This window comes from Microcebus murinus, chromosome 12, assembly GCF_040939455.1.
Source record: "Microcebus murinus isolate Inina chromosome 12, M.murinus_Inina_mat1.0, whole genome shotgun sequence".
NCBI lineage: Eukaryota > Metazoa > Chordata > Mammalia > Primates > Cheirogaleidae > Microcebus > Microcebus murinus.
The window spans coordinates 64,936,172-65,080,350 of NC_134115.1; the positions used below are offsets into that span (position 1 = coordinate 64,936,172).

General features: G+C 36.9%; 1 long non-coding RNA gene across 1 annotated transcript; it reads left to right on the forward strand.

Moving 5' to 3' along the window:
- Positions 1–12,303: 12,303 nt before the first annotated feature.
- LOC105873752 (uncharacterized) lies at positions 12,304–104,065 on the forward strand. The gene is made up of 6 exons (XR_012922192.1): positions 12,304–12,347; positions 85,218–85,248; positions 88,715–88,950; positions 96,893–96,953; positions 103,604–103,713; positions 103,941–104,065. It is a non-coding gene; the product is annotated as an uncharacterized LOC105873752 (long non-coding RNA).
- The last annotated feature ends 40,114 nt before the right edge of the window (positions 104,066–144,179 follow it).

Genomic DNA, 144,179 nt, shown 5'->3' on the forward strand with positions numbered 1-144,179 from the left:
TCCCATGCTGCTTCCTGGTGGAAACTACCCATGTGGTACAACAATCTATCAGGGAATGTTAGTTACAAGATAGCATTGCACCTGGAACCAGGTGGAGTGAACAGTCACAGCCTTGACACCCACAACCACTGCCTAGATAGCCTTTCCCAGCTGCCACTGCCACTGCTGTAGGGAGACTCAGGAAGAACAATCCCCTGCAATGTCAGCCTCCATGGAGAGGGACCCACCCAGTACCTCACTAAATTTCCAAAAGTGGCCTGGGGAACAATGAACCACTCCACATGAGAATCATCTAATCGACTTGGACTGTGATAATTACAGGGGAAAGGGACAACAGAAATAGCTGCATTACAGGATCTCAGTGCATCTACCCCTCTTGAGCCTGGTCAATCATCCAGAGTAGGTCATAAAAATGCAGTATAGGGACCTTTCCATCTTCTCACTAAGAAGGAGAGTTCCCAGCAAACGAGAATAAGTGTGCTACAAACCTATCTGCCCTGAGCTGAGAGAAGAGGTTTAAGATGAGAAGAAATCAGCAAAAGAACTCTGACAATAAAAAAGATAAGCTAATCCAACAGCCTCAAAGGATCAGAACAGAGTTAGAGCAATGGACTCCAACCAAAAGTAAATTGACAAAATTTCAGAAATGGAATTGAGAATATGGATGGAAAATAAAATGAAGGAATTGAAAAGAAAATTGAAAACCAACACAAATAAGCCAAAAATAGATTTCAGGATATCAATGAAACAAACAAACAAAAAGTTGCTAAAGAGCTAGACAACATAAGAAGGGATATATAAGAACTTGAAGATATGAAAGAGTCAGGGAAATTCAAAACAGAGGAGAAAGCTTCAACGACAGGCTATACCAAGAAGAAGAAAGAATCTAATTGCTTGAAGACAAAGATTTCAAACTAACAGTTGTTAAAGATGCAGAAAAAAGAATAAAGTAGAATAACCAATCACTCAGAGAAATGTGAGAAAATATGAAGTGAGCCAATATATGAATTATAGGTATTCATGAGGGAGAAGAATAAAAAGCAAAAAAGCATGGAAAGTCTATTTGAGGGAATTATTTAGGAAAACTTCCCTGGTATCAGCAGAGATTCATATATCCAGATACAAGATCATCATCTGACACTGAGAAATTCATAGCAAATGGGACATCTCCAAAACATATTAGTTATTGAACTGGCAAAACTATAAAAGAGAATGTTCTACAAGTGAGCAGACCTTACTTCTCAATAGAGACGTTAAAAGTCAGAAGGGGTTGGGGATCCATTTTTAGTCTTCTTAAACAGAACATCTGCAAGCCAAGAATTTTGTGTCCTGCAAAAGGTTCATAAATAATGGAGAAATAGACCTGCCTTACAGGAAATGCTCAAAAGTGCATTATACATACAACAGCAAAATAGATACCCACCAGTATTAAAACACCCCAAAGTTAAAGCTCACAGCTCTTATAAAACAATAGCATATGAGAGGAAACAAAATAATAAGGTGTCATCCAATATGATGAGCAGAACAGCATCCCACATATCAATATTAACACTGAATGTGAATGGTCTGAATGCCCCACTTAAAAGACATAGATTGGCTGAATGGATGAAAGAACACAATCCAAGTATCTGCTGTCTCTAGGAAACACATCTAACTCTCAAGAACTTGCAGAGACTCGAAGTAAAGGGATAGAAAAAATTATGCCACACAAATGGAAACCAAAAGCGAGCAGGTATAGCCATTCTCATATCAGATAAAATAGACTTTAAATCAATAATGGTAAACAAAGACAAAGATGATCATTATATAATGGTAAAGGAAGTAATTCTATAAAAAGACATAACAATTCTAAATATATATGCACCTAACACAGGAGCTCCCAGATTCATAAAGCAAATTCTGCAAGATCTAAGCAAAGAAATGAACAGTAGCATCTTAATTTCCAGGGACTTCAACACCCCACTGACAGAACTGGTCAGATCATTGAAGCATAAAATTAATAAAGAAACAGTGGACTTAATTGGGACTCTAGAACAAATGGAACTGACAGACATTTACAGAACATTCTACCCCCAAATTACTGAATATACATTCTACTTAACAGCATATGGGACATTTTCCATAATTGATCATATCATAGGCTACAAAACAAGTCTCAGCATATTCAAAAAATCCAAATCATACTATGTACTTTCTCAGAGCATGGTGGAATAAAACTAATAAAAATCAATTCCAAGAGAAACACTCAAATGTACACAAAATCATGGAAATTAAACAACCTGCTGCTGAATGAATATTGGGTCAATAATGAAATTAAGATGGAAATCAAAAGATTCCTTGCACTGAATGACAACAGGGCCATAAGCTATCAAAATCTATGGGATTCAGCAAAAACAATCTTAAAAGGAAAATTCATAGCCTTAAATGCCTACATCAAAAAGACATAAAAATCACATATTAACAATTTAATGTCACATGTCAAGGAACTAGAAAAAGAAGAGCAAACCAAACCCAAAGCCAGTAGAAGGAAACAAATAATAAAGCTCAGAGGAGAACTAAATGAAATGGAAACCAAAAATAATACAAAGGATTAATGAAACAAAAAATTCATTCTTTGAAAAGATAAACTAAATCAATAAATCACTAGTCAGTTTAATGAGAAATAGAAGAGAAAGGACTCAAGTGAGCTCAATAAGACCTGTGTGGTATATATATCAGCAGCCACTTGGATATAACAGGAGACCATTATCCTAAGTAAAATATCTCAGGGTTGGCAAAACAAGCACCACATGTATGCTCTAATAATTGGGAGCTGAACAATGGGCACACACAGGCACAAAGAGATGTAAAGAACATTGGAAACCAAGAAGGGGGGAGAGTGGGAGGGTATGATGGGCAAAAACTTACCTATCAGTTACAATGAACACTATTCTGGTGATGGGCACACCAAAAACCCCAACTTAAGCATTATACAAGGTATCCATGTGACAAAGCATTGGTACCCTCTTAATATTTTGAAATAAAAAAGACAACTTCATCAACCCCCACCCCAACATTTTTCTTTATATATCTTTTTCTAGGACTTAAATACAAAGTTACATGTAGGAGCAAGGGAGGCTGGAAAATGTAGTCTCTAAGCTGGGACAAGTTTCTAGCCCATAATTAGGTAATAGCTAAAGACTGATGTTGAAGACAACTGTACCTTATTACACCTCTCTTTAATTGATGCCCCTGTTTCTTTAAGAATGAGAGAAAGGCATAAGTAAATAAAAAACTAGATGGAGAGTCTCGGAGAGGGAGGCAAGATGGTGGATGAGAAAAACCACCAGCCAGAGTGTCTCTGCAAAAAGATAGATTTTAGAAGAAACTGAAAAAAAATAAACAGGCAGAATAAACATGGATCGAATGAGAGTCAGAAAGAAGGGTGCCTGAAACTATAGAAGACTCCATGGGAAGAAGTTGTGGAGGAGAACTAGAAGGAGAGACACTGCTAAGAGGCTTGGAGACCAGCAACAAGGGTAGGTGAAGTGGTTAAATTTCCCCTCCCTTGCATCTCAGATTGCTGGTGGGTTTCTGAGTAATTGGAGGGACCTGCCAACACAAGTCCAGAGATGGCTGCTGCCAGTGAGCGGTGAGCCTCTTGCAGACAGGGCACCAGGCTCCCAGCTCCCTCAGGGCACCTCCTGACCAGCTGACCAGAGCAGATCGGCAGGTGCCATATTGCTTCATTCTCCCATCCCCTTCCCTACCCAGAACTGCCAAGAGAGAGACAATTTAACCATCACCCAGAGGCATTTTCAGGGAATGGGACCTTTCCTTTTGGGCCCTACAGAAGACTGAGGGGTACTCACACTGTGAGCTCCCTACTGCCAGCTCTCCCAGGAGTTGCCTGCCTGGTGACTCCAGGAGAGCAGGGCAAATCTAGAGGCAGATAGCCATTGATCCAGCTTGGGGACCCTGTGGGTGACTTGAGACCAGCACTCTTCTCCCTGGTAGGGTCAGAGATTGATCTCTGGGACGGAGGGGACAGGCCTGCAGACCAGATCCTGTACACCCAGGTATCGATCTCATTGCCTGGGGGCACAGAAGAGATATCTGTGAATGAGCCTACTGAAGAGTGTGTGCCTTCAGGGGGAGATCAGTGTGCTTGAGGGGCAACATTCTTCCCATGGGAGGGCCATGTTCGCAGCTCAGCCTGCAATTGATCCTGGGAAGGGAACCTTCTGGACCACATCACAGCCAGGGAAATCCACTGGCTTGAGGTCCTGCTTGCTGGTAGAGGCCTGGGAGAAACTGCGGAATAGGAGAGAATAGAAAGGAGTGAGTTCTGCTGCAGACTGCAGGTCTCAGACAGCCCCACCCATGCATCCACAGGGGGGCAGAAGAGGTCAAACTATCACTCTTTGCTGACAGTATAATCTTATATCTAGAAAACCCCAAAGATTCTGCCATGAGACTACTGGAATTGATAGACAAATTTAGTAAAATCTCAGGTCACAAAATCAACGTACAGAAATCAGTAGCATTCCTATACACCAACAACAGTAAAACTGAGAACCAAATCAAAGACTCAATACCCTCCACAATAGCAACAAAGAAAAGTAAATACCTAGGAATATATTTAACTAAAGAGGTGAAAGACCTCCACAGGGACAACTATGAAACACTGGGGAAGGAAATAGCAGAGGATGTAAACAGGTGAAAAACCATACCATGCTCATGAGTCAGCAGAATCAACTTTGTTAAAATGTCTATACTACCCAAAGTGTTCTACAGATTCAATGCAATCTCTATTAAAATACCAACATCATTTTTCACAGATCTAGAAAAAATAATTCTACTTTTCACATGGAACGAGAGCATACCCCATATAACAAAAGCAATCTTAAGAAAAAAAAAATTGGGAGGCATCAATTTCCTAGACTTCAAGCTATGCTACTATATTGTAGCATACTAACTACTGCTGTGCTATTGTAGTTAAAGCAACATTGTACTGGAACAGGAACAGAGACATAGACCAATGGAACAGAACTGAGAACCCAGATGTAAAACCATCCTCATATAGCCATCTAATCTTTGACAAAGAAGACACTGGGGAAAAGAATCCTTATTCAATAAATGGTGCTGGGAAAACTGGTAGCCACATGCAGAAGACTCAAACAGGACCCACACCTTTCACCACTCACAAAAATAAACTCACAGTGGATAAAAGACTTAAACCTAAGGCATAAAACTATAAGAATTCTAGAAGAAAATGTTGGAAAAAGTCTTATATACATTGGCATAGGCAAAGAATTTATGAAGCAGACCCAGAGGCAATCACAGCAACAACAAAAATAAATAAATGAGACCTGATCAAATTAAAAAGCTTCTGGACAGCCAAGGAAACTATCATGAGAACAAACAGACAACCTACAGAATGGGAGAAAATATTTACATGGTCCACATCTAATAAAGCACTGATAACTAGAATCTCTATAGAACTCAGGAACATCAGCAAGAAAAAATCAAATAACCCTATCAAAAAGTGAGCAAAGGACATGAACAGAAACTTTTCAAAAGAAGATAGTCTAATGGCCAACAAACATGAAAAAGTGCTCAACATCTCTCATCATCAGGGAAATGTAAATCAAAACCACAATGAGATATCACTTATCTCCTGTGAGAATGGCCTTTATCAAAAAGTCCCAAAATAATAAATATTGGCATGGATGCAGAGAGATAAGGGCACTCATACACTGCTAGTGGGACTGCAAACTAGTATAACTTCTGTGTTATATGTAATATGGAGATACCTCAAAGTAATATGGAGATACCTCAAAGAGACACAAGTAGAACTATCATTTGATCCAGCAATCCCATTTCTGGACATCTACCCCAAAAAACAAAAGAGATTCTATAAAAAAGACATCTGCACTAGAATGTTTATAGCAGCACAATTCACAATTGCAAAGATGTAGAAACAACTGAAGTACCCATCAATACGTGAGTGGATTAATAAAATGTAGTATATGGATACCATGGAGTTCTACTCAGCCACACAAAACAATGGTGATCTAACATCTCTTGTATTATCCTGGCTAGAGCTGTAGCCCATTGTAAGTGAAGTATCACAAGAATGGGAAAACATGCACCACATGTACTCACCATCAAATTGGTTTTAACTGATCAACACTTAAGTGCACATATAGTAGTAACATTCATTGGGTGTTGGGCAGAAGAGACGGAGGAGAAGGGGATGGGTATATACACACCTAATGGGTGTGGTGTGCACCATCTGGGGGATGGATATGCTTGAAGCTCTGACTCGGGTGGTACAAAGGCAATATACATAACCTGAACATTTGTACCCCTGTAATATGATGAAATAAAAAAAGAAAATTAAAAAAACTAGATGGAAACTATGGATTGCCCATTCAAGCCATCTTTTGGGGGTATTTTGATTCTGGCTCAAGAATTTTTGAAAATATTTTCCACGGAAATTTTCTTCCATCAGTGTTCTTAAATATCTGCATTCTTCTGTGCTTCTCAATCAGAAAACCTTGATATGGACTTGGATGCTAATTATAATAATGACAATATTTTCAGTGTGTGTGCTTTGAAAACTTTGTGGGAAGGAAATTGAAATATGCAGTTCTGGATACTGCTGAGTATGTTTGGTGGTCTTGAGAAAACTGAAATGAGAGGAGAATTGTGTATGCAGTTTTTGACCCAGGCCCATCACTCTAGCCATATCTAATTGTGAACATTTTATAAGAAGAAACTACGTTCTTCCAAGATCTCTGTTCTGAGGGGGGAAATGATGAGAACAAATTCAAATACATGAGCTTGCCAGACATTTTCAAGAAGTTTCCTTACTGATGTGGTGTTTAATTGCCTGCTATTCACCCAGTTGGGCAGGGTGAGATTGCTACACTAGGGTTATAAGGATGACTGAGTATATGACACCTGACACTAAAAAGATGAAATGAACAGTGGTTTATTAGTCACATATATTCATAGCTTGGAGGGAGGAGGAAACTGTGTGTCATCTAGGATCACAAAGGAGTTGAACTCAGAGTGAACAACCAGGGGCTGCAGGAAGCAAGCTTTGCAGCATTAAGAGGGTGAGATGTCACCTGGTTCCCATGGGAGGATGTGATTGGCTTATTTGAATAATTCTACAGGTTGGCAAAAAATCGAAACCCAATTCTCAGGGATAAGCAGGAACTGTGCATGGGGCCTTTGATAAGGAGAGGTGTTTGTCTAGGAAACCTTATCTGTGGGAACAGGGTTGGGAGGGGACCTTGTGGTTAGCCATTCAAGGCTGTTGATTTTACCAGATGTGGAGGCAGCAAATATAACATTGAGCCTGAAGTTTAGAACACATACTGAAGATTTCACTGGACTGGGGTTTTCCTTCTGTTCCTCATTGGAGATATATTTAAACACAGAAACTTGATTCTTTATTATTTTACCTCTGTTCAAGTAGAGTGATTATTTAGTGCTTGACTGAATTTCCTTTACTTGTAAAGTATGTTAATGTTCATCAGAAATATCCAATTTGTAGTGTTCATGGGATTGATACTGCATTAGATTAAAAGAAAACATCATATGGCTATTTTTTTCCCCTCTAAGGACATGTCAGCAATAGGACAGCCCTTATCATGAAATATGCAGGAACCTTTGTAGCATGTGTCTCTGGCAAAGGAAAGAGATGGAATAGGCTAGGGAAAGTAACATAGCATTAGAACTGACCCCCAATGGGTATAATCAGACAATTCAGCGACAAAAAAGTCATTGAGAGTTTTGGATATTCAAGTTTTTATCAGAAACTATTTTTTCAGATTTTCTTTTATTATATTAGTGATGCACAACATAATTAAACACATTTTCTTCTTTTAGAATTTTACTTTTAAAAAATATCTGTCAATTGCATGAGAAAAATATCCATGCTTATTTGGAGCACAGGAACTATTTGAAAGTGACCTAGGCTAATATGACACATTAATTGATCACCTGCTATATTTTGGACATTGAACTACATGTTAAAAATCCTGTAAAGAAATATACACTACATTTTCCTTTTTCTATGCTCATAAATGACTGAAAACTAAGTAGCTCAGAGGTCCATGAGAATTGCTGTCCAGTGCTTTGGAAGTGAAGGGGCAATATATTATGTTGGTCTGATAAAAGGAAAAAAAAACAGGGAATGAGAGTTAAGGTAAGACTTGAAAGATAGCTAGAACATTTTTTAAAAAGAAAGTTTATTTTTACACCAAACAAATGTGCTCAAAATAAAATATTTCTAAAATATGAAAAGAAAAAAAATCTCACCACTTTTGATTACTACTGATAACATTTTCATGTATTTACTGTTGTCTTATACTTCACATATAATTCTCTAATTTGCTTTTTCTGAAGTTCTTTAACACTTCTAGGGTATATAAATTCCATAAAATGTATACACCATAATTTAAATAATTACCTACTCAATGTGAAAATCATATATAAATTTATGGTTAGACTAATCAAATGGAAGATTACATTTTTAATGTTGTTCATTATGTATTGCCAAAATTATACCTTATAGAACTTTAACTTTTTAAAGCCATTGTTAATGTCATTATTGCTTGGCATTATTATTATAATTTTTAATATTTACTAACTTATAGGCTAAAATAATATATCATTATTTAAATTGAATTTAGTGGATTGAATTTTTATGCATATATATTCCAATTAGTTAATTTTTTAACAGACCTTTTTCAGATTTGCCTAAAGTCATCTATGTGTTTATCATTTGTATTAGTTCTATTTATTAGATATTAACCTTGTAAAAATATTCTTTTGTTTTATTTTTCATAAATAGTTTCTCGATTTTTTTAAGCATTCTGACAATTGAATATTTTAGGTATGTAAATCTGTCAATTTATTTTTTATTAATGTTTAGAAACCCTCTTAGGTGATATAATTTTATTATGCATAGATGTATTGGATATATTACCTTTTAAGAGGAAAGACTGTGAACTGGGCAAAAGCTTAGTGTAGTTAGAATAAAGATCTGTGTAATCAGTGCTGAGGCCTACATTTGGGAAGGAGGTTGGGGATAATGTTAAGAAGTTATGACTTCCAGCTCAGGAAGGAGTAGATTCTTTTATTTGAGAATTGGGGGCCACTGAAGTTTTTAGACAAGAAGTGCTATGATAAAAACAACTTTTTAGGTAGTACTAAGTACTGAATCTATTGGAGGCAGAAACAAATCCGTGGGTGGCCAAAAACAAGGTATGTTAGCTTCCTATTGCTGCTTTAACACATTATCACAAATTTAGCAGCTTAAGACAACACAAATATAATGGTGCAATTCTGAAAGTCAACAGTCTGAAATGGATTTCACTGGACTGAAATTCAGGTACAGACAGGGCTGTGTTTTCCCTGGAGGTTCTGAGAAGAATCTGTTTCCTTCCTTTCCCAGCTTTATTTCTTGGCTAGTGACCCCTTTATCTTCAGAGCTAGCAGCATAACATCCTCAAATCTTCCTATGACCCTGCTTCCATCATCACATCTCCTTCTCTGACTTTGACCCTTTCTATCTCCTTGTAAGGCTTCCTGTGATTACATTGGACCCAGCTGGCTAATCCAGGATAATCTCTGCATGTCAAGAGGCTTAACTTAATTATATCCACAGTCTCCCTTTCTCTTGTAAAGTATCAGATTCTGGATATTAGGATATTGACTTTGGGGGGTGACATTATTCTGCCTACCACACAATGACATGACATAAATTCATATATGAATTAATGAAGAAATTAGCTATGGTGGTAGCTATGCAATTGACATTCATCTGTACTTCCCTGCATAACTAATCAGACATAAATTTCTGCTGTCTCTTCCTATGCATGGTTCCTTGAAGCTATTTATTTCTTCCTTTTAATTCCTGCTAAATCATTCTTGAATTCACCATTTGTGCTTTTGCTAAAACTGTTCACTTGCTTTTGCTAAAACTGTTCACTTGATCTAATAACTATTTTCTATATCTTTTTCCACTATCCAGATTTTGCTTATTCATTATTAATTCCATTTCATCTTGTGGTTAAACTGAGATGAGCGATATGTAGGTGGTTTTCTTCCTTGTTCTATGAGACTTCTGTTGTTGTTTTTATCGTTTTGTCATTTTTCAGAGTATTAGTTTTTCCTGCAAACATGGCAGGTGGTCAGACTGAGTTTATTCATTATAAATCACACAGGAAATCAATCCAAATGGCCAATTTTATCTTTAAAAAAAGTTGAGCAACTAGATATCCAAATTACGCTCTTATGCAGAATCTATGCTCCGAATCATTTTTTCATTGCCCTGTGTCCTTTTCCTCCCCTATAGTCTACAAGTTATTTCCACCAAAGTTGAAACAAAGAATGCTATGGACAGCTAGCTATATTTTCTCATTGTAGAAAGGAAAACCTGAAGATCAGAGATTCCCTGATGAAGTCACTGAATTATTAAATAGTAGTAAAAGAATACTTGAAACCCAGACTCTTGACTCATTTTTGTAACAAGGAGCATGCTGCTTATTACACCACACTACCTGAAGTCTAAATCACTGGAAATTAAACCCTCATATATCTATCAAAGGATTGCTTCCTTTGAAGCCTAACAAAGAGATATGAATTTATGATAATCTCTATTTCTTACTTTTCAATCAGTTGTGCTGGTATTTTGTAAATATAAGACACAGTATATAAAAACGTGGAGAAGAAATATGGTTAAATATTTCACTTATTTTTTAGTGAGATGTGCCCCAGGAAGGGGTTGTTGAAAGCAGTGATTTGACACCATCCCTTTTCCCACTACTGAAATCAAGTGACAAACCCAGTATTTGCCACTAAAATAAAAACATTTAATAGACTTATCAGAGCAGACATTTAGGGTTAGGTTGGACTCCTTGGCTTTCCTTATCTGACCCTGACATTCAGTGATGCCCGGGTCTACGAGTCAGTCTGGTCTGTTCTACAGAGCACAGCTAGAGAAACAATCAGAGGATGAGTCTTTGCTGGTTGGTAGACATGTAGATATTATTCTTCTCACTCATTGAAGAGATTTTACCAGATCCAGTTTCATAGCCCTGCAAATTTGAGAGCTGACTTTTAAAATTGATAGACTGAAGTTGGGATAGGGTCAAACTTTTATTTGTATAAAAATAAAAATCTATAAGAAGAGGATGATAAAGTGAAGCATTGGGGCAAATGAGCATATTGTAAAGTCTAAGGTTGGTTGCATTCTCTTTGAAGTACCAAAAACGGCAACAAATAGCTTAAAGAGATAAACATATTTATGTATGACTCTTTCTTAGAAATTTGAGGTATAGACAAGAATAAGACAGAAACAGTCCCTAATACACAACAATTGACTTAATTTCTTTTTCTTAATGGATAGAGAGCATCCACAATTTCTTTCTTTTTTTTTAAATTCAGGGCATTATAGGGGTACAAATATTTTGGTTACATGAGATGCATTTGCCTCGCTCAAGCCAGGGCCACAAGCGTGTCCTTCCCCCATATAGTGCGTCCTGTCTCTGTTGGCTGTGGGTTTTCCCACCCTACCTGCTCAACCCCCCACTCCCCAGTGACTGGCACACGGTGAGTATTACTACCATGTGACACCTTAGTGTCACAATTAGTACCAGTTTGATGACGAGTACCTGTGGTACATATTTTTCCATCCTTATGATACCTCACTTCGAAGGATGGGCTCAATCTCTATCCAGAATAATAGAAGAGGTACTAGATCACCATTGTTTTTTGTAGTTGAGTAGTATTCCATGGTATACATATACCACATTTTATTAATCCACTCATGTATTGATGGGTATTTGGGTTGTTTCCACATCTTTGCAACTGTAAATTGTGCTGCTATAAACATTAAAGTGCAGGTCTTTATTATAGAATGTCTTTTTTTCCTTTGGATAGATGCCTAGTAGTGGGATTGCTGGATCAGATGGTATTTCTATTTTTAGCTCTTTGACGTATCTCCAAATTACTTTCCACAGGGGTTGTATTAATGTGCAATCCCACCAGCAGTGTAAGAGCGTTCCAATCCCTCCGCATCCTCGCCAGCATTTGTTGTTTTGCGACTTTTTGATAAAGGCCATTCTCATTGGAGTTAGGTGATATCTCATTGTAGTTTTGATTTGCATTTCCTTAATGATTAGAGATGTTGACCACTTTTTTAAAATATGTTTGCTGGCCATTATTCTGTCTCCTTTTGAAAAGTTTTTTCATGTCCTTTGCCCATTTATTGATGGGGTTGTTTGATTTTTTTCTTTTTCAGGACATCTATGTGGTCACTGAAGGACCATCAGCTCACCAACAAGGTACTTAGAAATAAGACTACATCTGACATCTCTCTATCTCATCTATCTTTACCTCTTTTTAACATACTTCCTCATTTTCTCTTAGTCTGGAATAATGGCAGTTTCTGGTGACTGGTTTGCAGGTACAAAGGAAAAAGAGAAAGTACAGAATGTGAGTGCCCTAACAGATATTCAGAGTGGAGTTTGTGTGTGTATCTGTAGGTTAAACCCTGAAGCATGACTCTTGAATTGCAATAGCATAGCATGTTCCACTCTTCATAGAAAAGACATATTTCATAGGGTGTCACTTCCTTTGAATGTAGCAATACTACTGAGTTCAAAAGTACAAATATTACAGCCAGGAACAATGTGTTGCTTGGAATTGTGTTTGAGAAATCTTTTAAGATTGTAGCTGTCTAAAACTCTGGCTGCGAGGAATTTTCACATAGGTTCTGTCATATCCCATCAGAGACCAGTTCATCACAAATGGGGGAATAATTGTTGTGATATAGAATGATTGCATTTCAGTTCTCAGTGTGAGAGGAGTAGTAAACAGGTGAGAAACTAGTAAATCTTGCAGAGGACAGTGCTTTATTGCTCTAAATACATACCCCAGGCTAACTTCATCCTAAATCACTCTAGCAAATGACTAAAGAAAGTCAAAAGGAACAAAAACTTACTGAACATTTCGACACCTATAGCAAACACAATATTTTAACTGACAAGAGGCTTATGTGTGATGAAGTGTAATTATGACAGGTCCAACAACTTTACTATCCACAAATTCTACTCAGGTAAATACATATCAACTATATGAAATAAAAATACATGGCTATTCAACTGTGGCAAATATAGCAAGACAACAATAAAGTGATTAACTATGGTGAGGGATGGGAAACTGAAGGATCCTTGGAAAATCCAACTGGTGCTAAGAAATGATTCTGGGAACTCAAGAAAATCTAGGAAGGAAATAAGAAAAATTACATGGTGATTGCCTAAAGTAATTATCTTTCTGGCTTTACTGGAGTGTGGTTAGTAAGTATGGCCTTTGGGTTGGAGAGGAAGCTGCTCAGGTGTCAGTTCGGTATGACCTGTGCTTCCCAGGATGTGAGCCTGTCACAATCCCTGCATAATTAAGAAGGTGGTTCCAGTGCTTGCAGAAACAGGAATTAAAAATCCATTTGAAATCAAGCTGAGATAAAATTTGTGATCCTTTTTAAGACTCAGTGCCTATGAGTGAGTTCTAAGATATTGCCAGGTTAAACAAGCAAGTAGGTGTAACCAATGCCTCATCTATCCATTAAGAAAAATAAGTTAGGTCAATTCTTGTGTTCTAGGGACTGTTTATGTCCTATTCTTGTCTATAACCCAAGTCTCTAAGAAAGAGTCATACAGAAAACACGTTTTAAATAAACATGGGTAATGGAATTTGGTGTTTGCAAACTAAAATTGATTAGGAATTCTTATTGTTTATGTGTACTATAAATAATATACACTTGAAACTGTATCTAGGCATTGTGTGAAATTCTCTGTTAATAACTAATATAATTGATGTTGTTTGTGTATATATATGTGTTTATGTATACACATATATATGTTTGATATAATTGATAGGAGTTCTGAGTAGGAGGAAATATGCTTATTAAAAAAGCACTATCCGAGGAAAGATAAAAATATACATTTGAGATGAAATTTGGAGAATTTAGTACCATTTTGTCAGTAAAAAAGTATTTTCTTTGAAGATTCCATCAATGAAAAAACTAAGAACTTTTTGTTAACTTTCATAGTATGTTCCTTACAGGAGTTATTCTTGGTCACCTTTTATATTTATATGTATACATATATATATATATATATACATATATATGTATATATTCACACACATGTTCACAATATTTTAAATATGAGCTAAATTGGTACAAATACAAAAATACAAACTGGGTTAAGAAACTGGGCAGATGACTATTTTGCTTACTCCCCATTATATTTGGCATGCATTAGGGCATATTAGATAAAATTAGGCCAAAGACAAAGGAAAACTGTATTCTGCCTCAAATCACTGCATCATTGCCTTTCCTCATACAATTCTAAAAAAAAAAAAAAAAAAGAGAGAGATAAAGGCACAAAGAACTATTACTTTATCATCAACTGGGTTTTTATTTCATTGATGTGGAAAATTGGGCCAGGCCATGGGCCTTTTGGTTTCCCACTAGTGTCAAACCTCCCCAAATCCAAACTGTGGGTCTCATTATCCTCTGGCTAACTCTAGGAAGGGATGGGAGAAAGGAAAAAAATGATAGAGTCTGTTCAGGGATGGCAAACCTAGTGGAAGGAAAGAGGTACTTCACCCCTGTATGAGACCTTTTAATACGCAGCTAGACTTCATCCACAAGCAATGATTGTCTAGTCATTCTGTTTGTATCTGACTGATAAGATTAGTGATAATTCTTTCCAATATATGTGGGCTGGAGCAAGAATGAGAAAGAACATGAGGGAGGAAGAAGTCATGAGTATGTGCCATTCTTACTGGCATACAGTTCTTGATTAAAATAAATGTAACAATAAATTCCAATTAAATGTTGCTATAGTCACAGAAATCACAGAATTAGCAATATTTGGCTAATGATCTACCAGACTCCAGGAGAAATTTCCAGTTACCTTTGCACCAGTATGGATCTAGGGCATAATGTATGTGAGACAGGAAGAGAGAGAGAATAATTTTCATCTCTCTCCATTGAATCCATCCATCACAAAGATATAAAATCTTAGTCAACCAAATGTCAGAGGCAGCTGGAGCCAATTACCCCCACTTTCACACTAATCTTTCCATTTAGTCTCCCTTTTTACATTCATTCAAGGTCTAAAATACATAGTAACTTAATATTGGCTAGAGACAAACTGTAATGTGTATGGTGCTTTCCATCTGGGACCTGAAGATGTTGGTGAGAAAAGGTAGCCATGGGCAGGTTGCTCTTTGTTAGCTCTTTTTGTTTTTTGTGTGTTTTGGTTTGGTTTTCCTTTTCCCACTGATTGTGCGAGCATACGTGTCCATTGGCACATTCAGCCGACCAGGTATGAGGACAGTGGCCCCCTCCTTAATTCAGCAGAAACACTAGATAAGTGATTGCTAAAAACTAGAAAATGGTCAAGATGTACAGATCAAGCAGGGTTTCCAGATTAACATTTGAGATAGAGACTCTAAAAGCACACAGGTAGTTATTAGGAAACTAATGACATGTGCTATCCCTTTCCCCCAATTATGGAGAGATATTATATCTGGATTCAAGGATGAATAGACAGAAAAAGAATGTGTAATAACATGATGTCTATGAATAGATTTTGTGGCTTAAAAGAAGAACATTTAAATTCAAGTTCATACATGGCACTAATGCATTGTAGTATATGGAATTAAATTTTAAAATCTATTGTTTTATAATCTCAATAATTCAAAACATGAACAATACGAAACAAGAGAACAAAGAGGAAATAAGGCAAAAGACCATGATGAAAGAAGAGACAGACAAGGTAAGTAAATATTAGGTTGATGCTAAAAACTGCCAGTTGAGAATTTAAAAATGCATTAGAAATAATAAAGATTAAAGACTGACATCACAGAAAAGGGAAGCAGTGATGCGGGGCACACATTAGAGAAGCTTTTCCAGGATACGAGGCGAAAGGATTAAGATATGGAGATGACAGTGAAGATGAAACATGAAAGATTAAAGAGAATCGGCATAACAGATAAACGAACAGAGATCAGAAAGAGTGGTAAAAAATCAGTAACCGAAGTCATATCTATAGAAAACTTTTCTAAACTGAAGAAAGCGTTGAGTCTGCAAAATGAAGGGTCTCACTGAGAAGCAGGCAGCATTAATGAAACGAAGCCAATATTTAGACACATCACGCTGAGATATCTGAATTTCAAAGGATAAACAAAAAATATCCTACAAACATCCAAGTAAGAAAAATTAGATTATTTGTGTAGGAAAAAAAATTAAATGAGTCTAGGATGTCTTCACTGCTAGATGGCAATGCTAGAAGCAATATTTATAGTGTGAAGGGAGACGATGACAATGTTATGACTAAAGATCCCACATGCAGGCATATTGCCTTTCTTGTGCAGTGGCAACAAAAAGACATTCTGCAATATGCACAGCTCATAAGATGTGCTATACAAGTTTCATCCCTGACGATATTACTCAGAGATATTCTCTGACAAAGAGATGAATCATACTAATAAAAAAAAACCTTTGAGAACAGTAAAGTGTTATTATAGAAGCACTGACAGCGAGTAGTAAAATCAATTAAATGAAAAATACAAGTAATTATAATGATTGCAAAAATAATAAAAATATAAATTTCAAAGAGCAGATTTTAAAGAGCAAATTAATAATGTAAATTATTAAAATGTAATAAGAATCTGGGTATAAAATTTTAGATCAGTCAGTGAGTGGGGGAAGTGGGTAGAAACAGAAGCATAAACACTAGAACGGTACTGATTTTTGTTTGTGTTTCTATAGCCACTTTGATGAATGCCTTAGAAAGGTCACTTGTTTATATTTTTAAGTACACAATCATTTCATCTATAATTGTTCATAATACCGTCTATTCCTTCGCAGTAGTTTTCTCTCTTATTTCTGCTATTTGTTTCTTTATAGTTTTTAGCAGACACAAACATAAAATCCTGCTGCTGCTACTGGAACAGATCAGCAAGCTCTGCTCCAGTTCTCCTGGTTATGAAGATTGGCTCAATCTTTCCTTTGTTGTCAGGCCCAGCCAGTCCCTTAGAATTATCACTGGCGAGGGTGTTTCTGGCCTGAAGGCTCTAGAGTAGATCCCTAATGCCTGATTTTCCAGCATTTCGAAGGTGTTCAGATGCAGGCAGCTTATAGACCGCTCTGTGTGGTGAAAATATTCCCTTTGATTGTTAATTAGTTCTTTGACCTGCATTAACAATGTCAATCTAGCAAGCGTCAATGTCAGGGAACACGTCAATGTCAGAGAACGCAACTATATTCTTTCACATATGTATTTGTTGGTAATTTTAGAAGCATATAATGGTCACTGTTATCCTAGCCTGTGAGTGAAACACTGTCCTAATTAGGAACCAGACTGTGCATTTAAAACAGCAGGAAGAAAACTCAGACTGGTCCCCAAGGCAATTTTGCAGTAGAGGCAAGTTGCCTTCCTTGTTCCAGCCTGTTGTGTCTGATAGGAGGGTCTCACGGCTCCTGCCCCCGTGTGTTTATGCTATGCTGCTTCTCCATCCACACTACTATTATATATTTAGGCCATTGCTGACTCCTCTGAATCCAGACACATAGTCACCAAGCTTTCTCCTTTCACTGATTGTATGATTCCCCATTTTCCTCCACTATTCAGATCCTGATAATTGGAGCAACTTGGCATCCAAATGCAGTGTCAGTCCTGAGCATTATTCCTAGAGCTGACTCTGATTGGAGACAGGAGGCACTGGAACAGTTCTACCTCCCAAATTTTCCCACTTGCTGTTAGTCTGAACTTTACATATGCCCAAGTTCTCTTACCTGGGATCTTGATCTCATAATCGGGATTCTGTGTTTCGATAATTTGTCCTGTTTCTTTATTTCTTTTTTTTTTTGAGACAGTCTCGCTTTGTTGCCCAGGCTAGAGTGAGTGCCGTGGTGTCAGCCTAGCTCACAGTAACCTCAAACTCCTGGGTTCAGGCGATCCTGCTGCCTCAGTCTCCCGAGTAGCTGGGACTACAGGCATGCGCCACCATGCCCGGCTAATTTTATATATATATATATTGGCCAATTAATTTCTTTCTATTTTTTTATAGTAGAGACGGGGTCTCCCTCTTGCTCAGGCTGGTTTTGAACTCCTGATCTTGAGCAAACCGCCTGCCTCGGCCTCCCAGACAGCTACGATTACAGGCGTGAGCCATCTCACCCAGCCCTGTCCTATTTCTTAAGTAACAGAATGCCACTATGATCTCTCAGGAGCCTTGTCCTAAACCCTATGTTGATGGCTGAGTCCTGATTTTCCTGACACTAAATGACTCCAGGCCTCCCAGGAATCTCTGCTTCTGTGCTTTGCCAACCTGAGATACTCTGCTGCTCACTTCAAAGCTTTTCTGTTTAACACATACATGTGGACTGGAGCTTGATATTATCATGTCCTTCTGCCCTTCTTGTTGTTTTGTTCTTTGTCCTACAGTATAGTTTTTACTCCTCATGTGTAGCTTTGTTGGATCTCAGTTGAGTGACTGTGGTCCTTAGCAAGGTTTCTCCATTCTGTCTGGGCCAGAACTCCAAAGTCTCCTAGCATTGTATACCATCTGGCATCTCAGTTCAGCCTTTGACCCCAGAGCTGCTACTTTTTTTAGGCCTTACAGAATTTTGCCTTGCACATGTGCAGCCCAGCCTCCTCCAAGCCACGGGGAAACCCTGTGCCTATTTTGTTGTGTAGATTCTTCTTTTCTAAAGTCCCTGCTCAGGAAATTCCAGCCACTTCAGTAGCCTGCTCTCCAATCTCTGCTTCTTCAGCTCAGCAATGCTACTCTTTTCAGCAGGGGCCTCAACTCCTTGCATCATTGACTGGAAAGTTGCTCTCTTGGAGAAGGCCAGGGCAAATGTGGGGTTCAGCCCATGTGCTTTCCTTCTCTCAAGAATATCAGTCTTGCTTGTTGTCTAACACCTGAAAACAGTTATTTCATATATTTTGTTCAGTAATAGGATTGCTTTTTTATGGGAGAATAAGTCAGAATCCAGTTGCCAGGTCTGAAAGTTAGAATTTTGCAGTTTTGTTTTTGTTAATTATATAGAAAAGTTTCTGGCAGTTTCAAAACTTGTTATTGGTTATGTCAGATACATTTTTAGTAGTTGTCAGATTTGGGACATTCTATATCAATTTTAATATTCATATATCTTTCATATATGAGCTAAATGCAACTCCAAATAAAAAGTCTCCCTGCTAAGGCCATGGCTACTTGAACATCATCAGACAGGAGGCAAAGTGTGATGGAGGGAGTCAGAGGGGGAAGACCAAAGTCTCAAATGACTACTCTTAAAATACCTTACTTTTGAAAATTTTATAAAAATTGAGGATCATGTGAGTACAATGTTGCTCTCTTCCTCAGACTTTGGAAGGGACTTGTGCAAAAGATGGGCCCTTAAGTAGCATGAATTTCATGCCTGGGAAACTGAAGTGCTTAAGTTTCTTTTTGTCATCTTCTGAGTAGGGATTTCTGTGTCTGCAACTTGCCGTATTGTGGAGTCTACCCTCTGTCCAGATTCTGAATCTTGAACTTTCCTGATTCAGAAAAATCAATTATTGTCTCTGTATTTTTGACCGATTCTTTTAAGCCATTCCCTTTCCCCAAATGACCATAGCCAGCTTCTGACCAGTTCAAGCAGATAATAAACTATCACTCACAGGTATTCTTACATTGCCTGGTGAATTTGTCCTTTGATTTGATTTCTTCAAACAGATCTCTGACAGTACAGATGCCTCAGAATAGGAAAGCCTTGCACTATCGCTAGGAACTCATAGACCTTAAAAGTGAAAGAAATTGTATGGGGGTTCTTGAACTATTTTTTTTTTTTAATTTTATTTCAGAATAGAGGCAGCCTGCCAGTTCACTGCTCCCAACAGGAAAAAAGCATTTTCATTAAAATGGGATTTTAGGATGCATTGTGAAAGCAGAGATTACATAATAAATATTGGCAAACACTTTTTTACAAATATAGCTATTAAATTATTTTGGCATATTTTTGACATCTATTTGTACAAGTAGAGTTAGTTACTCAAAGTTATTTGACTTGAGAAATTGCACATCATTTTTGGGATTAAAATCCAAAGATGGTAAATGTTGAATTTAAAAAGTAACTCTGTTCATTCATCATTTAGTTCAAAGATTGTCACACAGAGATATTTTTTTAAGTTGAGAGGACATTATACACACACAAGAATTTTCTTTTATATTGTAAGCTTAATATGATATAATATGACACAGATTTTCATTTTCTTGAATTGGTTAATGTAGGCCTTACTAGATAAAGATGGAAATATAACTTGTGTTTTAATATACAAAAATAACATGGATTTAGAAATTCACCTTTAATAGAGGGAAGACTCTGAAAAATCTTTAATTAAAAAGTGACCTATCAGTGGATAACTCATGGCTTATATAGGAAAGGTAGGTCATGGGAAATTATATATAGTTTTAGTTATCTGATTTGATCATTCCACAATGTATATGCATGCATTGAAACATCACATTGGATGTTTCAGGATGTGTAGGAAAAAAAATTAAATGAGTCTAGGATGTCTTCACTGCTAGATGGCAATGCTAGAAGCAATATTTATAGTGTGAAGGGAGACGATGACAATGTTATGACTAAAGTCATAACATAATGTTATGTAACATAATCATAACATAATGTTATGACATTGTACCCCATAAATGTTAATCTATATAATTATTATTTGTCAGTTAGAAATAAAACTAAAAAAATACATTCAGATTTATAATGATTGTTTCTAAATATATAGTTGAACCTTTCATGTATAGACTTATTTGTATATCAGAAAAACTCTTAGAGTAGGCACATGAAAAGTTACTATTCTTAATTACAACAGTAAAAATCACTCTTTGTTTCAGGAAGGATACATAAAAGAAATTTAAAATGAAAATTAAACTTTGGCATTCACAGAGAAATGGGCCTACATAAGTTGTCTTAGAGCAGCAGTTTATAACTCTGGGGAAATGATAATTTTTATTCTGTGCTCTATATCTCTCCCACCCATGATGGTTTTTAGAAAGGTTAGTCAATAAAGTGGCTTTGACCCCGTTTGACTACAATGGACCTCTCTTATTTTTTATTTATTTATTTTTTTATTATTTCATCATATTATGAGGATACAAATATTATTAAGGTTACATATATTGCTCTTGCCTTGTTAATGGCATAATATCCATTTAGTTTGTCCCACAGAAACCAGGGCTAAAATCATCCCAAAAGAAGTGGCAGGGGAGTTCTCACAAAGGAGTATCCCGAACCATTCCTAGATAGGGCTGGTTGGGATTCCAAAGACAGAAGCATTAAATGCCAGGGTTATCTGTCCAAAGCATTTATTAGGGAAATCTTACTTACAGTGCAGCAGCGATCCTCACAACAGACAGTAGAGAAAAGTGATGTTCTACCCACGTATATCTGCAGCAAGGGGTCAGGGTACAGAGTTTGCATGAGGGGTTAAGAACTTTGGCTCAGGGCCTGAGATAGTTTCTTTCAGTGTTTTGGGCAACAACCTAGATACCTAAGAATGTTCAAGGCCCTGGTTTGTGGTCAAACCTGCTGGAAACAATCTGCAGCTGGCTAGGTCGCAGATCAGTCAAGGCACTCTGATTTCCTGGTGCCAAATACAGGACACAGAAAGAAAGTAGGTGTGGGGATGAGGACTGGGAGACCCTGCACTATTCTTCACCTTTTTTTTTTTTTTTTTTTGAGACAGCCAGGGTTAGAGTGAGTGCCATGGCATCAGCCTAGCTCACAGCAACCTCACACTCCTGGGCTCCTCAGCCTCCCAAGTAGTTGGGATTACAGGCATGTGCCATCATGCCCGACTAAATTTTTTTAATATATATATTAGTTGGCCAATTAATTTCTTTCTATTTATAGTAGAGATGGGGTCTTGCTCTTGCTCAAGCTGGTTTCTAACTCCTGACCTTGAGCAATCCGCCCTCCTCAGCTTCCCAGAGTGCTAGGATTACAGGCGTGAGCCACCGCACCCGGCCTATTCTTCACCTTTCTAGGAGTTCCTTTGGCAAAGGCTTTGTCTTTTATTCTCGTCATGTGATTCAGAGGGAATTACCTCTACTATTGGCTCCATGATGGATCCTTAGTGGCTTTAGTCAACCAACACATTCCCCTCTTGCTTCTCAACCATTGTCTCAGTCAGAGACAACACACTCAAGGCATTTTGTGCCTTGAAAGAGAAGCCTTATTCCTCTTACCCTGGGTTGTGCAGTGTGAAGTCGTGAGCTCTGGGACTGCTGCAACCATTTAACACCTTAAAAGCCAGAAATAAAAAATGAAGAGAAGTTGAACCCTTGATGACATGTCTGTGTTGTTTCAAACCTTTCCTGAAGCCAGAAATATCTTTGAACTTTGAAGCACTTAAGTAAGTGCATTTTATATATTGCAAAAGGCAGGTGAAGTTGGTTTTCTATCATTTACTGGCAGATGATTCATCTTAAATACATAAACTTGTTGCTCTGACTAGCGGGTTGCAAGTGACAGACTCCCAAATACGCAGTTGATGGAGCTAACGTTGAATGAAAGGCAGGCAGAAAATGAGTAGACTTGATTATGGGGAAACCAACAGGAAGTTAAACTGCTGTATAATTATACTTAGAACTCACACATGTACCTACTAGGTTATAGCTTTAGGGAATTTGAAATATAAAAGCTCAGAATATTGGAAAGAGTTATCCACTATTGAAATATGTCCCCATAAAACAAGAGCCAACCTTTGGGTGAAACTGGCTTGTATTAGTACAGAAAAGGAACAGAGGTCCTTTCTGCTTGCAGCCTGCAATCCAAGGTGATAAATGAGTAATGCCAGAAGGCACAGGGAAGGGAAACATAGCAGGAGACATAACAAGGCTTAGAAAAAACCTGATTGCCTAGGCTTCCCCCCAAACACTCTTGATGGACAAAGAGGTCATTATTCCATTGGAGAACATGTGGGCAGAGTGCAGTGCCCGGGTTAAGAGTGTGTGTGTGTGTTGGAGTCCGACTTCCTCAATTTGAATCCCAGCTTGGCTATTTACTAGCCAAGTGACCTGAGTGACCTTGGGAAAGTCACATAACTTCCCCATACTTCAGTTTTCTTATCAGTAAAATGGGGATGATAATTATTGCCCCTATTTCATAGGTTGTCAAAAGTGAGTTAATTTATGTGAAGTACTTAGAACAGTACCTGGTACATAGTAAGTACTATGCAGCTGAGATGCAGCTTATAGTCAAAAGATAGATAATTAACACCTCTCTCCCCAAGCTATTATTTGGATTGTCCTAAGTTAGGGGCCAATATAGAGCCCATTTGCACGAGGTATAAGTAAAGGACAGAGAATTGAGATGTTCATTATATGACCTGCATAGTAGGTTCTAGACAAAGACTTAAAAGGTCTCTGGATTTGGTTAATTAGTTCATGGAATTAAATGGAAGCCAAATTATAAGCGGGTTGTATCACCAGATAAATTCCAAGAATGGCTTATAATGGTCAGTTATTGCTTAAACCTTCAGGTAATTCCCAGGATCCTATTTCTGAACCAGCAGGTAAAGGTCACTAAACAGTTACAGTCCTAGAAGTGGGCTATCATGAGGAAGCCCCACCAGAGTAGCCATGGAGGAACATGGACAAGAAAGATTCTCTCAGAAATAGGACAAGGGGTTGACAGTTGGTTAATCAAGGACTTCCGTCACTGTTATAATATAACTGAGGTTTCTTATTATTACAGCCTGGAAGAATATGATATGCTATTATCCACTGACCACTATCCATTCCCAAACCCAAAATATTATGAAATTTTCAAAATGGATTAATAAAATGTAGTCATCCTGTTCTTTTTCTGCTATTGACATTCAGAATATAATTAATAATAATCATTACACTTTTTATTTAGCCTTAGGTTTCCAGGCCATGAAAAGTTATACCTAACTGAGAAAACTATATTTTTCTCCAGTCTCAGAGTTAAATACAGAAAATGGATGTAACTTTCAATTGTTCTCCCTTAGGAGAGACATGGACGTATTTGACAAATAAGAAGGTAGGCCTGTGAGGATATTGAGTTGATGTTTGCAGTCCAAGTTACATTTCTCCTCTTTCCAGGAATAGTATCCCCTTTTTGCTTTAGGGAACCACCCATCCTCTATTCTCAGTGATGGGTTGGCTCAAGCTCATGATATATCCCACCTTCTCAGCTATAAGTAATGCTTCTCAGATAGGCATGTAATCTAATCATAACCAACACAATGAAGGATGAGGTTTGCGGGGACTTTTGGCAAAGAGAAGCTATTGTTTCTTCTTATTCCTATAGAAGGTGTGTTGTCAGGATCTGAGGTCTGCGATCATTATAGTAATTTTACTCACTATAAGAGAATCTGGAGGTGGGGGAAGTTGGAATACGCATAGTGTAGTGTTTGGGAATGGAGTAAATGCCATGGAAAGCAGAATCCTTGGTAACATCATTTTTAACCATTAGATCAAGCTTTCTCTGAGACTAGTATTAACTTCAAAATTTTCATATAGGTGAGCCAATAAATTCCACGTGGTAGAGTATGGTGGTTAAAAGAAAGATTCTAGAGTCAGACTATTTATATTCAAATTCCAGCTCCATATTTAATAATTGTGAAACCTGGGAAATTAATGCCTTTATTCCATAATTTTTTCATCTGTGCAATGAAGATAATATATCTACCTAATAGGACTTTTGTAGAACTATATGAATATCTATCCATCCATCCATCTATCTAATCTGTCTATCTGGAACATTACCAAAAATATAATAAGCAATAAATAAGTATTCAATTTTATTATTGTATAAGCCATTTTGATTTATGTCATCTGTCACTTATAAAAGAAAGTATACAGTAGCTGTTATAAATTTTTTGTTCCTTATGTAATAGATGATAATCCACACAAAACTTATATCTGGATAAAAATAAAATGTTGAAAAACACCCTATCAACAAGCTTCTGAGGAAAACGACATTTTTATAAGAGGGAGAGATTTCATTAGAATATTCACACTATATCCCGGTCTAATGAAGCATCTATTTCACCCATATACTGCAATTTTGTCAGGTAATTATATAAAAGCTCAGATCCACAAAAGTTAATTGTTTAACATGTAAGTTTAATTAAAACATATAAGGGGTCTACCTTCATGATTATTCAATTTCTCACAGCTCTTATTTCTATTATTCCTGCTGATGCTTTATAATTTAAAAGAATTTATGATATATCTTAATGTAAGCATCTTGAGAACAAAGATTTTAAGTTTAGCACCTCCTGTGCTCTTCAGTAACCCCAAAACTTCTAGTTGAACCATATGTATGCTCCTTTTCCTAAGATGAGAGAGGTACCATATACTTTTATCTTCTCCTGATAAGATTTTATCACATTCCAGGAATTGCCTCTATAGACAATTAGTTGCCTTTTAATTACTGTCAGAAAAATGGCTTAAGATCAACTGTTTTAAAAATAAAGTCATCAATTTTTTTGGATATACATCCTTTTACAATTATTTGGCTAACACCAAACAAGTCTATTTGTCATATCAAGTCTTTCAATCATTTGCAAGTACATTTTGCAACTCATCTATCTTGAAGGGATCATCAGGAAGTTTCATTGCTAAAATTAGATATTCTTTGCCTAATAAATTGAATGAGCAACATGAATAAAAGAATCAAATGAATGAATGGCCCATCTACTGTCAAGGTTCTCCAAAGAGTTCTCTAAGCACTTGTGTCAGCTGCTTTTCAACCCTGCTCCAATCTGGCTTATGCTTCCAACATTTCCCCAAACTATTCTTGTTAAGATCTCTGACACATCCACATTGCCAAATCCAGTATATGTGTTCCGTCCTCCTCTTACTTGACCTCTCAGCGTAGTTGACATTGAGGATCTCCTTGAAACATCTTTCTTGGCAACCTCTCTCTTTCTTAGTATTCTTCCTATCCTTTTGGTCCATCCTTCTAAGCCTCTATTGTTGCTTTCCTCTACTCTAAACTGACTTCTCAGTGTTGAGCTCTTCATTGTCTTGTAATAGCCCCCCCCTTTTTTTTCTCTTTGAAGGCTTTATATAGTAGATCTCATATTCTACAGATTTAAATACCATCTATATGTTGGTGGCATTCAACTTTTAATCTTATACATCTACTTACTCATTTGACATCTCCATCTGGATGCTTTATGGACATCTGGATGTTTTCTTTTTCTACTTCTGTAAAGAATTTCAGTGGTATTTTATGGGGATTACATTGAATCTGTAGATTGCTTTGGATGGTATGAACATGTTAAAAATATTTATTCTTCCTATCCACAAACATGGAATATCTTTAATTTTTTTTGTGTGGCCTCTTCGATTTCTTTCATCAATCTTTTATAGTTTTATTGTAGAGATCTTTCATTTCTTTGGTTAAGTTTATTCCTATGTATTTTATTTTATTCGTAGCTATTATAAATGGGATTACTTTACTTTTTTGGTTTCTTGTTCAGATTATTTACTGTTGGCATATAGAAATGTTACTGATTTTTGTATGTTGATTTTGTATCAGGCAACTTTGCTGAATTTATCACTTCTAATAGTTTTTGGGTGGAGTCTTTAGAATTCTCTAGATATAAGATACTATCATCTGCAAACATGGATGATTTGACTTCTTCCTTTCCAATTTGGATGCCCTTTATTTCTTTCTCTACGTTTTAAAAGTTTTATTATTTATTTTAATAAATTTTTTATCCCAATCTCTTTCTCTACCTCCTTTTTAAGGTTAGTAATCTTGGATTTGCTCTTTTCATTGTATTTTCTAGATCTTGTAGACATACTTCATTCATTTTTGTTCGAAATTCTTTTTTCTGTTTTGATTGTGTATTTTCAAATAGCCTGTCTTCAAGCTCACTAATTCTTTTCTCTGCTTGGTCAATTCTGCTGTTGAGAAATTCTGATATATTTCTCAGTTTGTCAATTGAATTCTTAAACTCTAGAATTTCTGCTTGATTTAAAAAAAATATTTCAATCTCTTTGTTACATTACCCTGATAGGCTTCTGAATTCCTTCTCTGTGTTGTCTTTAAGTTCATTGAGCTTCTTCAGGACAGTTATTTTGAATTTATTGTCTGAAAGATCACATGTTTCCATTGCTCCAGGATTGGTCACTGGTGTCTTCTTTTGTTTGTTTGGTGAGCTCATGTTTTCCTGGGTGTTCTTGATGCTTGTGGATGTTTATTGATGTCTGGACATTGAAGAGTTAGATATTTATTTTAATCTTGGAGTCTGGACTTGTTTGAACCTGTCCTTCTTGAGAAGGCTTTCCAGATACTCAAAGGGAATTGATTGTGTGATCTAAGTCTTTGGTCACTGAAGCACTGAAGGTGCCCCCAGCCCAGTAATGTGATTATTGCAGACTCCTGGTAGTACTGCCTTGGGGGACTTGGGTAAGATATGGGCGAATTCCCTGGACTGCCAGGCAAAGACTCTTACTCTCTTCCCTCACTCTCTATGCTGGACTGCTGGAGTTGGAGGAGAGTGATGTGGACACTCTGTCATGGCCACTAGCACCAGGTAATACCTGAAGCTAGCCTAGTCTCACCCAAAGCCTATGGCGACTGTTGCTTGGCTACCTCTAATTTTTATTCAAAGCCCAAGGACTTTTTTGTTAGTAGGTGGTGAATCCTGCCAGGACCGGGCCCTTCCCTTCAGGGCAGCATGTTTCTTTCTGGCCCAGAGTGGGTCCAGAAATGCCTTTCAAGAACTAAGGCCTGGACTCAAGGTCTTCAGGAGTCTGCTTGGTACTTTATTTTACTGTGGTTGAGCTGCCACCCAAGTTGCAAAACATTATCCTCTGAACTTTACCTTTTACTTTCCCCAAGTGGAGGAAGACTCCCTGAGTCACACTGTGTATAGTTGAAGGAGAGAGACACAGTCACTGTCTTGGCCACCACTAGTGGTGTCTCACTGGTTCATGTGCACTCCAAGTTCACAGGCTTCCAGCCAGCACAGCCACAGGAATTGCCCAAGGACTGCAGCTTTTGTGGCTAGACAACTGCCTTAAAGAATTTAATCCAGGCCCCAGGCTGCTTTTTGTCAGCTGGTGGTTGGGTTAGCTGAACTCAGGTTTCAGGATAGAGGATTTCTCTCTAGCTTGGCTGGTCTAAATGCTCCTTCCATGGGCACTGACAGAATTCTGACCTCTGCCATGTTCCCCTGCTCTAGGGTGGCCCTGAGTTGCAATGAAAATTCCCACAATCACTTCGTTCTCTATCCCCTGGGCACACAGATTTTCTCTCGGTTCAGAGTCCTGGTAGGACACTGCTGTGGGGTAAGGGGGAGTGCTGGCATAGGCAGTGGAGGATTGTCTTTTCTGCCTTCTTCTACCTCTTTCCCTGATATGATGTGAAAACCAGGTAGTATGATCCCTCACCTGAATTTTCATCCTTCTGAAAGTCCTTGCTTGCACATATAGTTGTTGACACAGAGGGACAATCACTGGAGGTTTCTATTCAGCCATCTTGCTCCTTCCATTTTGAGAACTGCGTTCCTGACAAGGATTTCTATACTGTAAAATAAATGATATATAGTATGATTTCATAGCTGATCCATGTTTAAAGTAGAGTTAATAATATCTATCTTTACTCATTCTCTAGGCCTCTGGTAGAAATAAATGAAATATGTGATAGTGCTTTGAGGAAAGGCACTGAATAACTCGAAGTGTGTCCTGGTGTTAGGTAGATAGCAAGGGATCCCGAGTCTCCTAAGGACAAGAGTGAGTGCTGTTGGGGTCTACCCCACCCCTCTCCCACCAAATGGGCTTTCAGAAAGGCTCATGGGAGATCCACATATGCAGTAAACTGAGGTCATACACCTCTAACTGTCCAATCAAAGTGGTTCCATGGTGACGCTATAAAAAAGACACAGACAATAACCAAGCTGTCTTTTGCTACCATAAGGGGTCTAGTCATCATCTTTGGCATATGTATCTTGCTCTGTAAACTTGTATCTTGCTCTTTCTCTATAATACTATCTTTGTTTCCTCAATAAATCTCATTTTCATGCTTGCTTTACTTTGGTGCATCTGGTCATTCTTTGGCCATGAGTGCACCAAGAACCGACATTTTAGACTGCAACCTGACACTCATATAACAGCTAGTCGATGACAGTTTATCTTCTGCCTGTTCTACATTCATTATTGAAAATATGTTTTATAAAAATTTAAATTATATATACCATTGTTGTTTTTTAGAATTTATTTTACCAAATACATATTGAGCATCTTTTGTATAGAAGGTAACGTGGCAGGACCCAAGGAAAATTTACAGTCTTGTAACAGGAAGTAACACAGATAAACATAGCCATACTAAAAAACAAAGCATGTGACAGATACTACTAAAAAATTAGAAAGTACTATAGGAAACCAGAGAGGGTGAGATGGAAGTGGGGGTTGAAAAGTTTCCAACAATGTAATTTTCCCCATCTCTCATGGAGACAATAAAGCCATTCATCATATTATGCTGGATCTAGAATAGCTTGGCACACTGTAGAGTCTTAATAAATATTTGTTGAAAGAATAATGTGTTGAAATAGTAAACTGGACTTTCTAACAGAGAAAAACCTTGGTTCCTTGGGAATCCTTACACTTTATTACATTCTATGCTCCTTTGAGTCTTGTTTCCTGGTTAGCCTCTTTTCTTTTTTCAGTTTATAATCCCAATTGAACAAAATCTATGAAAAATCTAGGCTGTGATGAGCCAAAATCAATGTTGAAAAATATAACATTTCCCATCTTCAATATGTGAACCAAAGCCTAAAGTGAAAGTATATTTTCGCATTTTTTCCCCTCTAGACCTTTAGCTTTTAAGTTCCTTTTAGTTTTCCTTAACTGCTTTATTCACTTCACTATTCCTTTTCTATTTTATCTCTGTTCCTTAGGATATTAGATTACTTTAACATCCAAATGTCTTCCTTTTGGTTTCTATTAACCCTTCTTTCAATTTCTAGGTTGATTTAAGTCACCGGTTAAATCTGTACTGAGGTTATGTTTTATCTAGAATGCCAAAAGAAATGAGAAAGAAAAATGATTGACCTGATCTACTTTATAATATCTTTATGAAATTATAGCAATAGTTTTATCTGTTGAACCCCTTAGCCCCCACCCATCCCACAAAAATAATTTTTAGATGGAAAGTGAGCCTATAAAATGGACAAAAATGGTGCTGCTCTGTTGCAAAGGGGCAGGAGAGTTGGAGTCCCATACTCATTAACGCCTTTCTGCTGCGAGAGTTAGGGATGTTACTCCACAGAACCTTATATGTTCTCTCAACACAGTTAGAAAACCACTGCATTTTATTAATGACCAGCTATTCCAATGCTCCACGGCCTATCAGTAAGAACCCACCCTCTGTGAGTTGAAGAAGTACAGAAAATTTCCATGGAAGTTTATTCCAGAGACAAACTTCTAGCGATTTAATTATTTCTACAATCGACTCCTTTCTCTTCTATTTTCTATAAAAGTGAATTTTAAATTTAGATCATGACACATGTATTCATTAAAAGTCAGAAAACGATCTAACAATAATTTTTAATAGCTTGTAACTCACTTTTGTTATTGACCATGAACATTGATATACTAATGTTTTTATCTTTAGAGGTTGCCAGGGTATGTTTCTATTTCTCACCCCCAGGCTGGTTACGACTCATATTCAGCTAATAGGTAGAATACAATTGTGAGATAAACAAATTTAAAGTTCATAATTAAATATCGAAATTGTTCAAAGTAGCATGACAAAAATGGCCCTAAGATATAGGTTTTCTCAAGAGCACAGCTCATATTTAGCAAGTAGTAATGGAAAGTTCTTGGTTGTAGCTAAGATAGGTGAACATTCCTACTTTAACTCCAAATGTCTTTTCAACTCAATAATTTACTTTGAAAGAAGACATTATGATGATCTTATCATATTTCTAAGTCAGAGTGCTTCCAGAAAATAATAGAAATCTTGAGAAGAATTTATATTAAAATAATAATAAGCCTTTGCAAAATTCCTTCTTACTCTATATAGTAAAATTAGATTAATTAAAAAACAATTATTTTTTTATAAACTCTTAATATGCTAGCCATCACTTTTTCAAGGTGACTTTTATTTTTAAACATCAATATTTCACTCAGTGAAATGTTATGGAATGAGACATGATAATTAGCACAAATAAATTACTTCTGTAATGCAATCTAAAGTACACAAACTCTCCCCCATAATCATCAATCTTTTATTTTAGTGAAAGTGGTTACTGTGGTTTACTGAACTGACTACAAAGCATAAGGCACACCCTTCACTACAACATATGAAGACATTAATTAATATTTGAGCATCGGCAGGATATAGGGCCCACACTGAGCCCCAACAAAGACATAGTTTCCACTCTCAAAGAATTTATATTTTCAAGGACAAACCAGGCAAGAATTGTAAGACTTTGTCTTCGTGACAATACTGAGAGCTGCCCAACTAATTACTGGGCATCTGTGGTCTTAAGTCTAACTGGGAAAGTGCAGTTGGGGCAGGTGCTCAGGGCTTTGGACAGTTCAAAAAGTACACTCTTGTTCCCAGATAGGTAGCAACAACTTAAAGACCAACCTTGACAACCCTTCTTGAGATTCAGGCTTGGGGCCTTGCACATAGCAGCCACAAGAAAGGAGCCACCAGAAAGCAGAGGATGATGTTCCAGCCAATGGGCACTCTGCCAGTAAGGGTGTAGCACACCTAAACTTGCTGACCGCCTCTGAAGCAGTCACAGAGCAGAAAAATTCAAGTCTCTCCAGGCATCTCACATGTGAGGGCTGCTGGGGAAGGTCTGTTCTTTGCTGTTACTGTCTGCAAGGACTGTTTTCTGTATGAGGTCAAATCATTGTTGAAGAATCAAAGAAAATGAGAGATGTTGTATCTAATCAGTCCTGAAGAAATACTTTAAAAGAAAAATGACATTTCACAAATAATGTCTTTGTTGTGACATTATGTATAACAGAAAAAATAGAAATACTGAAAAATTCAACTGGAATGTTTAAGTACCTTATGATTTATCACCCTCGGCTACTATGGGTTGCCCATACAAAGATTATGAAAACTACCCAATTACTAGGGAAAGCATTTGTGAATTACATGAAATGAATAAAGTAGAACACTACAGATTATATGTTTTGCTTTAACTATACTATTGTCAGGTATGAGGCTGGACATCAGGTCTGTATTCCCTGGTTCTTTCTTCCCAGTACTGAAGAATGGTTACTGAGTCAACGGAGCAAATGAGCAGTGCAAGCAGATGCAAGCAGGCAAAGTGCCAGAGTTTATTAAAGCACAGTACATTCCACAGAAGGAATTGGTCAACCTCTGAGAGAGGAGGAGACCCTGAGTTTAACAAGATTTTCCTTTTATGCTGATTCCTTAATTTTATGTTTATTAAGTTGGGGGGGGGGTTACAATATTCATGTTTTTTTTTTCTTTTTTGGAAAAGGGCAGATAATTCCCCAAACTGGGAATTCTCCTCATTTTTAACCTTGTAAGACAATTTCCAGGGCTTGCTACGGTATTTGTAAATTGTCATGGTGCTGGTAGGTGTGATTTTTACTATGTTAATGAGGATAGGTCACTTGAGTATATGGTCACCTTACTTGTACCCATGCTCCAAAGACTCTCCTTTGTGGTCTTGTTCCTACCTCTACTTTGTGGCCTTTCTACCTCTTTCTGATTGGTCAGTCCTTGGAGACCCCATATCATAGTCCAAACATCTGTTCAATCCTTGGAAGCCCCCTTGACATGTCATCTGTTCTTTCTTTTAAGTCCTCCTTCTGGTCAATTTTTTCTTTTTATTGTAGACAAAGCATCTCTTAGTGCCACCTCTTTCTCAATGGAAACCCCCTAGACAAAGCATCTGTTCCCCTTCCTTCTTGTCCCAATCTAACAATATTAATATATGGAAAAAATTGAATGTTAATAGAAGCAAACAAAAAACATAAACAAGTGCTAAAATTGGAGTCAGATCTGAATTTATCACCTGTATTTGCTATTTATGATCTGCACTTGAACAAATTAATCAGTCCTCTTCAACCTGAAAATTGTAAAATGGGCATAATGATATCAACCTTATTCTTAGACTGTGGTATCAACCAGATTAACATGCCTGTCACCAATACAGTGCAGGTAAGAGGGTGGGCTCAGGGCCCACACAGCATGCTCTCTGGTTCTGCCACATGTTATTTATGGATCTGTGGACAATTTAACTAACTAAGGATGATTCAGTTTCCTTATTGGTAAATGGGATATTTGGTTCAGAGGTTAAAATCATGGATGTTGGAGCCAAATGTTTGGGTTTGAATCAATCATTTCCTGACTTTAGCAAGTTACTTAAAAGTTCTCTGGGCTACAATGCCCTCATCTTTAAAAAGAGGATTAAAACTATCCTTATTTCATAAGCTGTTATTAAAATGATATGATTTAATATGTTTTAAGAGTTATTGGGACAGTGTCTGGAACACCATAAGTACTTAATAAATGTTAGCCATCATATTCAGAAAGCAGAAAAAAATCTGGAGTTGATGTGGATTCTGAATTTGGACAGAAGCTGAAAGGGAACCCAGACAAAACAGTTAATACGTTACTGAAGTAGGACTATGGGGGAGAGGAATTTGGTCCTTGTTGTAGATTTCTTTATTGTTCCTGCAATATTTTGTTTGTACAATAAATCATAATCTAAGACAGGAACAAATGAACAAATCTGCCCTATGTATCATTCCCTGAGGCAATGCTTGCTCAGTGACTGATAAACTAATTTGTGATGTAGTATTAATGGCTGGTAATGGATAAATACATTACCCCCCCAAAGCTAATATATTTGCATTTTAAACAGGCACCTTATGTTGTGGGACTGCCTGATGTGAGAGTATCAGAGCCTGGGTACAGACTGGGGTTAGGAAGATTTTGATTCAAAGGAACCTTCAGGCACTGCAGCAATCATTCTGCCTTGGTATTTGAGAATCACACGAGAAGAGGAGCCGAATTCTGGAGAGCCCGCAGGATGCCCACAACCATTGTTTATCTGATCAATGAGAGTGGCGGAATCAGGGGAGAAGCAGAGGCGTCCTTCCACACGCAAAAAAGGAACCACTTCACAGCCCCACTGGATTTGCCACTGCAGAAATCATGCCCACCTTCACCTAATCACCTCCCTATCCTCTAGTCCTGACAGAAAAAGAAAAGCACCTTTAAAGAATAACACAAACTAAATTTGATCAGCTCACAAAACAAATATAACTCATTCATCTGTATCTACAAAGTTACGTCACAAATATTGTAACGATCAAATTATGATAGCTCAAGCACTCACTGAATAAGTTGTTGGAAATCAATCTCCGTAAAAACATCCTGATTTTATTCCATAAATATTTATTGAGCACCCACCGAGTGCCAGACCCAGGGGACTGAGAAGTGAACAAAACCCCAGTTCTTACCTACACAGAGTTCACTTTCTGACAGGAGTTATCTCTCAGAGTTTCCAAAGGGGGACTTTTCTGTGTCTCATGCATCACCTGTAGTCACCTCCACCCAGTAAGCATGTTGTCTGTCCTCTCCTGCTTAGGATCCCATTCCCCTTCAGCTGTTACCCACTGAATCACCTGGCTTAGAGAACCATCAATGTTGCCATTGTCTCCCTTGAAAACCTCAATGGCATTGCTAAGAACACTGTTCTTAAGATTTCCAGTGCTCAGGGGACCACACTTGTTGAGTTTCATGCAAACTAACGAAGGGAAAAGGCCTGTTTGCTCCCTGTCTATGTTACCAGTGTCCTCAAAGCAGCTCTCCTTGTCTCAAAAAGTCTGATTTGAGTGGACAAGTCAGATTCTGGCCATCTCTCTTGACCAACACCTCATGAAGACAGGTGTATGACTCGCAAACCTTCTCCCCTTTAATAAGTAAGTCTCAAACACAGGCCACAGGCCTAGGAGCAGATGGGGACTTGCTGCTGTCCTTGCTGTTCTCTTCTCAGTGCTTCTCTCTGGAGCAAACTCCTCCATTCCCCAGTGACGAAGCAAACATTTCCCATACGTCATAGTAAGGAGTGATACACACCAAGATGATGTCTTGGTCTCACTTCGGTCACCCCCAAATGTCCTGTTACATCCTTAAGAAGGAAAAGAAACCACAGAGAACTACAGATACAAAAACTGAAGTGAACACGACTAGGAGAGCACCAACTCTGGGCACTAAGATAAGGGTAAGTCTGGGTGTGACATCAACCACTGTCTCCATATCCCTCTTGAGTGTATCTCCTTCACTGCCCACACAAGGTGCTTCCTAGGCAGTTTTCTGATGGGGAGAGCCCAACACAGCAGAAAGAGGCACTCAGGTGTTCTGTTATCATGAGACATCGGATATCTCAGAGGGGAATCACTTGTCTTTAGTGCATTTCTGTTTCTAATGCCCCAGACAAATGGGTATATTTGAAACTCACATATTTTCATGGAGAAGGAACTGGAAGCTTAATTATATCCTCTGATTTTTTATATTGTTTTCTGGGAATCAGTTCAATCTAAAGCAGGGAGACAATGAACTGCTGGTATGTGAATGGATAACACACCAGGTAAACCCACATCTCTGAGATCGGATTGAATGCCACAGAAGGAAACAGAATGTGACTTTGAAAACATAGTCTTGCAATTAAAAACAAACACTTCTCTGGGTATTTCTACATTAACAACTACAGCAACTTCAACTTCTTTTCAAGCCTCCCTTCTAAGTTCTTCTTGGTAGAGCTGGCGTCACTGAACGTGCAGCCGTGGTATATACTCTCTTTCGTTTGCTGTTCTGTCTCCAGATTTCCAAAGTGGTGACTGCTGGGAAGGACACTGGGTCCTGATGCCACGCTGTGGCTATCAGTGCAAGTAGAGTTTCTGTCAAGCAAATGAAATCTCTAGCATAGTCCTATAAGTACTACCTTTATTTTCAATGTTTTAGAAAGTATAGTGATACTGGCTCTTCTATTTTGGAACTTTCCTTAGAACTCATGTTTCAGACTATCAGGCTGGGTCAGGAAACAATCTCTGGGACACTCTTCTGGGCTTAGAATCCTCTCCTTTCTTCATCCAACCTCCATCACTGGCCTGTTACTGCTGCCTCCAACCTGGGTGTCATTATAACTGTCAATTTTGAGGAGGAAGCCTTACCAGGGAAACACCTAAGATCTTCATGTAAACTGATCTTTTGACATCAGCTTTACCAGTCCTTGAAAACCATCGAGCCTATTTTATGCTGGGATTTCTGCAGTAATAGTGTTGAAAGCATTATGTCAGTGCTCCATCAGTAGAACTCTTGGACTCTACGAACACTCTCTCAGCTTGGTGGTCTCTATGTCCTCTCTGACTTCCATGCACCAAACTAATTCTGTTAGAAGGGAAGTCTCATGGACTTAAGCCCTGAACTAAACTACATCTAGTTACACTTTTTTTTTTTTTTTTTTTTTTTGGTGTAAACAGGCCAAATTATGGAAGAAGTGGGCAAAAATACATAAATAAATAAAAACTTTGAAGGATATTATGGCAAATTGGTGTTTTCTTTACAAAAATATTCTGAGAAAAATCATGAAAAACATGTGAAAATTTGACTTCTAATTCAGCAGAGAAGGTATCGTTTTTTCCAAAATGACATAGCAGTTCATTTACAAAAAGTCGACATCTAGTCACATCTTAACATGAAGAATGAGTAGTACCTGTTAAAGTGATTGCTTTGAAGAAACAGGTTGACTAGTGTATTGAGGGCAAAGGTTAGAGTTCTTTTCTCTAAAACATAGAAATACTGATAATTTCTTGTGGGGATAGAAATTATATTATTTCAACCAAGTTGGGAGAGATCCAAGACTTCAAGTTTAACATTTTTACGTGCCACCATAGGAAGTGGGATGACTTTGACTAATTAAAATAATATTTAACATATTTTTCAATTATTTTTTTCATCTTTCCTCTAAATATTTTCCCTTAAATTAATGAATAAATAAATAATCTTGGTAGCTCTAGTGAGCCACACAAACATTTAGAGAACTAAGCTTCTAAGTTTAGAGATAAACTTCATCCATTGCAAAGAAAATGGTCCCAATTAGCATAATTTCCTAAGGATTTTACTTTAGGAATATACTCAACTTTACTGCTTTTTTATCCTCTCAAAATCTTTTTGTGCTGTACTTACACTGCTCCTCTATGCTGGTATCATTCTCCTTATTTACATTATGTATTTCCACATGGTAATGTGCACATTTTAAAGAATTCTCATTTATATAAAAGTAGGAACAAAGACAGATGGTCTACCATAGCAAAAAATATTCAGTGCTATTCTTTTTCAATTATTCTATAGTTTAAACAATGCATTTTTTAGGTAGACTGCCTTGTTACTATGACATTTATGAATACTGGAATTTTCCTGTGTGATTTACCTTTCTCACTAGTCTGTAATTGGTGGAGAATATTAAAAGAAATTCTCTGAGAAAGAAAAAAAAAAAAGAAAAGAAACCAATAACAATAGCCAATTATTCTGCTGTTTGAAACTGATTTCAGGCAGCCTGAAATCTTTAGAAGCAAATTCATATTCTTTTAAAGAATATTATAAAATGTTTCTGCTTTCATCTCCAAAAGGTATCCATCTACATGTTGTTTTTTTTTTTTCTGCGTGACCCTGTTCATTTCTGCTTTGCATTTAAACCTTTGTTCCTAGCTGTGGGAAATTGAGTCAAAATCAAAGCCTCTCAGGAGGGGGAAAGAAAAATGAATGTATAATCTGTGCAGGGTAGCCGCACCAAGCAATCTGGCCGTCCTCTTAATGAGCTGCACTCTCTTAAACCTCCCTGTCTTTCTGCAGTGCTGCTTCCTCTCATGAAATGTTCTTGCTGTCATGTCCTGGATAGTTGCTGTTTCTTTTTCAGGACTCATCTCTCTCTGGTGCTGGTTCACCAGGCAGCCTTCCCTGGTCTCCATACTCTAGTTATGTGTCCCCCTCTGTGCTTCCCTGGGTGCTATGCCTCTTCCATCCCAGCAGACTTCCCTGTGTTGTGACTGCACCTGTCGCTCTATCTTCTCCGTTGCAGAAGTAACCCTCTGATGGCCTGGCTACTTTTCATCTCTGAAATGCCAGACCTGGACCAGCACTCATCATGCATGATTTGAGTAAATTAAATGAAAGTGGGGGAATGACCTCTTGCTCTTGACAGGGAGGAAGGGACACCCTGCAGGGTAAAGACTGAATGTCTGAGTTCTGGGACATTTTTCTGTTATGGTAAATGGTTTTCTTTTCTTTTAGTCATTGTTTTAGAGTCTTTCCATGATGTTTAAAATATGGATACTAGGAGAGAGACATCTCCTGATTCCCATTTTTCAGGGTAGGGCTCAGGCAGGAGGAAAGTGTTTTGTATAGTTGAGAGTAATACAAGGCAGTGAGCACCATGTTGTTAGGTGGGGGACTGGTGGGGTGGGAGTGTGGGCTCTGAGGTTCTTGTGTGGCACTGATGCTAAGTTGAGGGGCAGTGGGCCTGGCATGGGGCTTGTATGACAGGGGAGGGGAGGGACACTGCAGTGAAGGCTGCCATGGTCTTGCAGGGCTGTTTGGGTAGATGAATGTGACATGAGGCTAAGCCATTCTGTGATGGATACCCAGCTCTGATCACAAAAAGAGAATCCAGATTAAGAGTTGTACCAGTCCCTGCAAACACCAGAAGTGAAGCCTGTGTCAGAAGGTGTGGGCCAGTGCCAGTCCAAGGACAAGCATGAGGTCAGAGGCCCCATTTGCCATCCTCCCTGACTCTGGTAGGCCTTGTCATATCATACTTCTTCCCTATATATCTAATATTATCCTGGGAAGAGAAATTGGGAAGTAAAAGCTAGCTGAGAGATGAAACACATTTTACCCAGAAAATACTGAAAATTGCTCAAAGGGACTACTTAGTTTAAAAAGATAGGATAAAAGTTTAAAATAGATAGGAATAAAAGTTATTATTACTATTACCAGTTTCACAAAGTTTTGGGCCTTAGATAACAATAAATCAATTAAAAATTACACATTTCTATCCATAAACATTAAATATGAGTTAATATTGCAAACTTGCTACACATTTATCCCCAATTTAACTGTATGCTGGTATGACATAGGACTTCTCTTTGGTCATCCATCTGGGGCCTTGCAGATAATGTCTATTCCATGTATTTGTTTTTAGATTTTGATATTTTATCACATATAACATAGAGTGTACACATAACAAAACCATCTACAGTTGCACTATTTTCTTAAGATTTTGTTAATTTGCTTGAAAATTAAATACCAAATCCATATGAGCTTTGTACATTTATCAGTATCTCCCTTTACACATGAGAAAACGGAAAGTCAAAGAAGTATAATAGCATCTAAAGGACCACAAAACTTATACCAAAAAGGTTAAAAGGAAAATTGTGTCAATTATTTCAATTATGTGGCAAAGCTATCATTTTAGTCCATTTATACACAGTATCCTTTTAAAAATATATGTATTTGCCTAAATGAGCAACAACTATCTTCTTCCTACCTGTGTCCCACTGAAAATTTCCTGGACTTATTATGCCAATGTAATTTCCCCAGACAATCCATATTCCCATTTTTTACTGAAATTCTCCAAAGGTGAAATGGAGAGTATTTGAGAGAAGGGACAATAAATGTATTTGCAGGAGACTTGAAATAAATGATGCTGCTCCTGATTTCCTGCCTCATTTGCAAAAGCAAAGTGAACTGCAAAACTGAAGCCATCATCTGAATCATTCTGGCCCCCTATCTTGGGCCTCCCATCTTTCCAAGAGGAAATGGATATAAAGTCTTTATTTAGGATCCTTTAGGCTTCTTAGATTTCTCTAAGCTTCTGTCAGAACATAGGATTGGCTTCTCTCACTAGATGCACTAGAGGGAACAAGAGTGTTTCATTTGAAATTGTGGATAAGGGGTAAGGAAGTCACTATTTCACTATATCACGTGATTCTAGAGTGGTGCCCAGAAATTAACTTTTCAGGGCTCTGTCTTCTTTAAAGGGCTTCTACATTGTTCAGAATTGTGCATGTTCTGGTATTCTCTTCCTCCCACCCAGCTTTAATCAGGTATAATTGACAATAAGAATCGAATGTGCTAATATTCTTCAACTGCAGAAAATGTTGAGCCATCAGTAATGACTCCTGTCCTATAGATCATTTTAAATACTATTATCTATTTATGCAGTGCTTTGGAATTTATAAAATGCTTTGTCAACCACCTTTAGAGTTCTCTATATAATTCAATCACCTCTCCCTTTAACTGTCTAGAAGTTGTCTTCTACATTTTTAAAAATGCTTGAAAATTAGAGCATATATTTTCCTTTTGTAGTGTCATGCTTTTATGTATCTTATTTTCCCATCATTATGTGCCCTGATCTTTCAAGCCTCATTTTGGGAATTATCTTTCCATGATATTTTCCTGATATTGCCTTCCTTTCCTGCCTATTCCAAAAAAATGTGACACATTTCTTTCTCTCCACTGTCCTAGAATTTAATAACTCCTATGGCACAAACCTGTGATGTCGTATGTAAATGTGGTTACTTTAATGCACCTCCACCGTAGACTTAGAATTCCTTTAAGGAAATGGTTTCATCCCATTCATCTTTGCATGCCAAGATTTAGCAATAATGCCTAGTATGTATTAGGTCATGCAATGAAGGATTTTTTTTTTTAAGTAATGAATGAGGTAGACAGGATAAATCTTTTGTTAAAAGATAAATCTTAACATCCCTGTTTTTACACTAAGAATTGAAGGCTTGGAATTTAAAATATGTATTCAAAAGTTTAAAACTGGCAAACTGAATTGTAGGAACTTGGATTCTAATAACCTCATTTCAGGGAGAATGGTTTTTCCACCTGTGCAGTGCCCATTAGAAGAAGTCATACCTTTATTAGTTCTACTTTTCTAAAATTAAAAATGCCACATTTTCACTGATTTCTGCTAGTTAAATATTACAAATGGGACACAGCACAGGTACAGATTATGAACATGGACTTTGGAGCTAAACTGCCTGTCTCAAACCTTGGCTCTTACCTGCCGCCTGTTGCCTAACTTTTCTGTGTCTCCCATGTAAAATGAAGATGGAAGTACTCATCTCCTATGGTGTCAAAAAGGTTAAAGGAGTTAATGTAAATCATTAGAATAGTGCCCAGAACATTAAGTGCTCTGTGCATTTCCTATCATATATGTGTGTTGCTACTAAAAATGGGGAAATGAAGACTTCCTTCGTCAAAGTGAAGTTGGGTAGATTAAATATTTCAGATCAAGGAGTGAAATGACAAAAGTCTCCTTAGTGGGGAAAAGGTTAGGAATTGTTGGATATGCTATTTGTCCTTCTGTCTGAACTTTAAAGATCATCAAGTAAAATCAAATACTTCATTTCGTACAAAAACAGAAAATGTCTTTTTTTCCAGGGAGGATACTGATGGAGAGGTGCAAGCAGATTTTCTAGTTGCTGGGAGCAAAGAAATAATATAAGTAGACATCATTTTGAGTAAATACTCCCTTTATAACAGTCACTGAGAAGCTATTAAACATGCCTCCAGATCAAAATTTACAACAGAACCCATAGATAAGATTCACCGGTTTTTGGTTTAGAAGGGGCCTCCTGTGGTTACAGAGGGAATATTTAAAGAAATCTTACTTTGCCATGCAATGTCTTATTTAAGTGATATTAGACACACTAAGGATTGCTTTGAAATGCAATCGAAATAAAGCATAAGGGTGATACAATAAAATTCAAATAAACTGAAACATCATGCCAGTTCCGGGACACACAAGAGCATCTTGGAGTCACACTGGCAAAATAACACATCCGGATTAGGCAATTAAGTCAAGGTCCTCAGTAGAGAATGTGGAAATCCATAAAGGGAGTTTCAGAACTGAATATTACTAAATGGGGTGTTGCTAAATCCTGTTGTGTGTTTGTGGGATGAAAAATAATAATAAAGCAAATATCCCCAGGATCAAGAAAGAAATTGAGACTGCTTGTTGCTGACAGATAAAAGACAGCACAGAAGAGGAGACACAGCATTTGACAAAAGTCAGAAAATCTGGTTCTTGTCTCAGTTTTTTGTTCTTAGCACCACGATTTTAAGAAGTTAGATAATCTCTGAACTCTCATCTATAAACTGGGAGTTATAACACCTGCTTACATTATAGGCTTGGAATCAAATGAAATGGATGTGAAGGCATTCTTGAAACTTTGAAATGTCAAAAAATTCAAGTTGTTCCTAAAGATAATTTTTAAAGCAAACTCCAAGAGCACATATTTCCCATATACAGAGCCTACATTTCTCATTTCAAGAGAAATTGAAAATGGGCTGCTTATTTGCATGAAAGGAAGAAAGTAAGAAAAAGTAATGGAGCTAGGAACAAAATGGTTAGTGTTTCACAAGTGAGCAAAAACAATTGAGTTCTGTTTTTCCCTAAGATGTACCCTGGGAGGCTATATAATTGGAAATATCTGACTCTCAAATGAGCACAGACCGTAATTTTTGAAGAGGTCTTGCTTAGCATGAGTTCTTGGGATTGTACTCTTAACCCCTTAAGGAAGAATTGAATGGAGGGCTTAGGGTTCCATTAGGGAGCAATTTTCCTCTGGCTGAGTAACTCAGGATAATCCTGCTGTGGCAGTAGAAACCTTGCCAGCCACCCTGGTGGCACTGTGAGAAGATAACCCGAGCTGTAGGGCTGCTTTTTCAGACACTGTGACCTTGACTAGATTAGGAATAGGGCCAGCAACCCCACAATCTGTGTCAGACGGTATTATTTCTCATCCTGAAACAGAAGATGAAATCCCTAACTCATGAGGTCGGTTAGACAGACTGCGTATTGAGCATGGTGTGGGGTAGGAGATAGTTGATGTATCCTAAATGTAAATTATAGACTTTGCTGTAGAAACAAGCTAATTCATAGTATTATCAATGTAGAATGCATAAATAATTAATCATACTTTCATTAACTTGGAAATTTTGGGGACAGATAGTGGAGTAAAAGCGTATTTGTAAACTTTTACACCTTAGCTGAATGACCAAAAAGAACCAATGACATGGAAGAAAACACAGCACTGAAACTAGAGATACTGTTGATTACAGCCATTTTAAGACTATTTGACAGATACAACATGGTTTGGAACATTTTCAAAGATGATTCCAGGAAACAGAGCACAACTTAGCTTTTTTCGTGGGTGCTGTTAGTGCCCTGTGCAGACTCTCTTCACTCTTCACTGCATAGATGTAACCTCTCTCAGTTGGCTGCTGAGAGCTCACACCTTCCCTCTTCATCCAAGTCTCCTCCCTATCCCAGACCCCCTTGATGATAGCTGGGGACTAATGACTGATTGACACAGGAGATAAAAGGCTATCCCTTTACCTAAAAATAGAATCATTTCTAAGGTGCAGCTTTTGCTCCAGAGATTCCAAAGGGGCCAAGATGAAAATTAGTCTCCAGCTGAGATACCATATCTTGCTTAGCTTCCTTGCTTTCTTCTCTCCTGTGTTATTAACTTCTGAAAATTCTCTCAACACTTTCATGAGAATCCCCTTCTCAGTCTACTTCTAGGGAACTAGATGTTTCAAAGTCATCTTATAAGAAAGATACACAGTTATGAATTATAGGTGGAAAAAATTCTGGAAATTTTATCAGTATCTTCCAATTGGGAGGGCCACAGAAAGGAGGTAGGGATAGGCTATGGGAAGGATTAGGAAAATCTATTTTGGAGTTCTTTCCCCTGACATAGGCCTGGGGAATAGGTATATTTCAGGACAACAGTGGTTCCATCGCAGCTGCTTATTTTTCTCTGAGATAGTTTTCTAGTGGCAAAAATGATTTGAGAAGAAAAACCTACTTTAGTATTTATCTATTGCTGAAAAACAAATTACCAAATGTAATGACTTAAAACAGCACACATTCTGTGGGATAGGAATCCAAGCATGGCTTGGTTTCTCGCTTCCGAGTCTCTTGTAGATATCAGTCAAGGTTTTGTCTGGGCCTGGGTGCTCTCATCTCATTTCCAAGTTCCTGTGGTTGTTGAAGGTGTTCACTTCTGTGGATCATCTGATTGAGGGCTTGCCCAAGGCTGGAGGCCACCCTCAGTTCCTTGCGACGTGGACCTCTCCAGGTGGCAATGAACTTCATCAGCAGTGAGGGAGACCACTAACAAAGAGGGCTTCTAGCAAGGGAAAAGGTGAACTCTAATGTAACATCATCTTGAGGGTGACATCTCTTCACTTTTGCTGTATTCTATTAGAAGCAAGTCAGAGATCCTGCTCACACTCAAGATAACACTGGGCAAAAAACACCAGGAGGTGGGGACTGCTGGGGGCCCTCTTAGAGTTTGCTGCCACACCGACCAATGAGAATGGATCATCCAAAGGATGGGGGAGTATCTATTTAGAGCCATTTAACAAATGTAAATCATCAGTAGTAAAAGGATTAATTAAGGAGAAAATGTGTAGTTTCTCACATCAAAATCTGATGGAGCTTTTTTGTCACAGCAGTTCTTATTTAAATGTCCAGCTAAATTAGAGGTGGGACAGAACCAAGGGCCACCATGATGCGAAAAGATGTTCTCCAAATTTAGTGGAGTTGGCATCCATACAGTGGACTTCAACTAATGCACAGAAAATGCTTTCAGGGAGAAGGTCCTTCAGCTGTAGCATTCTGTAGTGCTGACTCGTTTCCCACATTCTTGAAACCACTGCATGACTGAGGTAGTGATATCAACCCACATCATGACCCTCCAGCTTACTTCCCAGGAGCATACTATACAAGATGTCAGGGAAAACTCAAAAAAGTTGAGAGTCAGTAGAAAACCTCTGGTTATCAATTAAAGATGAAGAAAATGGAGCCCATTATATTAAACTCACCATCCTCACACCCTAGTAACAAATGGGATTAACACATTCTACAACAGTCGTGTGAAAAATTTAGTTGAAGGGCATATGTTTGAAGAAGATTTACCCAGGGCAACAGAATAAAATTTTAGGTATTATTTTGGGCCAATATTAAAGATAATATGATACCTGAAATGAACATGCATGTTATATTAAATAATGAACCATAGAGATTTTTATTAAGGAACCAAATAAACAAATCTAATAAAACAAAAATGCTATTAAAACATTCAAAGTAGTAAAGAGCAAACTTGCCATTGCAAAACCTGAATCACTAAGACATAATTGAGAAAATGACATAAAACACCAAAGAAAAGATTTTTATAAAAGTTCTAAAAAGGATTAGAAAGAGTAGATAATGATGATTCATCAAACTCATAATTTATGTTTCTAGGGAAGGGAATAGAAGAGAGAAGAAGAAATGAAAGAAAATATAATGGAGCAAAAAATATAAATAGAGAAGAAATTTTATGAATTGAAGGTAGGTCTTAATCTGTGTATCTACAGGGCTCTTTAAGTATCACACAAAATCAATGAAAAGCAGCCAACACTGAGACCTACTCTGATGAAGTTATTTATTTCAAAGACTAAAAAGAACCATACAAGCATGTAGAGGAACATGAACACATTACCTAAAAGGGAGATAAACATTTTGTTGCTTCTCAGCCATGACATATGTTAGAAAACAGTGGAAAATATTTTTAAAATATGACAAAGTTCTACCCCAATAAGAGTTGTTTTTCAGTGTAAAAGCAATACAAAGTCATCACTCCTACAATTTTGAAGAAGGGGAAAAAAAAAAAAGCAAACAATAAACCTTTTGTAGACATACTCCAAATAATAAAGAAGAAAATCAAAATAAGGGTTGAGATATAAAAAGACTAGTTATTACTTTTAAATCCATTTCAGCAAAAAATTACATCTAAAATGTATGGCCTTACCAATGTGTACAAATATATATATATATATATATATCTCACGAGGTTCATATGCTACTATTTTTAATCAAAACAACATATTTTGCACTATTTCCCACTGTCATTATTCATTTAGATTTAACTATATACTTTATAAGATCAATTGCACACCATTGCATTGTCTTGTTTTCCTTTTTATCTTGAAGTCTCTATTATTCTGAATCTTTGGCAGTTTGGATATGATCTGTTCTCTATTATTTTCCTCAAATGTGGTATTTCACATTGGTGGTTTCTTTTCTGCTTTTGTGCATTTGTGCAGGTGAATGACATCTTACCTGGGTGGAAAATTCTTATATTGCAGTTTCTTCCTTTTATAGTCTGTAGAAGTTAGTCCACCAAATTCTAGCTTCTAGTTTTTTCAGATGAGACATCCAGTATTTTTATTCTTTGCTAGAAATTTCTCCTTTCTGCTGGAAGAGGAGAGGGTAGAGGTTCATCTTTGGAGACAGGTTTTTTTTTGTTTGTTTGTTTTTGTAACCAGGATGTATGTGCCTTAGTGCATGTCTTTTCTAGTCGTTACTAGAATTGAGTGATGCCTTTCAATCTGAAGCCTCAGAAATTCCTTAAACTCATGGAAAATAAATTTTGTTTATTGGTTTTCTAATTATTTTCTTTATTTTATTTACATGTTAGGTCTTCTGAAGTTGTCATCAGTATTAGTTTCCAAGGGCTGCTGTGAGAAATTACCACAAACTGGGTGGCCTAAAACAACAGAAATTTATTTTTATTTTCTGAGCGTTCCAGAGGGTAGTAGTCTGAAATCAGGGTATCAGGCTGTACTCTCTGTAGTCTCTGGGGAAGAATCTTTTCTGGCCTCTTCTAACTAGAAGTTTCCAGTGGTTGCCAGCAATCTTTGTTGTTTCTTGCTTTATGGCAGCATAACTCTAATCTGTCTTCTTTTTCACATTTTCACATAGCCATCTTCCCTGTGTCTCCTCTGTGGTTTTTTTTTTTTTTTTTTTTTTTAGACAGAGTCTCACTCTCTTGCCTGGGCTAGATTGCCCTGGTGTCAGCCTCACTCATAGCAACCTCAAACTCCTGGGCTTAAGCGACCATTCTGCCATAGTCTCCCGAATAGCTGGGACTACAGACATGTGCCACCATGCCAAGCTAACTTTTTTCTATATATTTTTAATTGTCCAGCTAATTTCTTTCTATTTTTAGTAGAGACGGGGTCTCACTCTTGCTCAGGCTGGTCTTGAACTCCTGAACTCAAATGATCCTCCTGCCTCAGCCTCCCAGAGTGCTAGGATTACAGGCGTGAGCTACCGCGCCAGGCCTGTTTTTTGCTTTTATAATGTGGTATTTTGTTTTATAGGAGGGATAGCATCTTAAATGTCACTGAGAGAACTTGAAAGTCTTTCTTTGTCATTTTCTTATTACTTTTTCTGAAGGTTAGTATGTTTTAATCTTGATATTTATCTTGCTACCTGCAGATTTTCCTCAAATGTCTCATTTGCTCCATGTTTAGATTTGGGTGACAGTAAATCTGACTGCATTATCTATGGGAGTAGTCAAGATTTATTGACTGCCAGGCTTTCTTGGGTGTAAGGGGCAAAAACTGGCTATTAGGTTAGAAAACACCTGTATAATCAAAAGAAGACGTGTGTATTCTATGGCACCAGCACACAGCTCTAGTTGTCTTAGTTCTTTCCAGATTTCTCTGGGGTTAAGCATAAAGCTTCAGAGCACTAGAAGCAGTCAAAGGAAGCAAATTGTTTCACAAATTTCTGTAGATAGATCTTTATCTATAGTCCATTTTTAGCCATTTAACTAATTTTTCCATTTGCCATATTGCCTTTTACTTGTCCTGCTGAGTGGATCAGCTTTTTCCTTTAATGGTGCTCATGCCACATGAGTTCCAGACTGTGGTTTTCTTTGCTATGCCTCATCTCCTGAGACTCTTCCGTTTACCTCCCGTTGCTTATTGCTGTCTGCTTTCCTTCCTGATATTTGTTGTAGGCTTATACTTTTTAAACATTTCATTACTATCAAGAAGGAGTCTGAAGAGGGAGAGGAAGATCTGCTCTCTCATATCAGAAACATCACAGTATCATTTTAATGGCTGTACGATATTTTATTTTGCTGATGCACCATATTTAATTTGTTTAATGGTCTATTGTTGGAATTCAATTTTCTCCCAATTTTTGCTACTATAAAAAATTATACAATAAAAATCTTAGAATAAAGTCTTATTGCAAACAATTAAGATAAGATCTTATAAAAATAGTAGTTATGTCAATTTATGTACATTTTTAAAAAAGTGTTAATAAATCATGCCCACACACATCCTTTCAGTATAGATTGCATCAATTTATAGCTCCCATTTTCTAGTGCTAACTCCAACATTGGGTAAAATAATTATTTCCTTAATCTTTCATAGCTCTACAAGTTAAAGATTTAATCTTATTTTAATATTATCTCTTTGAAAAGACTAATCACCCTATGTAAATAGCATTTCTCTGTGCAAACCAGTTACTCCCTGTAATTTCACATTATTATAGCTTCTTTATAACACTTATCTAAAGTCTAGATTTATTGGTCCCTCCTACTTCTATTTAAGCTCCATGTGATCAGGGTCATTATCTTCAAGACTGTACTCCCTAAATTTAGGAAAAGTACCTGTAGGTGCACATTAGAATATTCTGAATAAAAAAAAATATGGATGAACACATATTTTTGAAAGCATTTTTAGTAGATATCTTAGTATATTATAAATGAATCAGCTTTTAGGTATTTAATTTTTGTTCTAGTTGTCATAACCAAAAGCTACCCTCCAATCTGGACCTTACATTTTCTATGTAGTTTTAAACACAACCCCTGTACCAGAGGGTTTATAAAATAAAGGCCCTTCCTATGATAAAGAAATTGATATCTAGGCCGGGCGCTGTGGCTCACGCCTGTAATCCTAGCTCTTGGGAGGCCGAGGCGGGCGGATTGCTCAAGGTCAGGAGTTCAAAACCAGCCTGAGCAAGAGCGAGACCCCGTCTCTACTATAAATAGAAAGAAATTAATTGGCCAACTGATATATATATAAAATTAGCCGGGCATGGTGGCGCATGCCTGTAGTCCCAGCTACCCGGGAGGCTGAGGCAGAAGGATCACTCGAGCCCAGGAGTTTGAGGTTGCTGTGAGCTAGGCTGACGCCACGGCACTCACTCTAGCCTGGGCAACAAAGTGAGACTCTGTCTCAAAAAAAAAAAAAAAAAAGAAGAAATTGATATCTATGAAAGCATAGAAGAACTTCTGGTCATTATTGGGTATATCTCAGAATTTATCCATATAGCACTGATTTTATTGTGAGAATATGCACACTTAACATTTTTTTTTTAAGTTCTTTATTTTAAGCTCTTTAACCCCACATGGATCCTAGGCCTTCTTTTCCTGTGATTTTAATGGTAGGAAATGGAACTACCAATTCTCTACAGATGTCAGAGAACCAGCCTTGCAGACAGCTGGAAGAAACAGGTGTACAGAAATCCGGGGACTATTAACATATCTAATTGAATAAGTGTTGGTAGTTACAAAAGTAATTAAGAATAAAAGAAAGCCTTGTGAAGCGCCTAACAAAAACATTGCTGGTAATCACTGCCAACTTAAAACTCATTTTGTGAAGCTTTCTAAAAAATGGGAACATTTTATATTGAATGTTACCTTTTGTCTTGTAATTTACATGGGCATCTTTAATGAACAGCTCGTTTATAGTTCCACTGAGTTTTTTCCTGTGTGTGTGTCGCAGGCATCTTTGAAACAGCAGTATCAGCAATTTACAGTCGGCAGGCTTCCTCCTGAATATTTATAGAAAGATTTCAAAAGCACACTTACCAATTTTCTTTAAGTTGTCTTTATGGAATTACCATGTTTTCTCCTACACTGGAAAAAACCTTCTTTTTTAATTAAAAAATGGGGCTTTTTCTGCCATGGCCCCTTTGTTAGAATTTTTAAATTGAATCCCATGAATAGCTCTGTATAACATTTCATGACTATTTTTCTGATTATAACAGAAACATATAATTGTTGTAAAACAAACAAAGGAAATCATTTAGATAGAAAATAAATACATCACTCATAATACAGCCACATGGAGAGCATGTGTTATATTGATAGTGGCGTATTTCTTACCAAACGCTGGTTTGCTAGGGTTGCATAACAAAGTGCCATAGGCTAGGTGGCTTAAGCAAAAAAAAAAAAAAAAAAAAAAAAAAAAAAAAAAAATTATTTTCTCACAGTTCTGGAGGCTAGATGTCTGAGTCTAGGTATTGGCAGGGTTGTTTCTTTTGAGACTTCTGTCATTTGCTTGTAGGTGGCCATCTTTCCCTGAGTTTTCATATCATCTTTCTTCTGTATGAATCTCTGCCTATCCTCATTTCTTCTTCTTATAAGAACACCAGTAATACTGGATTAGGTCCCAATGTAAAGACCTCATTTTAATTTAATCACTTTTTAAAATACTCTATTTTCAAATACAGTCATATCTGAAGTATCAGTAGTTAGGACTTCAACATATATATTTTGGAGGGACACAATTCAGACAAAAACAGTAAGCTTTTTTCTTTTTTTTCCAAAATTATTACAGGGGTAAAAATGTTTTTGGTTACATACGTCAAATTTGTTATGCTTGAATCAGGGTTATAAGTGTGCCCATCACACAGATAGTGTTCATTGTACACGTTAGATAGATTTTTACCTATCCTCTCCTACCCCTTCACCCTTGCTTGATTTCCACTGTGTTTTACTTCCCTCTCTGCACATGTGTGTTCATCAATTAGTTCCAATATAATAGGAAGTACATGTGGTGTTTGTTTTTCCATTCTTTAGATATTTCACTTAGGATAATGGTCTCTAGTTCCATTCAAATTGTTGCAAAAGGCATTAATTCATCCTTCTTCATGGCTCAGTAGTATTTCATGGTATGCATATACCACATTATGTTAATCCACTCATGAAATGATGTACATTTGGGATGATTCCACATCTTTGCAATTGTGAATTGTGCTACAATAAACATTTGAGTGCCGGTATCTTTTTAATAAAATTACTTTCTTTTCTTTGGGTAAATGTCTAGTAGTGAGATTGCTGGATCAAATGGTAGGTCAACTTTTAGTTCTTTGAGCAATCTCCATACTGTTTTCCATAGATGTTGTACCACTTTTCAGTCCCACCAACACTGTTGGTGGGAATTTATTTATCAATTCCAGGAGTTTCTTGGTGGAGCCTTTGGAATTTTCTAGGTATAAGATCGTATCATCAGCAGAAAGCAATAGTTTGACCTCCTTTTTCCTAATTTGGATACCCATTATTTCATTCTTTTGATTGATTGCTCTGGCTGGGACTTCTAGCACAATCTTGAATAGAAGTGGTGATAGTGGGCATCCTTGTCTTGTTCCAGTTCTTAGTGGGAATGCTTTCAACTTTTTCCCATTCAGTATGATGTTGGCTGTGGGTTTGTCATATATGGTTTTTATAAGCTTGAAATGTGTTCTTTATATGCCTAGTTTATTGACAGTTTTTATCATGAAAGTCTGCTGAATTTTGTCAAATGCTTTTTCTACATCTATTGAGATGATCATATGATCCTTGTTTTTGCTACTGTTTATGTGGTGAATCACATTTATTGATTTACATATGTTGACCCATGCTTGCATCCCTGGGATAAAGTCCACTTGGTCATGGTGGATTATATTTTTCATGTGCTGTTGAGTTTGGTTTGCTAGTATTTTATTGAGCATTTTTGTATCTATATATATAAGGGATGCTGGTCTGTATTTTTATGTTGTGTCCACTCCTGGCTTTGGCATCAAGGTGATACTGGCTTCATAGAACAAGTTGGGGAGGGTTCTCTCCTTCTTGTTGTTATGGAATAATTTCTGCAATATAGGTACCAACTCTTCTTTGGAGGTCTCAGTAGAATTCAGCTATGAATCTGTGTGGTCCAGGGCTTTTATTGGTTAAAAGAGTTTTTATTGCTGTTTTGATCTGCTTATTATTGGTCTATTCAAGAGTTCGATTTCTTCCTGGTTGAGTCTTGGAAAGTTGTGTGTTTCCATGAATTCATTCATTTCCTTCATGTTTTAGAGTTTATATGCATAGAGATTTTCATAGTATTCATACATAATATTTTGTTTCTGTGGTATGAGTTGTAATATCTCTTTTTTCATTTCTGTTTGAGCATATGTGGGTCCTTTCTCTTATATTCCTGGTTAATCTAGCAAGAGGTCTATCAATTTTGTTTATCTTTTCAAAGAACCCAACTTTTTGTTTCATTGATTTTTTGTATTTTTGTTTGTTGATTGGTTGGTTTGTTTGTTTTCCATTTCATTTAATTCTGCTTTATCTTTAGTTATTTCTTTTCTTCTGCTGGCTTTCAGTTTGGTTTGCTCTTCCTTTTCTAGTTCCTTTAGGTATGTAATTAGATTGTTAATTTGTGATCTTCCTGTCTTACTGATATAGGCATTTAAGGCTATGAATTTTTCCCTTAGGATTGCTTTTGCCAAATCCCATATATTTTGATAGCTTCTGTCCCTTTTGTCATTCAATTTGAGAAATCTTTCAATTTCTATCTTAATTTCATTATTGATCCAATAATCATTCAATTGTAAGTTGTTTACTTTTCATGACTTTGTGTTGAATTGAGTGTTTCTCTTGGATTTGATTTCTACTTTTATTTCACTGTGGTCTAAGATGATACATGGTATGACTTCAATTTTTTTTAATTTATTGAGACATTTTTGTGGCCTGAAATATGATCAATCTTGGAGAATGTTCCATGTGCTGATGAGAAGAATGTATATTCAGTCGTTTGGGGGTAAAATGTTCTATAAGTGTGTGTTAGGCCCATTTGTTCTAGAGTCCCATTTAAGTCCAGTGTTTATTTATTTTCTGTTTGGATGATCTATCCAGTGCTGTCAGTGGAGTGTTGAAGTCCCTGGCTATTATAATGCTGCTGTATATAGGCAGGGACTTCAACACTCCACTGACAGCACTGGATAGATTATCCAAACAGAAAATGTATAATGCAGTTCTGAGTATTTCTTGAAGGACAGGTCTGGTCATAACAGATTCCCTCAGTGTTTGCTTATTTGGAAAAGACTTAATTTCTCCATCATCTGTGAAACTTAGTTTCGCAGGATAAAAAAGTCTAGGCTGGCAGTTGTTCTGTTTAGGAAGATGGAAGGTGTGGCCTCACTCTCTTCTGGCTTGTAGGGTTTCCACTGTGCAGACTGCAGTTAGCCTGATGGGTTTTCCTTTGTAGGTCAGTTGTTGCTTATGTCTATCTGCTTGTAGAATTTTCTCCTTCATTTTGACTTTGGTCAGGTTAAATACTATGTATCTTGGAGATGTCCTATTGGCTATGAATCTTCCTGGAGTTTGATGACCATCTTATATCTGGATATCTGGATATCTGGATTTCTAGTGATATTAGGGAAGTTTTCCTTAATGATTCCCTCAAATAGATTTTCCATGCTTTTAGCACTTTCTTCTTCTCCCTCAGGGATATCTGTAATTCCTATGTTAGTTCACTCACATAGTCCTATATCTCTTTGAGTTATTGTTCTTTCTTTTATGTTCTCTTTTCTGCCTCTATAAATGACTGGGTTAGCTCAACAGCCTTGTCTTCAAGCTCTGACATTTTTTTCTTCTTCTTGGTTTAGTCTGTTGATGATGCTTTCTGCCATGTTGTGAAATTCTCTAAATGATGCTTTCATTTCTTTGAGTTCTATTACATCCTTCCTTATGTTGTCTAGCTCTTTAGTGACTTTTTAATTTACTCAAATATTTTTTGGGCTTCTTTTTGTTGGTTTACAACTTTCTTTTCAATTCCATTCATCTTATTTGCTATCCATATGCTGAATTCCATTTCTGTCATTTCGATAATTTCCTTGTAGTTTGGGTTTACTGCTGTGGATCCATTGTGATCCCTTGGGGGTATTGATATGTTTTGATTTTTCATGTTGCTAGGGTTGTTTTGCTGATTTCTTCTCATCTGAAACCTATTTTCTTGACTCAGGGCTAATAGGTTTGTAGGGCACCTGTTCTTTGCTGAGAGCTTTCCTACTTAATTAGAAGGGGAGGTCCCTGCATGGTGCTTCTCCCCACCCCCTCTGAAATTTTGATGTGGCAGGGGAGGGATGGGGTGTGCACTAGAAGCCTGTAATTCAGTTGTTCAAGCCTGTTCTGTATGCTGTTTGTGCTGGGAATTGGGCTGTTTACCAGATAATTGTATAATGTTCAAGTTGGGAGCTGGACAAGACCCTCTTCACTGAGGCTGGTTTTGTGGGGATTGCTTTGCCCTGGGTCTCCCTGCAGAAGCGACCATGGCAACTGGGTGAGGTTATCCAGGCAGTTGTCATGAGTTCCCAGGCTGAGGGCATTTGCTCAAACCAGGTCCCAGTGTACTGGCAGCTTGAGGCTATGGGGTGGAGGGTGGTCTCTGGCAAGGCATTGGACTTTAGAGTAGTTCCTTCGGCAATGGTGAACGATTCAGGATGGAGTCTTGTGGCCCAGGTGTAGTGCTGGAATCTCAGTGCAGTGTCCTGGGCCTGGCAGAAACTCTAGAGACAGAAACGCAGAGCTTTGGGCTCTGGCATGTGAGCCTCAGAGCCCAGAGTGGGGAAACACCAGAAGCTGGGCTTCTGAGCAGGGCTTCAGAGCGAGGAGCAGGGCTGTGGGGGTGCTGGGGCTAATCTAACCTGGAGGGTGGGGTCAGCCTTGAGGTAGGGCTATCCTGCAGGCTTAGGGACTGGGTACCAAGTCAAGTGGGTAAAGGTGTATTCCAGTGACCTGGGAACTGCAGAGTTCTTCTTGAACCCACCAGGACCTACTGAAGTAGTCACCCAAAGCCTCCTAGGTCAGAGCCTGTGTGCTCTGATATCATTGCTCTGTTATGGAGGGTCACTTGGCTTCCAGTCACTGGGTATAGCTTAGAGGAGGCTCCCATTGGTCTGATCCCTCCTGAGCCCAATGGGAGTGATGTGAAGGCCACAGCTGCAAAGCTGAGTCCCATGCTGACCTGACCCTGTGCTCCTGAGAACTTAGGATGGCTTTATTTTCTGCAGGATCACCACCACACCTATTGTCTGGTGCAATGACTCTGCAAAGACTCCAGGAAGTTCCCTGATCTGTGGCAGTGGAGAAAGTCCTCTCACAACTCAGCCACAGCACCTTCAGGGTGAGCACAGTGTCCCAGTGCTCTATCCTGCTAATTTTCCTTGGGTTTGAGAGTTCTGCACTGCTTCTCTGTGGTTTCACAATGTTCCTACTGAGAATAGCTGTCCATAGGTAGGCACTTGCTTCCTATTTACTCTTCTTCCCTTGGGAGCTGTAGGTTCATGGGCTGCTTCTAATTCACCATGTTTTTCCCTCCTAGTATCACCTGATGGTGGCTTCAGGACAAACTCTTCCAGTGGTGGCAGCCGGAGCCCATGCCTCTTCCCAGAAGTGGCTGCAGGGGAAACTTTTCTGCAGCCAAACTAATATGTAGAGGTGCACTTGCAACTTGCTTGGTGTCAACTTCCTTCCCTGCAGTGGTGGTATGTCCAGGGACTGATGGTGCTAACTAGGTGTGGCAGCACTTGCTTGGCTGTGACTCAGGTGTAGGTGGCCTCACATGGCTCTGCTGTGGATGGCTGAGTGGCTTTGCCATGAATTGCTGGGCTCTGCCTCCATCCCACAGGATGGAGCCCCCGAGATGCTGACAGTAGCCTTTACATGAGGCTCCAAGTTTCTTGGGGGTTGACTTCTAGTGAGATCTTGCTCTTTCTTGTTCTGCTCTACAACTTCTTCCCATGGAATCTCCAGGAGGTTCTGGCATTTTTCCCTCAGAGTTACACCTGAGCTATGTTCTCCCCCAACCCCCACCAACTAAATCTTTTTCTTCTTTCTAAGACAATTGGGCAGCTGATGTCTCTAATCAACCATCTGGTCTCCTAACACTAGGCTTTTAAGAAATATGTGAGGGTTTTTGTCTCTGTGTGTGTGGGTATAATTGACATATATGACATATATTAAACTGTACATGGGAAATTGGGATGTAATTGACATATATGACATATATTAAATTGCACATGGGAAATGTATATAATTTTGTAACATCTAATGTATGTATTTACCTAAGCATCTATTACCATAGTCAAGATAATAAACATATCCATCCCCATTGGAAGTTACCTCATGCCCCTGTAGTCTATGTATCCCTCTTATTCCTGCTTTAATCCCATTCTCAGGCAACCACTGATCTACTACATATTAGTTTGGATTTCCTAGAATTTTATAAAATTAAATCATATAGAATGTACTCTCTTTTTGGTGTAGCTTTGTTCATTAAGCATAATTATTTTGTGATTTGGTCATGTTGTACTGTGTATTACAACATCTAGCACAGTACTAGGGACATGGCAGGTCTGTAGTTTAGAAAATATTTCTGGTGGCAGCTTGAAAAATGGATTTGTGACAGGAAGAGGCAGAGACCAATGATTAAAAATTTTTACATAATGATTCCTATATGTTTGGTTTGCACAGGGTCATCCATCTTAAAATGTGCAGTAAGCAAATGAAAATGGGAACCAGTATGAAGGCTGATTTTTTTTTTTTTAAGTGGGGTTGGGTGGATAGGTAGGGGATAGAAAGGTGAATGAAAGATTTAGGATGGGGGACACCTAAATCTATTTGTAAAGTTGCCAGACAATCTTATAAATGTGTGACAATACAGAGGAAAGAAAATGGGTATGAGAAAAAAATAATTGTAGTCTCAAATAGTAACTTTCTCACTAAACTTAAGACTTTAAGCAAGTAACAAAATGCCTTTGTGCCTGTGTCTTCATGTTTTTAGGACCTTTTTATCTTTTGTGTTTTAAATTTTTGCAATCAGAAGCTCATGTAGATCTTTATTTCCTGTGCTAGGGCTTTTCATCTTGAAGACCAGTGAGAATTCAGCACTGGGGAGTTTCTGTTGATTGTTTATTTTGTAATTTTCTTCTTCTCTATGTTCTCTGTAACCTGTTTTTGGAAATCCTTTTACTTGGCTAGTGATACTGACACTTTTGACTTGGTATGTCTTTTTATTTGTTCTCCTATTTTTCATTTCTTTTCACTCTTGGTGAAGGTTTTTTTTTTTTTAAATCTTATTTCTCAATTTGGCTATTGAAATTTTTTGTTTTCATACCACATTTTTAAATTCATTCATCCATTCATGGACATGTATGTTGATTCCATATCTTTACTATTGTGATAGGTGCTGCAATATACCCTTCTTGTTTTCTTTTTATGTTGTTGTTGTGGGTTTTAGTTTTCTTTTATCATTTTGTATGTTTTTAGTTTTATCATTTTATAGTCTTGGCTTAATCTCAGTTTACCATCTTGAAGCCTGTAAAGAGGAATAATACTACCCAACTTAAAAATATTCTGAAGGTTAAATCATATAATATATGCAACATTTTAATTCACATATTAAACACTAGTTCCACTTTCTCATCTTATATGAATATTTTTTAACAAATATTCTGCCAACTAACCCTACAGATTATGTAATAAAATTATAGCCTATGTACTATTTTATTTTGGACTTCTTTGTCACGGACAGCAAGTATATTTATGGGGGTTTTAGAAAATTCATCTTGATTCTACTTTCCTTTCTGATGTATTTTGCCTTGTAGTCAATATCTTGCTTTTTAGTATTGTTGTCCCTAAAAGTATATTTGTAAAATTGAAATTTAAGTTGTGGGTCTTAGGAAAAATGTTTTAACCTTTGATCAAACTCAAGTACATTCAACCAGAAAAGGAAATGGTGACCACAGTTCTACAACTTTAAGGAACTGGGTTCAACAACCTGAATGACCTTGGAAGTGGATTCTTTCCAGAGTCCCCTGTTAATAGCCCAAGTGGTCAACACCTTGATTTTTTTTTTTTTTTTTTTTTTTTTGAGACAGAGTCTTGCTTTCTTGCCTAGGCTAGATGAGTGCCGTGGCGTCAGCCTAGCTCACAGCAACCTCAAACTCCTGGGCTCAAGCAATCCTACTGCCTCAGCCTCCTGAGTTGCTGGGACTACAGGCACGAGCCACCATGCCCGGCTAATTTTATATATATATATTAGTTGGCCAATTAATTTCTTTCTATTTTTATAGTAGAGACGGGGTCTCGCTCAGGCTGGTTTTGAACTCCTGACCTGGAGCAATCCGCCCGCCTTGGCCTCCCAGAGTGCTAGGATTACAAGCGTGAGCCACCGCGCCCAGCCAACACCTTGATTTTGATCTATGAGATTCTAAGCAGAAGATCCAGCTGAACTCACCCGAATGTCTGATGTAAAGAACTTTGAGATAATAAATGGGTGTTGTGGTGAGTTTCTTAAATATCTGGTAATTTGTTATATGTTAATTAAAAAATTGTATACAGACAGATTGGAAGAGGGAAGGACAAGAGTCAGGAAGACCAAGTTATCTGTGTTTCTCCTCTGCAGTTGTTGACCTATTAGCAAAGGTGATGTGCCTTGAAAGTCCTTAGTAATTAAAAAGGGATAGTTACATATTTTATAATATCCTCAATACCCATTGTATCCCACAACCAATAATCAGTGATATAGTAGATTTTATTCTTGTTCAAGGTATTTACTGCCTCTCCTTTTGGGAAAGTTACCCTGCCTTGCTATACTTATATAAGGTCTTGTGCTATGAAAGTCTTATGGGATGAATGTTTGTGTTCTCCCCAAATTCATATGTTGAAAACCTAACAATTAGTGGTGGTACTAGGAGGGATGAGGCCTTTGGGAGGTGATTGGATCATGAGGGCAGAACTCATATATATGGGGTTAGTACCCTAATAAAAGAGGCCTCAGAAAGCTGCCTTGCCTCCTTTACCATGTGAGGACACAGCCAGAAGGCACTATTTAGAAACCAGGAAGAGGGCCCTCACCAGATACCAAATCTGCCAGTGACTTGATTTTGGACTTCCCAGCCACCAGAACTATAGGAAATAAATATCTGTTGATTATAAACTACCCAGTTTATGGTATGTTGTTATAGCAGCCCAAATAGATTAAGACAATATTGTAACTGTTCTGGACAATGAAATATGAACAGAAATGGCATATATCTCTTTCCAACAGATGTTTTAAAGAATTATTGCATGGTTCTGTCAGCCTTTCTTTCTCTTTTGCCGTGAGATCTGGATGTGTAGATTGGGCTGCACATTTAGTCTCCATCGTGCAGCAAAGATGGCATGAAGCAGAACTGAAGCTAACCTGGAGAATGACCAAGAATTTAATGTTAATTATTGTAAGCCAGTGAAAATCTTGGATCACTTTTTACCACGGCATGGCTTGCCTAAGCTGACCAAATTAATCCTTGGTACATCAACAGAGATCTACTATAACAAAACTGAAGATATGTGACATTGGCTCTTAGGTGAGCCATAGTAGGTGAAGAATCCATAATTGGGAAGTAAAAAGACGGTAACCCAAATTTTTCCGTGGTATGATATATGATACGAAGATTTCTACAATAACTTGGGGCTCATGGCTTTAGGCAGAGTTGTGGGAAGCAGAATATGAGCAGTGCTTCCCAGATGCTATCACTGAGTTTAACAGACCATTTAAAAATGGTTTTCAACCTTGGATAAAAGTAGAATCAACTATGAATAAAAAAGTCTGATTAAAACTCAGACTTTGAATAAGGACCTAAGTAAGAGCATGGCTTTCCTGTCCTTTGTCAAAACCTCTCAATACATTGTGATTGTTCCTATTAAACAATTTAAATTGTATTAAAAGGCTCTAGACAAAATTAAGGGTGTAGTCTTCTCATAGAAACATGCTAAATTCATAGAAAGGGAAATTAAATCTGCTCTTGGCACATATTGCTGACTGGAATCAAATAAATAAATAAAATTCCAATTTTTGAGAGAGTTGAACTATACTACTAAAAAACCCCATAAGCCTGAGCTAAAAGAGACTAAGACTTAAAACAACTATTGGTTACCCAACCTTTCCTATGCAGGAAGAAGACAGAGAAAGGTTCAGCCTTTTATGCCCATGTCAGCTGTGGTCAAGAAAGGTAATAGAAAAGTAGAACTTTCCAGAAAGTAAAGTCAGAGGTCAATAAGGACAGTGGACTGCAGGGAACTATTAGTAAGCACAACTGGGGCCGAGTCAAGGAACATTTCCTGCTCTAGAGTTAGAGACTCTCTAATGTCTGCTTATAGGATTTCAGAATTACTGTGAACACAGTACATCTCTTCTCCAAATGGAAGTGCTTATATGGTTTTTGGACTTTGTTTTATACTGGGTTTGTAGGATGCAAATAACTTGGGTTTTTATTTGTTTGATTTTTTAGTTCACAGGTCTCTGGATCAAGAGAACCAACAACTGGTTCTAAAGAAGAGACTATCATGAAATCTTGCACTTTGAGTATGATGCTATGATTGAGTGGGACTTTGGGGTTTTATGTGTTGTGTAATCATAGCCTTGTGACTTGCTCTGTGAGTGCAAGTGGAAGTGATATAAGCAATCTCAAAGCCTTGAGAGTTATTGCATGATCCCACTATCATCTCTTTTCTGTTTACCATGAAAGCTGGCAGTGTCCCAGATGGAGTTGGGGTGACTTTTTAATCTGGGCCCAAGAATGAAGAAGATATAAAGCAGAGCTAAAGCGATCTCACAGTGGACATGTAAAATGAGCAAGAAATAAATATATCTCTCTGAGATTTCCTCCTCCTCCATCTTCTTCCTCTTCTTAGTTGTCACCACTGTATTTTTGCTGCAGCAGCCTAAGCTAACTTATATGAATGGTGAACATTTTAAATAAATACACGTAATTAAACGCACTACACAAATATTCTAAATATGTAAAAATTCTGCTGAGAAATAGGAAGCCTTTTTATTTAAAAAGGTCAATTTTTTATGAGAGCTGATGAAATTGACTTCAGACATATCTCCTAGCAAAGAATTGTTAATGGATGAAATAACCTCTGGGGTGCCTAGGATATAGGTTGGAAGAGATAAAATATTTATTTCAATAGGTCAGGAAGATGAGATAATTGAGAAAATGCAGCAGAAGCTCGGAAGTGAAGTGTCTGAGTTTTATTACTGCATGGCACCTTTCATATATTTCTATTTGAGAGAGATTACTGACCAACTACCATTACCCAACAAGGATGAGACCTACCTAAAGTCACAGTTCTATTCTTAATGCGTAAACAGAATAATATCAAAGATCTGAGTGAACTGTTATAAAACACAAAGAACTTTTATCTTTTCAAAGGAAAACAAACAAATAAAAACCATTAGTTTTTCTTAATAAGAAGTATGTCCTCATATCAGTGCAGTGAACTCAATTTTTGCATAAAACAGGCTAAGCCGACCCCTGTGCATAAAGTAACACTTTGGATAGAAAAAGGTTGATGATGGGTTGATGGTCATATTATCTGGTAGATATGTATACTAGGGCTGTCAGAAAAGTATCCAGCCATTGTTAATATAATGAGAACAGTTACATGGCTGGATACTTTCCAGACAGCCCTTGTATGTTACAACCAAAAGTTAGACAAACTGCAAAGTTTGAAGATAGTCCGCAAGACTCTTCAATTTTTACACCAGTTGCAAGTTGGAGTGTTTCCAAAAACCATCTTAGATAATTATCTAGAAGGATTTGCAGAATTTACTGAATCTATTGTACTTGTGGTTAAGGTTTATGACAGGGAAATGATACAGACAAAAATCAGCCAAAGGAAGAGATGACAGGGCAGAGTCTGGGAGGGTGCTAGATGGAAATCTTCCATTGTCTTCTCCTGTGGAGTTAGGAGGTTTATCCTCTTAGCCTCGATGTGACAATATGCATGGAGCATTGTCAAGAGGAGAAACTCAGCTGAGCTTTGGCCAGAGTTTTTATTTGGATGTCATTATGTAGTCACGATTGATTGATTAATTGCCCAGATGGTTGAAGTCAGTCTTCAGGTTGGCTGTTACCCAAAGCCCTCACCTTAAATCACATGGTTAGTCTTTCTGGTAATCACATGGGAGCTCTTTCCAGTCCCCCCTCCCTAAGACTATTAGGTGTGCCTGGACCTGCCCTAAGATCCAATGTGGTCAGCCCCCACCTAGACAAAGGCAGTCCAATCTGGGATGACATAAATTACCTCCCAGACACTGAGGGAAAAGCCAGACCTCTCTTTGATTGAGCAAAGCAAACTCTTTGCTACACACTTGCCCATAAGGAAAAAATACTATCATACTTCAGGGAGACAGAAAAGGACTTGTAACGTTCCCTAAGTGCCTGAGAGAAGGCAAGGAAAAAGGAGTGTCAAGGATGAGCTTGCTTTAGCCGGTGTATGACTTGAAGTCAGTAAAGAGGAGCTTGTGCCCTAAGGCTAGTGTGCAATGGAAAGCTGTCTTGTGATCCTTTGCCTCATAGTATCTGTGGCATCCACCCCTTCCCCACTTTCTTCTGAACTAGATGCCTGACCTCTGTCCTCATATTTCCTGTTTATGGTCCAAATGGGCTCCTTTTAGATTGAAGTCTGTCATCCAATATATCTGCTGTTCTCAAATGTGAGTTCTTTGTCCTGCTCACCTTTATGAGTGTTCTTTCTAGTTTGTTTATGGGTCAAACTTTGTAGAGAACAGATCAAGGACATACTTGTGGTATTGCATTAAAATTTACTTATATGCAAACTTTGGGGATATTTGTTCAACTGTCTTTTAGTTCATCTGCTTTGAAATTATAATAGGAGATAGGGATGAGAGAAAAAGAAAAGTGTTTGTATTTCTAGGGAATGTTTCAGGTCTGACCTAGCCTATTACCTAATATTTACAGCCACAGGGATATAACCCAGAAATTTTTCATAATTCTGCTTTTTACAAAAATGTTATACTCTTCTCTTCCCTTCAGATTTTAGTGGTGTCCAAAGGCATAAACAAGATTCTTGTATGGTATATCTCTACCCTGGTCTCATTTATTATTTGTATTAGTGGAATGATAAAAATAGCTTTACATAGATTTATTAAACCCACTTACCCAGTTGACTCTCTAAAAACTGTCTTAATTTATACTATTTTAAAACCTTCTAGCTGTTCATCAGAAATCATCAAAGTTGAAAGGTAAGTGAAGCATTTGATTTTGCCTAATTTGCTATCATAGTAATCAAGAATATCGACAAAAGGAAATTCCTAATATAACCCAAACAAATCCCTTTAGAATTTTTTAAATTCATTGCATGTTCATTGAACACCTTTGTCTTAAAAAAGAATAACCTTTATTTATCATAACATCATATTAATCAACCTTTTAGGCTAGGTAGTATTTAGCTTGAGGTATCTTGCCTAGTTCTTTATATCTGAGGACATTCAGAAGGCTTTCATCACACAGAGGCTTGCAGGGATATTATAGCAATGTGAATCAAAACAGCTTGACTGTATTATTATGTACCAATTACACTAGCAGAAATTAATGATCATGGTAAAATTCAGTGTTTATAGGACTTTAGGCAGTACATTCACTGCTGGTGTTTCTGTTGTAGGATTTAGTCTTTCTATTAAACAATTAAATATTATTCAAAAAGAGTTAAAAATTGTGTCATTTGACCAAGAATTTACCCAAAAGGTAAAAGACATTCAATTTTAAGTCATTGAGTGAATGGTAGGGTTTTTTTTTTTTAATATCAACAAAAGTTGGAAATAATCCAAATCTCACAGAGAATAAGTATAACACATAAATATCATGGGATTCTGAACATCAGGAAGGTGTTTTAGAATAACTTTCATTGCTTCCCAAGTCTGGCTGTGAATCGTAATCACCAAGGAGAGCTTTTCACTTACTTGTCTGATGCATCTTCTCCATAAATAGTGTATTTATCTGGGATTCATGGCAAAGAGGTGGCAAATGGTACAATGAGTATAAATGGGGCCATTGACGATGTTTGCCCTCATGGATCTTATGGGAAACTGGACTTAAATGGTAATTATTTGTTTCATAATGCTGCTTACCACACTTGAGTAATTGTTCTCACATGAATGCCCTTCCCTGCTATATACCATAGAAATACAAAGAATTCTTTCATTAAGCTTCAGGGTACAGTGATGAGCTGGCAGTGGGCACTCCTCTGTAGAGCCTGGGAGTTGAACATCCTGGCTGCTCACTTTGTACAGCCACTTTTCCCCACCCCTAGCTGGGTTAATAGCACTTAGCCCAGAAAGTGAGAACATGGTGTCTTTTTGTCTTCATCTTCATGGAAGTTAACTAACAAAGGAAGAGGTACTAAGGAGTTCATATCTGAGTGCTTTCTAGAACTGAGACTACAGAGCTAGACCAATTTATTTCAGATTCTCTGCGAGAAACCGTAACTACATGACAATCGGCACCACAGATCCCTTCACCTCCCCATGTCTGTAGCTAATGGTAGTTGCATTGTTGGTGGTATTGTTTACCTAGTACTATGTGGCAGAATGGTTGGTCTTTGGTTAGTGGACTGCCTAGTGGAAAGAGAGATTCTGACTAGTTATTTGCTATTTGACTCTGATTTCATGTACCCATAGAGCTGTATGAGATGAAGAACTAGAAAGTATCTGGGTCAGAGGTAAATATCTCTGGGAGAATCCATAGGCACTGAGTGAGTACATATTGAGTTAAGCTACCTCTTCATGGTATCATTCTTCGTTCAAGCTTCTTTAATTGCATTGGAATCAGTTGCCACTGGAGGACACTATTTGAATACCGTGGGAAGAGACAGCCTAGAATAATAGCCATTCATGGCCACTAGGCAAAACCAAGGTTTTGCCTTGTGGTGGTAGTGTATAGAGTGGGGTGAGGTTGGAAGCAGGGGAAGAACTGCAGGCTAGGGAGTTTTGCATGGAAAGCCTGGAGCCCATCCTTTCCCCATGGTTAGTGAAGTTTGTAGGTCCCCTATAATCCAGTGAACCCAAGTGGAGGTGAAATTGAGCTATATTGGTTTCAGAGGAGATGCTGTGTATGCATCACAGCAGCAGTTCATAGTGGAGCTCTTGAAATCCTAAGTTGTTTGTGGGTAAAAGCTTGCAGTTTGTCTCTCAGGCAATTCTGGAGGCTGGGATGGCAGGTGAACAGAATTCTGGACTAGGCTGGGGTCTCAGGAACTGGGTCTGCTCATGGGAACAAGCAGGGAAGTCCATGACAAGGGGCACCGCTGTGAAAGTCAAGTAGGGCAGCCTTCCTTAGAGGGCAGAACCAGGTCTCATTGGTGGGTAAAATGCAAGAACTTGAATCAAAGTGAAGGATCTGCAACAATGGTCAGGTAAAAGGGGAGTGGCAGAAATGGAAGAGAATCCTTAAGGCAAGAGTTTGAAGAAGGGAGCTATTTTACTGCAGTGACTTCTAATTAAAACAGCCTATAATCTTGGTGAGAAGAGATTGAATGTAAGAGTTTTTGTTTTGTTTTGTTTTGTTTTTTCCTTTAAGAATTTTTCTCTTTTACTAAGGGTAGGGACTCACATTTACCCCTGGTGCTGATTATGTCTTTGTTTTAAACTCAAAGCAATGTTTTTTTGTTATGCAAAGGTGACATGGAGACATATTCTAGACTTAGAGATTTCTGAGTTGATATATGTGAGAGAGATTATTTCATAGCTATGGCTATATACTTGAGAGAATTATGTCTCTTATAAATACAGATCTAGAATGAACTGTACCTGAAATCTGCTGCTTCATCATATGGACAAAAATCCTGCAGGAAGGATATGTAGCTAGCCTGATATTTACCTTGAATTATAGAAAAGAATGGGGCTTGGTTTGGATAAGCTCAAACTGGTCTGGCATGTTAATATGCCAGACATTCCATGGGTTCAGCCTTTATTGATATTGCAGTGTTGGGTTCTGGTGTAGCTCCAGATCATGGGGTGGCCCTTACCCATGTGGGTGAGAAGAACTCGGGGGTTAAGTTTCCCTTTGAAGGGAATTCATTTGTTTCGTCAATTATCCTTGGAAGACACTGATCCTGGGACAGGAAATAAGCAGAGGTGGGTAAGGGTGGGTAGAATGAAGATAATCTGATCTCTCGGTTTCATGGAGTCTGTCTTGAATGGTCTGGGTTAGACATCCTTGAGCATGGGACTGTCCAAACAAAAGGATGGGTCTGCTTGAAGATGAGATATATCTGATAATGGTTATAAGTTACTTCTTGTGCTATATTTCCCTTTCAAAGTCACAGTAAAGTACTATTAAAATCGTAGCAGTGCTGTTTATACTTGGGGTAAAGCAGTGTGGGCTGAGCAATGGTTGTTGCAGAGAGACGGTAATCCCAGCCTTCTGGCCTCGGTCTGCATTAGGACCGGAATTGAGGCAGCAGGTGACAACACAACATATTTGTGTATCATTTAATTGCCCTCTAGGGATTCTTGATCATACTGTGGGAGGGCAGCCTGTTAAAAGGAGACTTTCTGCAGGAAGGGGGCTTTAAGTCATTACAACTGAAATAATCAAACCCTTCAGTGACCTGGAGAGTTAAAATAAAATTCAAATCATAATCAAAGCCTACAAAGCCCTGTCCATCTTTAGCTCAGGTAATTCCTTATTTCTTGTGCTTCAGCCACCCTGTTTTCTTTCAGTTTCTTGATCAAATCAATCTCTCTCTGGCTTTGGGGACTTAGGCATGCTGTCATCTCTGTATAGGAGGCTCTTTTACCAGCACTGGTTCCTCAGGGCTGGTTTCTTTTTCTTACAACTCCAATCTCAGCTTAATTGAAAACTCTTTAAAGTGATCTTCTCTGGTTATATGCAACAGTATTTAAGGATATTCCCCCTTCTCCTTCTCTGATGTTTTTTTCTCTCACAGCACCCTGTTCATTTAATTCACAGCACTTCACAATTTTAAGCACATATTCATTTGTTAATTAGCTACATTTCCTACCATACTATGAAATCCATGAAGGTAGGGGATATAACAATTTCAATAAGTACTGCATAATGAGGTCCTAACTGCAGTTCTTTGAACACAGTAGGCCCTTAATACAAAATTTTGAATAGATCAATAGTGTGCTTATTAAGAAAATGTGATCTCATTTTAGTTGTCAGACTGGCATGGCCAAGGAACAATTATGTTACATAAAGGTTATCCAGAAGCTTTTATAAGCCTCATATTCCCATACATTTCTTCTGTCTGCAATGATGCCCTATTTTTAAGAGGCCTACCTGTTTGCCACATGCCTAATGGCACAGAAAAATAAATCTCATCTTCCAGCACTTTTCAAATAATTGAATGGGATTCTTCTCACTTCTAGTATAGCTCCACTTTTGTTTTTTCCTGCTTTTAGTTTTGGGTTTCATCTACCAACTTTGAATCCACCTGTGACCCCAGTGTTTGCTTTTGGTTTTCAAAACTTCAACTTTTAGTACTCTCTAAGGACTTTGCTTTGCACTCAACCTCTGACAGCTTCTATTTCTGGCTCTCTTGGGTTTATTGCCCTGGCTTAGCTATGGGTCAGGATCTGAACTCCAGTGCATCTTGTCTGATCCCTGTTTGATCCCTTATTACATTGACTGACCAGGAAAGGAAGGCCAGACTTGTTTCATGCTCAAGAGTTATAGTGTCTTTAACAAGTAGGTGTATGTCATGATTATGTCCTAGGAGTCTGTATTATGATCATAGTGTTGCATTCCTCCTTACTCTGACTCACTCTTCCTTTCTCTCTTGATCAGTGCTCCAGTTGCACTAGACAGCCCCTGCGTTTTTGGACTTGGATAAAATACCACACTATGGAGCAAGGGTTTTGGCTTCCTGAGATGTCTCAGGGGACTGGATAATGGAATCTAAAAGTTTAGGATAGTTAGCTCTCCACAGTAAGGCAAATGTGAAATGTAAGACAGGAAGGAGGTAGACAAAATTCTCCTACTTTCCTATAGGTTACTCTGAGACTCACTTCCTCTTCTCACCCCTTCTGAGGAAGTGCAACCTATTGAGTGCACAAGTCTACTGAATGGTCTGCTGTATCTTTTTACAGGGTTTGGTGAAGGAAAAAAATGTGTAATACACTGCAAGTCATCATATCACTTCCCTTTTTCTCCTACCCTGCTATCCTGTGTTTCTACCTCCCAAGTAGAGACGGTCCCTGACTTATTTTGATTCAACTTAAGATTTTTAGACTTTACAATGGTGTAAAAGTGATATGCATTTAGTAGAAACTATGGTTCATAGACCCACACAACCATTCTGCTTTTTACTTTCAGTAAAGCACTTAATAAATTGTATGAAATATTCAACACTCTAATATAAAACTGGTTTTATGTTAGATGATTTTGCCCAACTGTAGGCTAATGAAAGTGTTCTAAGCATGTTTCAGTGTGTGAGGTTGAGCTATCGTGTTTGATAGTTGAGGTGTAATGAACGCATCTTCAACTTACAATATCTTCAAATTATGGGTTTATAGGGACCTAACTCCGTCATACGCTGAGGATAATCTATATGAGCAATTTATCTTTTCTTCATTTAAGTTTAAGTTGCATAGTGTGTCCAGAACAAGTCATCAGGGCAGAAAGCCTAGTGAAGAGTAACTAGAACCCATATACGAAGCTAAATGGAGGGAAAACAGATAAATCTACAAGTGTGACTTCAAGGGAAATGACCAAGGTAAAATTTAAGTAAAGGCTTTTAAAGACTTCCATATCCATTACAGTGGAAATTGTGGTAAGAGTATATGATTCAAATCTCAACTTTTTAAATAAATGGAATATTTTAAATAAAATCAAGGGTGTAAATAACATTCTGGATAGTAGAGAAAATTGTCTTATTATTTGATTGGGCAAATATCTGAAGATTCTTTCAATGAGAATAAGCCTCTCTTTTCAGTTACACGGGATTTCTTTTAAATAAAATTGTTAAACAAATACTGGCTATCAACTATTTATGTTCGGAGGCAACACATTGTTTTTTATTTTTTGCAGAAGAGGGTCTCTAATTCTTAGGATGTATGACTTAAACTGTGAAATTCCAACTTACTAATGGAAATACCTAAGTCTTTGGGTTTTGCCATGTTAGGCAGGAGAAGAATAATAAAATATCCTTTTGTGAAGGCCAAGTTGTAACATCCAAATAGATTTTCCCTGAATATTAGTAGGTGTAAGTCTATTTCTGGTTCAAGCAATGATTGACCGTCGTTATTCTACTCACTGTGCCTAAAACACCTTATCTATGGAAGCATAATCAAAATAATTGCCTGTGTCCCCAGAGTTCTATGAAAATTAGATAATGTCAGCGAAAGTGCTTTTAGCTGCTATAGTGGTATTATGACCTTTATTCTCCACTTTGAATTAGTCTGAAAATAGTTCCATAATAACCTCTCATTAAAGTTCGTGAGTCTGTTTCAAACCAATGACATGGAAAGACAGTAGCTGTAGACCCATTAAATAACTAACAGGTAGAGTTCAGGGACAGAAAAAGAAAAAGAGAACTGCAGAAGAAATTGCAAAAGTTGGCTAGGTTGTGGTAAAAGTTACCTTTCAAATATATTAGAGTTTTTCTTCTTCCTCCCTTTCTTCCCTTTAACAAATATTGGTTATGAGACAAAAGTATTTAAATATGATTGTTACCAGCCTTTTCCCTTCCTTTGTGCTTGAAAGGATATTCTAACTTGACCCACTCCATCTCCTATTCTCTGCTCTCTGAAATGCTTCCTTTTGTTTGCCAGATCAGTTCTTTGGGGTTTAAGAATTCAGAATGGAAGGAAAGGGATAGGTTCTTTGAGCAAGGCACTGAGATATATATTTTTTCCCAGGGTAATTTGGGAGCATTGGAAATAAGAAAGCTGAGATGAGAGAAGAAAGTGCTAAGGAGAGAAAACTTTTTAAAAAGAAGAAATTATTCACATATATCTATTTAAATGGGTAAAAAATAACAAAGAATTCGAGCTATTATGAAATTATTTTTTGGTTGAGGAACAACTGTGTTTCTTGAGCTATTGCAGTTTTGTTTTTCTTTTAACATAAATTTCTTAAAATGAGTTAGATTCCAGGGAAACAAAGTAAAAATAGGAATAAGAAAGAGGAGCAGGCACATATATAATGAGGGGCGTGAATTGCTAATATCGGTGCAATACATACATACATGGTCCTTTGGAGACAGTGAGGAAGGAGTTACCATTTCTATGGAGAAGGAAAGAATGAAGGGGCCATCATGAGTCTAGTTTTAAAAAGTAAAATATACACCACCACCCCCTTTTTTTCTTAATGTCAAATAAAAACAATCATGCAAACACTTAAATAATTTTAATTATTGCAATTAAATTATTTTATTCCCTTTGTTACTTTAGAGGTTCAAAAAGCAATACATATGAGGCTAAAGTATTATTTAAACTGTAATTTCTTTGAGAAAACTTAATTTTTCCAGTATTGCTGAGCCTTTGCATAGCGTGAAATTATTTAAAAAATGAATCACCTGATTCTGGCCACAGTCATCGCTTATTGAAATGCAGAGGCGATGATGTTCCTCAGTTCATGGGTAGACTCTACAATTTCTTGAGGTGCATTTCAATAAGCAGCAATCAGTGGAGACTGACCTAGAAGAGGCTGGAAATCCAGATATATTTGTCAGGTATACTGTGGAGGGTACACAAATATCAGAGATCATATTGTATTAGGCAATCACTAAGGTAAATTTCCAAGTCATATATTCATAATTTTATGAATACTTTATATAAACAGTTTTTTTAAATTATATTTTTTAAAAGTAATTTTTTCTTATTATAAAAATGCATCTGCCCCATAATTTTTGAACAATAAAGAAAAAAGAAATCCTTCATAATCTCTACACCATGAGATAGTTCCCTTTTCCCCTTCCTTTCTTTGCTATTATATAAAAGGAGCATAGAATGGTATTAAGAGCAGAAAAGATGCTGGGGTCTAGAGTGCTCATTCTGCTACTTACTAATCATATGACTTAGGGCAAGTTATTTTAACTTCTCTGTGCCCCAGTTTTCTGATCTATAAAATAGAGACAGAAATAATGCCTGTCTCCTAGGTTTGTTTACGAGGTTTACTATGAGGCTTCAATGAGACAATATATGTAAAGCATTTAGAATAACACCTGGATTACTGTATATGCTGTGTAAGTGTCAGCTATTTTTATTTGTGGTTAAGAACATAAGCTGCTGAGTGAAACTGCCCGAGCGTGGATCCCTGCTCTGCGGTATATACTAGCCATGTGACTTTATGTTGTTCAGTTGTCAGTGGCATAGCCTTGCCATTTTTAAAATGGGGATTGAAACAGGACCTATCTTTTGGATTGTTGTGAAGATTAAATGAGTTAATATATGTAGGTCACTTACAACAAGTAAGCACCTAACAGATAGTAGCTATACTATTCATTTAAGTCTATTTTGAGTACTTACAGTGCATGAGAAGCTATGCTATATGTAAGGAACAAGATAGATAGGGGGCAGCCCTACCAGAACATGTTGTTTCTGTTCTGTTACTTCAAGCAGAAGTGCTAGCAACTTTCTGGTGGTCAGGCTGTGGACAAGGTTTGAGCTGCCGTCCAACCTACTATTTTGTGATGTTATCACTTCAGAGACAAGACTACACTGTGTTTCTGTCTAGGATAACTGCTACACAAACCCCATGTCCTTCCATCACCCTTATTTTCAAATGCTCTTGACCCACAGAATCAAAATATAGTCCAAGGGAATTTGATCTGCCTCTAGAGCATGGCATTGGCTTTATATACATAATACCAGGCAGAATTTCTTTAAATCCTAGTGGTTAACTAGGGGTTTTCCTATTTCCATTGCTTAGTCATTTCAGTGGGGCCCTGAGAGATAATGCCATGCTCACATATCCATCTTCCTCCAGGTTCCCTACCATAATATTTAAATGTTGTTTATGAAAGTTTTTAGGACAGTAACGAAAAAGTTCTTAGTTTTGACTCGAGGTCTTTAATTATGATGCAATTTTAAATTAACAATTTAGTCTCATTGCTAAATGCAAAAGTGCTATCTGACCTTGGACAAATCATGGATCATTTCTTTAGTCCAATCTCTTGTCAGTTGAAGAGGCTGATGTCAGGATGACTAAGGTTGTAAGACAGAAGTCTATATGTCACTCAACACATGTTTTACTGTATAAAACCACCATCCATCCCAGAATTCTTCCTGTAGAAAGAACCTGATTTTTTCTTTTACTTTGAAAAGCTAATTTAACCTTGATCGTCAACCTATTCATTTCTTTTACAAATATATGCTTGAACATTGTGGAAGCTCTTGGGTAAAGAGAATGATTCATTGCCCTTGAGGAGTTCTCAGACTGAAGGAGAAGGCATTCAAGAAACAAGCCCCATTATAATTCAACATGGAAAATGCTGTAACAGATGAAGGCCAAATCATCAAGGGAGATTGTGTTCTCTTGTCACACAAACATGTACAGTACAGATGAGGTAATTGTACCCCAAGGTTCTCAGCTAAAAGGCTATATTTAAACATAGGCTTTAGACACAGACAGAAATGTATTTGAATCACTGGTCCATCGTTAACTGGCATTAGTAAGGCCAGTGTCACTCTCTAAGCCTCAGTTTCCTTTTTTGGAAAAATCAAAGTACTTAATACCTACTTAGCAGGGCTCTTGTAAAGATTATACATAAGTAGAAAGTGCCTAGCAGAGTACCAGTGGACCTCCAAATATGGATTTTGGTTCCTGTTTATTTACTCATTCAGATTACCTAGTAGGTGTTGGAAATAGGGGAATAAGACACACACTGTCCTCCTTAGAAGGTTTACATTCAAATGGGAGAATCAGATCGTATACAAATAAGCAGATAAATAATTGAAATATTTGCAGGCTGTATTAAGAGCCATGATGTAAATAAGACATTTATATGAGAGAATTGAAGGAAGGGTTTTATTTATTCTCTGTGTTACTAAAGATAAGTACATAGTTTCATAAGGCTTTTTGTCATATACAACATAGCTCAAAGGCATTAGTACATTTGAGGACCTTCAGTGGTCTGGAGACTCCATGAGAAGACCTACTAGCTCTGATGAACTAGAGTTAGGCATCTAGAATTAAACACCTATGCTTTTGGCTTTTAATCTTTCCTCAAAATGATCTCTGTTTATGATTTTGCATAATATTTTTAACATACCCTGTGTATCCTTTATCCATGCAAGACATTCAGTTTGAGTATAAGGGGGGAGGCGGGTATAGTTTGACATTAGTCAAGTCCTATACCACACCTTTTCACCTGCTGACTTAAATTTGTCTTTCCCCTCCACTAGACTATAAATCCTTGAGAGTACAGACCGTTTCTATTTTTCTTATCATTATTTCCCCAAAACACATAATAATAGGTAGTTCAAATTTTTCAAGGTTCAAAACACTCTATCAGCCTCTGGCCTGCATCCTTTGTGGTAAACTTGAGTCTATGCCTAAGGTCTGCCTAGAACTTAATTTTACTTTCTGAAAGCTTCTTTCAAGAACTGTGATGCAAAACAGGTCAAATTGCCTATATTCTCTGACTCCATTTATCTTGAAATTTTTCATCACTTTCTGTTCAGAAGTCTAGCTTTGCTTGACCTTCAATGAAACATTTATTATGTGAGCATTTTAATATTTAATATTTTATCTTTTAGGTTTTTTTTTCATTTGCTTTACATTTTATTGGATTTTTATGGGGAAATGAAAAGGTCAAAACAAGCAGCCGGGTTGATAGCAGATGCATTAAATAAGAGGTTTCTTTTTCCTTATTAGCTTCTTAGAAATCCTCTTAACTTCTTAAAGTAGACATCCATCTCAAGTCTAAGGGAACCCACTGCATCAAATGCTCTGTGATATGGGAAAAGCATACAGACATCCTGGCTTCTTAAACCAAACTGATTTCCACTTTACCAAATTGCTAGATTAACTGATCCTATCCATTCCATATGTAAAACTCACTGACGAATGGATGCCCTGGGTAGTGGATGGATATACAGTTGAGTTATTTGCTGATCAAGTAGCAGTTGTGATTGCTCACAAACACATATATTCCAGTTGTATTTGTTATTGTAATTTTATGATATAATTAATATTATATAAACTGATGGCATATGAACACAAAAGGAAATTTAGAGATTCCATTGAAAACAAATTAAAAGTTTGGAAAGATTCAATAAAATAAGCTTTCTAAAAATTAGTTGTGGACAGCACAGCTATAAAATGTAGAAAAAATCATATAAATCTAGGAAATTTTTGTTTAGATGGCTTCAAAAGTATTATTAAACTTTTTGTTCTTTTCAAAGAATATAGAAATTTTAAACAATGCGTTACTGGTGCAATTTAGGCAAAAAATGGCAATGGAATTTCATCATTGGGCCAAAGAGATAAATAATAAAATAAAAGAAAATTTGGTCCTGCATAAAAAGAATATTAACAAACAAATGAGTTTGGGTATAGTTTATGATAAGTTAAAATATATATATAGTATTTTAAAACTATTTTAAATGATTATTCAATTAGTAAAACCTGTCTGGGTAGGATAGGAGGGTTTTACTGTACCAGTTTCTGGGAATTCAGAAAAGTCCTGAATTAAAAAGAAAATACTAACCTTTAACTAGATCTGGAAATACTGGAACAATGACTTTTTTGTCATTTAGATCTAGCTAGTTATTTTTAAAATGTGGTTTTTTTTAGTTTGTAGTATAGTAAAAATACCAGAAAATTGTGATTTGTTCATTTGGATTGAATAGTAGTTTCTGACATGTGCAAATGATATGGTCATAGTCCAGTTTCTTAACTGGATAAAACCTCAGTCTTTTTCTCCTATAAAATGTAAATGATGGCCAAACACAACTAACAAAATTATCGAGGTGATTAAACAAGATGATATATATGTAAAATGTTTCCGAAAATGTAACCCATCATAAAATTTTGTTAAAATGTATTTTATATTTTTGAAATAATGTTTCTTAGTGCATACTTAAAATCACTCAGATCTAACTTATTTACTCTCAGTTGTAAGAAGGAAATGAGAAGTAAGATAAAGTAGAAGGATCATACAGTGTAATCCTTCCCTAAATTTAACTAGCAGATGGAATAACAAAAGCCAACCTGGTGATCCTGAATATCTTTCGGTAAGTTATCAGAGTCCTATCTGTATTGGGATGTCTCAGACTAGGCCTGAATTCCCATCTGGGATGCATATTTACATGACTCTCTTTCTGTTTAGCAATCCTAGTTCCCTTCCTTTATAATGGAAGCAAAATATTAGCTGGTCTTTCCAGGACATTTCTACATAGCTCTCCGTCATGGGCGGAATCATACCCTTGCTGGATAATTGACTGACCACATTAGTTACCAGATGAATGCAAAACATTCACAGCCAATCCTTGGGTTGGGTCTTAGAGCAAAGTCAGGGCATCTATATGACACTATGACTAGGCCAATAGCTAGTCTTTTATTAAGTTACTTCTTGACTACCATGAAAGTATTGAAGAGGATCTTTTGAATCTTTTCTTTCTTTCTTTCTTTTCTTCTTTTATAAACAGGTTATGGCTATGTTGCCTGCCCAGGATGGTCTCTAACTCCTGGCTCAAGTGATCCTCCGGCCTCAGCCTCCAGAGTAGCTGGGAGTATAGGCTACTTTTTCTCTTTTCTCTACAAATAAATGGAAGGCTATTTGATAGCCTTTAAGACACTGCATCTAAAAAGCAATTTGATTGTCCTAGTCAAGTGATTTATATATATTTAATCTCAGAATATAATATTAATATTTGAAGATGTGTGAAGTTTGTTTTCATTGTAATTTTAAGTATATGAGTTTTAGTAATGCTGATGTGTTATTTTAGTACTGTATGTTAATAGAACAAGTGAATATATATTAATAGAATACTCCTAAACTGAAAACCTTTTAAAATGCAGTAGTTTTACTCCTTAGGCATTTGTGTCAAATACAAGTGCCTTTGGTTTTAGATAATAAAAGCACAATATTTTTGTAATCAAGTCAGTAATCCTTTCAAGATGAAAGTAGGCCTCCTGGCTGGACAAATATGAAAGATAAATATCCTTTACCATTTATTGGAATTTTGAAAGCATTGCCAAGGAAATGTAATTGACACTACAAGGTTGCTTGTTTCACAAGGTCCTATATATATTAGAAACTTATTCATATTCTGGACTTACCACAGTATGTGATGTATACAATTATATAATTTCAATTTTTCTTCCATGTAGAGTCAGGATATGGATATATGTCATCTGGTTCTAGTCTTGGCCATTGGACACTGACAGTTCAAATCAAGCAGTAAGATAGACTGTAGTTTTTCAGCCTTAAATCAGTCTAGGTGCAGTACATGGTCTAGTCAAAGCACTCTCTTAAAATTTGAGGTCAAGATAAAAAGTTCACCCTCAGAACCACCACAGAGAGGATGCATTTATGGATCCAGAGACAGAGACCATCTAAGAAGAGGACTCTAAGTTCTTCATAAATGTGCACTACTAAAGCTGTTTCAAAGCATACAGGTTCATCTCTACCTTGTTTCTAACCTAACATCAGTGGTAAAGACCTGCTTTCCTTTCTCTTAGAATCCAGGTGGCCCCTCTGACAAGTGTCTCTACTCCTTAAAGTCTATCCACAACAAGACCCAGAGTGAGGAGTTCCCATCTTAAGTCCTAAATCCTTATTTTCTGATCTTTGATCTTCCTTTTTCTAGGATGATGTTGAAAGTATTTACTACCTTAAAAAAGTTTTTTTCCTGATGGGGAGTGGTCATGACTTGTGGCCTCTCAACAGAATTATCCCAAAAGAGAACACTTACAACTATTAGAATCACTCTCAAATTTTAGGTTACCGAGACTAAAACAGATCATACCTTTTTTTTTTTTTTTTATTGATGGTTCTTTCTTAGGAAGAGTTATAGGCAAGGACTGACAGTTTTTCCTGCAACATTTTAGGTATCTATTCCAGGACTTTTATGGGCAATTTGCATTTCCATGAAAACATTCAGCTGTCTGCAGGGACAGTACAAAATTAAGACACAACCATTTCTCCAAAGATAGGTCAATACAGCTGTGCTCCCAAAGCCCAAGTGGCTGAGAAGCCAGGCTGGCTTCAGAAGGTACCAACCTAGCTTCAGAAAGGAGTATTAAAACAGATTCCTGAGTTTCATAGACAGAGATCCTACTTTGGTGGGTTTTCTGTGGGACTCAGGAATATGCATTTTTTTTAAGTGTCTCGGGTGTCTCTAAACCCAGCCAAATTTGAGAAAACTAAGTTGGTGATCATTGTCATACAGAGCAAGTTTCATAAATGTACCATTTCAGAACACCCTCTTTGGAGATTTTCTTATTATAAATGATCAGATTGCAATCAAATCGATCTCAAGGCTCCTTCTAAAAAATAGAGCATTTCTTATGTTGAACTTTGAATTGATTTTGAGGATGGGAGCTTTTATATTCCTTATCAAAATTTAAAGTTTTCCAGGACTCTGACTCTAAATTTCCTGTGCTTCTGCTCTTCCCACTTCCCTCTAATTCTTTCAAGAAAAAAAGTCTGCTAATCACATGGACCAAGAAAGGTAGCTCAGACTTTAGATGAAAGTATTCCTTTTATGCCTTAAATTGTTTTTTGTCTTAAATGTTATTAGATGTATGTTGTTATAAAAAATATCTGATTTAAACATCAGTGTGATACACGTTTTATTTTCCCTATTGTGACTTTTTAAAAATTTGTCAAACTTCAACAATTTATCCTGGTTTTAGCTAGTTAAAATTAATGGAATCTGAAAGGTAAGAAATATGCATTTAACAGTAAATAAATGGGAAAAAAAAACCTTATCAAAAATAAATTAGTGAATTCTATGTATGGTTAATAGGCTGAGTCAGTGTCTGACTACTTTGTTTTTAAGGCTACTTTTAGCTTTAAACAATCATAGATATGACTAACAACTGTATGGCAAATGTTTAAACATATAAGTATTTTCATTAGGTTATTTAAATAAATAAATGTGATCTATTTGTTTTTATAAATAGACTGAAATCTGTAATGAAAAAAAATCTATATTCTAATATTTGTTCTGCCATAGACTTATGGGGTCTTGGAAAAGTCATGATTTCCCAAACTTCATTCATTCATTAAATACACTGAGTTACTACCATGTGTGCCTTGTATGCCAGGCCCTGTGCTAGGCACATGAGACAATTTGTTTCTCATGTGTAAAATATCGGGACATAAGCGGCTTGTATGCAATGTCTTCTTCGGTTTTAAAACAATGAATCTAAGAAAAAATTCACCCTGTCTCTTCATGAGAATTAATAAGCAGCTTGGAGTTTCTCTAGAGAGCTGAATTGCAATCAGATGTTTGAGAAAAGATGTGAAAGGAAGCAATAACTCCCTTAGAATTGCTAACGGTCCTCTGATGACTGCACCAGAAAATGAGTCAAATGGCATTTGGAGCTTGAGGGAGAGGTTTAGAGAGGAAGGTGCACCCCAGGGCTTGCTCTGATGCAGAACAACAGTAAACTGCTAAGAGTTGTCACAGCAACAAGAGCAACGTGGCAGCTGCCACTGCAGCACTGAATACACAGGATAGATACACAGTACCTGGAGAAGTGGAGACGGCATGAGTGAAGTCATACACACAAAGGAGAGTTCTATAAAGTGGGCCGAGCCATGCCAGTGTGATCTTTCTCTTTGGATGATGCCCAGGGTCTCTGGGAGGGACCCTTCCCCAAGTGTGGGTGTCCTATTTATCAGCAGCAGCCACTTCTCCAGGTATACTTTTCAGGACTCAAGTGGCTGTCACTCCAGTGTGGACTGCTATTCAGGAATACGACATGTTGTCAGAGAATCCTCTGCTTGTCATCTGAGGATGGGCCCAGGGCTCTCTTATTGAAGAGAGAAGCTCTGTCTTCATAGTTGAAGCTGTGACATTCCACAAGGGGCAGAATGTCACATTTTTATGAGTATTGGGTAGTAATCAGTGCCTGAGGTTGGTCCCTGCTACAGATGTGCAGCTTACGAAGTGTGCATATTTAATCCCTGGATGAGATACTCACCTCAAATTCAAGCTAACAATAGGGGGATCATAGTGAGGGGAGCATACATATATTTCGAAGATTGGAGTTACTATTATTTAACTAGAGACCTGAAAATTAAAAAAAAAAAAAAGCAGACATAGCATTTGAAGGGAGATTATCCCAGGCAGAGGGAATGGTAAGTGCAAAGGCCCTGAGGCAGGACCAAATTCGATCAAAGAACAGAAAGACTATGATTGTGGATAGAGTTAGTGAGCATCAAGGAGCATGATACAAAATAAGAGTGTGGGGGTCTGGATGATTCTATTAGCAATGGGAGTGAAGTAAAGTGGACACCGTTATGATATATGGGGAGAATATTAATGGATTGATTGTAGTTGGTGAGGGAAAGAGGAAAAAATGCTAGTACCTCAGTTATTTGCTTGACCAACTAGGTAGTAAAATTTAATGATATGAGAAAAAATTGAAAGAAACAGGTTAAGAGGCTGTGAACCAAGATTCTGAACTTTTATCACAAAAATAACCAAATCTGTGGAAGGGAATAAAGTCTTGAAATAGTTATAATTTATGAATAGGGAATTAAGAAATAGAAAGTATGCTATTTTGATAATGTAGGACAAGCATGACTTAGATAATAGAAAATATTCACATGATTGATCATCCATCATGGAAAAAAACTGGATTCCTGCCTTATATCATATAAAAGTTAACTCCAAATGAATTAACCATTTCACAAATGGTGTTGGGACAACTAGATATCTGTATGAAAAAAGAGAATATCAATCCTTACCTCATGCCATACAAAACAACTCAAAATGAGTCAAAGACCTAAATATAAGATCTGACACTATTAAATATTTAGAAGAAAGCATAAAATAAAATCTTTGTGATGCTGAGTTAGACAAAGATTTCTTAATATGACATGAAAGGCAAAAGTTGAAAAATTGATAGAATGCATTCATCAAAATTAAAACCTTTACTAGTTGAAAGACACAGTTAAGAAAATGAAAAGACTAATCATAAACTGCAAGAACATATTTGTGAAGCATATATCTGACAGAGGACTTGCATCCAGAATACATAAAAAAAGATGTATAACTTAAGAATAGCAACCCAATTTTTTTGAAAAAGGGAAAAATTTAAACAGAAACTTCACCTATGAATCCAAATATAAACACATGAAGAGATGTTTAACATCACTAGTTATTATGTAAATTCAAATTAAAACCACAATGACAGACCACTGTATACCATTTGAATGGCTAAAATTGAAAATCCTGACAATATCAATGCTCTGGAGAATGTGGAACAACTGGAAATTCTGTAATTTCTTCTGGGAATACAAAAATGGCACAGCCACTTTGAAAGACGGTACAGCAGTACTTTATCAAGTTAAACATGCACTAACCATACAACCCAGCAATCTCACTTTTAGATATTTACTCAAGAAAAATAAAAACCATATGTCCATACAAAGACTCTTACTCAAACATTCATAAAAACAATATGTATGTAACCCTGAACCAGAAGCAATTCAAATATCCAATAATTTGTGGATGGATAAGCCAGTACGGGTTATCCACACTGTGGAATACTATACAACAATAAAATGATTAACATATTTAAAAACAGATGCATCTCAAACATACATATGAAAGAAGACAAACACTAAAGATCGCATATACGAATCCATCAATATAAAATTCTAGAAAAGATAAAGCTATAGTGACAGAAGCAGATTTGTAGTTGCTTGGGATCAATGGTCAGGAAAGGTCATCAATTGTGAAGTGGTAGAAGAAAACATTTTAGGATGATGGACCTGTTCAATATCTTGGGTTTTGGGATGGTCATGTGACTATTTATGATACCAAATTCATCACACTGTATGCTTAAAATGATTGAAGTTTATTATATGTAAATTATACCTCAATCAAACTACAAAGTAGATAAAAGTAAAACTCTAAAAACATTAGGAGAAAGTTTAGGGGACTCTATAACTTCAGGATGAGGGCAACTTGTAAAATAAAAGGACAAAAGACAGACATATGTGACTACATAAAAATTTTAAAGATATATTGCAGTTTTGAGGCTCAGGAAATTGTAAACTACAAAGGAATATTTACAACACATATGCTTGGCAAAGAGAAAATCTCTAATGAGTAATAAAGTCTTATAAATTGTTTCACATGAAAAAGGCAAAACTGATAGAAAAATAACCAGTGTACAAAGGCTAGAGAGAAAAGACAATACCTGAAAGCCCAACCTTACCTGTAGTGAGGGAAATGAATATTAAAGTACAATGAGATCATTTTTATCCATTAGACCAGCAAAAATTAAAAAGAACAATTACGGCAGCACTGGAGAGAATGTTGGGAAATGGGCCCTTTCATATGCTCTGCCAGTGTGAATCCCTGAAACCTCTGGGGAAATTCATATGGAAATGTTGGTTAAAATTAGAAAGCACTTTATCTTTTAATCTAGCAACTTTACTTTTGGGACTCTAGCTTGTGGAAATAAAGGTGCCAATACTTGAGGTTATATGTACAATGATATGTATTAAAGAATCGCTAGAAGTTGAATAAAGAAAACTCTGGAAACTATTTGAGTGAGGAAATAGTTGAATAAATTTTGATACAACTATACTATGGATTACCATATAGATATGTAAAAATAAATTAGAGATTTATTACTTAAGAATGATATCCATGGTGTATCTTAAATAAGAAAACCAAGTAGAATAATATGATTTTATTTTTGTAAACAGTACCCAACCAAAAAACCAAAAAACCTATACAAGTTTATCTGTTGTGTATAAGCTCTCCCAGTTTTGTGATAGGATATGAGCAGATTGTTAATATTAGTAACCATGTAGGTGGGACTGAGGCTGAGAAAAGATTATTAAGGCTTTATTGATATATCTTTGCATGTCTTTATCTTTGCACTTACATCACTGGATCCAATGAGGAAGTATGGCTTTTATAAAATCACAATTTAAAAAGTAATAAAGAAAATTATTTAAAAAAACCATGAAGCATATTCTTCAATGTTAAGATATATTGTGAGATGACTATCACTTTGAATAAAAGTTTTGCAGACAGAGCATCACCACAGTAAATATACATATTGATTGTAAGGTGCTTCTCTATTTCATAAACATTACTAATGGGAAAACAAAATTTAGCTTAGGGTGACAGGAAAGCATTTTTCAGGAAAAAAAATAGTTACATTCCCTTTATCTACCTCCATTCACTTTTCTGGGGAGGATGGATCTGTCAACTACCTTGTATTTCCTTAAAGGGGACACACACACACACACACACACACACACACACACACACACACACTCACTCTCTCTCTCTCTCTCTCTCTCTCTCTCTCTCTCTCTCTCTCTCCTCAGTATACTGGCCTTTTGCATACTTGAAAACATTGTTAAATGTGGGTGTGATGATGCAAATTTGGAAGCTGCAGACACAGATACATTTATTTGGTTAAGAAAATGAAAGTAATGAAAGAGAGAGGGAAGGTGGAGGACAGCTAGGAAGGTGATTAAAGGGATGAAAGTTGGAAGAGATTGGAAGGCAGTGGGGAAAAAAACAGACTTGGTAAGAGATGTCCAATGAAGGTTACTTACATTGAAGTAAAAAGTGCTGTTTTTCCACATATACACCCACGTCCATGTCTTCTCTGTAATCTCCAGTAAAGCTGATGTCGCTCACTAATGCTTTGGGAAGTGACTTGCTTTTTTTGGAATGAGTCTTGCTTAAAGACAAACCTAAATTGAAATCTGAGACTGGCCATGGGAGGCTGGGCATATCCAGGGTAAGAGAAATCAGGAGACATAGGCCATATTGCTACTGCATTATTTTTTCTTATTGAGGTGATGGGAAATTTCAGAGAAATCCTGAATCCTTAGTCTACAAAGAGACACAATTTAATGCACAAATAATTATCACATGAAGAATTATATGCAGAATTTAAATTGTGGATTAAGGGAGGAGGTGGGAGTAAGAATTTACAATCTTGGCTCCCAAATTGAATTTCAAAAGCTAAAAATATAATTGAGTAATTTAAGGAGTTTCCATTTCCACAGATTTAGCCCATTTAATAAAACAATGACCACAGTTACTAAACGAAACCAGTCTGAAACCAGTTAGATCACATTTTCATTTGCTAGAATGCAGAAAAGAAGAAAATAGTTTCGGCTTATTTTATTCTATTCTTTTTTTCTGTAAATAAAAACATAATCTGTTTCCATTTAAAATTATTAAAATGAAAACTAGAAACTATGATTTTTATTAGTATAAACATATGCATTCTACAAACTTAATTAAGTGCTTACTATGGTACCAGAAAAAAAAAAATAAGATCAGAAATAAGTGTCTAGATGAAGAGAGAAGTTGTCAACGTAGATTATTACAACCAAAGCACAAAATTATTTATGCTTATTCATTCACAATGCACCAATAAATAAAATTATTGTATTATGGAAAGCTAATTATTTACATTTGCATTTAATATTTCATTTGAGTGGAGGTTAAGGTGGGAAAGGAGTATAATATAAAATGCTTAATGTTTAGAGATCTGTAACTTTCAAATGATTTTACTTTGTGTATTTAACTGTGTATTATTGCTTGTTAAATTGAGTTTGCAGTTATTCGGTAAAAACAAAAACAAAATCCTACAATCTTGTTTTCACATTTTATTTTTTTTGAGCTTGCAACATTTTTATATATTGAATTGTGCAGATATATTTACAGATTGACAAATGATTGTGATGCAAACACATGTATAATCACCTCTCAAATCAGAAATAGAAGGCGATGGGCACCCTAAGGCCTCATAACACCTTTCCCTTCACCTCCCATCTTAGCCCACTTCCTCCTCCATGTGTAACCACTATACTAAGTTCTAAGGTCTTTTATTTCCCCTGCCTTTTCATGTAAACATACCACCTGAATAGCTATTTTTAAACAAGATAGCTTCAGAAATTTATATTAATAGAATGATATAGTGGTTTTTTTTCATTTGCTGCATATTTAACCTAATACTACATTCCCCAAGATCAATCCACATTGTAGTGTATGATTACACATCATGTCTATTTTTGTCATGTAGAGTACCATTGTATTGATATATTCCAATTTATTTATTCATTCTATTGTAAATGGACACAAATTATTTCCAGTTTTTATTTAAAAAGCAGTTGTGAACATTCTTTTGAACACACATCGTTGGCACATATGTGCAAGTATTTCTCTATACCTAGGAATGAAATTTCTGTGTCCAAGGTAAGCACATCTTCAATTTTATTGAAAAATGCCACCCTATTTCCCAAAGTTGTTATATTCATTTATATTCCCACTAACAGAGTATAAGATTTCTGATTATTCATGTCTCAGCAACATTTAGTTTTATCAAATGTTCTAGTTTTTAACCAGTCTGCATAATAGTATCTATTGTGGTTTAAATTTGCATTTCCCTGATTACCAAGCGGCCTGATTACTTTTTACAGATTTATTTTTCATTTGAGTTTCCTTCTTGTTCAGTACTTATTCAAGTCTTTGACTCATTTTCCTAATGGGTTGATTTTCTATATTTTTCTTATTGACTTTCGCAATTAAAATTTTAATTTTGAGATTATTATAGATTCCCATGCAGTTGTACGAAATATTACATTTACCCTTTAACTAGTTTCCTCTAGTGGGAACATCTTGCATAACGATTGTGTAATATCACAGTCAGGAAACAGACATTGATGAAATCTAATATTAGTAGGATTTTCCATTTTTCATGTACTTGTGTATGTATGTGTGTGTGTGTGTGTGTGTGTGAGAGAGAGAGTTAGTTTAGCTCTATGCATTTTTAGCACTTGTGCAAGTTTGTGTGTTCACTACTGGAGAGAAGATACTGAACCATCACTGCAAGATCCTCCCTACTGTTGCCCTATTATAATCACACAACCTTTCCCACTCACTACCCCCACTTCCTCTGAAAACCACTAATACATACGTTCTTTGTCTCTACAATTTTATCATTTCATGAATGTTATAGAAATGGAACCAGCATAAAACCTTTTGGGACAAGCTTTTCTCCACTTAGCCTATTTCTCTGGAAATTCATCTAAGTTGCTGGCACATCATTTTTTTTTCAACACAAATGTACCCATAGACTTATGGCATTCCTTTCTGAATGTTCTCCTCTGATTCGTCATTATGTTTTTTCCAATGCTATCACTAGGAACTGTCACCTGTTTACGTCTTGGGATGCGGTGAGCACATTTTTACTTATTTTTATTTATTTATTTTTTGCCTAAGTCAAAACGCTTTGAGATATTGCCACATGTATGTATATCACTTTCTGTTAATGATCTGGGAGACTGAAATTCTGATTTGGATTTAGTCAATCTGTTTTAAAGTAAGGTCATGCAAATACACTTTTGGAATTAAAATTTGAAAAAAAAAAGTTTAAAAAAAGCACTGAGAATGGATAAGGATGCCTGATTAAAATAATGGATATTCTAAAATATAGTTTGTTTTAAAACTTTCTGATTCTTTCTCATATATTTCAGTTCCTTTAAACTATAGTTCTGAGTTCATTGCTTTCCTTTGAACAGAGGTTCCATGATTTTCATTTTTATTTTCTTCCTCAATTGCTATCTTATTTCTTCAGAATACCTATTAGTAAAACAGTACTAAGGATAAACATTTATTTTTTAAAATAAAAATTTCTAGTTCTTGAGCTCTGAATAAACAGTAGAAGTATCATTTTGCATTGGCTTTATTCCTTAGTTCATTAAGACATCTCTATCTTGTTTTTCCAGGTTCTAGAATAAGCACAATGCCTGACATTCCATTAAGGTTTATTAATACAGTGTATAAAATGTTTCTTTATTGCTTAACTAGAAGCTGGAGTTGCAAAAACAAAGGATGTATTAACACAAAGTCTGCTTCTGGTTATTGAAAGATTAACATACATCTTCAGATCTTTAAAAGCAATGATTAGAAATTGAAATGGATCATAAGGGAGAGTACAAAAACTCCTCTAAAGCAAACAAAGATACTTGCTTTTAAAATTTGAGGAGAACAGAAGTACAATGCTACTTTCTAGCCTCCTGATTTAAAAGTATAATTTCCCTTTTATCATCACTACACACAAACATAAATACACTGTTAGTCACGGGGTACTTGAAGGTACTTTGTAAAGTTAGGTAGGGAATTGAGGACACAATTCCTTTAATGCATTCTAATGAGCTAACAGCTGTGACACATAGATCATTGATTACAGGAGCTTGAAGGCACCCTAGGCATCATCTTCTCAACCCCCTTATCTGTAAAGATGAGCAAAAAATGAGATCAAGGAAAGGTTGTTGACGTATCCAGGGATACCCTGCTTGGTAGTGGCAGAATCAAGGATTGATTAATCCATGTCAGGGTTGTTCTATTTGACACAAACCAGTGAATGTTAACCTAGAAAATGCTTTATCTGCTCATTCAGCCAGTTTGTATTGCTCACCCACTCCGCATCAAGCAATGTTCTGTGAGCATTGTATTAATATGTGTAGATGTAGATAAGACAAGGCCTCACTCGCTGTGAAACTTGCCAGTGTCTGGGGAGTTAGACAAGTAACAAGATGCATTACTGTAGATTGCGTTAAGTGCTACAACAGAAATGTGGACGAAGTGCTGAGAAATCACTAAGGAGAGACTCACCAATCAGCTCATGGTGATGCATTTGTCATGTCTCTCCAAGTCACTGAACATATCTTTCAAGGCAGCTGTGGTGAGAGGGGATATGTCACATAACCTACTCTGGGCTTAATAGAAATGACCTGATTATCCAAGGTATTTCTAGTTCTTTTGTAGTGCATAGACTTGTGGATTAGCGATGATTTGGGGTCTTATTGTTTAAGAAGCAAGGGAATAAAAATACTCTAAAAATAAGCATTGGTGTGTATCCAGAGATGCAGATCTATTTGGATGCTTGACAAGAAAAGAATTACAGGAAATACATTTTATCTTCATAGGGTGATAAGCACAGGATTCCCACATATATCTGGGAACAGTTTTCACAATCTGCCTCCTCAATAGGTAGTGAAGTTTTTGCCAGAGCATGGCTCACATAAAAGAACTGTGGTGCTGCCTGATTAGTCTCCTTTCTTCCCGTCTTCTTTTCCTCCCCACTTACAAATGCAAACAGATGGAATCAAACACACTTCTCATCAGTTTTCTTTATCTGTCCTGAGATCACGTTGCAAAGCATTCATTCTTACACTTCCACTTTCCCTCCTTTTATTTTTCATTTGTGGCCACTTTTAAAGCTTCGTGTCAGATTCCTTCAACCCACCTCTGATTTCAGCTGTGGCTGTGGTGGATAAAGTTCCCAGGCATGTTGACAGCTTCCCATCTCCAACATCAGCTGCATCTCTCTTTTCCTAGTCAAAGAAGCTTCCACAGCATGTTTACAGGCAGCCAAGAAGTACAAGGTAGTTAATGCCTTAAGGGAAATCCTCAACAATGGGGGAGATTAATATCTCAGCTTCTTGTTTTTCAGTGGGAAAAGTGAAAAATGGAAAAATGCCAAGAGGCATTCCATGTAGCACCTCAGATGGCCACCAGAGCAATTGATTACCCATTGTCCACAGTAATAAGCAGTTCAATAATGGTCCTGTTATTGTTTTGTTTTAAACTACCTCTCACTCTTGCTCCCTCCCTACAAGTGATCCCTGTCATCACCTCCTTTATAAATGACCTCTACCCAAATCCTTATTTCAGTTTTGCTGTAAGGGACTTAAGACATTTCAAAATTCTGAACTATTTTCTAATCATCACCTGTAGCCTTGGTCAATACTTAATCATTATCGTTTTGATGGCAGGATACCCGTGTTCTGGGAATAAGCCATTGGCATATATTCTATATAAAACCATTTTAAATAGTTTTATGCCCCAAATTTGATAACCTGTACATTACCAATAATGACACTAAATCATCCAGTGTTGGCGTAAATGGAATAAGCTAGCAGGGCAAGTAGACCAAGAACACTGTAAGCTAAAATGAAACACTGCTTTCTGCACTAAATTTTGCTTCTTCAGAAGACTATATGGGAGATTGTGAGAGAGTGTGACATGTTTGCAGTAGGTCTATTTGTATTATTGCTTAAATAATTTATTCCTTCCAACTATTTATTTAGAAACTGTCGGGTTAGGTGAACACCTTATTTTTTTATTTTTTTTTCCTTAGTTGTAAAAATAATACATGGTCTTTGTAGAAAAGTGGAATAGACAGAAAACCCAGAAAGAAGGTAATAATCATGAATAATTCCATATCCCAGAATTAACCACTATTAATATTTTATTAAATGCCCTTTCAGTTTTGAGAATGTATAAAGGGAAATAGTGAAGGTGGGAAGAAGGAGAGAGAAGCAATAGTCTTTATTTCTAGTTTTGTGTCCCATTTTTCTCATTTAACAGCATTTTATAACTTCATTAAGCAAACAGTTTTACTAATATCTTTGTAAAAGCACACAATTTATTCTTAGTATTAAATTTTCTGGTATTCCATTATTATAATAACACTGGGACTCGTATATTTTGTATATTAATATACAAAGCTCTGAAATTTCCTTTATATAGAGCCCTGGAAATTGAATTAATGGGTAAAAAAGCATGTATATATAGTGATCTTGATGATTCTTATCAAATTGCTCTATATGGTCTACAGTTTACCTTTTCTTGTAGGGCTGGCTTCATAGGTGTGTGGTGTACAGATACATGAGGTCTCCTGCTCAGAACTTGGTTTAATGTTCCTTGATGTTGCCATCTTGAAAATCTTGAGAATTTTTGAAAAAGAGGCCCCTCATTTTCATTTTGCACTGGACCCTACAAATTATGTACCCGGTCCTGCTTCCATGAGAAAACCAGAAGAAGAAAATAACATCATGTTAAGAGCATTTTGTAATGGGAGATATAGAAAGGTATGTGAAAGCAATGATATGGGAAACTCGGTTTTCCCATTGCCTTTTTAAAAATTCTTTATTTCTCACTGGGTAAATCTAATTAATTTTTTTTGTCTCATATTCCATGGGAAATATCAAACTGTTTTAGCTAAGTAGGTTTGCTCAAGACCTGCAGGCAGTATGTCTCTGACCAGATAAAATTCAACCATGTCTTGCCTTGACTGTTTTTGCACTTATATGTTACTATGTCACTAGTTCAAATGGTTGAGTGGCACAGGTCACTCCAATGCTAACAGTTAATTTAGTTTTGTTAGATGGGAAATAATACTCATATGTATCACTTTGTCTTGAAGCATAACATTGAGGAAGGCAAATTTAGAACAAAAACTACAACAGCAGCAGCAACAAAAAACAGGGTGGGGAGGGATATTGTTATCAAAACAGCATGCCCATAATAGTGAATTGAGAGATACCTACAGATCTACATATCTATATTCATCCACAACCATATCTATATATTTTTATAGTTACTATTTTTAACATACTAATACGTTGCCTCAAAAATGCTAAATGAATCAATGTATGTGAAAAAGGAGTCAACTCTAAAGTTGCCCAATCTTAGTTGCTGCTAGATTTTATAGCATTAGACATAGACAGAAGCCAATGGGTTTCTTAAAATATGTATTCAGTGGTTAACTATACCAATGAGTTAAAAACATAATCAGCAACATTAGGGAAATAAAGTTTTAACTAAATAGTTTATAGACCAGGGATTAAGAAATTACTCTTACATTTCTAAAGCTATGTAAGGCCAATGAATAAATCTGACAGAATTTGCCAATCAAAGAAGAGTCAAAGCAGATGAGAATATATAGAAAATTACTAAACACAACAGCAACTGTACTAATGTCTATCTACATTTAAGAACAACCTGTGAGAAAACCAATTTGTCTTGATGAATACTGTGAGAAGAACCAGAATTTTCACAGTGAGGCTCCTGTACCTGGCTGGCCATTACATTTTTCCATTTCCACACTCTAAGGGAACATAGAGGAGAAAGCCAGCTGTGTGCAATAGTGGAACCACTGGGAGGTCAGTGAAATACAATTCAGACAAAGCGAAAAACCTTCCAAATAGTGCCAAGGATCTTCTTAAGCGGACTTCTAATGTAACAATGATGCTTTCAAAGGAGAATAAAGGCTGATATATGTTTTTAAGGAATCAGAAGTCACTGTAAAATGAAAGTCTTGACAGAAATCCCTGCTAGTTTCAAATATTCTGCAATTTTACCCTGATGTATTTTTGGTTTTCTAAGTGGTATTTGTACTGAAATGTCAGATGGGCTGGGGAGTATTTCATGTTAACTTTGTGGATGATTTAGCTGCTTTTTGTTATTTACTTGGGAGCACAGGCTGAGAGTTGCACTTAAGCTTAAAGGCAACACTAATTTGCATGTATAGTCAGTGATCTTTGTCAAAAGTGCTTTTCAAATCCAATTTACAAACAAAACGTATTGAGAAACAAGAAAGGAGTATTATATACCATAACTATAAATTCCTTGGCCTAATGGTCATTAGTTGGAAACTACTAAATGTAATTCTTCAAGATAATTTAGGTTTTAATAAGTTTGCTTTGAGATTGGTTACTTTAAGGTTATCCAAAGTTTAGAGAATGTAAATAGAACCAGAGGTTGAACATTATTTTTTAAAGTAGTAAATACAAATAAATTCAAAATAATGTCTTTATTACAGTGCAATTGACCTTGGAACAACACAGGTTTGAACTGTGTGGGTCCACTTATTTATGGAGTATTTTCCTCCTCTGCCACATCTGAAACAGTGAGACCAACTCCTTTTCTTCCTCCTCTTCAGCTTATTCAACATGAAGATGAGGAGGATAAAGACATTTATGATGATCCACTTCTGCTTAAGGAATAGTAAATGTATTTTCACTTCCATATGATTTTCTTAATAACATTTTCTTTTCTTTACTTTATTGTAAGAATAGAGTACATCATAAATATTAATATAAAATACAAAGTATGTATTAATTAACCATATATGTTATCAGCAAGACTTCCAGTCAACAGTAGGCTATTAGTAGTTAAGTTCTGGGGGAATCAAAAGTTACATGCAATTTTCAGCTGCCCAAGGGATCTGTGCCCCTGATCTCTGCATTGTTGAAGGGCAAACTGTATTTTAATTTCTAAATGGCTAGTTTTAAGCATAAGAATCCAATTGTTAAGTGAAAACTGTAACTGGATAAAGTACACCTATAAATCTTCCTTAAAAAAACAGGATATTATTGTAATCATTGTAAAAGAGTAGGAAGTATGGATAAATTTATCTCCTGATTCTATAATATTTCATATATTTCATCATAATATCTCATAATTCATAGTATTTCATAATCATATTTCATAATCTCTTTATGAGTATCTATGGATGTCAATACTCATGAATCTCTCATACCTCATAATCGCATAATCTCAATATCTTATAATTCCATTAAGGAATTATGTATTTTTAATTAAACTTAAACAAAATGTTAATTTTATAGTTTCTATATAATTCAATTAATAAAATTACAGATTGTCTCCTATGTACCGGAAGATATTGCTATATGTGATGCATCCAAAATGACTAAGACACAGTGCCTGTGCTCAACAAGTTCCTAGTCTAGCAGGGAATACAGACATTATAACAAAATATTCTACTGTATGATAGCAGCAATATAAATTTATACAAGGAACCGATATTTCCTAGAAAATGGAACAATTAGCAATCACCCTGCATTTCCTCTAGGGAAATTTTTCTGGAGGAAGCTATATCTGAACTAAGGCTTAAAATGGCCACAATAGATTTGCCAGACAAGCAAGGAGGGAAGGATAGAAAATATTCAAGGTAGTGGTATTTCCATGCATAAAGGCAAGAAACATGAAACATGATAATATGATCTGGGATCCAGGGAATTACAATCATTGCTATCTGAGCCATGCCATTTTAAATAAAAATAAGAAAAGCTTCATATACTACAGACATTAATTTGACAACTTTCAAAACAGTCTGGGCTATAATAGCCTTTTTTTGTTAAGTCACTAGGATTACATCTTACAAAAAATACATAGATTTTCTTCAATAGATTTGTTTGTTTTTTTGACATATGAACAAATATATATTTTTACTCTGATTAAAAACAAGATTCTTGGAGTATAACTTACATCGTTTGAATCAGTAGTTTAACAAGCAACAATAGCACAAGTAGACTAATGGGAGTACATCAAACTCAGAAGCTTCTACACAGCAAAGGAATCCAGCAACATGGTAAAGACATAACCTACAGCACAGGAGAAAATATGGATGAACTGTACATCTGGCAAGAGGTTAATATCCAAGATATATAAGGAATTCAACTTAATAGCAAGAAAAACATACAACCCAATCAAAACATGTACAAAAGACATGAATAGACATTTCTCAAAAGAAGATACACATTCTTTTCCACAAAGGGTTGCACTAATTTGCAGTCCCACCAGCAGTGTAAGAGTGTTCCTGTCTCTCCACATCCTTGCCAGCATTTGTTGTTTTGGGATTTCTTGATACAGGCCATTCTCACTGGGGTTAGATGATATCTCATTGTGGTTTTGATTTGCATTTCTCTAATGATTAGCGATGTTAAGCATTTTTTAATATGTTTGCTGGCCATTATTCTGTCTTCTTTAGAAAAGTTTCTGTTCATTTCCGTTGCCCATTTCTTGATGGGGTTGTTTGATTTTTTCTTGTTAATTCTTTTGAGCTCTAGATAGATTCTTGTTATCAGACCTTTATCGGAAGTGTAGAGAGCAAATATTTTCTCCCATTCTGTAGGTTGTCTATTTGCTCTAATGATAGTTTCCTTGGCTGTGCAGAAGCTTTGTAATTTGATCAGGTCCCATTTGTTTATTTTTGTTGCTGCATTGATTGCTTTGGGGCTCTTCTTCAAGAATTCTTTGTCTAGGCCAATGTCTGAGAGGGTTTTCCCAATCCCTTAGGTTTAAATCTGTTATCCATCTTGAGTGGATTTTTGTGAGAGGTGAGAGGTAGGGATCCTGATTCAATCTTCTGCATGTAGCTATCCAGTATTCTCAGCACCATTTACTGAAGAGAGATTCTTTTCCCCATTGTATATTTTTGTCTGCTTTATCAAAGATTGCTAAAAAAATAGAAATACAATTCGACCCAGCAATAGCAATATTAGGCATCTACCCAAAAGAGCATAAGACATTCTGTTATAAAGACATTTGCACCCAAATGTTTATGGCAGCACAATTCCCTATAGAAGGACATGGAAACAACCCAAGTGTCTGTCAATTCATGAGTGGATTATTAAATTTGGTATATGTTTACAATGGAATATTATTCAATTCTAAGAAACGACAGTGAGCTAGCACCACTTATATTATCCTGGATTGAGCTTAACCCATTATCTGAAGTGAGGTGACACAAGATCAGAATAATGGGCTCCATATATACTCACCATCAAATTGGTACTGACTGATTAACGCTATGGTGCTCAAAGGGTGGTGGTGTTCACCAGGGATTCAGGAGTTGGGGGCTAGTCCCATATCTGAGGTATGTGGTGAACATTGTGGAGAGGAAGGGCATACCTCTAACCCTTGCTAGGGAGAGACAAAGATATAAAATGTAACCAAAATGTTAAGAAAAAAAGAAAAACATTTGTCGGGTGTAGGGCAGGTGGGAGCTGGGAGGAGGGATGGGTATATACATACATAGGGTGGGATCCACACCGTCTGGGGGATGGACACGCTTGAAGCTCTGCCTCAAGGGGGAAGGGGAGACAAGGGCAATGTATGTAACCTTAACAATTGTACCCCCATAATATTTGAAATAATAAAATAAAGAAGATACATGGATGGCCAACAGATACAGGATAAAATGTTCAACAACACTAATCATCAAATTAAAACCACAATGAGATATCACTTCACACCTGTTAGAAGGGCTTTTATAAAAAAACACAAAAGATTATAAGTGTTGGAGGATGTGGAGAAAAGGGAGGTGTTCTTATCACAAAAATGCTAACTATGCATATTTTAATGGATAATGCATATGTTAATGAGATAGCTTTAGTCATTCCATAATGTAAATATACTTCAAAATATCATGTTGTACAGAGTACACATATACAATTTTATCTGTCAATGTGAAAAAATAAATAAACTTGTAGCTTAGAATACAAGACATTATGCTTTTAAAATTCTGGTTGTATCACCTAAAAGCTTCATGACCATGAGCAAGTCACTTAACCTCTAAGCATCAGTGAACTAAATATAATAACCAGTCTCGTCCCGTCCCTATCCTTCTAAAGGAGACTACCTGCTCACAGTCCCTGTCATCTAGATAGGCATCATTTGTGTTGTACTATTTTTCCATATAATATTTCAGTTTCATTTATCTGTCATCTACCCTTCTCTTCAGAAATATTCCAAATTATTCCTGTGAAATATGGATAGTTAAGAGAGTGCATACCTGAATTATTCACCTCATCTATAAATAAGAAAGAAATAATTGCACAATATTTTCTTTTTTCCCTAAATAGAATCAAAACGTTTCTTTTGATTGTTTAGGCAATGATTCTTAGGGGAATCTTGGAATTTAAAGCTATGGACTTTGGAGCTTGAGAAAAAAAAAAAATTAAACTGTAGCCCCATTATGATCCACTTTTGAGGTATGAATGAGTTACTTCACTTGTGAGCCTTAATTTTTGAATATGTAAAAGGAATAATAGTGCTGACATTTTATTTTGCTCCCATATGCTGAGTATTTGCCATGTGCACATCACTTTGCCAAGAATTTTGTTTTATCTAGTTTAATACTCAAAACAGTATTATTTTCAACCCCACTTATAGAGGAGGAAACGGAAACTCAGAGAGGCTAGTTTGACAGTCACTTAGCTAGTGAGTGGATGGGAACTCAGATGAAGCTGATGCCAAAGCCTGTGGCTCTAACCACTATACTACTGTTTCTACATTTCTTTTTTCAAGATTGTGGTGAAGGTTGAAAAAGATAACATATGTAGTGAATTATGATCTTTCTGGCAAAACATCAGTACCCAACAAATGTTAGTTCCCTATTCCTCCTCCATTCTTTTCTGGTATTTTATTTAAGGGACCTATAAAGTGGAAATATATTCATGAGCAATGTATTTTACTATGAAAAAAATCATACAACAGCAAAAAGATTTTAATGGACCATGGAACTCATTTATATGAGATTTTAAAAATATGATTTCCCTTTTGGTCTCCAAAAATTGAGTTTAAATAAAGTCTTTAAAGATTTCAAAAAATTAATTTTCTTTCTGCCAAATTTTTGATGAGCTGCTAGACTGATTTTCTGGAACATATCAGTGACTTCCCATTATTCTCTCCTAGTACTTGACTGCTGTTCAGAGACACCCACAGACACTGGTAAGGCTAAGTCTTGTGGCTGCCAGATTCTCTGGGGGAGAAAAAGAGCTTTGCTACGTGAGATGCATTTAATAGTTATGAAAGAATAAGAAACGAATGCGTTGCTTCACTGACAGTTCGACTTTTCAGATTTCAAGTTTCTGTAGTAACTAAAAAGAAAGGAAATGTTAAAGCCCAGAAACTAGTGTGAATCAGCCATCTTTATATTCTTTTTAAATAAAAATAGAACTATATCCATGTAATAAAACATAGCTTAGCCCTTATTGCTGTGTGAGGGACTGCTGTATTTCTCCTTTGACTCAGACATGCATTAAATAAAAGAGCCACCATATTTTTTTGTTACTTGTGAGAACACAATATAATGTGAGTTATAACAGAAAATGACTCGTTCTCTTTGTTCTACCAGGGTTCATCAACTCCATGGTTTAGCTGTAACCAAGATCAAAGTTTGGACATAAAAATATATTTAAATATGCCATCAAAGCAGTTTTTCTCAAATAACAGGTTAGAAATCTCAGTAGCACATGGAGACTTATAAGGTGACTTTGGATAGTGGTTTTATGTAGCTTTGATCATGTCTGGTAGTGAAATGTGTGTGAGTAAACTGGCTAAGCCAGTCTTATACAATTTATGTACTCCTTTCTGCAAAATCCTCAGCCAATAAGAGCAGATATTATGTCGTGGGTCAGACTGAAGCTGTAGAGACTTGCATTTTTGTTTCATGCAAATAACATCTACAAGATAAATTGAAAGTCTCTTCCTGCTAAGTTATCAGTATAGGAAATAGAAGATAGGGGACAACTCTTATAGTGGCCTTAGGGTGTACAGTTTGAAATTGCTCAAAAACTATATTTTCTAGAAAACCTGCCAATTCAGTTTTCTCCAAGAAGACTACAGTGTCTGTCCAGTGGCCTGCAGGGAAGTATTAGTATTAGCTTTCAACTTTGAGTAGTTTGTCATTTGATAGGATGGTTTGGCTACTACTGTAGTTATTAGATATTGCTGACAAATTTGATATATTCTTAAGAAAGGCAGCAGACTAAAATATACAACATTGATTGAATTTTTACTATGTGCTAGGCACTGGATTAAACCTAGAACTTGGATTATTTCTTGGTGAGAAACATTATAGTATAAGATAGCATAAAATAGAGTTTTCTTAGTGTATCTCATTTAATGCTTGCTACAAACCTAAAAAGGTAAGTATTATTTCAATTTAGGTGAGGGAATGAGCTTAATTGTTTAAAACACACACCCATGATCACACAAATAATAATGGTGGAGACAAGCTTCTAATTCTAGGGCCATTTTAAAAAATAACTCCCCTACGCTTTCTGAATAAGGGTAGCCTCAGAATTTAGTGAGAACAAAGGTGTCTATAGTTTTCTCAAGATGGATTCTTGGATTTCAGCTTAGTTCTTCTGAGAGTACAGAGAATTACCACGGCTTCCCAATAGTAATGTTGTCACTTTTTATCATTCACTCTTCTACAAGGGAGAATCATTTGTTATATCCGCTTGGAGCTTGTCATTCATTGGACTACAATTAATCATAGGTAAGATTATTGTACCTTACAAACATGGAGACCCATGCTCCCCTCTCTCTTTAAAGTTTCAAGTTTTAGGCACCAACGTCAAAACAGTCGATTTCTTGCCATTTTTGCCTGAAGTACGTACAGGAGAATTGATAAACCAAGTCAGGACACTGTTAAGGCCTGGTTACCCTGCTTGATCTGTGTTATCATTCCTGAGAATGTCCTTCATAACTTATATGGGGAAGTAGGTGGTGCTAAAAGGTGAGGACAGTAAGATTAAGAGGCTCTGATGAGACCCTGGGACAAAGGCTTGCGTTTTGGATAGATTTTTAGTGCGTTTGGAATATTAGTTTCTTGCATAGGTGTTAGCTGTTAATAGATGATAGTTTGGGTCAAGTTCTCTCTGGTTCCTTGTGTAAGGGTCCCTGGGGAATCCTGTATGGAGGTAGGAGTGGCTTAGGCTGCTTTTGAATGGGGATATCTCTGAATTTATGGCAGTGATGCCTTCAAAATGCTATCACAACCTCATCCAGAATGATACTGACCTTTTGTTTGGTATATGTTAAAACATATTCTCAAACTTTGTCATTTGTCTTTTTAAATTTTCTTGATGATATCTTCTGCCATAGAGTAACTTTATCTGTAAAAGTAGTCAAATTTTTAGTTTTATTCTATATTTTTTCTGACTATGGTAATATGTTAAAAAAGGACTTTCCCATTGAAAAACCTAAAAATACACTTCTCTGTTTTTTTAGTGTTTTCTTTTACCTTTAAAACACATTGAAATCATTGATCTATATGTAATTTATTTTTGTATAGTATATAATAAGGACCTAACTTAATTGTTAAATTCCCCTTCACCCAATGTTTAGGCATTTGTTTCATTAACATTGATTAATTTTACTAGTTTCGAAATTCCAACTGTAATAATTCCACTATTTGCCTTTTAAAGGCCTATCTACAACCTATTATACTCCAATATGATTTGTGTGCTTTAAAATCAGATTTCTTTGTAGAAAAATGTGCAAGATGTGCATATGCTCTTTTGGAGCTATCATAAATACTAATGTCTGATGAATAATTGTGCATATTTATCTCTTTCCTATTGATTCTCAAACATGAATCCTTTTTACGGTCACACTGACCACTGTAGCCTTTCTTAATTAGAGATATTCTAAGAGATGGAATACAGGAGCTTGCCTGTGAACTCAGGGAAGTGACAATCCAAAGCTGCCTTCACGTAGCTCAGATTATCTCAAGTCACAGGTTTTTGCAAAAAACAGTGACCTCTAGCCTATTGAATTTTCATAAGAGAAAAATGTCATTGATTCAAAGAATGTTAGTGCCAGTCAGAACCCATGATTATGGGTCTAAATCAACCTGTATATATTTTATATACAAGCAAACTGAGGCATGGAGAGATAAAAATGCAGAGCTTTGTCTAAAATTCAGATGGACCATAATGATAGGTATAACAACAGCATCAGCAATGATTTCAATATGCCCAATGTTCTAGGCTCTATGTTAGGCATCACATTCTTAAAATAACCACAATATTGTTTTCATTTCTCAAGTGAGGAAACTAAGGTTCAGGGGACTCAAGTAACATGTTCATACAGTTGATGGCAGAGCTGGGAGCTGGGGATTTATACCCACATTGGTTCAATCCGAAATTAGGACTACGTTTTCAGTTTGCTAATTTCTCCCCTTTCCTTTTATATCTGTGCCCAATGACAAAGCATATAGTAACTGAATATGGTAACTGAAGAAATGTCTTCCACTGAGAAAACCTATATTCAATGACTGCCAATCTTATCCATTAGGCTTTGTTTTTCTGCTACACTGCAGGAAAGTCGTAGAGAAGGACTATTTGCTGAGTGACTATTTCTTTTTCACAAAGATGAAGTTATGGATGAAAGATTTTTGCAAGTATTTCAAAGGCATTTTTATATAAACATTTATACTTACCTATAATTAGGACTGCCTTGCAGATTTTACTATATGTTTTCAGTTTCTAAACTTTATGTCGGAATAAGTTCCCACTTTGCAAGGTGGACACTAACCTGTATAATCCTTTCTAATTTACTAATATAGACATATTTTATAGTAAGAATTTCATTTAAAGAAACAGTTTGAAAATGTGCTAGGTATGGCTTCTGGTCTCATGTAATTTATAGACAGCCTATTTCAATCTTCCCTAGCTTATGCCTTCTTGGTTCCCTAAATTAAATAGCTTTAACACTTGAATAAAAGCAAGGGGCTTTTACTATTTACTAGGCAAATGGGAAAAAATGGAAATAGCCCTAATTGCTCACACCCTAAGTTGCCCCTTCAGGTCCCCAGAGGTAAATGATATGGCTGGAGATGGAGGTGATGTTACCGTCTCTCTTGGATCTATGCTGCTTTTGGGTCCACAGATTAGGTTGTTTGGCTTAATTTTATTGAGCAAGTGGAAAGGCATTGAGTTGGGTCTCAAATAATTATCTGGACAAGAAAGGTGTTCACCGTAGCCACTGTTCCTTTCTTTGATTTTGCCTCTTCTCCCACCAGATGCTGTCCATCAAAGTAGGGTTAGATCTTCACAGTACTCTTCCCCAAGACTATCACATCAGAAATGGCAGGTGAGGTGGACTGGCTAGATGTTTTGTCTCACCTATGGATTTAATATTTGGCAATTTTAGAAATTAAAATATATCTTTGACTAGATTACAATGAGTGGTAAAAATATTTACATCCAATACATTAATCAGGTAAAAATCTAAACATAATCACTGTTTAAGCCCTGAACAAAATCTTAGTTTATATTTCTATTTTTAAAGAAGATAAATAACATTATTTGAATGTTATTGAAAAGACAATGTATTGAAAAGTGTTCAGTACTTTATTCTTTATCCTAATGTAGATTAAACATTCACAAGCAGAGCTTGAAGAAACAAATTCTGAAAATAAAACACATTTTTCTGTGCAAGAGGAACTCATGTCCTTTACTGGCATGGGATGGTTCTTCACAAAAACCAAGAAAATCTAATAGAATCCTCAGATATTCAATAAGAAAGTGAAGTGTGGTACTATCTTACATTAGATAAGAAATTGAGATGAGAAATATAAGTGTCATTTGCTGCAAACTGTTCTCAATATTTGGATTTTCAGAAAAAGGAAAAATGCAGCCCAGAGCTAACACATTTCATCATTTGGATTCCATTATAAAAATGACAAAATCTTACTGGCTTGGAAATATTAAAGGCAACATGATGGGATGTAGGGTTCCATTAATAGTTGTCAAATCTAGAGAAATTTCAAGCAAGGGAAGAGTGAAGGTGGTAAATGGAAAATTTCTGAAGCTCTTACACATAAAGTCTTTACAAAACTGTTTCTCAAGTGGTTCTCTCTGGGTTAAAACCTATTCTACATTTGGAATATTTTCTCACTTACCTTGTGAAATCAGCAATGATTATACCTTAAACCAACCTTGCTGTGCTAACAATGGCAGTTAGACAGGGTCTAGTTGCCAAAGAAGACCAGGGACCCAAAATGACAATGCTGATAAATCTATAGTTTGTTTCAAGAAAAGGATACAATATAGCAGTGTTATTAAAATAAGGATGCGCATGACAGCCAAAGGCTGTCTCCCAGCAAGGGGTCCAGAGAGGCCATCTGTGACCTCTAATTGCCTTCTCTCTATAAGGGCCTTATCAGGAGCACTTTTTCTTTCAGTTCAGAAGGCACTGGCATGGGTACAGAACACCTTGGAATCAGGGAGCCCCAAACAGTATTAGCCAGAGTTTCTTATAGCCCATTGGTCAGGCAGGCATATTCTTGTTACTTAACCAGCCCTTACAGCAGAGAACCACTTCTCCCTCCCGGCCCTGGAGGTTTCACCAAGACCAGGTGTAAATCACCATTCTCACTCCTAATCAATAAACAAGGCTGACAAGATAGTATGAATGACCCTGAAACTCCTCTGATTCATGCTTACAAAGCAACACTATTAATTGGTTTGTTTCATGTTTTGGCCGAGGATCAGTGCCTTGCAGGTACTTTAGCAAAATAGTTCAGATGAATTCCAGACTTGCTGGAGTTAACCCTCACTGTGCACTTTAAATAGCTGTAGATTTACAGGCCTACAGAGACTGTTTAGAACAGTTGTCCTCAAACTACGGCCTGCGGGCCACATGTGGGTGTTTTTGCCCGTTTATTTTTTTACATCAAAATAGGATATGTGCAGTGTGCATAGGAATTTGTTCATAGTTTTTTTTAAACTATAGTCTGGCCCTCCAATGGTCTGAGGGACAGTGAACTGGCCCCCTGTTTAAAAAGTTTGAGGACCCCTGGAAAAAATGATTTCTTGCCAGATAATTGGAATGCCATTTTTGGAGTGTGTATATATATATATATATATATATATATATATGTTTTAGGATTTCTAATATGTTAACTAACTGTATAAAACAACAACTGTTTTAAGAGTTGTGTTTTGAAAAAATATTATTTTTGTCTTTTATTGTTACTGAAAGGTAAGCTAAATGCCACAGGTCCTCTAGAAAACAGCATCATTTCAATGCTGTGAAATTTATACATTATTATTCTCCAGGAGGTTCATATTTTTTTAGACAGTACATAGTTGAATCTTGGCACCTTAAGTGAAGGTGCATGTATTACTAGTTTGTTCATGTGGGTATTGGTGTATGAAATTGTGCCAGTTATAAATTTATTGCCTCTCAGCTCCAAATCTACTCTTCATTGTCCTGTTTGTGATACTGGAACATTTCTTCCATGGCAGCTGGCAAAGTGCTAATCTTGTGAGTAAAGGGCTCTAGAGGGACACTCATGGAAGAAGGGGCTTCTGTTTCTGGGTCTGGTGTACTTTGCTTCTTTCTGCTTGTAAGGGTCTAGGATGGCAGGTAGGGTATTCAGTGGAGCTCACCTTTGATGAGTTAAGCAGGTGGCTTTGTGAGTTTCACAGACACTACAGATGGTTTGCCAGAAGCAAGTTCAGTGGCATGCCAGCCTCTGGTTGTATTCTGTGGGCACTGCAGCTGGCTTCCAAAGGGCGAGTTCCAAGGGCATTCTGTTTTGTTTCCCAGAGCCTTCCCAGTGATGGCCTTTTGTTGAGTTTCCTGCAGGCAGCTTTCTGCTAGATTCCTGGTTAGACCACATGGTGCCTGACCTAAGCTCCCAACAAGTTCAGCAGCAACCCTAGTGTGCAGCTTCCAGGAAAATTTTGTGGGCACCTCAGCAGATGATTCTCTGTATTCACCCTTAGCCTGCTGATTTGAACACACTCTGGCTCAGGAAAATCCAGAAATATCTACCACACAGTGGGGTGCAACCTTACCTTCTTCAATGAGGTCTGAATCCCCACCCTAGAAAGGAACCTCCCTTCCTCCACTGCCAAATTTGTTCCTTCCTTGGATATATATCCTCAACTCTAAAGTATTTTGGGGGTTTTTATTTCCTCTTAGTTAATTCCTTGTAAATAATTATAATTCTTTATATTAAACCATCTCTCTTCAAGTTACTATGTAGTTTCTGGCACATGTATCCACAACTGATGCAGAAATAAAGAAAAAGACTACTGGGCACGGTGGTGGCTCACACCTGTAATCCTAGCACTCTGGGAGGCTAAGGTGGGAGGATCGCTCAAGGTCAGGAGTTCAAAACCAACCTGAGCAAGAGCGAGACCCTGTCTCTACTATAAATAAAAAGAAATTAATTGGCCAACTAAAAATATATAGAAAAAATTAGCTGGGCATGGTGGCACATGCCTGTAGTCCCAGCTACTCGGGAGGCTAAGGCAGGAGGATCACTTGAGCCCAAGAGTTAGAGGTTGCTGTGAGCTAGGCTGACGTCACGGCACTGTAGCCCAGGCAACAGAGTGTGACTCTGTCTCAAAAAAAAAAAAAAAGACTAATATGACTGCTAGTTGCTTGGAAGATTTCATTGTTCCCATGAGGTCAACGAGCCCCATTAAAAATATCCACAAGATACTTTGGTTGAAATTATCTCAAAGAGCTACAACTCGACCCAAAATTATATAATTAACCCAAAAAAAAAACCTCTCTAAAATGTTTCAAAGTATTTCAATTTCATCTCTTTATAATATAAAATTTAACATTGATTAGTAGAGAGTAGAAGTGTGACATTAACTAGAGGCTTAACAGGAGTCAGTGATTTTATACACATATACACATACACAAACACATGTTTATTCATTCAAACATTATCCTCTACATTTTCTTCTTTGTGAAGCCTTAAAAAATCTTTAAATCTCTCATAAACATTTTACTAAACATTTGATAGAAAGGGTATATGTAGCCTGAATCATCTTTTGTTTCTAGTATCACTAGATCAGGAGAATACCAAAATTATAGAAATTTTAATGCAATCTACAGGAGAGGTGAAAACTTTAAAAGAAAATAAAGGAAACCAGATTATCACTGGGTAATCTGGTTGGAAAAGAAAAGAGAGCTGGCTGTAACATTACTCAGTACGCAATAATGGAGATTGAAAACTTTTTCCAGAATTGCAATAGAAGATACAATTTTAATAAGATTAGTTTGACAGTTTTGATCCAATTGATGAGTCTCCCTTCAAAGCCCCTGCACCATAATGAAATGTAATTATGAGGAAGGGAGAAATGGATACAAATATTTGATCATTGTCTCAAATAGCCAAGAAAGGAGCAACAGCCTGAAACTGTGAGACTGACTGATACCTAATGGCTTTTCTGGTGAGGACAGACTATAAGATCGCTTCATCACAGTGACGCTTCCTTCTGCAGGTAAAACATATATCCTTCGCCTTGAATTTCTCTGTTACTTAACTCGATAGAACAGGGCTTCTCAGGCTGCAGCCCCTGACAGCCAGAAAGGCAGGAATCTCAGGCCAAAGCTATGCAGAAATAATTACTCCTAATTATTGGAACATTAAGGTGTAGTTCTTATGCACAATTAGGGTTTTCCCAAGAGCCTAATTTTACTCTTTATTTTTTTTTTTTTTCCTCTAGAGAAAGAGGAATCATGGAGTGAGCATCAGCAAACCATTAAGTACACATAGTCCCCAAAGAAATGTTACTCAGACTGGAGAAGAGGAAAAAATATCTTGTTCTGTAATCCTCACAAAATGAAACATCTATTATTAGTGTGAACTAAAATAAAATTTTAAGATTCACAGCCCCCCCCCCCCCACTGGCTGACTGAATGGACCCCCTCATGGCCAAAGGAATATCCTAAAACTAAATTGTCTGCCAGGAGGAGGGAGGTCAGACATGCCTCATCATGCCCCCTCCCTTCTTGGAGATGTGCTTTGTAACTCATTAACAGGCCTAAGGGTATGCAAGACAAACCTGCTGGTCTTCAATTTACACAACAAATCTATGTTCCAGTGTGGCTTATCTTTGATAACAGCTCCTTATGTTGAAACATTCCAGGCCTTTAGACAAAGCTTCATGTCTTTAACCAATTACAAGCCAAAGAATCTTTAAACCCACCTATAACCTATCCTATAAGCCCCCCCCCTCCACTTCAAGATGGCCCATCTTTTTCGGGCCAAACCAATGTGTGCCTCCCACGTATTGATTTATGACCTTACCTGTAACCACTATCTCCCTGAAATGCATAAAACCAAGCTGTAACCCAGGCACACTGAGTCCACTTGCTCAAGGCTTCTTGGGAGTGGCTCTGGGTCACAGTCCTCAAATTTGGCTCAGAATAAACTTCTTTCAAATATTTCAGAGTTTGGATTCTTTGGCTCCCTTCCTTCTTCCTCTTTTACCCTCTCCTCCATCTCACAGATTGAGATGCACTGTCATCTCTCTTGGCTCAGAGGAATTCTGCTGGCCTGTACCTCGTATTCCCCATTCCCCAGTTCTATGGCCATTGTGGTTCTGCATATCTCTATTGCCTTCGTTATTTTCATATTGCATAGATCTTTCATTTGTATGTTTATCCCTAAATGGGCTCCATCTTGAAGAAAGCAGTTTATTTGACCCTGTGGTTTTTCTCTCTTATCTTCCATTGCTAGAATTTTCCAATGAGTAGCTAAATCCATCGTTTTCATGTTCTCCAGATTTTCTGTCTTCCTCTACCATTATCATATTGAACCTTCTTCACCTTTCAGGTTTTCTGGTGAAAACTTTCTCAACAAGTCAGTGGCCACTTTATTTATTCCTCACTTTCTTTGGCTTTATCAGCCCAGGAAGCCAAGGCTTGGAAAGGCAAAAGTACCCCAAGTCATACAGGAAATAGATGACAAAGGCAGGAATTGTATTCAGAAATCTCTAGGTTTCAACACCTTTGCTGAGGGTGCTATCATATGATAGCACGTGATCTTTCTATTTTGCACTTTTCCTGTTGCTTCTTTCTCTTCTAAATATAAACATTCGATGGATTTTCAGCTTTGAGCTTTCTATTCTTCATGTTTATAATCAACATTTATTGAGTGCTGACTATGAACAGAGTTATGTGCTATACATGTGCTATTTCATTAACTTTCCTCCATGATCTAATGGAATATTTATTATTTTCCTAGTTGTAAAGATGAGCAAGTTGAGGTGAAGAAGCAAAATGACTTAATCTAAACTTATCCCAAAGTCCTTTGTTTAATTTTTATTTATCGGTTTTTATTTAATTTTTATAATTATAATGTAGTTTGTTCCCTTTGTGACAAGTAAAACAATCCAAGATTTTCAAACACTTGAGTAAATGTTAATGGTCAAATCTAATGGCCTGCTTTGTTTTCTTTCCATATCTTCCTTCACAGAAGCAAATATATACAAGAACGTACTTTGTATATTTAGGGTGCTAATGTTTAATTTTATAAAAATAGGTTCAATAGTATTGAATACAGTATTCTGAAACTTGCCTACCCAATTTAAAGATGTATTATGCACATCATTACTGATCAATTGTCTTAACTCTTTCTCTCTGATTTTTTTAAGAGTTGTATATTAGTCCACTCTATGACTGTATTAAAAATTCATCTGCATAGCATTCAAGTAGTTTCTAGATATTTCTACAGCAAGCTGCCTCCAATTAATATTTTATTATGTATAAATTTCAGATCATATTCCTAAAGATTATACTTCTAAAATATATATTACTGGGACAAAGAAGTATACGGCAACATTTATTTCCCAATAATTTGTAACTATTAATATATATAATTTTATTAATAAAGTATGAAAATGTCTATTTTGCAATGTTCTTGCTGATACTGGGTATTATCATTCTTTTGATTTTTGCCTAGCTTGTGTGAAAATTAGTATGTTTGTTTTAATTTTCTTTTGGCTACATTCCTAATTTAGTGATTTGTGTGTTTCCTCTTTTATCTTTGTCAGTCTTGCTAGAGATTCATCAAACTTACTTTTAAGAACCAGCTTTTGTTTTATTAATTTTCTCTATTCTTTTCCTATTTTTATTAATAATTGAGTTCTGCTCTGATCTTCATTTCCTTCCTGCTGCTTGCTTTGAGTTTATTTTGCTCTATTTCTAGTTTCTTCTTTTTTTTTTCCCATGACAAGTGTTGTAACATCATTTTTCTAGTTTCTTGAGACAGAAACTTAGATTATGGATTTGAGAACTTTCTTCTTTTCTAACTTAAGCATTTAGTGCTATAAATTTCCCTGAGCACTACTTTATCTGTATCCCATAGATTTTGATATATTATCTTTTCATTTTTATTCAGTTCTGGTTTTTTTTAATTTTCTTTGAGATGTTCTCTTTGATGCATCAATTATTTACTAGTATGTCATTTAATCTCAAAGTGAGATTTCCAGTTGCTTTTGTTGTTTCTCAGTTTATTCCTTGATGATCAGAGAACATACTCAGTGTGATTTCAATTCCTTTAAATTTATTGAGACCTGTTTTATGGCTTCATACATGGCCCATCTTGGTGAACATTGCATGGGTGGTTGAAACAAATAATCTGCTCTTGTTGGTTGGAATGTTTTATAATATATATATAATATATATAATATATGTATTACATATATAATATATATTATATATATATATATATCAATTAGATCCTACTGTTTGATTGTGTTTAGTTTTATATCCTTGTTGGCTTTATGTGTTGTTCCACTATAATAATTGCTAGTTCTAGCAGTAGTAGTCCTACTAATTAGTGAGACAGGGGTATTGAAATTCCTTACCATGATTATGGATTTGTCTATTTCTTCTCTTAGCCCTATCAGTTTTGGCTTCATGTGTGTTGAAGTTCTGTTTTTGGTGTGTAACCTTCAAAATTATTATGTCTCATTGGAGAATTGGTTTTCTTATTATGCATGTCTCTAGTAATATTTTTACTCTGATGTCTATTTTATCTGATACTACTATATATACTCCTGCTTTTAATTTGGTGTTCATGTTCACATGTTTTATCTTTTTTCATCCCTTTACTTTTATCCCACCTATATCATTATATTTTAAGTGAGTTCTTGTAGACTTCATATTATTGGATCATGTTCTTTGTTTTTTAATCCTGTCAGTCTCAGTATTTTAGGTGGCATATTTAGAGCATTTTCATTTAATGTAATTATTGATGTGATAGGACTTATGTCTTCTATTTTATTTTTTATCAATTCATTTCTTTTCTTTCTGGTTTCCCTTTTATTGTCTTCCTGTGGGTTCCTTGAACAATTTTCAGGATTCCATCATAATTTATTTATACTGTTCTTTAGTATCATTTGATATAATTTTTATAGTGGTCATTCTAGGATATGCACACACACATATAGGAGATAACTTATCAATTTTAATATATTTAACATATTAGAGGCAATTAGTATCAATAATTGACCAGTTCAAGTGAAATGTTAGAAATCTGACTTCCAATTTGTTCCTTTTATTTCCTTTACCTGTGAATATCATCATGTTGAGTGTCAGATGACTTTGTTTCTGTCATCAAATACGATCTAGAAACTCTTGATATTGGAATGGGAGGGAAAGTAGGGTGCAGAATATCTGCAACTCACACTACCTCATTTAGTGTTGCTGATTTTGAGTGACTCTTGGTGATACTTGACTCTTTGCTGGGCCTTACTTTAGCTGAGTGTGCAGGAAGAGCGAAGCACAGTGGTGCTTCATAGAACCTGCTTACATTTAGATGATTCCAGGTGGGTGTGGAGGCACATCATCTTGCTGGAGCCCACTGCCACTAATCTGGCAGGAAAATCACATCACTGCCTGCTTTTCGTGGATGGGGTTGTAAGATCAGCTCCCTGCTCAGTCCACCAATACTTCTCTGGCAGAGGAATCAGAGAGTTTGCTGCTTTCACCCAGCAGGGAATGGACGATCTCTTTTCAGTTGGTGGATATCACCTAGCTGGAGAATGGAAGCACAACCTAGTTCTTCAGGGCAGGGGATGGGAGCACTGAGCTAGGGAAATCAGAGTACGCTGTTGCCTCTGTGGGGCAGGAGGATGGGGTAGAAGATCAGTTCCCTGGTCACACCACTGGAACAATGTGATTTTTCTATTGGTGGTTGGCAGGAATTGGGCAGTTATTGCCAAAAATATTTTTTTCATTAGGTCACCATTTTCCAGGTCCTTTGGCTAAGGGAACAGGCTTTTTTCTTAAAGTTTTTATTTTCTATTATTATTTTTTAATCTGTGCCTATTGGGAGTTACGTGTTGGAGGCTTCTGCAGTGCCCTGTCAGGGATATATATGGGAAGTAATAAGGACACCCAGGAAGAGGCTCACTGCCATTTAATTTTCTTAAGTCCTGAGGTTCCCAGGCAGTCTGCTGTCTTCTTTCCACCTCCCAGAGTTTTCTTGTGTTTGCTTGTTCTGTTATATCCAGGGGTTTTAGTTGTCAGAGGGAAAATCTGAATGGAATGGGGCTATTCTATCTTTGCTGGTACCAGTTAGCACCTTAATTCTACTAAGGTTAGCAGTACTGTATGTTCCATTTTGTCAGGGACACTCTGATTTACTTCTATTTTCCTGGCATAGTTTTGGATGTCTCTCTTTACTCTCAAAAGTATCCCATTTTGAAAATAATTTATATAAAGTCTCCATAATATACTGTTCATCTCTTTCTACATTTCATATAGGGAATATAAACTTACTCTTTACTTCAAATATCACCTCAAATATACTTCACAAATGACTTTTAACAAAGCTCAAATGCTAAACTTGTATTTCCAGTGTAGATGTTCCCAATCAGACATTTAATTGTCCTAACTTTTCCTCTAACATATCTTCCTTTGACTGCCCTATTTCTATGAATGCCATACTATTCTCTCAGTTATGGAACTTTGGGATCATTTGTCACCCCTCTGTGTCTTCCTCCCATTTCCAAACAGTCTACAGTACTGTTGATTCATTCTTGGAAGTAGCTTAAGCATCATTGTTCTGATTTCTTCCTCTTCAAGCATTTTTGCGTACCATTATCAGATTCTATTATTAAAATGGCCTTCTCATCTTGTTAAATGAATAAAGAAATATTAATTGTCGGTAAACTACTTACACAAATGTTATAGTTTTAAAATCACAAAGAAAAATCAATTTAAAATAGCAGAAATGGAGAAATGCAAAATTTCTATTAGAAGTTTGAACATTTCTGCTAAAGTTCAAAGTAAATTTGTATATTATAATAAAGTTGATTCATTGATAAGTTCTTAATATTTTCTTTGAATAGAATATATATTTTTTTCATTGCTTGTGAAATTGCTATTATATCTTTGACTGTGATGTATTTATCTGATGTGTCCCTTTAAGGACACTTATCTATATATCTGATCACCAGTCTCTGATTTCCATATCTGTTATGTTTTCTGCCATAATTTTTTAAAATGTGTTCTCAATATAAAACAGACACTCTTTTCCTACAACCTCTATACCAAGTTCTCTCATTTATAACGTAGGTCCCTTTTTTCCTGTTCACCCACTATGCCCAGCAATATTTATGCAGATACATGAATTGTATAGATCTTGTCCCTTCCATTAAATAGAATAGGAATTATCTACAATAAAACAATTAATACAATATGTTTTTTATAATGAAAGTTTTTATTTATTTTATTTTTTTAATTTATTTTTTTATTTTAATGTATTATGGGGGTACAAGTGTTAAGGTTACTTATATTGTCCATGCACCCCTCCCCCTCAAGTAAGAGCTTCAAACATGTCCATCCCCCAACGTTGCACATGTTACTTATTGTGGTTGTATACACCCATCCCCTCCTCCCCCCTTCAACCCTACCGACACCCTTGATAAATGTTACTCCTATATGTCCACTTAGGTGTTGATCCGTTAATACCAATTTGCTGGTGAGTACATGAGGTGCTGGTTTTTACATTCTTGAGATACTTCACTTAGTAGAATGGGTTCCAGCTTTATCCAGGAGTATACAAGAGGTGCTATATCACCATTGTTTCTTAAAGCTGAGTAGTACTCCATGATATACATATACCACATTTTATTAATCCACTCATGAATTGATGGACACTTGGGTTGTTTCCATAGCTTTGCAATTGTGAATTATGCTGCTATAAACATTCGAGTGCAGGTGTCTTTTTCATACAGTGACCTTTGATCTTTTGGATAGATACCCAGTAGTGGAATTGCTGGATCAAATGGTAGATCTACTTGTATTGCTTTGAGGTATCTCCATATTGCTTTCCATGGAGGTTGAACTAGTTTGCAGTCCCACCAGCAGTGTAGGAGTGTTCCTGTCTCTTCTGTTTAAGTCCATTATTTCTTTGTTGATTTTCTGTTTGGAGGATCTGTCCTGTGCTGTCAGTGGGGTGTTAAAGTCACCAACTATTATGGTGTTGTTGTTTATCCATTTGTTTAGATCAAGTAGAGTTTGATTTATGAATCTGGGTGCACCAAGGTTGGGTGCATATATATTTAGAATTATTATGTCTTCTTGTTGAGCTGTACCCTTCACCATTATATAGTGACCTTCTTTGTCTTTTATTACTTTTGTTGATTTAAAAACTAAGTTATCTGTAATCAGCACTGCCACGCCAGCTTTCTTTTGGCTTCTGTTTGCTTGAAATATCATTCTCCATCCCTTTACCTTTAGTCTACTTGCATCCTTGCAGGTTAGATGTGTTTCCTGAAGGCAGCAGATACTTGGCTTGTGTTTTTTTATCCATTTGGCTAGCTTATATCTCTTGAGTGGGGAGTTCAAGCCATTCACATTTATTGAGATAACTGATAGGTGGGGCAGATTTCTGTTCATTATGTTGGGTTGAACTTTGTTGCTTTGTTTTCTCTCTTGAGCCATTGTAGTATCTGGGCTTTGATCTTTAGCTTTGAGTAGATTTATATTTGTGTTTATTGTGCTGATCCATGGGTAACACTGTTTTGAGTACTTCTTGAAGGGCTGGTCTTGTCTTGGTGAATTCCCTCAGTCTTTGCTTATCTGAGAATGTCTTGATTTCTTCTTCATATACAAAACTTAGTTTTTCAGGGAATAAGATTTTAGGCTGGGCATTCTTCCGTTTCAGAAGAGTGAGAATGGGGTCCCAGTCTCTCCTTGCTTGTAAAGTCTCATTAGAGAAGTCTGGTGTTATTCGAATTGGCTTTCCCTTGTATGTTACTTGCTTCTTTCATTTTACAGCTCCTAGAAGGGCCTCTTTAACTGATATTTTGGTCAGTCTGATGACTGCATGTTGTGACTTCTTCCTGTTTGCGTTGAATCTCCCAGGGGTCCTCTGAGCTTCCTGAACTTGTATATCGAGATTTTTAGCAAGGCTTGGGAAATTTTCCTCTATTATATCTTCAAATAGCTTGTCCAACCCTTGAGTGTTGTCTTCTTCCCCTTCTGGCAACCCTATGACCTTCACATTAGGTTTCTTCACATAATCCCACATCTCTTGTAGGCTTTGCTCTTTTCTCTTATTTCTCTGCTCTATATCTGTGACTGATTTATTTAATTGGAAGGTGTTATCTTCAATCTCTGAGATTCTTTCTTCTGTTTGATCTACCCTGTTCTTGAGACTTTCCACTGTATTTTGTAGTTCCCTGAATTGATTCTTCATTTCCAGGAATTTGGTTAAACTTTTCTTCATTGTATTGATTTTTTAGTGAACTTTTGTTCCAGGTCCTGGAGGCTTTTTGTGGTTTCTTTGTGTTGGTTATTGAGTTATTCTTGCAGGTCGTTGAATTTTCTTGTGATCCACATTTGGAATTCCTCTTCTGTCCTTTTGGTTGCCTGATTTTGGTTGGTGCCTATTTCTAAGGGGCTGGTGCTCCTCTTTGGGGGTGTGTTTTCCGTTTGGTTCTTCATATTTCCTGAGTTCCTTCGCTGATTTCTTCCCATGTTGATCAGTTTTTGCTTCTTTCCTTTAGGTTTTCGTTTGGGTATTCACATGCCTTGTTTAGTTTCTGAACTGGTAGGTGGTATCTGTGGGTGAGATTTGACCACTCCCTGTATAATGAGTCAGTAGGTGCCATGAAGAGGGTGTGCATGGTGTCCTCCTTGTCAGTAGGTGGCGCTTGCTTGGAGGAACAGGCTACGCTGTTGTTTTTGTGTCCTGTAACCAGCTCTTGTTCTTCTAGAGAGGCACTCTAGTGCCTCAGGTGGTGGGTGGGGTCCTGGGACTTGCAGGTGTGTCCTTTTCTCCCTCTCAGTGAGGGCTGGTCTAGGAGAGAGTCTGGGTGGAGCTGGGTTGGGTGAGCCTGCCCTCAGGCACCACCATTGCCCTTAGCAGGGGTCAAAGTTCTGTTTTCTGCTTCTAGGAAAGGCTGCCAAGGAGAGGCTAGAATGGCCCTGCTCAGTCAGAAAGTCTGTGTGTGGGGGTGGGGCTGTCTGAGACCCGCAGTCTGGAGTGGGCCTCGCTTCTTTCCCCCGTCCCCAACTCCACGGCTACTCCTGGGCCTCTGCTAGCAGGTCAGACCTCACACCACCGGGCCTCCCCTGGCTGTGATGCCAGCTGGGAGGTTTCCTGCGCAGGAACGCCACCTGGGCTGGGCGCACGGCCTCCCTTTGGGAGGAGGGTTGCCCTCTAGGATGCTGATCTGCCCCTGAAGGCACACACACCTCAGTAGGCTGTTCGCAAATGTGCCTTCTGTGCCCCAGGCAATGCGAGACCTGGGTGAGCTGGATCTGGTCTGCAGGTCTGACCTCTGGGTCCCAGAGTTCAACCTATATCCCCACCAGGGAGAGGAATGCCAGTCCCAACTCACCTAAAGGGAGCCCAAGCTGGGTTTATGTCTCTCAGCCTCAGGGTCTGCCCTGTTCTCCTGGGATGACCGGGCCAGCAGCTCCTGGGAGGGCTGAGGGGTAAGGAGCTCACCGTCTGAGTTCCCCTCAGTCAGCTGTAGGGCCCCAAAAGGGAAGGTCCCGCTCCCTGGAGGTGCCTCCGGCTGGTGGCTACACTGTCTCTCTCAGTAGCCGCGGATAGGGTCGGGAGAGTGGAGAATGAGGCAATATGGCGCCTGTTGCACGGCTCGGGTCTGTGCACAGGGAAGTGCCCTGTTGGTAGCCTGGTGCCGTGTCCGCTATAGGCTTACCACTCGCTGGCAATGGCTGTCTCTGAGCTGGTGTCCGCAGGTCTTTCCACCCGCTGGGGCATCCACTAGCAGTTTGAGATGCAGGGAAGGGGAGAGTTAATCACTCTACCTACCCGTGCTGCTGGTCTCCAGGCTGTTCCAGAGGTCTCTGCTTCTAGTTCACCTGTGCAACCACCTCCCTGGAGTCTCCCGTGGTCTCAGGTACCCCTCCTTCTGACCCTCATCTGATGTATGTTCATCTTCTTGCTTCTTTCTTCTAATTTCTGCTAGAATCTGTCTTTTCTTTAGAGACACTCTGTCTGGTGGCATTTCTCGTCTACCATCTTGATTCAGATCATAATGGATGTTTTTAAACTCCATTATAAAAACACACAAGTTTTGAACACACATGCAAGAGTAGCACAATGTAAAATAAATTAAGATTGTGTATTTTTTCCCTTAAGTCTTGGAATTTCTGCCTTAATATATGAATTTGTCATTATAAATATTTATATTGTATATTTAAATATGTATATATGAAAGTTCATGCTTACACATGCATCATTGCTATAGTCTTTACTAGCTTAGTGATTTTTACTTGCCAATCATACATTTTAGATTTGGTTAAACTATTGGAATAAGAAGCAATTTCTACTGGTAGTCAATGACAGAGAAAAGAACATAGATAAATGGAGCCATACAGGGACCTTTAGGAGTCACTGGGCTCCTCAAAGAATATATGATATGTTACACATACACCTCCTTGAATATTGGATATATTCTCCTTAAATACAAATATTTGTTAATTTGTTGGAAGTATAATCATTTTACTAGAGTATTCAAATAAATTGTCACAATCTCATTTGTTTCAGAAACTTAAATCTTCATTCTTTAAAGAGTGCTGAATTGGGGTTATTTTTAATGATGAATCTAACTTACATTTTAATCAGCTATGCTTCAATCTATGGCGATTTTTTTATGTCCATAGGGAATTGTAAAAGTCTGGAATAATGTTTTGTTCTTCTACTTCTCCAATTCTAATTAGGATGTCCTCATCCTTCACTTTTCTGAGGGAATTTAGCGCATAAAGTTACAGACTATTCATAACCTATGTTTAGCTGTTATTCTCATACTCCATATACATAAATTGGGAGAAAAATCTAGAGCTTTGCTGAACTTGGATTTTTTAAATTAGTTTTCTCTTCAATCTATTGGTCTATTTTAAAACTGCACGTTGACTCAGGCCTCTGCTCCATTGCTTAAAGGGCGCCTTCAGTTCATTAAGTTTATGGATCATCTTTGGCCATGCAATTATGAGCTGAGATAGCTCTATAGAGTTTCTGTCTTGGTTCTGATATATTTTCCCCAGAGACCATGGCGGGTGGGGAATCTGTGGCCTCAAGACCACATTCTGCCCTCCAGACCCCCATGTGCGGCCCTTCTACCAATTCTAAACTTCACAGAACAAAACTCTTTATTGAAAGGGTTTGTTCTGTAAAATTTAGATTCAGTCAAAAGGCCGCACTCAAGGATCCAGAGGGCCACTTGTGGCCCCCAAGGCTGCAGGTTCCCCACCCTTGGATAGATCAGAAAAACATTCAAATTGTCACAGTTTACACTGGTGCATTATATATCCAGTTATTATAGTTTCATGGAAAACAAATCAGCCAAGGCCTCTATTTTTAAGTCTTTGATTCTTAATAGGAAAATCAGAACAAGATAACAGTATGTGGACTTGGAATCTTGTCAAACTTATTCATAAGTTTTCCCAAATGGCAAACTGACTGGTTTATTTTGGGATTTGTAATGACAAATTCTTCCCATTATGTCTCTTATCTATGGGATTGTGCTTAAGTTTTAATCAGTAGATGGTCATTTTTGATGTTTTTAATTGATGCACACTAAAAGCAAAGCTAGAAAAAGCATATTGCACAAATTGAGATGACATTACCACGGGTATATTATAATAAAAGATATTTTGTTCCTTTAGAACAATTTATACTGGCCTCATTTTTGGAATAGTTTGCATTCTACCAAAAGTATTGATTCAATGATTCATAAATGTTAATCACCTATTATAGCAAGGAACAATACCAGTGCTGGGACTAAGGTTCTCAAAAAGAGATTATGTCTCCTGCTTGGGAGCTCTGCTTTCTTTGTGTTATTAAAGGGCTGAGGCTGCAAGATTGCATAGGAACTGTGTTTTCCGTCTATTGCTGGGGCAAGGCTCTATTGGATGTCCTTGCATCTACACCACTGAACCCAGCCCACGCTGGAACATGCAGGAGAGCCTCTTTTTTCTGTTATGTTCCTCAAACACCCTCGACATGAGCTTAACATCATGCTCACTTTAAAGAGGAGATGCTTAACGAAACTGTATCACTTGTCACCAAGTTTGTACTGAAGACTGCACGTGGAGTGGAGAAGCAATAAATTGATAACTGACTCACTGCCACATGGTGATACAATGTTGAATAAGACAGGCTTTTGGATTAGACTTTATGGTTGAGGGAAGTCCTGAGAATGGTTTTGGATGACCAGTCATCCATCTGAGGTTTTTTTTTTTTTTTTTTTTTTTTTTTTTTTTTTTTTACTACTATGGGGGAAAGTAAAACAGATAAAATAAAGAGAAATTTCTTAGTAGGACACTTTGTTAATTCTAGAAAGTCAGAAGTTTTTAAGCTTTTTAAAAGCTTAAGTGTTTTTAAAAGATGGCTGTATTTTATTTTATTTTTTTCTTCTTTAGAAAACTTTCAAAATCATAGTAAATAACATTTCTTACTCTGGGCGGAAAAAAATTAGTTCTTCCCATACTAAATTTCCATGTTGCCCCAAAGGTTAGAAATCTAACATGGTTAGATTTTAAACATGGTAGGTCTGTTTTCTCCCTGGGTGAATTTTTTACTTGTCTCCACTCCCACATCATAAATCTAGGACTACATTTTAATCTTCAGGTCATACCCTATTTCAAAATGTGAAGTAAAAATGGTGCTTTAAAATCGTTAAGAGATTTGTTTGTTTAGATTTATCTTTTGGAGTATGAAAATGAGGTTTTAAAACATTTCTGAGGAAGGTAGCTGTTCAAGGCTTATTAAACAAGTCATCTGTAGACAAACTTGGTTTACAATCAGACTTCGAGTCCGAGCAAAAGCTCTGCTATTTTTAGGGTCCTTTATTCCATTTAAGTGGCAGGAATGGAAACTGAAGGAAGCACTGTAGGAGGAGTATGAGCTGCTCCACACAGAGATGAGCTCCCAGAAGGCTGAATGGACCCAAGCAATTTTGTTATAAAAATAAGGACATGTCTGGGAGCATGCGACACAGGGATTTATTCCCATTTGGGGCACAGAGCTTAAATCATGAAGAATGAGTTGTTTTTTCTGACACCCATTATGAATGATTTGCAAATGTTAGGCATGACACAATGTTACCAAGAAAGTAGAGAATTTTTTTTAGGCTATGGTTCACTTTTCTGTGTTCTCACAGAACACAGTTGTTGACATAGTTTCAGCAAAGAGATGCTAGATGTTATTTTAGCCTGCCAAAAACTTCGCAGTTGATCAAGGCAGCTGTAGCCTTATGCCCCTGCAAATTTCAGAACTCAGATTCTAAGTCTTGATGATGTAATACACATGTAACTAAAAATAATGTAGGAATAACCATGATATATGGGGCAGGCCAATTCTGACCCTTACAATTCAAGATAAAAGTCAGCATGAACAGAAGGCTTTTTATGACTCATTTATGTTTGCATCATAACACCATGAGAACCCAAGAGTGCGGGAATAGCACACTGGTCCAGGCAACTCCCCTTACAGTTAGTATTTTCATTCTTGAGCAAAAGTTTTTAAATCTTCACTTTCTCATAAAGCGAAACTGAGAAAAGTTTTCTGAGAAAAACTCTTTGTAGACCCTTGCTCAAATGTCCTTTTAGTCTTGATCTTGTGGCTTTTGTCCTACTGATGTTCTGCTGACAGGTCACTTTATTATAATGGCCATCGTGTAAGTTCCTGCATTTCTCCCAGCCAGTCACATCCCCAAGCACCTCAGCAGCTATCCCAGTATCCTACAAGCTCCCAAACATCAGAGCAGCTCTATTTCGGTCCCAGGCTCAAGAGAATACGTAGCAATAAATGGAAATTTTTCTCACGGACCCTTTATCAAGGCATATGTTGCCCTGGTCCATCATTTCAAACCTCAGGGGAAAAAAAAAATCTCCGTTTTGAAAGAAAAAAGGAATAGGTAGATAATAGAAAGTGCAGATAAAAGAAAATTCCTGACCTCAGGCTTCTGAGATTTGACCTCCTCTTCTTCAATAGCTGGCTACATTGTTAGAGCTCTCTCTCCTTGAATGTGAATCCCCTTTTTCAAGGATATGTTGCTCTGTGTCTAGCACAGCACCAAGGACATAGCAGACTCAGAATGAATTCAAAAGTACACATGGTGCTAATGTTTATTAAAATACAGTTATTTATTTATAAAGTTCTGCATTAGATTATAGAGAACAAGAGTTGCCTAATAGCTCCACAAAGTAAAGTTGATGGTTCGGCCTCCAATGGCCAGGTGTGAACTATTATATTTTCAGTCTGTGTACTACCGTAAAGTCCTAGATACCAGATACATCTTTACCTTAGATATTTGGAGAGCGCCTTGGTGTCTGCCAAAAGAGCCTTCCCTGCACCTCCTAAAGATGGAAAATTCGCAGGCCTGCTTAGAAGTTGAAAGGTATTCCTAAGGATTGACAACTGTTAATTTCCTTAGTAAACACTTGCATTAAATTCTATATGGGAGGTGATCCATTGTCTTTGCAACATATTGTTTTATATGACTTATATTCAGAAAGTTTCTGCCTGTTTATCAAAAGTGTAATACAGATTTGTATGTAGTGCTTGCTTAGCATTTTCCTGTCTGGTTAAGCAGAATGGAAAAGTGTCTTTTCTTACTAAAGAATTTGAAAATTTATTAAACAAAAATGGTTAAAAGTTTGCAAATGATCATGTGAAAAAATTTTACAAGTAAAAAAGTTGATACACGGATGTAGTTTAAAAATAACATCCAAATGATAGCCAGGTGCAATTAGCAACTGTAATTTCAATGGAGTGTGATGTATCAGCAGAATCTCCAAAGGCTCCATTAGTCAGTGTTGACATGAAGTCTACAGTTCTTTTTTTCACACTTTCATATTTACGGATCTCTCAGCAATGACTTTCCCCATATGTCTAGGAATATGTTCATGTTTCTTCCCTCCTAAAATTGTATGTTAACATTTCATTTCTCTCTTCTAATATTGGCCTATCTTCCTCCTTCTAAAAGGTTTCACCTATGCCTTGTCTTCATTTTATCACTGTCAGTTCATTCAAAAATGTTTCCTATAAATATTTTGATGTTACATTTGATGCATCTACAAGAATGTATGAGACATATATGCAAGTTATAAATCCATCACCTATGCAAGAAGTAGAATGCTACCAATATCATTACATTTACTGATGTGTTTCTCCCCAATTCTCCGCCTTTGCTTTTTTCTGAAAAGTGACCATCATCCTGAATTCTGTCATTTTTTAGCTTTTTTGTTATATATTAATACATACATACTTACATTCATATGTTCATATATGTATTATATACACACATGCATACATATGATGAATTTAATTTTATTTCTTAGTTTTATTAAAAGATTATACTTATGTATAGTCTTCTGAGACTTGCTCATATACTCAAGATTCATCCAAGATGTTGCATGTGGCTGAAGTTACCCAGCTTGTTTGCTGAATATAACAAGTTATGTATCTATTCTTTTGTCATTGGACATTTGAGTTGGTTGTCTTTTTTCTCTGATTAACACCAGTACTACGTACATTTGTAAATTTGGAAATTTTGTGGGATATACCTAGGAATGAAATTTCTGTGTTTTTATTCTCTCTTCAGCTTACTACTATCCCTTTACCAAAACCATTCTCACTAAAGTTGCAAGTTTCTAATGACTATGTGTAATGCACATTTTTTCCACGTCTCATATTATTGATATTATTGACCCCTTTTCTTCTTCATCATACTCTTTTTTTCTCAATGTTGATACAATTTAATCTGGTTTTCCTTTGGCCTCTGTTGCCTGTTTTATCCCAGATATCTTAGGAGGGTCTTCATAATTTACCTTCTGTTTAATGGTTGGCATCTAGTCTGGTTCTTTACTGTATAACAAACTACTTTAAAAACTGAATGGACTCCAATGTCCTTTACATCCCTTAGTGCCCTTGTGCAGTGTATCCATGTAACAAAAATATTTGTACCTCTTTAATATTTTGAAATAAAAAAGCCATCAAATTATACACACTAAATATGTACAATTTTTTGCATATCAATTATACCTCAATAAAGCTGTTTAAAAAAACCTGAATGGTTATATATAGAGAGAGTTACTGTTTTATGGGTCAAAAATTCAGATAGTGCTTAAGTCAGGGCTTTTAGTGTGCCCATCACTGGAATAGTGTTCATTGTACCCAATAGGTAGTTTTTTACCCCTCTCCTCTAACAAAAACATTTGTACCCCCTTAATATTTTGAAATAAAAAAATTCAGACCATGCTGGGCAATTTTTCTATTGCATATTGACTGGAGTCACTTGATGGTATCCAGCTGGTGGCTGATTGGGTCTGGAGAGACCACTGGTTTTCAGTCAAATGTCTGACACCTTGGTGGGAAAGACAAAAGGCTGGCTCAGGCGGGGGACAGTGGCTCAGGTCTGTAATCCTAGCACTCTGGGAAGCTGAGGTGGGAGGATTGTTTTGGATCAGGAGTCCGAGACTAGCCTGAGCAAGAGTGAGACCCCGTCTTTGCTAAAAATAGAAAAATTAGCCAGGTGTGGTGGAGCATGCCTGTAGTCCCAGCTACTCCAGGGGCTGAGGTAGGATGATCACTTGAGCCCAGGAGTTGGAGCTTGCAGTGAGGTATGGTGATGCCACTACATGCTAACCCAGGCCACAGAGGGAAACTCTGTTCTCTACCCCCCAGCCCCCCAAAAAAGGCTGGCTCACCTGAACCCTTCTCCTTTTCCTTCAGAGCCTTACCATGTGATCTTTCCAGTAGAGAAATGGACTTCTTACATTGTGGCTCAACATTCAGAGAGACCAAGATATAACTTGTCCATACTTGTAAAGACTAAGCTAGAAATTAGCTTAGTGTTGCTTCTGCTAAACTCTATTAGTCAAAATTATCTAACAATAAAACATATTTTCTCATTGTTTAAATTTTTATGTTCTTGAATGTTATTGTGCTTGAATTTCCTTTAATACACTTACTTACCAATTGCTCTACTTCCTTAGAGATATAGTTGTTTGAATATTTTGATTTTAATTGGATGTGTTTTTAAAAATAATTTGTCAGATATTCTTGCTTAATAGGAACATTAATCCTTTGCCTATTATATGCTTTACAAGTATTGTCTTCCTACTTATAAAAATTTTCATTTGCTTTATCATATATTTTGACATAAAGAATGTAAAAAATGTTAGAATGGTCAAATTTGTTCATTTTCTTTCTTTATAGCTTTTGAGTTTCCTGTCTTGCTTAGAAAAGAATTGTCTTAAGATTTGTGGCAATACAGTTTGCTAATAGCAGTACAAAATAAACACACCTTCCATAATGTTCTTTAAAGTAAATAAAATAATCATAAACATGTCACTATATTGAATTCAGTTTAGAATAGCTCCATTATAATGATATATGAACATTAACTTGGAGAATTGATTAGCACAAGAAGCAGAAGCCTTTCCATGAACCAAGCTTTGAAAGAGAAGTTTTTATCCCGTGGGACTTGAAACCAGACAGTTCTTGGCAGCCAGGTATCTTTCCCCCTGTGTTCAGGTAATACGTATCCAGGAGAAAAAGCCTCTTTCCACTCTTCTCTGTTTATTTAACATAAGTAAATCCTGTGGGTGGCGGTATCTGTGTGGAAAGATCCATTCAAAGGCCTGGGTTTCCCATCCCCTACCCTAAATTACACTAGATTTGGGTATGGTTGATGTCACCTCTACTGAAGTCTACTCCCTCCCACTTGGCCCTGATCAGTAGCTGTAGCCTTCTCCTTGTCCCACTGCAGAGGTTATACCTTGGGCTACAGTCAGTCTTTTTTCCTCTAGGCTGCAGCCTTATAGGTGGTCACTTCCGGCAGGCCAAGGCTTTGGCTTCCTTCCTATTTACTCTGATTCAGGGAACATTATCCAAGGGAGCACAAAAAGTGACTGAGAGAGGCTAGCTTAGGGTTATTGACACAGGCAATTACTGAAACACAGTTACTTCTCCTGTTAAGAAATTAGGCTAGTTTTCAGGAGTCTCAAATAAAGACTTATTTACTAGGGAGTGATAGTTGGATGATTTTCTTTTCCAAATCTCTCTTCCAGGTCATAACCCAGTGAACGTCTTCACTGACCATCCCCTTCCTGTAATCATTGTCCCTGTCTTGAGTACAATTGACAATATACTTTTATTCTCACTTCCACAGTGCTTTGGCAATAGAGAGCCATCATGTATGACAGCAGGAGTTAAGTCGACCTGGGGCCAAATCTCAGCTCTACTATTCATGAAGTCAGGTCACTTAACTATTTTAATGCCTGGGAAATGTTAAGATAAATCTTATCTGGCAAGATTGTCATCAGGATTACTGATAATGCATGAAAACCATCCAGAATAGTATTTGACCCACTGTCAAGTGCTCAGGAAAATGGTAAATTTAATGTACTGTAGTTGTTTAGGATGTCTTAGTATACAGTGACTTGGCTGTTAGAGACTTCCAGGGTATATTAGTGCCCTTACAGGACTTCCAGAGAGGAAATATGTAGAAAAAGGTTCAAACCGTGTTCCAGGGCTATATTAATTTTTATATTGTGCATCTTATATTCTTCTCATTGATCTGTATCACCAAAAGTGAACATGCTTTAAATTAACGAAGATAAATTATAGTTTACTTTTCCAGTAAAGAATTTATACATTTACCCGGATCTCAAAATCAGAAAAATGAGAATCTTAGATTTTTTTTAAGCTCTCTTATGACTTTAATCCTATAGTCATGCATGGTATTTTAGGAGGGAAATAAATAATCTCTTTAACTTCAATTTATAAGTCTAGGTCCTCAATTCTCAATCCTAAAATTCATTGGAAATCCTCAATCAAATTTTGACGCAGAGTCCTTTGCCCAAACTAGTATGAGGCCAAACATGAAATAGTAAATAAGATATCAAGAGATAATTTATTTAAATATATATTTTATGGCCCATTTCCTTGAAAGATGCTTATGTCTTTTTGTCCAAGATCAATTTTCAAATTTTATTCCTCTAAAAAGTTCAGAAGTCAAACAAGCAATATTCTTTCCATCACTGGGTCCTCAACAAAAGCCTATGTCCTATCTTCATTCTTCCCAAGAAACACCTCCTGAATGTTGTATCAAAGATGCTTGGCCAGTTTCCTGTTATCCTTACATTTTGGCCTCTACAATGCTGATCACTTTATTTTAATTGCTTGATCCTTAACTGTGATTAGTACTGCCAGCTGTGCCCTCTCTTGGGCCTTTTTTTTTTGGACATAGCTGAGCCCATATGAACACTAATTGGAGATACTGAGATTGATTGTATTATCTCTCCAACATAGTTTCTGCCATTGCAGTGATCAGGTTTTGCCTATAAATATCCCATTACACAGATGGGGTAGAGAGAAAGGAGAGATGAGTATAGTTTGCTCCACTGTCTGTTGTTACAGGATACAAATTTCTGGATTAAATTATTTGACAAGTCTGACATGCTCAATAGAGGACATGACCTGGGACTGATTTATCTCATTTTACATTTCTAGCATTTATGCATAGTTGATGCCATAATTTTCTCTCAATGTTGCATGGATGTTATATATTCTTACTAGTGTTTAAATTGCTTAGGTATGTCACCACAATTTTGGGGTGCTGTTCCAATTTACAAGGTGGCTTAATGCTTTAATGTTAAGGATATTTAAGTAGATTTGTATAGACTTATATGTACAAATATTCTCTAATGATTCTAAATTATTTGTTTTCTGTTATTTTTGCCATTCTCATTTCTAGGTTTATTTTTATACTTCCTCACTTCTATTTCCAAAGGTTTATTTTGTTCTGATTCTAACTTTTAACTTAGTAATTAACTGAAATAGTCTTTCCTGGCTAGTAATATGTTTAAGGCAGGCTTCTCTAAGTATGTATATTAAAAGGTTTCGAGTTCTAGCCCTTTCTCATTGTTGTCAAAAGATATTGTCCTCATTTTTGTTCATTTGGAATTTACTGAGGTTTTTCTTGTGGCTTAACAAATTATAATTTTAATAAATGTCCCATGTGCAATTGAAAAAATAAACATATATTCTCCTCCTGCAGTTTTCATATTTAGATATTTGCTGTTACAAATTGATAAATGTTATCAGTTATATTTTTCTATTTGATCTATCAAAATTAGCATTCCACTGCAGTTATGCCTCTCTTCTAGTATAATACATTTTACTTTGTAACTTTGAAAACTACTCTTTTTTTAAAAAATATGCTTCAGTGTGTATTTCCTAGGAACAAGAATGTTTTCTTGTATAATTCTGCATAATTATCAAAATCAGGCATTATGACAGTGATACAATACTATCATCTAATCTGAAGTCTTTGTTTAAATTTTGTGAGTTAACTCAGTAATATCCTTTATATTAATAGCTGATTTTTTTCTGGTTCAGTATGTCATCCAGGATCACCCTGTTGCATTTAGTTGTTTTGTCTCTTTAGTCTCCTTTATCCTGAAACAGTTTGTTGGCCCGACTTTGGTGACCTTGATATTTTTGAAGAATATAGACCAGTGTGTGCATGTATATGTGTTTATGTTTTTTTCATGATTAGAATTAAGTTATACATTTTTGGCATGAATATCAGAAACAATATTTATTGTACACTTCTTAGGGCATCATATGCAAGAACCACCTGATACTAGGTTGTCCTAATATTGATGATGTCAGATTTGCTTACTTGTTTAAGATGGCAGCTGGCAGATTTTTTTCAGTGTACCTTTACTATACCTATCTTCAAAATTAATTAATAATTTTTGGAAAGATTTTTTGAGACTATGTAAATATCCTGTTTCTCATCAAACATTTTCCTACTACTTTTGTAGACAATAACAATTTTCTCCTTCCATTATTTCTTTTACTTTTATTACCTAACATTCTAGTGTAAGGAAGAGCTTTCTCTTTCTCCACTAATTATTATTACTGTGGACTCATGGGTTATTATTTTATTCAATGAGTCATAATCCACTGTTATCATTATTTGTTTCAGTGATACTATTATGTATTTGGTCAGTAAGACCCTCTGAGAGATACAGATAATTCTATATCTTTTTGATATGTGACTTCATCATTTGTTGAGTACCTCCTTTATTCTGACACATCAAAATGTGAAACTATTCTTTTTATACATAAATGTCCATTACAATGTTGTCTCATTCTGTGTATGTAATTCCTCTTTTAATTTTATGGCATCTGTATATTTTTGATAAATCAGTTTTTCTTTTTTATTGTTGCCGATAACAGTACTCTCCTTCTTAAGGTTGTGACTTCTTTGGTTTCTAGAGTAATTGAAACAAGGCAGGCATGAGTCAGAGCTGCAGAATCTTAGGAAATGTCAATGTCTTGTGACACATTGGAAACTGGTTTTGTTCAGTATAGAAGATAATTCAATGAAGAAAATTTTCATAGATATTTTAAAACAAAAACTTAAGACATCGTAAACTTGAAAAATTGTCTAAAAAACCAAAATAATCAATCATGTTGATTAAGTTGGTAATTTAATTAGTACCATTGATTCAGAGAGACCATATATAAATTAGTAAGAGAATGTAGATGTTAAAACAAAATGGATCTGGCTTTGAGTCCCAAATCTGCCACTTACTAGCTGATATTCTTGAAGATTTTATTTACAATCTATAAGATTTAGCTTCCTCATTTGTATAATGGCCATAGTAATAGAACCAAACTCATAGCATTGTTGTATGGATTAAATAATATAATGTATATAAAGTATCTAAACCAATGCTTAGCAGATAGTGTTCAATAAATATTGCTAACCAAATCCAGATGCTTATCAAGAAAATACTCCATCACGACCAAGCGGGCGTCATCTCAGGGATGCAGGGATGGTTCAACATATGCAAATCTATAAATGTAATTCACTACATAAACAGAAGCAAAAACAAAGACCATATAATCCTTTCAATAGATGCAGAAAAAGCATTTGACAAATTCAACACCCTTTCATGATAAGAACACTTAATAAAATAGGCATAGAAGGGACACACCTAAAAATGATACAAGCCATATATGACAGACCCATAGGCAACATCATACTGAATGGGGAAAAATTGAAAGCATTCCTACTTATAACTGGAACCAGGCAAGGTTGCCCACTATCTCTACTTCTATTCAACATAGTGCTGGAAGTCCTGGCTATAGCAGTCAGACATGAAAGTGGAATTAAAGGTATCCAAATGGGGCAGAAGAGATCAAACTTTCACTGTTTGCTGACGATATGTTATTATATTTATAAAATCCCAAGGACTCAACCAAGAGACTCCTGGAATTGATAAATGAATTTAGTAAAGTCTCAGGATACAAAATCAATGCACACAAATCAGAGGCATTCCTATACACCAATAACAGACAAATTGAGAACCAAATCAAAGACTCAATTCCCTTCACAATAGCAACAAAGAAAATAAAGTACCTAGGAATATATTTAACTAAGGAAGTAAAAGACCTCTACAGGGAGAACTATGAAACACTGAAGAAGGCAATAGTAGAGGACGTAAACAGATGGAAATCCATACTATGCTCTTGGTTTGGCAGACTCAACATTGTTAAAATGTCTTTACTACCCAAACTGATCTACAGATTCAATGCAATACCTATTAAAATCCCAACATCATTTTTCACAGATACAGAAAAAATAATTATACCCTTCATTTGGAACCCTGTATATCAAAAGTAATTCTAGGCAATAAAAACAAAATGGGAGGTATCAATTTACCAGCCTTCAAACTATACTACAACGCTACAGTAATTAAAACAGCTTTGGATTGGCCCAACAACAGGTGACATTGACATTGACAAAGAACCCAGATATAAAACCATCCTCATATGGCTATCTGATTTTTGACAAAGCAGACAAAAACACACACTGGGGAAAAGAATCCTTATGCTATAAATGGTGCTGGGAAAACTGGATAGCCACATGTAGAAGGCTGAAACAGGATCCACACCTTTCACCTCTCACAAAAATCAACTCACACTGGGTAGCAGACTTGAACCTAAGGTATGAAACTATTAGAATTCTAGAGGAAAAAGTTGGAAACACTCTCCTAGACATTGGCCTAGGCAAAGAATTTATGAAGAAGACCCCTAAGGCAATCATAGCAGCAACAAAAATAAATAAATGGGACCTGATCAAACTAAAAAGCTTCTACACAGCCAAACAAAAAGTAATGAGACCAAACAGACAACCTACAGAATGGGGAAAATTTTCACATCCTACATATCTGATAAGGGGCTGATAACTAGAATCTACTTAGAACTCACGAAAATCAGCAAGAAAAAAATCAAACAACCCTGTCAAAAAGTAGGCAAAAGACATGAACAGAAACTTTTCTAAAGAAGACAGAATAATGGCTAACAAACATATGAAAAAATGCTCAACATCTCTAATCATCAGGGAAATACAAATCAAAACTGCAATGAGATATCACTTATCTCCAGTAAGAATGGCCTTTATCAAAAAGTCCCGGGGGGCGGAGCAAGATGGCGGACGAATAACATCGCCAGACAGAGGGTCTCTGCAGAAAAGACCGATTCTAGCAGAAACTAGAGGAAAGAAGCAAGAAGACGAGCATACAGCGGACAAGGGCCGGAAGGAGGGGTACCTGAGACCCCGGGAGATTCCTCGGGAGGAGGCTGCGGAGGAGAACTGGAGGCTGAGACCACCGGAGCAGCCCGGAGACCAGCGGCAAGGGTAGGTGGATCTGCTGTTTCCCCTCCCCTGCATTCGGGACTGCTGGTGGGCTCCCCAGCGGGTGGAGAGACCTGCGGACACCAGCCCAGAGACTGCCGCCACCTGCCAACGGTGAGCCTGTAGCAGACGTGGCACCAGGTTCCCAACTTCCTCCGGGCACCTCCGTGTGCATGGAGAGCCGTGCGGCAGGCGCCATATTGCCTCCTCCTCCCCTCCGCTGACCCTACCCGCGGCTGCCCAGAGAGACAATACAGCCACCAGCCGGAGGCACCTCCAGGGAACGGGACCTTCCCGTTTGGGACCCCGCCCGCCCTCCCAGGTGCTGCTGGCACCGTGTTCCCAGGAAAACGGTGCCGACTCAGAGGCTGAGAGACATAGACCCAGCTTGGGCTCCCTGTGGGTGAATTAGGACCGGAAACCCTCTCCCTGGTGGGAATACAGTTTGAACTCTGGGACCCAGAGGTCGGACCTGCAGACCAGATCCCCTGCACCGAGGGCTAGCATTGCCCGGGGCACAGAAGGATTATACGTGAACAGCCTACTGAGGTCTGAGGTCTGTGTGCCTCTAGGGGCGGATCGGCGTCCTAGAGGGCAACCCTCCTCCCAGGAGGAGGCCGTGCGCCCAACCCAGGTGGTGTTCCTGTGCAGGGAACCTCCCCGCCGGCATCACAGTCCAGGGAGGCCTGGTGGCTTGTGGTCTGGCCTGCTGGCAGAGGCCCAGGAGTAGCTGCGGAGTTGGGGAGGGTGGAAAGAAGCGAGGCCTGCTGCAGACTGTGGGTCTCAGACAGCCCCACCCCCACACCCAGACTTTCTGGCTGAGCGGGACCATTCCAGCCCCGCCCTGACAGCAGAGAACAGAACTTTGACCCCTGCTAACGGCCTGAGGGCAGGCTTACCCAACCCAGCTCCACCCAGAACGAGAGCTGATAACAGGACTCAAAATCAACACCATAGCCTGTTCCTCCAAGCAAACGCCACCTACTGACAGGGACGGCATCTTGCACAGCCTTTCCACGGCACCCACTGACTCAATATACAGGGAGTGGTCCAATTTCACCCACAGGCACCACCTAACGCCTCAGAAACTAAACAAGGTGTGTGAATACCCAAACAATAACCTAAGGAAAGAAACAACAACTGATCGACATGGGAAGAAATCAGCGAAAGAACTCAGGAAATATGAAGAACCAAACGGAAAACACACCCCCAAGGAGGAGCACCAGCCCCCTAGAAACGGACACCGACCAAAATCAGGCAACCAATATGACAGAAAAGGAATTTCGTATGTGGATCATAAGAACACTCACCCAGCTGCAACAACAACTCAATAACCAACACCAAGAAAACACAAAAAACCTCCAAGAAATGGAACAAAGGTTCAACAAAGAGATTGACACAGTGAAGAAAACTTTAACCGAAGTCCTGGAGATGAAGAATCAACTCAGAGACCTACAAAATACTGTGGAAAGTCTCAAGAACAGGGTAGATCAAGCAGAAGAAAGAATCTCAGAGCTTGAAGATAACACCCTCCAATTAAATAAATCAGTCACAGAAATAGAGCAGAGAAACAAGAGAAAAGAGCAAAGTCTACAAGAGCTGTGGGATTATGTGAAAAAACCTAACGTGAGGGTCATAGGTTTAGCCGAAGGGGAGGAAGACAACACTCAAGGGCTGGACAAGCTTTTTGAAGATATAATAGAGGAAAATTTCCCAGGCCTTGCTCAAAATCTCGATATACAAGTTCAAGAAGCCCAGAGGACCCCTGGGAGATTCAATGCAAACAGGAAGACGTCACGTCATGCAGTCATCAGACTGACCAAAGTATCAACTAAAGAGGCCCTTCTAAGAGCTGTAAGACAAAAGAAGCAAGTGACATACAAGGGAAAGCCAATTCGAATAACATCAGACTTCTCTAATGAGACTTTACAAGCAAGGAGAGACTGGGGCCCCATTCTCACTCTTTTGAAACAAAACAATGCCCAGCCTAGAATATTATTCCCTGCAAAACTAAGCTTCATATATGAAGGAGAAATAAAAACATTCTCAGACAAGCAAAGGCTCAGAGAATTCACCAAGACAAGACCAGCCCTACAAGAAGTACTTAAAACAGCGTTATGCACGGAACATCATAATAATAATCCACGGATATAAAAACAACCAAAACTCAAAGATATTAAAGGCCAGATATTACAATGGCTCAACACAGAAATCATAGCAACAACATCCAACCCAACAGAATGATCAGTAATCTACCTTACCTATCAGTTCTCTCAATAAATGTGAATGGCTTAAACTCTCCACTCAAGAGACATAGGCTGGCTGAATGGATAAGAAAATAGAGGCCAAGTATATGCTGTCTTCAGGAAACACACTTAACCTGCAAGGATGCACATAGACTAAAAATAAAAGGGTGGAGATCAATATTCCAAGCAAATAGAAGCCAAAAGAAGGCTGGTGTGGCAGTTCTAATTTCAGACGATTTAGTTTTTAAACCAACAAAAGTAGTAAAAGACAAAGAGGGTCATTATATAATGGTGAAGGGCACAGTCCAACAAGAAGAGATAACAATTTTAAATATATATGCACCCAACTTAGGTGCACCCAGATTCATAAAGCAAACCTTACTGGAGCTAAGCAAATGGATTAATAGCAACTCCATAATCGCCGGGGATTTCAACACCCCACTGACGGCACGAGACAGATCCTCCAAACAGAAAATTAATAAAGAAATAATGGACTTAAACAAAACTCTAGAACAATTGGGTCTGACAGACATCTACAGAACATTCTACCCAAAATCCACTGAATATACGTTCTTCTCATCAGCTCACGGGACATTCTCTAAGATTGACCATATCCTAGGACACAAAGAAAATCTCAAGAAATTTAAAAAAATAGAAATCATACCATGTACCTTCTCAGATCACAGTGGAATAAAACTAGAAATCAACCCTAACAGAAACTCACATTACTACACAAAAACGTGGAAATTAAACAACCTCCTACTAAATGATTACTTCGTAAATGAAGAAATCAAGACAGAAATAAAAAACTTCTATGAAGAAAACGACAATGGAGAGACAAGTTATCAACTCCTCTGGGACACAGCTAAAGCAGTTCTGAGAGGAAAGTTTATCTCCATAAATGCCTATAACCAAAAGGCAAGAAGATCACAAATAGACAATCTAATGAAACGACTCAAAGAGCTGGAAAAAGAAGAACAGACCAACCCCAAACCCAGCAGAAGAAGTGAAATCAACAAGATCAAATCAGAACTAAACGAAATTGAAAACAGGAAAGCTATTCAGGAGATTAATAAAACAAAAAGTTGGTTCTTTGAAAAAATAAACAAGATTGACACGCCGTTGGCTAAGCTAACGAAAAGCAGAAAAGAGAAATCTCTAATAAGCTCCATCAGGAATAAAAAAGGAGATATCACAACTGATCCCAAAGAGATACAAGATACAATTTATGAATACTACAAAAATCTTTATGCACACAAACTGGAAAATGTGGAGGAAATGGACAAATTTCTAGAAACACACAGCCTCCCTAGGCTCAACCAGGAAGAAATAGATTCCCTGAACAGACCAATCTCAACAGCTGAAATAGAAACAGCAATTAAAAATCTCCCTAAAAAGAAAAGTCCCGGTCCAGATGGCTTCACACCTGAATTTTACCATACTTACAAAGAAGAACTAGTACCTATCTTGCAGAAACTATTCCACGACATCGAGAAGAACGGAAACCTCCCCGACACCTTTTATGAAGCGAATATTACTCTGATACCAAAACCAGGAAAGGATGCAACAAAAAAAGAAAACAACAGACCAATATCCCTAATGAATATAGATGCAAAAATTTTCAACAAAATCTTAGCTAACCGAATCCAGACACTTATCAAAAAAATAATCCACCACGACCAAGTGGGCTTCATCCCAGGGATGCAGGGATGGTTCAACATACGTAAATCTATAAATGCAATTCACCACATAAACAGAAGCAAAAACAAAGACCACATGATCCTTTCAATAGATGCAGAAAAAGCTTTTGACAAAATTCAACACCCTTTCATGATACGAACACTTAAGAAAATAGGCATAGAAGGGACATACCTAAAAATGATACAAGCCATATATGACAGACCCATAGCCAACATCATACTGAATGGGGAAAGATTGAAATCATTCCCACTTAGAACTGGAACCAGACAAGGCTGCCCACTATCTCCACTTCTGTTCAACATAGTGCTGGAAGTCTTGGCTACAGCAATCAGACAGGAAAATGGAATCAAAGGTATCCAAATAGGGGCAGAAGAGATCAAACTTTCACTGTTTGCTGATGATATGATATTGTATCTAGAAAACCCCAAGGATTCAACCAAGAAACTCCTGGAACTGATCAATGAATTTAGTAAAGTCTCAGGATACAAAATTAATACACAGAAATCAGAGGCATTCATATACGCCAACAACAATCTAATTGAGAACCAAATCAAAGACTCAATTCCCTTCACAATAGCAACAAAGAAATTAAAGTACCTAGGAATATATTTAACCAAAGAGGTAAAAGACCTCTATAGGGAGAACTATGAAACACTGAGGAAGGAAATAGCAGAGGATGTAAACAGATGGAAATCCATACCATGCTCGTGGATCGGCAGACTCAATATCATCAAAATGTCTATACTACCCAAACTGATCTACAGATTCAATGCAATACCTATTAAAATCCCATCAGCATTCTTCACAGATATAGAAAAAATAATTTTACGCTTCGTATGGAACCAAAGAAGACCCCGAATATCAAGAGCAATTCTAGGCAACAAAAACAAAATGGGAGGCATTAATATGCCAGATATCAAACTATACTACAAAGCTGTAGTAATTAAAACAATATGGTATTGGCACAAAAACAGGAATATTGACCAGTGGAACAGATGTGAGAATCCTGATATAAAACCATCCTCATATAGCCATCTCATCTTTGATAAAGCAGACAAAAACATACGCTGGGGAAAAGAATCCCTCTTCAATAAATGGTGCTGGGAAAACTGGATAGCCACCTGTAGAAGGCTAAAACAGGACCCACACCTTTCACCTCTCACAAAAACCAACTCACGCTGGATAACAGACTTAAACCTAAGATATGAAACTATTAGAACTCTAGAGGAAAAAGTTGGAAACACTCTCCTAGACATCGGCCTGGGCAAAGAGTTCATGAAGAAGTCCCCAAAGGCAATCACAGCAGCAACAAAAATAAATAAATGGGACATGATCAAACTACAAAGCTTCTGCACAGCCAAAGAAATAGTCATGAAAGTAAACAGACAGCCTACAGAATGGGAGAAAATTTTTGCATCCTATGCATCCGATAAGGGACTGATAACTAGAATATACTTAGAACTCACGAAAAATAGGAAGAAAAAATCAAATAACCCCATTAAAAAGTGGGCAAAGGACTTGAACAGAAATTTTTCTAAAGAAGACAGAAGAATGGCCAACAAACATATGAAGAAATGCTCAACATCTCTAATCATCAGGGAAATGCAAATCAAAACCACAATGAGATATCACTTAACCCCAGTGAGAATGGCCTTTATCAAAAAATCTCCAAACAATAAATGCTGGCGTGGTTGCGGAGAGAGAGGGACACTCCTACACTGCTGGTGGGACTGCACACTAGTTCAACCTCTGTGGAAAGCAATATGGAGATACCTTAAAGCGATACAAGTGAATCTACCATTTGATCCAGCAATCCCATTGCTGGGCATCTACCCAAATGATCCAGTGACACTCTACAAAAAAGACACCTGCACTCGAATGTTTATAGCAGCACAATTCATAATTGCAAGGCTGTGGAAACAGCCCAAGTGCCCATCAATCAAAGAATGGATTAATAAAATGTGGTATATGTACACCATGGAGTACTATTCAGCTCTAAGAAACAATGGTGATATAGCACACCTTATATTTTCCTGGTTAGAGCTGGAACCCATACTACTAAGTGAAGTATCCCAAGAATGGAAAAACAAGCACCAGATATATTCTCCAGCAAACTGGTATTAACTGAGTAGCACCTAAGTGGACACATAGGTGCTACAGTAATAGGGTATTGGGCAGGTGGGAGAGGGGAGGGGGGCGGGTATATACATACATAGTGAGTGAGATGTGCACCATCTGGGGGATGGTCATGATGGAGACTCAGACTTTTGGGGGGAGGGGGGGAAATGGGCATTTATTGAAACCTTAAAATCTGTACCCCCATAATATACCAAAATAAAAAAAATAATTAAAAAAAAAAAAAAGTCCCAAAACAATAAAGGCTGGCATGGATGCAGAGAGACAGGGACACTTCTACACTGCTGGTGGGACTGCAAATTAGGTCAACCTCTGTGGAAAGCAATATGGAGATACCTTAAAGCAATACAAGTAGATCTACCATTTGATCCAGCGATCCCACTACTGGGCATCTACCCAAAAGAACAAAGGACAATCTACAAAAAAGACACCTGCACTCGAATGTTTATAGCAGCACAGTTCACAATTACAAAGCTGTGGAAACAACCCAAGTGTCCATCAATACATGAGTGGATTAATAAAATGTGGTATATGTATACCATGGAGTACTCCTCAGCTCTAAGAAACAATGGTGATATAGCACACCTTGTATTTTCTTGGATAGAGCTGGAAACCATACTACTAATTGAAGTATCCTAAGAATGGAAAAACAATTACCACATATACTCACCAGCAAACTGGTATTAACTGAGCAGCACCTAAGTGGACACATAGGAATTACATTTATTGGGTATTGGGCAGTTGGGAGGGGGGAGGAGAGGATGGGTATATACATACATAATGAGTGAGATGTGCACCGTCTGGGGGATGGTCATGCTTGAAGCTCAGACTTGTGGGGGGAAGGGGGAGAAGTGCATTATATGCAACCTTAAAATTTGTACTCCCATAATATGCTGAAATAAAAGTCACTTTTATTATTGACTATAAATTAAAATTTAAAGCAATGGATATTTGCTTAGTTTTTCTTTTAATAATTCATTTTGTAATCAAACTATTGTTGAGCTCCTTTATTCCAGGCTATGTGCTTAGTATTGTAGACAACATCAGTGAATAAAACAGATATATTCCTATTCTCTTAGAGCTCATAGTGCAACATTGAGAAAAAATATTTGTTTGATTTGTCCTTCCTTTGTTGAGTTTAGGTTTTCTTAAATGAAATTATAACAACATTTATAAAAGTGCTTAAGACATGAACATGTGATAATTATATACTAATCCTTATGTAAATACCTTCCAAATCAAGAAACAACACATTCCTAGAACCCAGAAGCCCTATATGTTCCTTGATATTTCATATCTTTCCTCTCTCCAGATATAACTCCTTTCCTGAATTTATATTAAAAGCATGTTGGCTCTTTTGTTTGTTTGTATTATCACTTATATATACCTTCTTAAATAATATTTAGTTTTGCTTTCTTTTGAATTTTACCTAAGTGCAATGTACTCTTCTTTGTCTTGCTTTATGTATATGCATATATAATCTTGTTGTCCCCCTAAACATTATGTCTGAAAGAGTCATCCATATGGTTGCTTCTTGCTATTCTTTATGGACATTTGACATGTTTCCCATTGTTAGCTACTGTAACTGTGCTGCTTTAAACTTTCCAGTACATATCTCTTGGGAACATATATGCTTGCATTTCTTTGCATATACCTAGAAGTGGAATTGTTGGGTCAAATGGTGAACAAATCTTCACATTTAGAAGAGAATGGCAAATACTTTTTTGAAGTAATTGTAACAATTCATACACACATTAGTAGTTTATGATGTTTTATGAAAAATATTGATTCAGAATTGAAACCTACCAAACAAATCACGCAAGCAAGTAAGTGGGACCTTTTATGATTTACGTTTTTACTTTCTTCCCTGCTTACCTCTCTTTTTTTTTTTTTCTTCATGGAAACCAAAGACACAGTCTGCTTTTTTTCACATTTAACTTTAATGTAAATATATCATAATCTACATCCACTTTTGGAAAAATTAGAAAATTTTCATAGTTTGGCACCTAGGCTTCTAAATTGCAGGGGCTGTAGATTTTATTTATTGTAATGTGCTGTCTGTACACTAAATAACTTAATCTTATGCTAATTAAAATATGATTGTGTAGCTCTGTTGGATGTGCATCACCAATTTCTAGTCAGTTGGTATACAGAGGGCGAATAATATTAACAGAAGGATCAACATTCTATATAGGCCGGAGGCTCCCACTCCAGACTGTGAAAATAGAGTGGTTTTGGTTTTTGTTTTTGTTTTCAGTGAAGGAAAGTATGCAGATATTCAGGCAAAAAAAAGGGTTAATAAAAGATAATTGAAGAATTAAATTCATAAATATAACTGTGTCATCATATTCCTAAAGTGACAGTGAAAACTAAATACACATAAATGTGAAAAACAGGATTTATTTTGCTATTATAATATAATTTATCAGAGGCTGATCTTTATTATCTAATAATACTAAAGATTTTTTTTACTCTTTATGTCAGCAGATTTGTAGTTTTGATTTAGCACACTTAGGGTACATAGAAGCACAATGCTGTGTGTGTGTGTGTGTGTGTGTGTTTAAGGGTCACAGCATGCATATAAATGGGTACACAGAATCAGATTTCATGTTAAAGTTTCCTTTTTTTTCTTTTCCTTGGAGACAGTGTCTCTGTCACCCAGGCCGGAGAGGGGTGGCATGATCATAGCTCACTGTAGCATCAAACTCATGGGCTCAGGCAGTCCTCCCACCTCAGCCTCCTGAGTTACTAGGACTACAGGCATGAGCCACCACACTCAGTTAATTTTTTAAATTTTTTGTAGCGATGAGGTCTCACTATGTTGCCCAGGCTGGTCTTGAACTCTTGAGCTCAAGCAATCCTCCTGCCTTGGACTGCCAAAGTGCTGGGATTACAGGTGTGAGTCAACATGCCTGGCCCAAAGATTCTTTTAGATGTCCCTTTGAGCAGTAATAATAGAAAGAACCTAGAAAAACAGGTTGCTCTTACAATGGGACTATGAATGTAATTTAATTATGTATCTCAGAACTTATTCACTTCCTACTATCATAATTAATATTCAGGAATTATAAGACAAGCAAAATGAATTTTCAGGGTCTCAAAAAGTGTCACAAAACAAAATATTGGTTGTTCTTATTTTTCATAAAATGCTAAAAGCAAATACAATTTTGCCTTTATAGTCAAACATTATATCATAACAATGTATAGCTTCATGCATTTTAAGTCTTCATGCTTGTAGTTTTCATCAGATACCAGTAGATGGCAGATTTACTTCCTTTATCATTAAGACAGCTGCATTCTATTAATAGTTCTCTTACAGTGAACAAGGAATAAAAATCTTAGATCTATCATATATTGAATGCTTTGTTGACAAATTATAGCCTTATTCTGTTTATAAAATTCACTCACAATAGTTATCATAAACAGATACTTGGCATACAGTGATTAGGTTCTGCTTGGGAAGTTGAAATCGATCAAGTATGTGCCTGCCTATAAGACACTTGCAAGGGTAACACTGGCGGAGGTATTCTCGGAGGCTAGGTCAAACTGGAAGGGAATTTTTTTTTAACCATGTAGTAATTTATATGTTTCCAGGCAAGAAAAGAAATGAAATTGAAATCAATTAGAACAGTGAAAGTCAAAGGCTGAGAAAAACTTGACAAAGTATCCGAATGGAAGCTGGATATCTAGGCTGTGAATAGTTAAGCAGATAGTCAAAAATCAAGAACATTAAGGACTAAAGCCTAAGTGAGATCCCAAGCTGGTGTGAACAGTTTAGATCCTAAGTCTATGCACATTGTATTAATTTTCTATTGCTGCTGTAATGAATTACCAAAAATGTAGCGGCTTAAAACAACACAAACTTATTTCTTGCACTCCTGGATGTGAGAAGTTAAAAATAGATCTCACCAGCCTAAAATCATGTGTTAACAGGACTGTATTACTTTCTAGTGGCTCTAAGAGAGATTCATTTTCTTGTCTTTTTTGTGGTTTCTGGAGGTTTCCCTCATGCCTTGGACCATAGCCCCCTTCCACTTTCAAAGTTAGCAATGATGTGTTGAATCTTTCTCACACTGCATGACTCTCACTCTTGCCTCCTGCCTTCCTCTTCCACTTAAACGGACCCTCGTGATTACAATGCAATGACCTACATAACCCGGGATAATCTCCCCATCTCAGTCCATCTGATTAGTAACCTTAATTACCTTAATTCCCCATCTCCAACCTTAATTCCCATTTGCCATGTAATGAGATGTATCCACAGGTTTGGGGGATTAGGGCATAGCTATTTTTCTGTCCACCATAGATAGTTGGCATGTTTCCCACTTCCATGGTTGGCTGGAATATTTTCTTTCTTTTTTTTATTTCCAAGTATTATGGGGTACGAATAATTTTGGTTACATGAAGCACCATCCAGATATTGTTCATTGTACTCACTAGGTAGGTTTTTGCCTCTCCCTTCCTCCCCTCTTATGGTTTCATGCCTTACATTTAAGTCCTTAAAATAGCAAAAGTAAACCAGGAAGAACCAAGTAAACATACATCTGGTTTATATAGCCTATAGGTTTATTCTCTGAACAGTAAGGACAACTGAAGGTGAAGAAGGACTTGTTTGGGGCCACTTTCTAAGTTGTTCAAGTGGTAGTTACAAAGTTTGTGTAATTTTCTTTTATTTTTTCAAGGAAAAAGCTTCATTTTAATGGTTTTTCTAATATTTCTTTTTCCTGTGCCATACCTTTCCCTTGAAGCAAAGCAGATTAAGAATCATAGTCTTGCCTATAACTTATTAATCTTATCTACATATTAATGAATAATAATCATTTCACTTAATTGGTTAATTTAATTAATATTCATCTAATATGCATGTAAATATTCATATTAGGTAAGCAAGAGGCTCTTTGCCATTTTTAGTGTTGACATAGCCTCAACTCTGATTATGCTAATATATTCTTTCAGATTACTATGACATTCATAAAATTTCACTAGCTAAGAAATTTTTCAAGTAATATTCGTCTCAATTAATAGACAACCAAGCTAGAGTTAACTCATGGCTGATGAACATCCTCTATTTCAGTGGTTCTCAAACCTACTTCCACATTATAATTATCTGGGTTTTAAAAAATATGACACAGGGATTCTATCCCAAACCAATTAAGTTAAAATCCCTGGGGATGGGGCCTGAACATTAGTATTATTTGAAAGCTCCTCAGGTGTTTTTGTTTTTAATTTTTAATTATAATGGGTTCATAGTAGTTATATATATTTATGGAGTACATGTGATGTTTTGATACCACTGCTAAGTGTATATATATAAAAAAGAAAATCAGTATATCGAGAAGATATCTTTACTCCCTTGTATATTGCAGCAGTGTTCTCCCAGGTGTTTTGCATGTGAAGCTACAGCTAAGTACTATGCTGTACAGCTTTCCCCATATTTTTCATTCTTCTCTTGTCTGCCTTTTTTTTTTTTCTCCCAAGTCTGGGCTTGGCCGAAAGATTCCCGTTTCTAAGTAATAGACGGAGTTAATTGGAAGCCTCTGTTTTTATTGAAGTTGCCAGGCTGCATTTCCTGTGGAAAGCCAAACTGGCTTGTTCCTGACAGCAACTGCTTTACCTGTTTCTCTGAATCAACATATAAATTAAGGTACAAACATTCAAACAGCTAACAATAGAGCTTTCTCTACAGGCATAAAGTAGTTCGGTTTTAAGTTACTCAAGTGTTTTATATTTATTGATGATAATGTTTTTAACAAAGTGATGTTGAGTTATTATTACCATAAACCACCCGCAAGTTTGTCATTTAAGTCGAAAGTGTGTGTGCAACACGAATCATTTGCGTTTATCTCTTCGTCATTTGAAACCAGCCAGATTTAAACTACTTAGAACTGACTTCATAATAGATTACTATTATGGACAATATTTGGACATGAATAATGTTAAAAGCACCATGAGGTGTCACAAAAATTAAGCACCTCTTGTGTCATGGCATCTCTGAATGCGCTTTTATTTGCAGAGCTTTATGTTCCACAAATACAGTACAGAGGCAATATAGTATTTTTTTATAGACAATTCTGAATGAGCATAACATCCTATTACAGATTTGGAGGAGAAAAAATTTATCTATCTCACATGTCTGCAGCCAACAATGTAATTTTGCCTTTCATGCCAGTAGATTTTTGTCTGTCCCTCCTTGTGTGATAATGGATTTGACCAATATTTTTTTAAAAAAATTCACTTTGAATATATTATTATGTAAAATTAAACATTATTTATAAATCTCCCTGCATTAAAGTTTATTGACTTTCCTGCTAATTCAATTTCTCTCTACTTCTATAGCAATGCTCTCAAAGTGAGAGCCTAAACCACATACACATGATAAATTTGTTTGTCTCTGGGCTTGCGTTGAGTGCTCACTATGTGAGAAGTGAGAATTTATTTGAATGTTGAATTAAATACAGGCATACCTCATTTTATTGTGCTTCACTTTATTGTGCTTCACAGATAACTGTGTTTTTTCAGATTGAAGGCTATGGCAACCCATGGTTAAGCAGCATGTGCTCACTTCATATCTCTTTACATTTTGATAATTCTTGCAGTAGTTCAAAATTTTAAGTTATTTTTGTATCTGTTATGGTGATCTGTGATAAGTGATCTTTGATGTTACTGTTATAATTGCTTTGGGGCACCCAGGAAGCATGTATATATATATATATATATATATATATATATATATACATATATATATACATATATATATATATGAATTTAATCAATGAATGCATATGTCCTGACTATTCCACCAACCATCCATTCCCTGTCTCTCTCTCCCTCTTCTCAGGCCTCCCTATTCCATGAGACACAACAGTATTGAAATTAGGTTGGTTAATAACCCTACAACAGCCTCTAAGTGTTCAAATGAAAGGAAGTGTTACACATCTCTCACTTTAAATCAAAAGCTAGAAATGATTGAACTTAGTAAGAAAGACATGTCAAAAGCCAAGATATGTTGAAAGCTAGGTCTCTTGTGCCAAACAGTTAGCCAAGTTGTGAATGCAAAGGAAAAGCTCTTGAAGGAAATTAAAAGTGCTGCTCCACTGAGCAGAGAAATGATAGGAAAGTACAACAGCCTTGTTGCTGACATGAAGAAAGTTTGAGTGCTCTGGATAGAGGATCAAACCAGCCACATTTCCCTAAGCCAAAACCTAATCCAGAGCAAGGCACTAACTCTCTTCAATTCCGTGAAGGTTGAGGGAGGTAAGGAAGCTGCAGGAGAAAAGTTTGAAGCTAGCAGAAGTTGGTTCATGAGGTTTGAAGAAAGAAGCCATCTCCATAACATAAAAGTGGAAAGTGAAGCAGCAGGTGTTAATGGAGAAGCTGCAGCAAGTTATCTAGAAGATCTAACTAAGATAATTAACGAAGGTAGCTACACTAAACAACAGATTTTCAAGGTAGAAAAAACAGCCTTATATTGGAAGAAGATGCCATCTAGGACCAGCAAGAGAATTGAAATTAGAAGTGGAGCCTGAAGAAGTGACTGAATTGCTGCAACCTCATGATAAAACGTTAATGGATGAAGAGCTGCTTCTTATGGATGAGAAAAGAAAATGGTTTTTTGAGATGAAGCATACTCCTGATGAAGATGCTTGGAACATTGTTGAATTACAACAAACGATTTAGAATATTACATAATTTTAGTTGATAAAGCAGTGGCAGGGTTTGATAGGATAGATTCTGATTTTGAAAGTAGTTCTACTAGGTGTAAAATGCTATCAAACAGCATTTCATTCTATAGAGAAATCTTTCATAAAATGAAGAATCAATTGATGCAGAAAAATTTATTGTTACCTTATTTTAAGAAATTGCTGCACCCACTCTGACCTTCAGCAACCACCACCCTGATCACTCAGCCACTGTTAACAATGAGGCAAGAACCTCTACCAGCAAAATGATTACAACTCTTTTGGCTCAGATTATTGTCAGCATTATTTAGCAATAAAGTCTTTGTAAATGAAGGTATGTGCATTTTTTTTAGACAAAATGCTATTGTACACTGAGACTACAGTATAATGTAAACATAATTTTATATGTACTTGGAAACCAAAGAATTTGTAGGACTTGCTTTACTGTGATATTCACTTTATTGCAGTGGTCTGGAACTGAACCTACAATATCTCCGAGGTGTGCCTATTTTACAGAAAATACACCTGGCTGGAGTCCAAAGTTCTTGTAGACCTCCAGGGCCAACACAACAAAGCTATAGTCAAAGAAGGATCTTCCCTTCTCTGCTATGCCCTCACAGGAGAAAGGACTTATACTGAGGAATGGGAAGGCTGAGGTTCATAATACTAGATGGAGACACCAGTGCCTGATACATCCTATTGATAAGACACTCAGATTGTCTTCCAACATCTATGCTAGTGTCTAAGAAAAAGTTGCACCAACAAATTTAAATAGGCAAGGAAGACTTTATTCAAAACTATTGTAATACAGAAGAGACTGAATTCATCTTCACTGAAACAAAAGGTTGGAGGGTTTTTAAGCATTGGGGTGAGTTAGTAGAAAAGTACTGGTTGACATTAGAGGATAGGTTGGTCAATGAGCTGTGTTGATCGTATTGAGTTATTTCTGAATTTGCAAATGTTTTTTCTTTGTAAACAGGCCATCTGTGTTTGCTGATCAGTACCCATCAAAGTTAGGCTCCTGCCCTCTCACAGAAACTGGGAGATAGGGGTGCCGTCTCCTTCATTGATTACATTTCAAAGAGATGGTTCCCAGGTCCTTGAGAAAGACATTCCGTTGATTATAAAACTGGCTAGTAGCTGGGAAAAGATATACGTACATTTCAAATAGGAAAAGAAATAATTTACAATTGCAAGTTTTTTTTTTTTTTGTTTTTTTTTAAAGTAAATGCTCTAAGAAAAAGAAGGTCAGATAGAAACCCGACTAAAGTTTAGTCAAGCTGAGGGGAACTTCAGGCTGTCTTCATAATGACACTACTGCTAATATCTCAAGGAGAGATGACCTCAATAAAGAAAGATTCAGATAAAAAGTGATGCCATGAAATTTCTTTAATAAAACAGAGACCCAGGCAGTGTTGCGAGAAGAAGGGCATTTCTTCATACCAAGTCTGCACAGTCATTATTGAAGCAGAAAGGAGGAACGTCTCTGCCAGAACCAATGAAGAGCAAAGGTTTGTGAAAGAGCAACAGGAAATAATAGCAGAGCTGACAAGAAGCATTCCCATCATAGCACCTTTCTGGGAAGTAGCTGGGAAATACAGTTCTCCGTTTGGCTAGTGTGGCAGCTGTGGTGCCACGCACAGGAAAATCACTGGGTCTAATGAAAGGTGGCAACTGCTTCTCATGGGCACATATGAACACCACATGAACCACTCTGGAATAAAAAGGGAGTGCAGTCATGCATTGCCTACTGACAAGGATATGTTCTGAGCAATGCTTTGTTAGTTGATTGCATCATTGTGCGAATATCATAGAGTGTACTTGCATAAACTTAGATGAGATAGCCTACTATGCATCTAGGCTATATGCTTTAGCCTATTACTCTTAGGCTACAGACCTGTACAGCATGTTACTATATTGAATACTGTAGGCAGTTTTAACATAATGGTAAGTATTTGTGCATCTAAACATAGAAAATGTACAGTAAAAATACAGTATTATAATCTTACGGAACTACCATTGTATATGTGGTCTGTCCTTGACAGAAACATCCTTATGTGGGGCATGTCTGTATTTGAAAGTGGTTATGGTTTCAATGGCATTGTTGGTAGAAGTAGTCCTAGAATGTTATCTTGCTTTTCTTCTTTTGATTCTGTAGTATTCTTCAGATTGATATAATTTTGGAAGAAGCATACTTTACTAAAAAGTGATACACTTATCTCTATTATTCAAACAGAAATTCCAATTTCAGTTTTCCATTTACTACTTATATGATCTTGGGTAAGTTACTTAAATTCCCTGTGCTTGAATTATATTTTTACTTCTGAAAAATAAAAACAAAAATACTGTGCATGACTGGTGTAATGATCAAATATATAAAAAGTACAAAGCATATGCCTGGTATATGATAAATCCACTATCAATGTTAACTCTATTTCCTCCATTACATTACTCTGAATATATAGACATGATAAATTATCCAACATATCAAATTATATCAATGCTAAAAACTAACTGATGTTAAGTACTTGACCAAATTATTTGCTTTCCTTAGATGGTCTTTAAGCATAGAAAGTTTAGACACTTAAAAAATTTTTCAGATTATTAAGGTGACCAAAATCTCCTGGCCTCAATTACATGGATAATTCAATTGAAAAAGATAATAGTGTTTTCATAGTATAGTGGCCTCAATTCTCTAATCTATTTTTCATATTTAGGCACACCTAGTGAGCCAGGAGAACTGGACCGAAATGACCACAATTTGCAAATAGAATATCACTAAATTAATTCTAGTAACACTTTTTGACACAGTGAACTTTTATCATGCAATAAAACATTAATATATTTGTAAGAAATCTCTTTAACCTTTCTCATACTTAGTAAAGATACTATGATTTATAGATTGAACATCACATTTAATTTTATTACAACTAACCTGTGGAACACATGAAAGTATATAATCTAAATGCATGATTTATAAAGATTT